A 125,238-nucleotide genomic window follows, 5' to 3' on the forward strand; every position below is an offset into this window, starting at 1 on the left:
GTTGGGTCGATTTGAGGAGCTATTAAATTTCATTGTTTCTCGTATATAAAAAATTACGCAAAAGTACGGAAAACTATTTTCAATTTCGATCCCTGCAGGTGGTCTCGACTATAATTCGATTATTAATCAAGATTGCTCGCCACACAGATGATCCAGTAGCTAAAAAAAATGAGAGTCCGTACCGGCAGACTATACATCAATAAAGAGTATTGACAGTAATTTTAATTTATAAACAAAACAATTCTTTCGTGATGGTATCAATGTGTTGCGCTACATTATAAATGCATGTTGTTGGAATTCACGTGATACTTCTACCCACATATCGACGCTATTTCCTCTGGAAGTTATTACTTCATTTAAGGTGAATGATTTATCTCTATAGTTTCATGTAAATTTAAAATATTTATTTCGAAACGTGGAGGTGACAAGAATGTAGTTGTCGTTTTCGAGGTCAATTCTGGATTTCCTAACATTCTTTGGACACCGAGTGCAGTTAAACGTCAGTTCGAAATCTTACATTATCTTCCAGGAAGCATGTTTTCGTACACTGACATATCGTAAAATTATCTTTTTATTTATTATTATTAGTAATTTTGCAATGTGTCTGCTCACACCAATCCCACATGACCGCAAAACCAAGCCATTGTAAGTTGATAAGAAACGCAATTAAATGCAGCACTGTCTGTATATTTAATTCAGATTACTCGAACATTGTCAGTATCTTACATAATTAATTTGCACACAAGCACACATAAATCTCAACCAAACAAAAGCAACGTGTCTTCTTCGTGGTTGGTCGAATATCCAATGAAAACTTCGATTTTCGCCTATTCCTGTCTCGTCGCATTCGCACAAACATAAATCCGTAAAGACGGCTCTGATTGAACTGATCTGATTCTAATTTTCCAGTATTGACAGATATCCTTACTTGTCCAGACTAGTCGGATTTACACAAAAACATTGCAAATTTACTCCACTTATAAGCGCGCTTTGAACGTCTTTCAAATTTCACTGAAAAACGTCCACTTTATGTCTATAAAAGGATAATAATTTACCGATAGCGGCGAATAAATTTCCGCACAATGAGCAACCGTGCGATAAAATAAACGCCTCTAAAGAAAACTTCTTGTAACTGTGAACTGAAACAAAATGTAAGAATAAATCTTATTACACGCACAACATTCCTTGCAGTCGAAGAACTCGTAATAATTACGGGCTGGACTCGGGCTAGTGGCGGGTCAGAGGTGGCGGATTCGTGCCAAAAAGGATTGTCGTCGAAAGGAGCAAAAAGGCGCTTTATTTACTTTTTAACTTTGCCTCAATCCCATGAAAATTTACCTGCAGGAATTTGAATTTAGCAACAAGAAAAATGGAAGAATCTCAAAAAAATCTTTTGGAAATCAGCTTGAGGACGCGAAATTAATAACGCCAGATTTGTGCCATGTTTGCGACAGATTTGTTCAGATAAAAATCTGGCGAAGTGGTTTGGCCCTGGTTTCGTATCCAGTCATCCCAACTTACGCGTCCTAGTTGAGAAAATACCAGAAAGCTAATTGGTCGTCTGAGAGACTTTTAGCACTTAGTGCAGATTCCACCCATTTGTCTCGTCTAATGGCAACAATGTGACTCTCATTACCAGGTGCTCAGTTCGAGTGTAAGTTGCATTCGTACGTCACTAATTAACTGTGAGTAATTAAATTCAGACCGTGCATAAAATTTGCTCTATTTACACCGCATGGCGCGGCGCTAACAACATCCGATGAGTAATTGATTCCAGATCGTTAACTCGCTTCATCAATGCAAAAAACATTCTTCGGTTGGTCGTTTTTTACAATTAACGCTTGGAATTCATATATTGTTCTTAATAATTATGAACTATTGTCCATTATTGCCCAATAAACCTATAGGTATAGCTTGAAATATGATTCTGTATTCATCACTGTCGGTAAAGCAATAACCGGGCTTGTTTATTCTCTACACTGAAAGTAATGACACTTTGACTTGTCCACTGTTGTTGTCCAATTACGCCGATAATTGTGTAATTTAAACAAAATTAATGTTTTAAAGCCTCTGACCATATTAGTTTTACTCTTGCCCATGATGGTCTATAAATGTCTAATATATTATTAAAATTGCCCAATGCTGTAAATAATGTGGTCTCCATCTAATATCGCTAGTTAAGTCATGTCTAAATTTAAATTTATCACCTTATAAATTTCTTATTATTGTTAATGGTCTGTTCACATATTATTATCGAACGGATTTACATGCACAATGAGTTGTCTAAACGAGCACTGAGAATTTTAAAAACATAATTACTTTTATTACGGTGCACACTGGATAATTGCAAGACAAATAAAGTAATTAATTTTTAATGCTCGTCTACTGTAATGAGACAACTCAATTTCGTGCCAAGAATTAATTTTCAAGTGAGAAACCGTGTACTAACACATTTCAGATTGATTTTCCAAAGTGGCCATTATAACGGTGCCAACGAAAAATTAAGCAATTCTTCGACAAGATTTATAGCAATCAATCCACGACGGATGAAATATGGTTATTGCTTAATAAATAACGACAAAAAATTTGATTTGAATTTCGTATCATATCAGATAAAGCGTTCCATTTTCAGTTCAACAATACAAAAATAATTTAGCCAAAATTGGATACCATTCGCAGATAACATAAAAAAGTGATTCGTGCTATAAAAATGACACTTACAAATTATTCGATTCGATTATCCCGCGATAAAATGAAGCAAGTACGAGTGGAAAAATATTTTATAATAATTATGGATATCAGCGATTGAGTCAGCTCTTAACGGTTGTAATACTATGAAATACGAGTAGGAAGTGCGTTCAAAATCTGAGAAAACGATTTAATTAGTAGGAATCGTGACATAATTCAAGCTTAACTAACCATGGTGAATACTTGAACGGACATGGGAAGTAATCCTCCCACTTTCAACGTGATGGCTTTCAGTACCTACACTTTGTCAGCAACTACCATGAATATTAAGGAACTTTAGCTAACAAACTGTCACAGGAAATATTAACTAGCTGAGATGACATTTTGTCACAGTTGAAAAATTGACTTTATATCTTTTGAGCTAACTTTCTTTTGCTCTAGTTTCGTACTAACTTCCATCGAAATTATTTTTGCAATTCAATTCCCAGCACACCCAAATTAGAAAAAATTCAATTCACATGTGCACAATAGCCCTGAGTTTTCATCCTTTGGCATTGTATTGCATCTTGCTGATCCCTTTCTTAATTTGATCACAAATACCAGGGGGTATATTGCCAGTTGGATGCTGATGCTGAGTTAATCCCATTGTTAATAATCGGTTATTGTCCAGTTACACAATACACCAACACACAACATAATAAATAGTCGCTTCAGTGAAATTGTCGCAACGACCTCAAGATGACAATGTTACAGTTATTATCTTTAGATATATTGTTTTATGTTCAAGTCCACATGTATAATAATAAAAGAACCTAGCCGCCTACATGTGTATTCTTGTACCAATTAAATGTACTAGATTATATACGATCATATTACCACTGAATTACGATGTTGCCTCAGGTATCCAGTAATACACCGATCTGCTTTATAGTAGAATGCTACTAAATATAAAGCAGCTTTAATAACAGTCGAACACGACCAGCTTTCTTGTAATTACAACATATAGACGTTGGGCTGACTTTATGGGGTCTGTTGAAAACCGATTTAAAAAAAGACATTGTTTTCGAAGGTGTCGATAAATTATCTTACAGTTTAATTGTTTGTTATTCGATGTTTAATTGACCTGTTTGGGCAACATGGGCGTTAGTACAAAAATGGTTCAGCTACCTACTCTAGACCTGTGGCTGAAATAAATCACGAATTATTACGGTCCTTCGATTTGAGTTATACGAAACTTTATAATTTTGACTTAATAGTTTCTCTCATTAGTCTGATTTTTGTGTGGTTCTAATTGTTCAGTCACAGTTTTTTCGGTAGTCGTGACGTGGCCGGTCAATGGTACCGGTTAAGAAGAGTCGGAATCTCATTTTTCAGCCGCCGCCGGTTTGCTGAGCTGTATAATTATCACACGTACATTCCGTGCTAATAAGTCCTTGTTGATGGATGGCTGTAGACCGAGCCTTATCATCCAGTTCCGACCAAAATGAAGAGACGCTAACTGCCGGACGGCCTCTCGATCAAATATTTGATTTACTTTTAATCAAAAATTCTTCGGCGCTTTGAAGTGGGCGGCCGAATTCTAGATCAGGACGCGACATTAAACGCCCTTAAAAGAACAATGCCGCTATTACCATATTAATAATCCCCGCATTGTCTATGGTTTGTCCTGAGAACAATACTCGAGACATATTATGGTCATTAAAAGAGGAAATTGCAGATTAGACTTGATATTAAATTGATTCCTTACATTAATTACGAGGTATTATCCGATTAGTGGTAATGGAAGACTTTCAGGAGGTTGCGGTTCTGCTTACTTTTTATCACAACACACACAATGCAATATTTCTGCCTATTTGAATATGTAAATGTTCGGCCGAAGGGCATTATAACTAAATCAGAACCATAATAGAATATTCCTCCACAATGCAACAACGTGTGAATAACCTACGATTGAAAAACCAAAACTGTTTTCGAATCGCTCACTGTAATGTATCTTAATCTACTTAAAAGATTATTGGGATTACCAATTGGGACTACCTGAAAGAAATTGTGTATCTCATTTCTTCTCCCGTTATCTCTGCTCGTATCTCTCGCTACTTTTCCGCTTCTTTTGTGTTCCATACAAAAAAATTATAGATCGATAGATGCGTCAGCGGGTGTCAAAAAGTCTAATCCGCAGCAGATTTTTACAGATTATATAGCGAGTTACTAATTTTTTTTTAGATTAACGTCAACTTTATAAGCTTCTTATTTAATTAATGTACAGATAGCATCGAACAACTTCGAGATCTCTAATTAATTTTTCCATTAAACTAAGTCCTTCCGCTACCGAGGAGCTAAACGCACTTAAAACCTACATATTTTGCAGTATGTTGCTTCGATACACTTTTAATTACATTGAAATTCAAGTTCTTAATCTGCTTAGCAAGTTTGTACACATTTTAATAATGTGGCACAATTTAAAGCGTTCAAGCTTTGACCTCAAATCAGAGAAAAATATTTCATCTCGTTGGAATCAAATATATTTAGAATTTTTGTCTTTTAGATTGTTTGACCTAAAATCTCAGAACTAAAAGAGAAAAATTGTTTCGTTTCAGCTTCAGGATATTTTCGCACGTTTTGTTCCAACTGGAATTCCAACAATGAACAAACAATCTCCTGAAGGGTGTTGAAATCAAATAAAGCTGGAAACAAAGAATCGTTTATTTTGCCTTCTTGAGCCAGATGTAATTATATTTTCTTCACATTTGTTAGGACAACTTATAAGGAATTGCAGTTTACTGTTTTCAATGGAAAATAGAAGCAAACGTAATTTATTTTTTAATTGTTTAATAAGATGGTTCAGGGAAAACACGTGTCTGGAATTGCTATAAACTCAACGGAGCTCAATAAGTGCAGAAATTCCTGCCACCGCTGAAGATTCCTCATTATTTTATTGATGCTCCTGTAAGTTTTTCCGGTTAATTTCAAGTAAAGTGCAGTTATTAGGATCAAATAGTTTGTAAAAATCGTTATCAAGTCAGAAGGAACTATGAATATAAATAAGGTTGAACAATTGAAAATCCGCCCGAGCGGAAATGCGGTGCTGCCAACCGATGCACGCGAACCAACTAGTGCGGAAAATTATACTAAATATCCCCGTCACACGTCGAACCGGTCTTGGAGTTTATTTGGCTATCTCGATGGTCGGAATTTATTTCAATTTCTAATGAAATCGCCAGTTTACCGGTGTTATATGCCGATTAATTAATTCCATGTGGACGGATCGATGATAAATTGCCAGATATACAAAGCTGCAGTCACGATTTACAGCGTTGACTTCTAATGCAATTACAGGAAATAACTCACTTGTCCGCGAAGGTAAAAAAAGAATCCTCCGTTCTCTATTAAATCTTTCCTTGATTTGAGGACCCGCCCGATCATAAAACATCCTCGAGCGCACTCCAAGAATCTTCTTTACGAGAGTGACGCTGCGCAAAAATTAGTTTGCGCACCATCAGCGTGTATAATTGCAGTTTAAATTCGCGCGTACCGAAATTTGCATCATCATAATTCATTTTCAACTATAGGCAAATTACATGGGCATGTGTGTACCCTCACATCCATCACGTATACAAACCGCTTATTGGACCGGGGACGTAATTAAAGAAAAAGCCAATTTTCACCACACATAAATCGGGGACCTGGGTACACTTTAAATGCTCGCTTATTATTATCGGCCACCTGGACAAGTTGTTGATGGGTAAATTGCCCATCAATATATGGGACGTGAGATTTCTCGAACCCCGCTTTATTCCTCTGGATCATATTGAAATTTCTTACACGCAAATTCACCAAAAGAGTATGTAAATTATCAATTTCGGCTAACCCAACTGACGAGTGTTTTTGGGGTAATTATTATAATAACCAATATTTATGATGAATAACAGAAACGTGTGAAAATTATTTAATTAGCGACCAACAAATAAGGCGCTGGATAATTACCAAAAAATTAAACGACCTGGTTTCGGACCATCTCGCAAATTTTTGCTATAAATCACTCGTTCAGTACTTTCTACCACCAAAACGCAACACTGAAGACATTTGTTGGCACCTATCGCTCTCTTGTCATCTAACTAATAACTTCATTTGCACTCAGCAATTTATCATAGACGGAATCTGGGAAATCGAGATGGTCAAATCAGATTATAGAAGAATTTTCTGATGAATCTGGTAAAGAAACGACGAAAAATTTCGATAGTAATGAATAAATTAACCACGTAGTAATCTCATTGGGTACTTATTAAATTTCAGTGAACTCATGAGTCTCATTAGAACAAAGCGGCGTAGAAAAAATGATATGAGATTAAGTTATTAAGAATATAGAAGTGTCGGCTGAAATATTTTAACAAGAACCATGGGAGACCCTGAGGCGGGAAGAAATTATTTATTATTATAAGTTGAATGCATTGTATGGTGGACTAAACCAACATTATAAGTCTTGAAAAGATGACAATCAACAAGTTTAATTACTTTTCAGGTCAGTTTAATCGTTCTCGATCGACTTTTGTTGTATAATAATTCAGATATCATTAAGGCAAAATATGACCTGCAAAATTTCAGATCCCTTCTCACCATCTCGTGATCCTCCTCACGAAGTCGCTTAATGAGGTCCTGTTCTACAGTTGCCCAAATAATTCACGATGATTTCAGTTCGGTTAATCTAACATTGTGGGAGTGATCATTGATACGATCTCTGCCGTGAGTCACAACTTTCTCAATCAAATCCATTCTGATTTGACATGTGTTGTCAGAATATCGTTCAGCCAAACATCAATTCCACTCTAATTTATTTTACAGGGCGATTTAATTGTATGCCTTTTTGTGTTATTGCTGATTGGAGATAAGGGAAATAATACGAGCAGTTAACAAATTGGAGCGCTTGACGAAATTTGATATGATCGACACGCTGCCTCCTGAAGGTTTTCTTTCCATAGAAAAATTACCGTGGCTATTAAAGTCAAGTACTGTCCTGGCCACTGCATGGGGTCTCATGCGTCCATGAACACTGCACTACGGTGGCCCAGACTTGTGCTGTCTATATGGAATTACACAATAATGCCCGGCATGAACGTCCCCAGCATAAAACTGAGTCTTGCTGCCACTTCTTGTGATATATGGATTAATAAAAATTCAGCGCTTTACGCTTGTGTGGTCTATTAAAAAATAATAAATTGACAAGACTCGTTCTGTAATAAACTATCATTAGCAATTTGATAATTTTCTCTAGTTTCTAGTAGCGGTCTCCAAAACTCCTTCAATTTACCGCATCATTAGAAACAGGTTTCGCTCATAATTTACGGTTTTTTCTTAATTTTATATGAGCTGTGATTTAAAACAGATAAATAATGATACGTTGTTAGTAAAAAAGTCCGGTTTACTCCACAAAAATTCTGTTTGCACCCGCCGCATGTGTCCACGTACTCGTTAGATAAACATTAATTTATATAATAATAAATAATATTAACTGGTTTCCTGATTTATTAGACAAACGTATACATACTAAGTAGGCAGAGTGTAAAGTTATAAATATTCATTTATTAGCTGTCGGTTTATTTATTGATCGAAAAATCGGAAAAGACGTAGAAAAAACTGCCTGAATTAAAATAAGTAGTAGCAATTTAGTACTTTTTATTCACGATGATGAAACATCAACCGTTGAAAATTACACAGTTGGTCCGAAGCTAAACATCTCATCGATTTTCTTTATGATCAATGAATTAACCACAACGACGAGACGTAGGTAGTGATATACAGTAATGTCTTCTGCTACTCCGCAATGCTTCCAAAATTTGCCACAGATGAACACAATAAAAATTCTTGACCTTATGCAAATTAATGTTGGTTGCATTTAATTAAAGACGATTCTAATTGCAGCAATTCGAGAAATTTGACCACAATCTTACCCGGAGAATTTCAGAAATATTTAGTCAGTGATTATTCACGACCTGTTTCACGATTGCTTCCAATTAATTTTTATCATGGTGGCAAACTTCGGACGTGTGGGAGGACATAAAACACAGGTGAAAATGTTAAAAAATCTCAGAGATAATAAAGAGTAGTGAAATGGAATACGGGCCAATCAAAATAGGGTAAGGATATAAAGACGAACAATTTCATCATAGTATCAATTTGTTGTGTTTATTTTACGAGCTGGAGCTACAAGGCAGAATCCTGCCATTTTTATTGCTGTCTTCGTAGAGACGATCTTAAAAGTGTTCAGCGTTTAAAAAACACGGATTGTTCTAAGTAATTGGATATTTTGGAAATTTACATACAAACTGGGCTATTGATGGCTTTGAAGGAAAGACGTGCTGCTTTGTTCTACTTTCTTGCACACAGAGAGCTTTGCTGAGATTTACTCTCAATTCTTGAAAAATTTTGGAATCTGTAGAGCCTGTGATTCTGGTTGTTTCAACGGTAAATTAATTCATAGTTTCAATAGTTAAATTGCAGTATCGAAACAATGATCCAACATAAATGTTAACGAGATTTCCATTAAACAAGCATCCGGCAATAAATATAACAATGTTTCACCTCATTTTAAAGGGTGGCCTAAAGCTAAGATTTGATCTTTGTTTGATTATTTTCTTATCCAAACCGATATCCTTATAGTTATTTTTTTTGCAGACAAACCGATTACAAAGTATTACAGTTGACCCCCATCGCCATCATTTAATTAGTTCCGCGGCAATATTTCAAAAGGGCATGACATCTATAAACGACCTTTTGATCATAAAACTTTCGTTTGATTTGAGACCGCATCCAAGTAAAATGACCAAGCAGGATAAAAAAATTTAATATTCGAGATGCAGTTTTCTTCGTTTCGTTACTACTGTCCGATCTACACAACGGAACATAAATATGGCAGTCTCCTAATTTACCTCGCGTTCCTTTGAATCAAAGAAACCGAATAAAAATGCAGAATGACTGCACGCAGCGTTGTTCGTTTGTGACGGCCGATGAAAGAACTACTAACTTTCAATCAGTCGCACGATTCTGTCTTTTTACTGTACGATCGGATTTAAATTATGGCTTACGTTATATAACTTATGATTACGGATAAGAATTTGGCTTGAAAAGTGATAATTACCACTTTCTAGCTCTTTGCGGGAGAAGATTAATAAATATTTGTTGGGTGTCGGCCCACAATAATTGCTTGTCTTGTGATAACATCGGATGCGCGATATCATTACGAAAAATTTTATTAATGGGTAAAACGATGGATAACGTTGTAATTTATGAACGATTTCTAAAATTATACATAACATATAAATAATTTAAACGCCCGTAACATTTTGTGGGCGGGAAGGAACTACACACACCTTCACTGACATATTATGCACACCCACTAATCTATTCTCATTTGGGAAGACCTACGAAATGCATTTAACTATATTTAGGTTTTATACGTGGTTTTATTTATCTTTATTTATTATGGGCCAAGACGTCAAGATTTTACGCTTGTAAGAGCCTAAAGCCGAAGCTAACGTGCATGGAATCAAATTGTCGTTTTCCAAGATTTAAGATTTAATCGATGGAAATTAATATCTCTAACTCATTTCTCATTTAAGCAGAAAACGTGAGGAGATAATGACAGAAAATTGCAAGTTTGCATTGGTATGAAACCTCATAAACACAAATAGTGCAGTCGTTAAGAGACGTCTTTCATTAAAGTCTCCACAGATTCGAATTTTCTTGGGTCAAAAGTACGGGAACGGAGATTTAATTTTAACACGGAATCGAGAGCATGATTTTGAGCTTTTCAGACGAGATCCCAATCAGGCGATTAAAGCAAAAAATTAATACTTTGTGGCTACGTAAACTGTCGCCAGTAGCAATTTTTTCGAAATGAAAATTAATTATTGTTACTGTGCGTTACCCAGAAGGCAATCCGTCTTGGTTACTAGAGCTCGATAACCAGTAGCGCAACGCAATCTGGCCCCATCAATGCATCATTAGTGACTTGTGTCTTTGCTTATTTCATATCGGCTGCTTATCGAAGTCTTTTATCGGCGATGGCCGTATATTTATACGCTCCCTTACAAAGATTGTGTTCTGTATAATATTAAAACATGACAAACAAAAACTGGGAACATGGCCCCAACGTTGGAACGCGTCAAATGCTATTAATGCATTACCACTTCACTATGTGGAATTCCTCCTCGAATTAATTACAATTAATAATTAAGGGAATAACTGCGCAATCTGATGCGACAAAAAGTAAAAATGATTTACAGTTGGAAATGGCCAATTAGGCTCGGAAAAGTCGACGAAGTCCAGCAGGCAAAAACTCAACGAGTGAATGAGTGAAACATTAACGAGTTGACATTTAAATTGCGTTTTAATTTGTGCAATTTATAGTTGGCAAAAATATAATCAATTTGAGGAGCTGCCGTCTATTTAGACTGGATGAAATTAAAATTGTTGGATGATTGGACGACATCCGTTCCCATCCTACTATTAACGAGTCAAATATTGGACACGTTGTCAAGTTGAGAAAGCTTCTTAGGATTTATCGCTTCACCGCGCTTTTTTTGCCATTTTCTTTTCTTATTGTTGCAGTAAACAACGCAGCCATTATAAAGATTCAGTTTTATTATACAAGCAGCGAGAAAACGGTAGCTCCAACTTGCATAAAATAAACAACTAATGCAATACAAATATTTTTGCGCCTGGATTTCTATAACCAGGCGTGGTTTAACAATGCACCACTGTCATCAGAGGACTGTCAGTCTATCTTCGCCTCTTTCCAATTGCTAGAAGAAAACCGAGAGGATGCGTCTCCCGTGGAGGAAAATTCATATCACACACAGCGGAATTATTGGTTTGAATCGTGGTCTACAAGCGAGCAGGTCGATGTGGTAATATCAAAATATAAGTACCATCAAACCATCGTAAATAGAGAATTTATTACAACCCGTTGGTACACAAATTCAAAATACCAGGAAAAGTGGGATGATTTCAAGGGGGGAAAACTACAAGACGCCCACTTCAACAGTAAGATGGATCGTTATTATTCATTAAAATTTTTCCCGCTGTCTGCAGCTTTGGATTCGTAATTTAATGCTAGATTACGACAAAAACCGAAACCGGAATTTATTGTTGTTAACCATCCAATTTAGCGCGTCAGATTAGAACTGCCCGGAGCCCACATGCAAATTATGCATGACTCTAATTAGAGACCTTTTGGAAAGTTTCTTCGAGTTTTGGTCGTAAATTCGAAAGAAAAACCGGAGCGAATCCGCAAAGACGATCAAGCGTCGAAAATTGTGATTAATCACCGAAAATAACACGTACACGCTTACACGTTGTCAAATACATTATCAACACGTAATTTATTTTTATATCATCAAAAAAACTTTGAAAGAAGTGGAAAAAGTTACCCGCCCCTAGCTGTATTCCCATGGTTTATTTTCTCTTGTAAATAAATAGCGCAACCGTATAATTAATTTTGAAATTTAAAATCGCAGCTTCTTCTCCTCATTAAAACGAGAACGGCCAGGGAGTTATAATTGTCGAAGACGGTGTAATTTCGATGTAATTTTATTGTCAGAATTGATAATTTAATAATCTGCTTTGATCTGTCAATTGAATGGGGAGCATCAATGCATCAGCAGTTTTACATCTTCATGCAGTTATTATTCCGTTGAATTGATCGGCGTGGATTCGATTCGTGCTATGCTAAAAGCGCTATTTACGAGCAAACATCGCGTAACTGAGACGTGTCGCCGATTATAATAGTCCGGGAATGCCGGAGCACACCCACCCACTTGGGGTGATAATGGCGTGACAACTTGCTCTGCGTCGCGTATGGCGCTAAACGAACCATTACAGACCACTACCACACACATGAAGGCATTATAAAGGCATAAACAAGATGACAATGTAAAATAGGCGTTTATAGGCTAGACAAACTGTCGTAAAAGATTAGAAATGCAAATAGTTTTCTTGGTATTAGAAATGCAAAATCCAAAAAAAAAAAACCCAAAAATTACGAAAAAAGACGGTAACCGAAAAATGCAGAAAATCAAAAGAATTTAAATAATCTGGAACATTTAACGGATGAAAAGAACCCAAAATATGCGAGAAATACGAAAAGTGGCAAAAATCAATTTTAAAAAAGCAATTTTCTCGCATTTTTCCTCTGCACTCATCAATATTCGGTTATTCAAATACTGTTTGTCGGTTTACCATTTTAACGACCTTTTGAGTGCCGAAGGGCCAGCGAGAAATCAATAGTTGTTATTTCCACGTGTTGGTTTTAAAAGATTAATGTAGACATTGTGTCTTTATGTGGAGTTTGCAAATTTGTTTTATGGCAAAAACGCCCGTTGTCTTAACGGCCCAAGGCACTTATTCAATCATCGTGTGTAATTTATCCAAGTTAATGTTGCCTTGTTTTTACTAATGTTTAAGAGTCACGATAAATCATCGAAAAATCGTTAAACAAACATCAGTAAAACAGATAATGTGCTTCACTAATCCCAAGAAGCAAATTAACATATTTATAGTCTGAAAATTGTACTGGTCTATGCGAGTTGAGTGTAGGCTTTGACAAAGCAAAGATGTTTCCTCTTTCTCCCGATTCAATTTCGTATAATGAGCCATCAAATCGTATTTTTATGCGATATTAAATTCCTCATTATCATCACTTGAAGATTGAAATAACATTTCCGACGCCATTCGAAATCGGAATGCGCTCGATCTGGTTTTATACAAATTTCGTGTAAATTTGGGAAAATTTATCGTAGCGGTTAGTTATTTTAAGAGCGCAAAGTTTGTATTTGTCTTGTTGGATATCAAGGATTCCTTGCTTGGATCGGAATGCGTATCGTCGCAGAATCTTCCTAAAAAAATGTGTTTCCAGTAATCGAAACATTTGTAGTCACACTTGATGTGTGAAAAGACAAAAAACGACACCTCCTGACAATAAAATGAATACTGCTTGAACTCGAAGCGGGTTCTTATAGGGTACGCGGGAGTTTTTATTAATTGTGGTTGGTACGAATTTACAATGCCACGACAAGAAAATTAAATGTGGCTCGTTGCGACTTTGAATACATTTCAATAGTGGAATTTATGGGCCACTGTGGGCCATTCAATGTAAAACAAGACGAAATGCTAAATTCTAGTTTGGTCATTCGCCGAAGTTTCGGCTTGTCCTTTCGACAAGCTATTGATTTATTGCCTAGACAAGTTTTTGCTTTAAGGCAGTTTCCAACCCCTGCCGAAGAAGGCCACATATTAATTTTAGAAATTTTACTTCGGTTATACAATAGTCTTAAATCATATGAGATGAGAAGGATCTAGACTGAGAGAGCTTTCAAGAACGGAACTGATTATCCGCAATAAATATGGAGATGAAATCGGTGAGATCAGTGGGAAACCAAAGATAAGCCAAGTGAGAAATTAGAATTGTGATTTATTGGTGCTCATTTATATTAAATAAAGAAGTTCAAATCACAATTAAGGGGTTAAAGATGCGAAATGCTTGGTTGCTTAATGCCCGCTCAGATTCCATTTAAATTAGTTTCGTTAGACCCGACTGGAACTAATTAACTTATCCGAAATAGTAATTTATGTACGTTGGAGAAAAATCCGGGACTCGAAGCCCGGAGCGCAACCTATTTGCTTGTAATAATAATAAACAAGCAGACGTTTAAACAATGTACAAGCAACGAGGCACTACACAAACCTATATTTTCAAGTCTATTTAAGTATTGTATGTTTATTCGAAAAGATAACTTCAGGTTACAGTGCGTGTTAACTGAAGAAGCAAATTAACTTTCGGTATTGTCCTGTCGGCGGTGACTAATGTTCTCAGCTTCAAAGAACAGAGAACAGGTGTCGGTGATGATTCTTGCCTCTGGTCCTGCCATCTACCTCGGACATTTTAAATCTTCTCTCTGCGAAGCTTTGACATTTAACACCCTAGCACTACATCGAGATGCAATATTTTAGTTCCTTTCAAGCGGCTCGTGAAAGAAGACCTTTCCACACTTTCTGGGGATAATCAATATAGTGAGATACCGTAATACGACGTTTTCTTTGGGTGGCCCGATCTTTATTAATTACATACGCCATAATTACCTGTTTGATTACGTCAAATTTGAGCACCTCAATTAATTATTCGAAAAACTTAAACGGTTGGGATGGACGTGTGCATTATTTAAGCATTCATTACGCGACGACGAAAGGCCATCCAGAGGCGTGCACGACCATTTTTCTGACTAATCCGACGATACGGTCAAAAGGTCAACAAATAAACGCCGTGCATTATTAATTATCTGTTTGGATAAAAGTACAATTTATGTATATTATAATCTAATAAATTTTATTCATATTTTACGCCGCTTTAATACGCGATAAAAAATTACTCGGAGCGGAATACCAAATGAAACAAATTTTATATAAGTTTTGGTGACACCAAATTGACGTTATTTATTTTGTACACAGCGTTTTAGTTTTTAAGGCTGGAATGACTAATTGGACCATTAATTTTAAGTTTTCATTTCTATTATTAAGACCGAAAATATTCTGAAAATATGTATAAATAAAGAGTATCTAAAGAAAACAAAGTAAAATTGTCTAAAGCTTTCAGAATCTACACAATTAAAAAATTCTAGATCAGTTTAAACAAGTGGATATAAATTAAAAATGTTAAAATCTGAATTGTAAATTGTATTTAGAATCTGCACTATTTGAAAATGTGGAAATATAAAAAATGTAAGAATTCTAGAAGCAGGATTTAAAATTAAAGGGATTTATACATTCCAAAGGACCCAAAATTTAAGAAATGTGAAGAAAAAGAAAAACTGAAACCAAATTAATTCAAGAGATCGACAAATTGAGAACCAAATGAATACGAAATATTTGAAAAATTTGAGAAATTCCAATCATCGAAGAACCTAAAACTTCAAAGAGCCTCAAAGTCAACTAACTTCTCTATAGAATGTCAAGATTTTACTGCATACGAGTATTTGTGCATACTTGGCAGAAGAAAGAATGAGATATAGAAACAGTTTGGTTGAATATTCTCCGCTCTTTAGCTATAACAAAGCAGCTACAGTAAAAATGATTTGGCACTTTCACTGAAGTTGCAAAACGTTCTTCACAATGATTGGCAGAATATTCTGAATCCACCATATTTTAAGACTGTTGTGGGCTGTCTTAAGTCATTATTTCCGCTTTGGAGCTCGCGTTATTTCGAAAAATTGTATTGGGAAACGTGCAGTCGTGGAAAGCTTATTTTGTGCTCTCCCCCGCCACTGGAAGTACGTAGATTTTAGTGGGTCAAGCAAGTTCAATTTTCAAACCACGCACAAATTACGTCAAACGGAATGAACTAAACGCATTTATCCCGAAACTGATCAATTTGTGTTTTAGTAAAGGCGCCTTTTTCTATGTGGGGAGTCTAATAAACGTCAGTGGTTTACGTTTATGGATCTGTATAATATTACAAATTTCTTTCATTACAGGAACGAACCCGAGTCATTAATAATTCTATTAATAATATTCGCTGTTTACGACAGTTTTATTGTAATGCGATGCCTCGTATATTACTGTTTTAATTACGATCGAAAAAAATTCAAAAACTAATGATAAATCTCATATGTTTATTTTCGAATTAAGTAATACAGTTAATGAGACGTCCCAGCTCGAAGTAACTTTAATTTCAATCAGTTAATTTGGAATAATTAAAATTAAAGAGACAACCAACTGGGTGGAAACTTTAAGTGAAATCAAAATTAATTAAGACGCTGCGATATAGCTGATAATAATCAGTTTAAACTAAGTACGGCACACGACAGTTGGAGGAATTCTCCGGAGTATTAATAGCCCCGGAATAATTTCCAAATAAATTCCACTGCTGTCAAAACATCGCTCTTGACAAATTTTTCTCTTTCAAACTAATACCGGTCATTATTAATTTGGTCGATTTATTTCGACATCCGCAACAACACGAAAAACGTGAATAGTCAAAGGAAGACTCCATAAGGTTCCATTTTGGACATGTGATATTATGTTACCATAATCACCTCACACTTCGTATGTGGTCCTTGTCTATGTCCACCCGAACCAAACCCATAATTTTTCGAGTCGGTTTCACCAACAATTAAAAATTCCCACAACATTATCAATCATTCCAAGTAATTAGTTAGACATAAATCAATCAAACTTATTGAGCTGAAACAATCCCCAGTAGCCCGAAAGAACAAACACAAACTTGTAAGACAACAAAAGTAAAAGAAAAAAACTATCGATCAAAAAAATTACGTTTCACGAATTTGGGTGGTCTGACTTCAATTCAGATCAAACAAACCGCTGCCAGTTATCGAACAGATCTATGGATATCAAAACAAATCAGTACTTGCTTAACTGAAATACACTCAAAAGAGAATAGAAGTTTTTGACCCGAAACTAAACCATGTAGACGTAATGTCTTCATCGCTTTATTGTAATTGTCCGTGATGAATGCTAATCAATTCGGTTTAAATGTCGATGTAATTAATAATACAGTGGTGATGTCAATCAATAGGTTCAAGATTTACTAGAATTGGAGAAGATGTTATTTAGATATATCGATATTATCAATAATCTCAGTAACGTTGTAATCCAGTAACTACATTTGTATTTTAGATAGTATCGTGTCGTGGAATGTGTAATACACTGATTATTTTATTGTAATAATCAAAGTGAAAATCAATAACAGTACTAATGATGACGCTGAGAAATTAATAAAATCAAAGGTTTCCACTTCTTAATTGTCATTTTTGAATAGATCAAAGATAAGTTGCAACAATACCTTCTTCGCCTTCTAATAAATCATTTTAACGAGGTCATTTCTTTAAACACAGTTCTCACGCTTGCAAATATTTTATTAATTCGATACCCTAATGGCAATTATTGCACAAATTAATAATTATTCATAACAGAGCTGACCATCTATTACTGTTGGGTCAGAACCTTGACTCCTAAGAAAACGCCTGTGCAATCTGAACATTTGAAATGTCAGTAAATGGGCGAGACCCAGAGGGTCGCTCTCATTTATTTATGATGTTTAAATTGCTAGTTGAATCACAGAGCGATATCTTAAAACTGCAAATTTGCATTTTTTATTAACATTCGCTGACAAGAAAAAACTATTTTTAATTAAATCGTGACATAATTTCAAGCGGCTATTTATGGTGAATTACTTATTGTGCCTGATATCACGGCTTTTAATAAATTTTTATGTCTCGTTTGTTTGTTTAATTTTCCTCGGCGACGTCTCCATAAAATAAAAGTATCATGTTGAACAAATTGTGTCTCGGCCCTTTGGACGGTCCAGTTCGGGGCAAGATTACCATATTTTGGCGGCCGTTGGTCGAACCGTAGACGCGAACAGCGACGCGCATTTCCTTATCGTCTCAATCTGAAGTCAAATCGTGAGACGTCGATGGTCTCTTTAACGAAGAGGAATCTTTTAATCGAGATCCGCAAAAATAATAAGCCTTTGGTACAGTTTACGGCAACCGGCTCTCACAACACAAAACCGATACTATCTCAGAACAATAGGGCATTTTGTTCTGTCTGATTCTTCTGGTTCTTCGCTCATGACCGCAGGAGTTTCTACTTCTGCTGGCGCTCTGTTTATGTCGAGTCTGGATCATAATTTCGGAGAGATTTGTTGGGGAAAGTTGCCGAGAAGATAACATTTGTGGTTCAAGAACATTTGTAACGAAAACATTGTTTGTCCGAATTTTATTCGAGAAATTGTCGGTGTTTGGTCCTTGAGCAGCGAGTCGTGGAAATCGCGGCGAGATTAAATTAAAGTCATATTTATATTGAATAGTGCTTACCGTTAGGTATCCATAAACTATTCAATGACTTCACTTAATTAGAGAGCAACTATTTTACAATTTGCAAAAATGCGCAACATCTGCAAGATCAAAGGTTAGCTCCGTGAACTTATAAACATTTTTAGTGCTGTCCTTTTTTATCAATAGATAAATGACACGCCTTCCGGGTTCTCTGCACGTGCAATTATTAGAAAACTTCACTTTGTGCCGTTCCGTGAATACTTTTCCAGCTTCGTGTCGGGGGCGATTAATTGCGTTATTCCTTCCATACGAAAATTATTACGAAACCCCATCAAACATCTCGACGTTCGAAATTGCGCTAGAGAAACTTGCCATAGTGTGGCGATCCGCAAAAGATAAGAAAATTGCAACATGGAATAGTTCTCTGTCGGTCATTTAGTCTCAGAGGTGTACAACACAGATTGACCTAGCAGTGTTTAACCTATGAACCGAAACGTGAGATTCATTCTTTTTCAGTAGTCATGTACGAATTTTTGACTGCCACTTCCGCCAGGGCTAGGCTAAGAACTAGAAACATGACACTCTTATGAAACTCATTAACTCTGACTGTACAATAAAATTCGCATAAAATCCATTCTGCACATATGTGCGAACTCCGTGAAAGACATAGGAAGTAAAATCGCGCACTAAATTCGCTCATGCAAACAAGGGCTAATAATTCAAAAAAGTTCCGATGAGAACAGTGAGTGGAAATACCGCCCATATTTGTTTTATTTATTTAACACATAGTAAATAGGCTCTCCCTATATAAGCTCTTCATTAACACCTTGTTCTAAATTTTGAAGTGTTATTAGAATATGTTTACATTTTCACAAGTTGTATTATAGCCATTTAAAAGTGACCGTTCCCACGCATCAGAAATTTTGAGGCCAAATCAGTGGATTTCGCGTTGGAGAGTCGGCGCCAAAATTTTTCTTGTTTTCTTGAATAAATTTAAATGCATTATGCATGGACGTAAAATCTCGTGCGAGATAATTAGATCATTGTGTTCCAGGTCATAGCAAGTCGGAAGTGATCTCGTACGACATTCTCAGATCTGGTGTTCGTGATTCGGTATGCAAACAAACAAATCACGTTTATGATGATTTCATTTTACATGTTCATGTCGTCCGAGCTGTAACAATAACTTGTAGCAGCCAAGTTTACTATTATGATTCGGTCTTAACCTTAACCCACCCGAGAATTTATGTTAATACGGTTTCAGATAAGAATATCGCAGGAGTTACACTTGGAACACGTCTCATATAAAAGGACACTCGGCTCGAATCGATTCGTTCATAACAATAAGCCAGAGACAGCTTTGCATTAATGCTTGACTATATTTTCTAGATTCTTGATTCCGTTTCGAATTCAGAAATCGAGGAAATATGACTTGGTCTTTTTGACTATGAGTTTTGCCCCTCCAAAAAAAAGCGTCTGCTAAACAAACTGCAGCTGAAAAATTGCAGAATTTTTTTGAAAAAGAACACTCTTTAATGTATTGTCTTAACACTTCTCAGGTGCTAATCAAATTAGGAGTTGTTAGTTACTTGCATGCGCAGTCAATGATTGGTCATTATTTATAGACTTTAGTGAAAAATTAGGTGTTAAACTGGCGAATATTTATTATTAGAATCGCCCAAAAATTTTTTCAAAGGCTTGTAAGACACGAGAAAAACAGTGAAAATCCCATCTTTTTATTAGTCCTAGTTTCGACAATATAGAGCCCGAATTATAACACTTAGGTTTTTTTAGTTTGAATAGAATCGAGTTTAGTTTTAGTTGTATTGTGTATAAACTTATCTACATTTAATAAGCTATACTGCAAATATTTAATTAAAGTACCGTTTTATTCTTAAAATGCATTACTTCGCAGGGCCGGCTTTAGTTCGTGTCGCCTCAGGATGCTGCGTCAAGATTCTGCTAAATTCTGATTACTTAGATTGTGTACAAGATAAGAAAAGATAATAAACGTAAATCATTTTGTTAATAACGCGGTATAAAAATTTAAATTGTGCTTTGTATTAAGCGGTAGGGGATACTCTAAGTATACATATATCTGAAGTAAATATAAATGTTTGGCTCATTGTTTCAATAAAATGTAAAAGAAAGGAATAATGTGCGGTAACCTCCATAAAATATTATCATGCCACGTCTATTACGATGTAAGAGTAGTGATTATCTGTTAAGTTGCCAATGCAAACAATTTTGATGAACAGATATCCTTAAGTTTTTCTAGCTATCTTATTCTTTCCGTTGGATTTTGCTTAATTTACTGGAATACCTCGTCATGAACTATAGAACACAGCTACTCTAATGATACTCTTCATCATGATTACGTGATAACTTGGATGATTTATCCTTAAAGATATAAAGTTTAAAGTAATTTCTATGTAACAAGTGACTTAAAGAATAGTTTGCGTTTTCCCATGTCCAGTGAGATAATGATTAATACATATCAACCTCCTCCGTCGCATGTAGGTTAACAACATGCCACAATTATTACAAACTCTTGGAAATTATTAATTGAGAGACCACTTCGAAGTCCTCAATCAATTTACATCATGGTCACCTCGTAACTTCATCAATAACTACGACCAGAGCACTGTCAGGATGAAATTTTTCTCGAAAGGTCCTTTCTCACGTGTCGGCACAATATTTCTGATCGCTTAGTCGTCGGTGTGGGACATGTCTAGTGGCGCGATTCTGACAGTTCGTGTCTTGTATCGGCCTCGTGCATCGCAGCCACTAATTGCTCTCAGATAACACTGATAAGAATGCTCATGATGAACGGCAATAACTCATCCTAGCCGCGCCAGCGTGTTCCGTGTCTACTTTAATTGGTACCTGCTCTTATATTTCACTCTCTCTGAGTATTTTAGAGACTATCAAACTTCAGCACTAATTTATTACGAGAGCATCCTTTCCGGCGACATGAATTTTAGCAATCAGTTATTGTCAGGATCGTGCATGGCGTTACCACGATTAATAAACTGAAATTAAAACATCACGCAGAGATCGTTAATCAAGACTTTTTCTGATACTTGGGACTCGTTTTAAATTTGTCGTAACGGTCCTGTCGAACCGAGAAATATTAAATAAATAAATATTGTCCTCGATACAAATCAAAAAAGATAAGCAAGCGAGATAACATCTCGTGTTCGCATTCAACTGCCTCTAGAAGAAGCAGAAAGCTCATAGAATCGTCAAGTATCCCTATACCTTGTACGTCAGGTAAAGTCATGATTAATGATATATTTATTATATGACATGTTTATACATACGAGCTTTTTTGCTGTTTTATAAATAATTTATGTACAAATCGACGGGATGGAATTTTGCAATGTAAGAGAGATATTGTCCATGCAAGTTTTTATTTTCGTTGCGTTATTTGTCTCGACAGAAATGTGTGTTCAAATGATAATTTTATGGAAAGCAGGACAAGTTTTCTGCAGGTGTACCTACGTTCCGTTTTAAATTGGGGGCGCCCTTTACATAAACGCGGCCCAATTAGCGAACTGAGCGACAGCGGACTGCATACTAACGTCACATTCGTCAAACAATTAATTAGCTCACATTTTTCTAGTTATGCAGATTAGCCAAAAATTCTGGCAGTCTGACATTCGTAAACTCCCAAAAATATTGTGACGGCTTTACAGCTTAAATTAAATCCTCGGGCAGTTTACCAAGTTTATTAATTTTAAAACTCAAAATTAAAATTGCGGAAATTTCGAAGGAGTTCACCAGCATTGCTCGATTCAGGTCAATAAGGAACTAAAATTGAGAATTCAAAAAATTTCAAAATGTAATTAATTTGTTGCGTCGTGGATGGAAATTTTTGAAGAGCTAAGTGTACAATGAACGTTAGAAAGTTGACTGGCGATAACAAGATACCCCATAAAATAAAATTACTTAAGCTTAACAGCCTTCTCTTTCAATCAGTGGATGGATAATTGATCCATTTCGTCTTTTTCGCCCTTTCGTTTTTCGCTCGAACAGCAAATTCTTGCAAAAGTTATAGCGGTAATAAAGTCATGAGTTCGTGTTAAGTTTTATTACCATCCGATCGCCCATCGCTCTGGATATCAGAAAGTCGTAACTTGAAATATTTAACATCGTCTAAATACCATTAAACGCAACAATATATTTAAAAAGCACATAAACGCCGCAATAACGATTTGAAATTTGCATTTGGAGAAGTGAACGGACACATAAATACCCCCTTGGATATTTTTACTCGATAAAGTTATTAATAATCGCCTCCATCATCCTAATAGCTGCTACGACCCCCAACGCCCTAACCATCAATAAATAAGCGTACAAAACACTGAGCACGAAAAAATACGACACTGTTATGCTGGTTCGACTTAGCATTTTTAGCGAATAACACCGTCGTTTTGTTAGCTTGTTGACAGGGTGTCTGGCACTAAAATAAAATATAATTACTTTAGAACCGCGGTGCGATTTTTGGACCAGCGAATTTTCGGGTATCCTGTGGTGCAAAAGGCGTTTTCTTTCTTTCATATTAATAATGCATTAAATTCGGGACACTTTGCAAGCTAGTTAAAAACACAGCTAATATCTTGGAGTCAAAAAAAACGTGCGAAACATATGTCGTTAAATTTTTAGCAACTGTAAAACTCTCTGGTATGAATGCTGCAGGAATCAATAATGTCTTATTAAATCTTTTCAGTTTCTAATTTTGATTAATTGTAGTTTTAAGTTAACAAAACGGCTATTGTGTCACTTTGCTGACTTTATAATTCGGTGGACTTTTTACGTGATATGGTACTGTTTGGCCACCTGTTGAGGCGAACGGACTCCTAGCACAAATTTCATGACACAGCATCGCTCTAGTACTCTCATGTAATATTTTCAGAAGTACCATTGTCGGGTTTTTTCAACTTCAACATAGTGCTCCTATTCAGACTCAAGAATGGAACACCACATAAAGCCATGTAATCAATACAAACGGACAGGAACAGTACCCAGTAAATACTGTGGTACTTACTCGGTTACAAATCACGTGTAATCTGCAATAACTGTTCAATGTACAACCGTAATTATTATCATCTTCTACAATAACCGTATGAGTTAGTGTCGAGAACACTTTTCACTCCTATTTATCGCCAATCAATGAAACTTTTAATTTGCGCAACTGTGTAGAAAGTACCACTTCAACATGTTAAAAACTTGTTGATTTCAATCTGGTAATAGCACCGAACTTGCTTTCGAAGATTTCGGATGTATCTTGTCCCTTGTGCTAGAGCAAAATTTTTCATCTAAATAAATCGGTCACGTTCGATGCCGGTGAAATCGACGGGGTGTAACATCGCTACTACATACCAAAACTGGTTGACTTATTATTAATCGGGTGATTTCTCACTCTACGAAAGAAAATGTTGTTGACGTTAATCGCGTCTTACTGCTCTGCTGACAGAACTCTTCTTGCCCTTCTTGCAGAGTAGCAAAAGTGACGGTAACAAGATGTTAGCGTCTACTAAATATCAAACTTTTATATAATGACGATGATTAACTATGATCGTGAGCTTTCTTTTTTTACTAATAAAGATCTAAACGGTAATGCTTATTTGGACAATGAGAGAGTGCCCATCTGAAATTTGAATACCTTGTTTGCGGTTGTGTAAAACTAGTAATGATTTCAATGAATAATCAGACAATAATGAAGAGATAATTAATCTTGCATATGAAATATTAAGTTGTATATAGTTCATTAAACTTGTATTAAGGTCATCATTGGCTGTATTATACAGAAAAAAATATTAAAGCAAAATTAATGTGGTTGACTTGTATCAATACACCGAAACTAGTTTCAAAGGAAGGCGAATAAACGATCGTTTTTTCTGTAAAATATTATGCAAATACTGGCTCGTAGAAGTTCGTTGATAGTAGGTTGATATGTTTGAAGTATTTTGACGTCCCGATTTTGAGAGGAGATAAAAAATTAAGCAAACTACTGGTAATCGTTTATATAAATGAACGCCAATAACAATTTTTTGTTGTTTTTCGTAACATAAATATCTGGCGAGGATTTGACCACGTTCCCACGTCACTGGAGTGCTAAGTGCTTGCTAAGTAGCAAAGGAATATTTGCAGAAATGCTTGGGGATGCCAATTTGTCAATGGGCAAATTTTTATAGAAAACAAAATATTTGTTTTTATAAATACCCTAAAATTTTCTGATCTTTAATTTTTTATGAAAGCTGATATAATAAAAGATACAAATGAATTAATCTGAAAAAATCTGAATAAAAACAATGAAGACTTAAAAACGCAAAGTATTCGCAAGTGACCATAAATTTATTGTTTAATAGTATTATCAGACGTGCAATTGATACATAAACGGAATGGTTTTTCCGCAGTCATCGACAGGGAGATTAAACCGGTTAATACGTTTAGAAACACAATTTGAAAATACATTAGCAATCCCATCCATAACGGAGATGATTAGTTATCCAGTTCGCGGATGATGATGCACGCATATAATGATCGGATAATTTAACATCTCTTAGAGCAAGAGGTGTAACTATAAGTCAGGTGTTTATTAGAAGGTGTTGGTAATGGTATAACTCTAAGAGCATGTCGGCGTGCGCTCTCTGCGGGTGTCTACCACGGTCAAACTCGCGGGCGCGTGTACACCTATGACCCCGGTATGACCCCCGCAAGACGCCGCCCCTGGATCGTATCGACGTTACGTAACGATCGTCCGGAAACGGTAATAAAAACGAGAAAACGACGCCTCTTCTCATTATTATGTAAACATTTTGCAACAGTTATTAAGCGATTAAATAAATATTTACAAAGAGAGATCGTGCAAAAGTACTTTACTATAAATGACATCAATAAATTTATTACAGAGTCGACAAAGAAATAATCCTGGGCTGTGCGCAAAAATAGAAACCATGGGATATGTTCACGTCGATGTAAATGTAAAGGTCTCTCTGTGGATTAATACTTTAACGTCAAAGTAATATATGGGCAGTTCTATTTTGCAAATTGTCCCAGCAAATTCAGGTCAAATCGAGAGTGGATAAGAGGATTTATGGCGCTTGAATTCATTTGTATTATTCACTTTCGTTTCTTTGCTTCGATAATGAGCTAATTGAGAGCGGTAAAGGGCTCACAATTAAATCGTGACGATTTGCTGCATTGTTTGCTGCTCTATTGAGGCCACTAAATCAAGAAATCCTCACACAATGATGCTAATCTCTCTGCATTACATTTAAATAAAATCCATTACGCCAATCCAATTCGCTCAGAGCTTTTAATAGAATCCAAACAATAAACCTCGGAGAACACGGAAACCATTCATTGAAATCTCCTACGATATTTATTTTATTCATTAAAATCTATATTTTGACTAATGGCTGAATAAGAATTACTATTTTTACGTTACGTAAATATGTCAGTAGGCAGCTGATTGCCTGGGGACACCTAATTAAGTCCATAACAAACAGATTCCCTTCATATAATTTTTATACACGGACAGTCCTGTTTACATCATTAGATTAATACATTTACATTTCATCGGTTTCGAATAAAGTACTTACCCTGAAGAAGGCGATTCACTTTAATCCAAATAAATATAAATGCATTTACTTAATAATAATAAATTGCCGACTGCAATTTGCATTTATAAATAAACATTCCGATGGACATAAATGATTTAAAGACATTTCAGATGCACTTGCAGTAATTGACCGAGAATTTCAAACGAGATCCCAATGTCGATTTTTGCAGCCTTGACTCGTCGCCAATCTAAAGACAGAAAAGGTAAAGAGCAAAGAGATAGTAAATACCACTCATAAAAATTTGTTTTACGACGTTTCCAGAAAAATAAATAAATACATTTCGAATGAGACGCTTTTCTGGCACCAGCGAAAATAAGGAAAAGCGTTACAAGGTTTTCTTTCCTTGAGTAAGCGATGAGTTGTGACCTTGCTTGCAATTTGCCCAATTGTTGAAAGAATCTGACGTTTTCCCGGCATGATCAATCACCGAGCAATTTGCGCTATTGAATCATGAATCAAAATCTAAATCTTAAAAGCCCTGCTAAGTGGTTCGTTAATACCGCTCATCAGTTCATTCATTTCTTGATCCAAGATGGAAAAGCGTAATAGTAGCCTCTGCCACACCCATTCTGCTAAACTGGCCACCCGAAAAAATCGTGATTAATAGGAAACTTAATTTATAGGTACATCTATATCGTGATGCAGGTAAAAACGATAAATATAAATTTCGTTACGTCGGAAGCGCTGGAAATGGTCGATCATGTAAAAACTGATCTGGAACGAAATCAATTGTCCAAAGTATAACATTTATACCACCTTAAGGAAGCATAAATCTCTGTTAAACCAGCAGCAGTAAAGTTAATTGGCCGAAGAACAATCTATACAAGATTAGACCGACCAGATCGTGACTACCATCTTTTACTGATATCGCCGCCAGATTAATAATACCATAAGGAACTCTTTAATTAGAACCGCATCCCTGCTTGGGCCCTTTTTACCACTTACGTGTAATAAATTGTACTAGCAGCATCTTAATCAAAAACTGTCTCGACTCGGCCGAAAAAAGTCGCAGACCACACTCTCCAGATTTTGATCTTATCAAGTGTCTGAAAATCACTTTTATTTTCTCTTGAAATGTTTACAGTAGCTCGAGATATGCACAGACTTAATCGCCGATTTCTATTCATGATCAACAAACTTTCCCTGCGACACAACTTAAAGTATTTAATTAAAACATTTAACTGTGATAGGGGAAGCATGTATAAATTCAACTTAATGCATTGCGACCATTTAGATACCAACAAGAATTCACTTTGTTCAACATAAACGCTTCGATAAATCCAGATTTATCACTAGCATGTAATTCCAGATCTTGAAATAGTAATAAAAACGGATTGGATATTTCGGCACATCTTCAGAAGCCGCCGACGATAACGCACGTGAGAAAGTTGAGGAACGTTGTTAATTACGTCTTTTAAAAATTTAATGAGCGATAGAACTGTGAGACGACAGAAAGCTTTGTTGTGGGTAATGTTGCATGTTGGTTTTGCCAGGAGGCCACATTTATTATATAAATCTTTTTTGTGGAGATATCTGGCTTCTGGCACGGGTTCATTTAATAATTGACACACATAATGGATTGTGATCGTTAGGACGAGCAGTGGCGGCGTAGTTTTTCATATTTTACGTCCGAGGTTTAGCTACGATTAAAAAGTAAAAGATCTCCGGTGTGAAATTATAATAAAAGTTATAGATCGAACCTCTTTCAATTTTCCGGGTAATTGCTGATTTTAGAGCTCTGTTTTCCAAGAACTCTCGCAGCCTTTGGCGCATTATTCAGCTAGTTACATATTTTGAAAAGCATCGGTACTAATACACGTGCATTCTATATCATTAGGTCCACAAATTGCATCCAGAGAAGCCGTATCCACAATTGTTTGACATTTTTATCCCCGTAGTTTGTTGAAGGAATCTTTTTAGATATATGCATAATAAACCACAGTCGCTACCAACAATGGTCCGCTCTTTCTAATGAGGAGGCATGTACACAAAGAGGATGTCAAGCAGTACCGCTTTTGTGACGATAGAGAAATATTCTGAGGCGCCAGCGCCACTTTCTCGTGAATTTAACTTAAGAAAAATTACAACGAAGTACCTGTAGGCGGTATGGTTCAACCAATCAAACGTTAAATCCCGTCAACTTGGTACCAATCACGTAGTCTTCGCCCACTACTCGGACATCATCGAGTCTACGTTAATTAATATGAGAGGATTATGGTTATGTAGATACAAGAAGTTGTATCTAATCATCAGATAATCCTTTGAGCGAAGAATTGTGCATAAGATCCCCGGATCTGGATCTGTGAATTAAATTAAGGCACAGCGACACCTGCTGCGTGGTCATTAAAATACAGAAGAAAGAAATTTTGAAGTCGTGTAGTCGCGTATTAGCATAAGAAAACAAGACGAGATTTTCGCTAGACAATGGCCTTTTCTCCATCTCGTTCCGACTTCATTAATATCATTATCCATATTGCCATATAATTATAATATTATAAATAATAAATTGTAGATATTAACTTGTAATGCTTTGGCCTTCCAAGGACGAGCCCCAACTTATGTATTTATTTATGCCTATCTCCACTCTACATATTTATAGGCGTTATAGTTTGACATCGTTACAATGAGCACGTTATAATTGATTTTTTTGTCATTGTGTTACGCAATTTCTTGCCTATTCACCACGATAATTTGAATAACTTCTTGTGAAATTTCATCAAGGCTCTTTCGAAAATTTGCGATCGGATTAGATTTTGAGATGAGACCACGAAGATAATTAGAACCGATCGATTGACCGACAGAGGAACCCGCTCGTCACCGTTACACCACTTTTGATCTCATCTAGCTAAATCTCCACATTAACCATAATAATTTTATTATCCACCACTAATCCCGCAGAGCTCAGAAAAGGAGCGAACAGGTTTAAGCCATAAAAATCATGTTATCGCCAATCTGAGTTAGCTAAATATAGTTAATTATTTGCATTTTAAAAGCTGCAGGAAGAAAAACCGCCGTGGTAACTTGTACTGCACCTACGTAACAACTGATAAACTCGTAAAATGAATTATCCTAACTCGGTTTTAATATAAATGTTTACGCGAAATTCAACAAGTCTTTAGTTATAGTTATCTCAATGGCAACAATAGTAAAATTTGTCACTTTTAATTTAACATTTCTATTCGTGTTTTTAGTTGAACGTCCAGGTAATGACACTGGAGCAAATCAAAATCAATAGAGCATGAAGATTGCAATAGCAAACAAATCTGCATAATTATGGACGTTTGGGAATTTTTTGTGTTTTCACAGTAAATGGTAAAGTGTTCTCATCTGTTATTTGTAGGAGTGCTGATTTATTGTTCTTTTTACCGCAGGTATTTTAACTTTAATGATACGGAAACTAATGCTAAGTAGTATCGGTAGAAACGCCTAGCTGGTGTTGGAAGATAGATCGTTTTGGTAGAAAAACCGTGAATAATGATAGGTTGTTAGGTGGGACGGAAGAAATAATGGGACTGTTCCACAAAATAGATTAAACTGTTTGTTTCTGTTACAATTAGCTTATCTGTAATAAAAAGGCGGAGAAAATGAGTGTTGCATGCAATTAATTAAGCAACTGAATTCATGAACATGAAATCGCAAGTGAATTAATTAGTGGATAAAGTGTGTCATCTGGTGAGGCAAAATATGAAACTTGATAAACTTACCTACCTGTTCTGGTAACGTGAAAAGTCGATTTGCCGGAACGGTGTCGGTGGAAATTGGAATTGTCGCAATTTGTGTGGCAATAAATCGCAAACCAATAAATAAAACGACAATTATGCAGAAATATAATATATTTATCTGCTAAGATTTCGATATATTACATAAAGCGACTTCTACTTATAAATAAATATGAGCATGACTGGCTTTAAATAAATGTCATGCTGCAATATTGCAACTGCAGTCGTATATATCAATATAAAAATAAGTCATATATACAGTCCTCAAAGGCACGAATTTACAAGAAATGCCACCACAAATAAATTAACACAACGGAATTTTTTACATGGACGGAATCGGGTTCCTCGATTGCGGCTAGCTGAACCCCGCTAAAAACGGGTCAAAATGACTTAAATGGTCGTCTAAATCCGGCGACAACGGCGCGAAATCAACTGGAGTTAGCGAATCCTCCGGGAAATCCACCGAAAAGTCAGCCGGCGTTAACGAATGATCAGAAAAATCACTCTGTAAAGGTAAAGATTCACCGTCAGATTCCAATAGGAAGCAGTCCAATTCGCTACAATCCGACAGCAAATCCTGCGGGGTTTCATTACTCAACACTGCACTCAACGCGGAAATGTACTTCATAGCAAGCCTTAACGTGGTGATTTTCGTCAATTTCTCGTTGGTTTGATGCGTGATGGACATCTGGGGGACAGCCTTCCTCAACGCCTCAAAAGCTTGGTTGATCTCCCTCATCCTCGACCGCTCTCTCGCATTCGCATTCTTACGCCGGTACTTGCTGAGAGGTGCTGGTTTTGGTTTGGACTTCCCTTGCCGCGTTTTGGCGCTGTCATCTGCGCCGCGACGCCGCACTGATCGGGGGCGTAAGGAATACTTGTCACCACGGGAGGATTTGTCGGAGCCGCTGTTGTTGTTGGAGTCGGTGTAGGAGTCGTCGAGGGGCAGACCCAGACGCTCTGACAGTTCGTCGTCGTACTCGAGCATCTTTTACTTGCGGAACTTTCCGATGTTTTGAGAGCAACAAGCTCTCCGCTCTTGGATGCTGGCTAGTGGACCGCGGAGCCGACACTGAGAGTTCGAGGCCTGTGCAGGTAAGCTTCTACGAGTTATCTCCCACTAAAAGCGCTGGGTCTACTCCCGCACAGGAACAGACTAGCGCGAGCGCCCACGAAGGGTCGGGTACAAGACGAAAGTCGCGGCTACTAAATTGATGGGTAAACAAATAACTTTCAAAGTTGATAGTCAAAGTCAACATTAAGTAATTTGCGACAAACATAAGCAAAATTGCTGTCTGTTATCTTAGAAAATCTCGTACAAATTTTGTCATGAAAAAAATATTTGTTTTATTGTTAGGTACCTACTGAAAAACAAACAATAAGTCTATGTATATAAAAATGATTGACAATTCAATGCCAGCTGATTGATACTCAAAATCACCTGTAAGTACATTTATTTTTGGTTTATGCATTTAACTAAAGTTCTTGTGTGCATCAAGAACCTTGACATGGTACATATTATTATCTCATTTTCTCCAGAAATGAAGGAATCCGGAGCATCTTCAAAATTTATTTAAAATTCTTGTTAGCATTTTACGCAATTCCAGAAATATTTGACTGTACAATTATTTACATTACCTATACTCATTATTGAACTGACGTAAGTTACGCAGATAAAAATTTGAGGAAACACTTCATTCACATCCTTTCAAGTTTATTTAAGCATAAACATAAGGAGTAAACATATTTAACGCTGTTTTTTATTACAATATTTACTCAACAGACGCACATAATTCAAGTTATAGATATTAAATTGGGAGGATTAGATCACAAATAATGAAAAAAATTGTTTTGGTTGTATAATTTGTCAATAACAGGAAAACAGTTATGAAACGGTCTCTTTCAAGACTTGGGAATAAATTAATTAATAGCCAAGTAATAAATTGGTGATCAGAACAACAATAATTCTTTTCTGATTTTTCTACTTTCTTGTTATTTCCACTGTCTAATTGCAGAACTGTACACATAACTGGTAAAGCATGTAGGCGCCATCTAGAAGCTGCTGGTAAAAGCAGAGCTAAGACTTGCGTAGCAAACTTTCTTGATTCACCGATAATTTTAACCAATTTATAAGTGTTTAGGTCGTTAGAATAAAAACTAAATTCTCTAAGATCCTATTTTAAAGAAATTTTGACAAGCCTGCCTATTAGGTAAAGAGGTTTTCGAAGTTGGATTTTGTAAAACATACCTAAGTGCGAAAAAAACCATGGTGAAAACTACATTTTTCTATCTATCGTAGTTTCGGAGACATGGACCACCGATAATTTCAGAATAAAACACCACCGAAATGGATTTACATTAATAGAATTTTTGGATTCCAGAAACTTAAAGAAAAAAAGTAAATAGTTAAAGAAAATATATTATCAAAAATTATTGAATAACTGAGACAAGAGCTGTCCTAAATGTCCTTGTAACAACGCAATGCAAATTACGTTGCCAGCCTTTTGGCTCGGACGAAGATGCAGGCAATGTGTCAGTTTCTTCAGCAAATCTATTCCACGGATGAAAAACACGATTTGTAAAAAAGTGGAGTTTTCAAGCTTGCATTCTGTGAAGCAAAAATATTTTTGAATGTTTCGGTTAAAAGTCTTCTCAAAGTTAAAGAAAAAAGTAGAGAAAAAAAACGTGTTGAGTATCAGATATTAAAACATTCAAAATGCAGATTCAGTCATTTGTTTATGTAGTTTTTTTCCAGGATTTTGCATGAAATAAATGTTAAACGACTGAGTCCATAGTTTTATGTAAGTGATTTATCGCCTTTTCGAAAAATTGCAGTAATAGAAGATTGACGCCAAGCCTCAGCAATACAAGAATTGAATTACAACACTGAAAAGACCAAGGAATATATTAATTTTTAAATCAGAAATCTCGTTGGAGAGAATTTTCTTAAACAAAATATGTAGTATTAAGCCTATGTGTTGATCATCACCGAACACTGAAAAAATAGCCTTGTCACACGACCTCAGCCCAAAAAGCTGGATCTTTTTCACCTACATTCCGGAATCCTGCGTCGGAATGAGGCGCATAAACGAAAAATGCCAAGAAACTAAATTGGTAAAAGACTACTAAACATGAACAAATCATAGAAATGTAGAAATAAAAACATTTACCATAACAGACTCAAGGTAGAATTAAGAAAGAAGGTCGGAGAAAAATATTCACCGAAAATGAATCAAAACAAAAAGATTACTATAACCTATAACTCCAAACAAAAATGGCGCCATTGAAAGAGTAATCAATCAAGCTAATAAAGTATCAAAATAAAAAATCCAAGATCATTCTTAAGCCTACCTCTAAAAATGCACTAGAAATTTATATTCTTCCAGATTCAAGTTTTTGCGAATTAAATGTTTGCGACCCAAAGTTTGGTGTAATAAAGTAGTTAAAAGCAAGTAAAAAAATCAGACCTTTTTGGTTCCATCGTTGCCGTCTACTTGATTGTCACGAACAAACTGTAAAGAAAAAATCAATTTGAAATTTCGTTCTACATTACTTTAAAAAGGACTTACCCTTTAATCCGGCCCAACACTGCTGTCTCGTCAGATTCCAGTACTCCTCCAAAACCACATTCTTCAAGGAACCACTTACAACACAACACATTAAATTGATTACGATTTTACTACAATTATTTTTATAACACTTAAAACACTTTTACATTTAGCTCCACTTTTTTGCATAAAATAGACACTCGCACTTAAAAACTACTTAATACTTTTCGGCACAGTTACAATGAGTTTAGAGTCGCGACACAACACCGAAATAAAAGTTAGGTTGAATTAGCTAAGAGGAATTAATTTCTACAGAAAAATAAGAAAATTATTTCAATTTTAGAAAATTCTACTTATCTTTTATTAACAATTTTTGTATCTACTTACCAAAATTAATCACTCACACCATTACACGTTTACACACACTTCAACACAATCACTTCGCGAATTTCAAGTGAACTTTTTGTTTCAATTTCAAACACACGTAAAAATTGTTAAAAATCGAAAAACCTACACTTATTCAAGTAAATAATAAAGATCCGACCTTATTGGTTCCCGCGCTGCCATCTGCTTCTTTTTAGGGACAAACTGCAAAAAAAAAGAAATTAATTTTTTTTTCAAATTTTTAAGTTAAAACACCTTTTAATCCGGCCTACGACTGCTGTTTCGTCAGATTCCAGTACTCCTCCATAACCACCTTCTTCAAGGAACCACTTACAACACAACACATTAAATTGATTACGATTTTACTAAAATTATTTTTATAACACTTAAAACACTTTTCCATTTAGCTCCACTTTTTTGCATAAAATAGACACTCGCACTAAAAAACTACTTAATACTTTTCGGCACAGTTACAACGAGTTTAAAGTCGCGACACATTACCGAAATAAACGTTAGGTTGAATTAGCTAAGAGGAATTAATTTCTACAGAAAAATAAGAAAATTATACCGGCTTTTGAAAAATGTACTTATCTCTATTAACAATTTTTGTATTTACTTACCTAAATTAATCACTCACATCATTACACCTTTACAGACACTTCTAAACACAAACACTCCACAAATTTAATTGATTTTTTTAGTGTAAAATAAAAAAATGTGATAAAAATTTCAATACCAATCAAAAACTAGTAAAAATCCTGAAGATAACTGAAGATCTGACTACTGAAAGAATAATTAATCAAGCTAACAATTAGGTAGTATAAAAAAATTAAAAATACAAGAAAATTCTAAAACTTACCAAAAACATTTGTTTTTAACACTTAACATTGTGGACACTCACACTCCACTAAAGTTTTTGCCACAAAAGAATTAGCAAGTTACAATTTTGGCGCAACTAAAGTAAGGAAAAGTAAAAATCTGACCTTTTTAGTTCCATTTTGACAAGCCTACCTATTAGGTAAAGAGGTTTTCGAAGTTGAAATATGTAAAACAAAAGTGCGAAAAAAACCATGGAGAAACCACATTTTTCTATCTGTCGTAGTTTCGGAGATATAGACCACCGAGAATTTCAGAATAAAACACCACTGAAATGGATTAACATTGCAAATTAAAAAAATAGAATTTTTGGGTTCCAATAACTTATAGAAAATAAGTTGGAGAAAGTATGTTATCAAAAATTATTGAATAGATATAATTGAGACATGAGCTGCCCTAAATGACCATGTAACAACGCAATGCAAATTACGTTGCTAGCCTTCTGGCTCGGACGAAGATGCAGACAATAATGTGTCAGTTTCTTCAGCAAATCTATTCCACGAATAAAAAACACGATTTGTGAAAAGGTGAAGTTTTCAAGTTTCCATACTGTGAAGCATAAACATTTTTGAATGTTTCGGTTGAAAGTCTTCTCAAAGTTCTGATTAGAGGATACGCGAAAAAAAACCGTATTGAGTATCAGGTATTAAAACATTAAAAAATGCAAATTCAGTCATTTGTTTATGTACAGTTTTTTCCAGGATTTTGCAAGAAATAAATGTTAAACGACTGGGTCCATAGTTTTATGTAAGTGATTTATAGCCTTTTCAAAAAATTGCAGTAATAGAAAATTGACGCCAAGCCTCAGCAATACAAGAATTGTTTGGGAAACTTCGAATTACATCACTGAAAAGACCAGGGAATTAATCATTTTTAAATCAGAAATCTCGTTGAAGAGAATTTTCTTAAACAAAATATGTAGTATTAAGCCTATGTGTCGATCATCACCAAACACTGAAAAAATAGCCTTGTCACACGACCTCAGCCCAAAAAGCTGGATTTTTTTCACCTACATTTCGGAATCCTGCGTCGGAATGAGGCGCATAAGCGAAAAATGCCAAGAAACTAAATTTTTAAAAGACTACTAAACATGAACCAATAATCATAGAAATGTAGAAATAAAAACATTTATAATAATAACAGACTCAAGGTAGAATTAAGAAAGAAAGTCGGAGAAAAATATTCACCAAAAATGAATCAAAACAAGAAGATCACTATAACCTAGAACTCCAAAAAAAGAGGCCATTGAAACAGAAATTAATCAAGCTAATAAATATCAAAATAAAAAATCCAATATCATTCTTAAGCCTACCCCTAAAAATGCAATAGAAGTTTATATTCTTCCAGATTCAAGTTTTTGCGAATTAAATGTTTGCGACCTAAAGTTTAGTGTTATAAAGTAGTTAAAAGCAAATAAAAAAATCAGACCTTTTTGGTTCCATCGTTGCCGTCTACTTGATTGTCACGAACAAACTGTAAAGAAAAAATCAATTTGAAATTTCGTTCTACATTACTTCAAAAAGAACTTACCCTTTAATCCGGCCCAACACTGCTGTCTCGTCAGATTCCAGTACTCCCCCATAACCACATTCTTCAAGGAACCACTTACAACACAACACATTAAATTGATTACGATTTTACTACAATTATTTTTATAACACATAAAACACTTTTACATTTAGCTCCACTTTTTTGGATAAAATAGACACTCGCACTTAAAAACTACTTAATACTTTTCGGCACAGTTACAATGAGTTTAGAGTCGCGACACAACACCGAAATAAAAGTTAGGTTGAATTAGCTAAGAGGAATTAATTTCTACAGAAAAATAAGAAAATTATTTCAATTTTAGAAAATTCTACTTATCTTTTATTAACAATTTTTGTATCTACTTACCAAAATTAATCACTCACACCATTACACGTTTACACACACTTCAACACAATCACTTCGCGAATTTCAAGTGATCTTTTTGTTTCAATTTCAAACACACATAAAAATTGTTAAAAATCGAAAAACTTACACTTATTCAAGTAAATAAAAAAGATCCGACCTTATTGGTTCCCGCGCTGCCATCTGCTTCTTTTTAGGGACAAACTGCAAAAAAAAGAAATTAATTTTTTTTCTGATTTTTTAAGTTAAAACATACCTTTTAATCCGGCCCAACACTGCTGTCTCGTCAGATTCCAGTACTCCTCCATAACCACCTTCTTCAAGGAACCACTTACAACACAACACATTAAATTGATTACGATTTTACTAAAATTATTTTTATAACACTTAAAAAACTTTTCCATTTAGCCCCACTTTTTTACATAAAATAACCACTCGCACCAAAAAACTACTTAATACTTTTCAGCACAATTTCAACGAGTTGAAAGTCGCGACACATCACCGAAATAAAAGTTAGGTTGAATTAGCTAAGAGAAATTAATTTCTACAGAAAAATAAGAAAATTATACCGGTTTTTGAAAAATGTACTTATCTCTATTAACAATTTTTGTATTTACTTACCTAAATTAATTACTCACATCATTACACCTTTACAGACACTTCTAAACACAAACACTCCACAAATTTAATTGATTTTTTTAAGTGTAAAATAAAAACATGTGATAAAAATTTCAATACCAATCAAAAACTAGTAAAAATCCTGAAGATAACTGAAGATCTCACTACTGAAAGAGTAATTAATCAACCTAACAATTAGGTAGTATAAAAAAATTAAAAATACAAGAAAATTCTAAAACTTACCAAAAACATTTGTTTTTATCACTTAACATTGTGGACACTCACACTCCACTAAAGTTTTTGCCACAAAGGGATTAGCAAGCTACAATTTTGGCGCAACTAAAGTAAGGAAAAGTAAAATTCTGACCTTTTTAGTTCCATTTTGACAAGCCTACCTATTAGGTAAAGAGGTTTTCGAAGTTGAAATATGTAAAACAAAAGTGCGAAAAAAAACATGGGGAAACCACATTTTTCTATCTGTCGTAGTTTCGGAGATATAGACCACCGAGAATTTCAGAATAAAACACCACTGAAATGGATTAACATTGCAAATTAAAAAAATAGAATTTTTGGGTTCCAAAAACTTATAGAAAATAAGTTGGAGAAAGTATGTTATCAAAAATTATTGAATAGATATAATTGAGACATGAGCTGCCCTAAATGACCATGTAACAACGCAATGCAAATTACGTTGCTAGCCTTCTGGCTCGGACGAAGATGCAGACAATAATGTGTCAGTTTCTTCAGCAAATCTATTCCACGAATGAAAAACACGATTTGTGAAAAGGTGAAGTTTTCAAGCTTCCATACTGTGAAGCATAAACATTTTTGAATGTTTCGGTTGAAAGTCTTCTCAAAGTTCTGATTAGAGGATACGCGAAAAAAAACCGTATTGAGTATCAGGTATTAAAACATTAAAAAATGCAAATTCAGTCATTTGTTTATGTACAGTTTTTTCCAGGATTTTGCAAGAAATAAATGTTAAACGACTGGGTTCATAGTTTTATGTAAGTGATTTATAGCCTTTTCAAAAAATTGCAGTAATAGAAGATTGACGCCAAGCCTCAGCAATACAAGAATTGTTTGGGAAACTTCGAATTACATCACTGAAAAGACCAGGGAATAAATCATTTTTAAATCAGAAATCTCGTTGAAGAGAATTTTCTTAAACAAAATATGTAGTATTAAGCCTAGGTGTCGATCATCACCAAACACTGAAAAAATAGCCTTGTCACACGACCTCAGCCAGAGCCAACTATAGCTTACGAGCCTACCCCTAGCGGTTGGAGACTCGATGTGACGTCAGCAGAGTGGCCGAACGGTTAGCATTGCGGCTTATGGAGATATGGGATCGAGATCTCTTTTTTCTTTATTTTAACAAACTTATATGTTGCTAATGTTTTGACTGCAATGGCAATATTTGAAAGGTTTTTTGCAGCTGATGATTAAATATTCTTCTCAAAATATTTCTGAATTACTTTTTTTGTAACTTTTAGTGAGGTGGACACGAGGTGCTTTATTTTTGTAAGAACTTTATAAATCGATAAATAAATAATAAAAATTCACATTTTATGGTAGTCTAACAATTCTTTCTTTAAGGAAGAGTAAGCGGGGACACCAGACACCCGTATTTTATAGCTACTGTTACTTTTTACCCTTTCATTTATTGAATGCAGAATCGATTGTATTTTTGTTAAAAAGGCATTGACCATCGACTCAAAAGCTTTTTTATAACTTTTAAAGAATTGTATTTCCTAATCCTTATACATAAAATGCAAAAAATTGACAAAATTTGTCTCTGTTTCTGGAAACGTAATCAGCATTAATAAATTAGCCATTTAATGTTATGTCAAATATTTTATTAAATAATTATAGCAAAATTAAAACGTAAATAATTTACTTATGAAACTAGTAAAAACTAAAGACAAATTAATTAACCAAAATTCATTACGTGGCAATAATAATTTCATTTAAATATTTTAATTTTATCTGTTATAAAGATATCTACCAACGTGGTAATGTAAAATAGGTATTATAAGTACATACTACATAAATGTACATATACAGGGTGTCCCAGAACTCATGCCTAGCCGAAAACCGGGGATATCGGGAAAAGGTGTGAATGTGTAAATTGCCGAAAAAAAAGTTCCAGCTCCAACAAAAACTGAGAAAAGACATGACATAGTTGACCAATCACAAGGCCGCGTGGAGATGGTCTGGAGGATACACTGGCGTGTTGTTAAGAAACCAGTTAAAATTTTCTCCTTTGAATTTTGATTAACAATCTGGTCCACTATAAATTTCACTGACGTTAGATCATTCGACAGGCTTTAATAAATCTAACTCATATTGAACTTAGTGTGCAGAAACGGCTCAGCGCACTTTAGAAGTTGACTAGAGGGTTGAAGACTACTGGTTGACGAGCGTTGAATGACAAGAGACACACCTGGAGGACAACTGACACTGAAAATCCAAGTGGAGTGTGAAACGGCGTTTCTTTTGGTTTTCCTTGCTTGCTGGTTTCCTAGTTGATGTTTGGTGGTAACAAATATCCTAAAACGGTTCCGGAGTACTCGGCGGCAGAATGCCTCGAAATGCGTCTTATTTTTGAAGAGTGCTATCGAAATTAGTATTAGCAGCAAGAACGTACCGAGGACACTTTCCAGGTCGTGATTATTATCCGGACAACAAAACGATTCTTAAGTGTTGTTTCTCGGGCTGGACACACTGATCGGTTATTAACAGATCGGCGCGAAGTTGGTGGAGCACCAAGACAGGCCAGAACTGATGAAAATAAAGAAGCCGTTTTGGAAGTGGTTGATGAACACTCCACGCAAAGTATCTGAACTGTGGCGCGACAGTTAGAAATCGGAAAATCTTCTGTACAAAAAATTCTCGCGACAGATCACCGGCACCCGTACCATGTCAAAGTTTGATTAGAAGAGCTCATCTGTGTGTCCAAAATAATGGTGGTTTGTTCAAGCATTTGATTTAACTATTACATCATGTGCCTTGTCCTGTTTCTTGTTGTAATAAAAGGGTTCTTTTTAGAACCGTCATTGTGTGGTTTTTATCTGTCAAATTGACATTAGATGTCAGTTATAAAAATGTAGTGGACCAAATCAATTTTCCTTTTTAGGATTTAATTATGAAACCCAGCAACGTTAATATTATTTGTGCTTGAGCGTCTGGGATTGGTCAGTTTCGTTAAGCAATTTCTCAATTTTAATGCACATCATGACAAAACAAATTGCATTTTTGGCGTCCTGATTGCTGTCGGCATCCGCCCTTTTTCGGCTAGGCGTGAGTTCTGGGACACCCTGTATGCTTATAGGTAAGTTAGAAAGATCGGTTAAAATATGATTTGGGGATTTGGTTTTATAAATCTAGTTCTTTTATTAAGATATAATATGGATTTCTATTGTTCATATGTTCGAATAAACGTTTGTTTTCTTAAAATTTGCTGTTGTCATTATAAATCACAATATAATTTATAAAATTTCACACAAGTTTTACAAGTGGAAAGTTTTTACAGGTCTTTTTATGAAGTACGGAAGGTGTCTTTCCCTTTAAACCAATGCATTTTTCGAAGCGCGGTACGGCCACTGCTGTGACGTCACAATTCTTAGGCGCTGGCTCGTAAGCTATAGTTGGCTCTGCCTCAGCCCAAAAAGCTGGATCTTTTTCACCTACATTCCGGAATCCTGCGTCGGAATGAGGCGTATAAACCAAAACTGCCAAGAAACTAAATTGGTAAAAGACTACTAAACATGAACCAATCATAGAAATGTAGAAATAAAAACATTTACAATAACAGACTCAAAGTAGAATTAAGAAAGAAAGTCGGAGAAAAATACACCAAAAATGAATCAAAACAAGAAGATCACTATAACCTATAACTAAAAAAAAAGAGGCCATTGAAAGACTAATTAATCAAGCTAATAAATATCAAAATAAAAAATCCAATATCATTCTTAAACCTACCCCTAAAAATGCACTAGAAGTTTATATTCTTCCAGATTCAAGTTTTTGCGAATTAAATGTTTGCGACCTAAAGTTTAGTGTTATAAAGTAGTTAAAAGCAAGTAAAAAAATCAGACCTTTTTGGTTCCATCGTTGCCGTCTACTTGATTGTCACGAACAAACTGTAAAGAAAAAATCAATTTGAAATTTCGTTCTACATTACTTCAAAAAGGACTTACCCTTTAATCCGGCCCAACACTGCTGTCTCGTCAGATTCCAGTACTCCCCCATAACCACATTCTTCAAGGAACCACTTACAACACAACACATTAAATTGATTACGATTTTACTAAAATTATTTTTATAACACTTAAAACACTTTTCCATTTAGCTCCACTTTTTTGCATAAAATAAACACTCGCACCAAAAACTACTTAATACTTTTCGGCACAATTTCAACGAGTTGAAAGTCGCGACACATCACCGAAATAAAAGTTAGGTTGAATTAGCTAAGAGAAATTAATTTCTACAGAAAAATAAGAAAATTATACCAGTTTTTGAAAAATGTACTTATCTCTATTAACAATTTTTGTATCTACTTACCAAATTTAATCACTCACACCATTACATCTTTACACACACTTCTACTTCTACACTTCTACACTTCTACACAATCACTTCGCGAATTTTAAGTGAACTTTTTGTTTGAATTTCAAACACACGTAAAATTGTTAAAAATCGAAAAACCTATACTTATTCAAGTAAATAAAAAAGATCCGACCTTATTGGTTCCCGCGCTGCCATCTGCTTCTTTTTAGGGACAAACTGCAAAAAAAAAGAAATTAATTTTTTTTTTAAATTTTCAAGTTAAAACATACCTTTTAATCCGGCCTACGACTGCTGTCTGGTCAGATTCCAGTATTCCTTCATAACCATTTTCAAGGAACCACCAACACAACACATTAAATTGATTACGACTTTACTAAAAATATTTTTATAACACTTAAAACACTTTTCCATTTAGCTCCACTTTGTTGCATAAAATAAACACTCGCACCAAAAAACTACTTAATATTTTTCGGCACAATTTCATCGAGTTTAAAGCCGCGACACAACACCGAAATAAAAGTTAGGTTGAATTAGCTAAAAGAAATTAATTTCAACAGAAAAATAAGAAAAGTATTTCAGTTTTTGAAAATTGTACTTATCTCTATTAACAATTTTTGTATGTACTTACCAAAATTAATCACTCACACCATTACACCTTTACACACACCTCAACACAATCACTTCGCGAATTTTAAGTGAACTTTTTGTTTGAATGTCAAACACACGTAACAATTGTTAAAAATCGAAAAACTTACACCTATTCAAGTAAATATAAATGATTGGACCTTTTTGATTCCAACGCTGCCATCTGCTTGTTTTTACGGACAAACTGCAAAAAAAAGAAATTAATTTTTTTTTCTGATTTTTTAAGTTAAAACATACCTTTTAATCCGGCCCAACACTGCTGTCTCGTCAGATTCCAGTACTCCTCCATAACCACCTTCTTCAAGGAACCACTTTCAACACAACACATTAAATTGATTACGACTTTACCAAAATTATTTATAACACTTAAAAGACTTTTCCATTTAGCTCCACTTTTTTGCATAAAATAAACACTCGCACCAAAAAACTACTTAAATTTCAACGAGTTGAAAGTCGCGACACATCACCGAAATAAAAGTTAGGTAGAATTGGCTGGAAAAGAATTCGATTTCCATGAAAATTTACAAAAAGTTTTTCGATATTTTTAAAAATTGTATTGCTATTAATTTTTGTACTTACTTTCAAAAACTTAACCACCACTAAACACTTCCTGCTGAACACAAACACTCCGCAAATTTAATTGATTTTTTTTAGTGTAAAATAAAAAAATATGATGAAAAATTTCAATACCAATCAAAAACTACAGTAGAGCCTTGGTAATCCGGACTCCTGCTAGTTCGGTGATCGCTGTAATCCGGCCGGGCAATGAGCTTTGCGGGGGGACGGGCGGGCTGCCATGAGCCAATGCGTCGTCAGTCTTTTGTTTATGTAAAGTCTAATGTTTTATGTAATTTAACTTAATGTTTTTCTACATGAACAGGTACATTTTTGTCTTTATGCTTTCATTTAAAAATTGATTAAAAAAACTAAAGTTAAACATGTGTTTTAGTACCGTAAAATATGGCATACTATAATCCGGACGCCTCGATCATCCGGAAAGGGTCTTGTTTTTGCCTCTCCGGATTAACGATGCCCTACTGTAGTAAAAATCCTGAAGATAACTGAAGATCTCTCTACTGAAAGAGTAATTAATCAAGCTAACAATTAGGTAGTCTAAAAAAATTAAAAATACAAAAAATTCTAAAACTTACCAAAAACATTTGTTTTTATCACTTAACACTGTGGACACTCACACTCCACTAAAGTTTTTGCCACAAAAGAATTAGCAAGTTACAATTTTGGCGCAATTGAAGTAAGGAAAAGTACAAATCTGACCTTTTTAGTTCCATTTTGACAAGCCTACCTATTAAGTAAAAAGGTTTTCGAAGTTGAAATATGTAAAACAAAAGTGCGAAAAAAACCATGGGGAAAACCACATTTTTCTATCTGTCGTAGTTTCGGAGATATAGACTACCGAGAATTTCAGAATAAAACACCACTAAAATGGATTTACATTGCAAATTAAAAAAATAGAATTTTTGGGTTCCAAAAACTTATAGAAAATAAGTTGGAGAAAGTATGTTATCAAAAATTATTGAATAGATATAATTGAGACATGACATGAGCTGCCCTAAATGTCCATGTAACAACGCAATGCAAATTACGTTGCCAGCCTTTTGGCTCGGACGAAGATGTAGGCAATGTGCCAGTTTCTTTTCAAAGTTTTGATTAGAGGATACGCGAAAAAAAAACGTGTTGAGTATCAGGTATTAAAACATTAAAAAACGTAAATTCAGTCATTTGTTTATGAACAGTTTTTTCCAAGATTTTGCAAGAAATAAATGTTAAACGACTGGATCCATAGTTTTATGTAAGTGATTTATAGCCTTTTTAAAAAATTGCATTAATAGAAGATTGACGCCAAGCCTCAGCAATACAAGAATTGTTTGGGAAACTTCGAATTACATCACTGAAAAGACCAGGGAATAAATCATTTTTAAATCAGAAATCTGGTTGGAGAGAATTTTCTTAAAGAAAATATGTAGTATTAAGCCTATGTATTGATCATCACCAAACACTGAAAAAATAGCCTTGTCACACGACCTCAGCCCAAAAAGCTGGATCTTTTTCACCTACATTCCGGAATCCTGCGTCGGAATGAGGCGCATAATCGAAAAATGCCAAGAAATTAAATTGGTAAAAGACTACTAAACATGAACCAATCATAGAAATGTAGAAACAAAAACATTTACAATAACAGACTCAAAGTAGAATTAAGAAAGAAAGTCGGAGAAAAATATTCACCAAAAATGAATCAAAACAAGAAGATCACTATAACCTATAACTCCAAAAAAAGAGGCCATTGAAAGAGTAACTAATCAAGCTAATAAAGTATCAAAATAAAAAATCCAAGATCATTCTTAAGCCTACCCCTAAAAATGCACTAGAAGTTTATATTCTTCCAGATTCAAGTTTTTGCGAATTAAATGTTTGCGACCTAAAGTTTAGTGTCATAAAGTGGTTAAAAGCAAGTAAAAAAATCAGACCTTTTTGGTTCCATCGTTGGCGTCTACTTGAGTGTCACGAACAAACTGTAAAAAAAAAATCAATTTAAAATTTCGTCCTACACTACATTAAAAAGGACTTACCCTTTAATCCGGCCCAACACTGCTGTCTCGTCAGATTCCAGTACTCCTCCATAACCACCTGCTTCAAGGAACCACTTACAACACAACACATTAAATTGATTACGATTTTACTAAAATTATTTTTATAACACTTAAAACACTTTTCCATTTAGCTCCACTTTTTTGCATAAAATAGACACTCGCACTAAAAAACTACTTAATAATTTTCGGCACAATTTCAACGAGTTGAAAGTCGCGACACATCACCGAAATAAAAGTTAGGTTGTATTAGCTAAGAGAAATTAATTTCTACAGAAAAATAAGAAAATTATACCAGTTTTTGAAAATTGTACTTATCTCTATTAACAATTTTTGTATCTACTTACCAAAATTAATCACTCACACCATTACACCTTTACACACACTTCTAAACACAATCACTTCACGAATTTTAGGTGAACTTTTTGTTTGAATTTCAAACACACGTAAAATTGATAAAAATCGAAAAACCTACACCTATTCAAGTAAATAAAAAAGATCCGACCTTTTTGGTTCCAACGCTGCCATCTGCTTCTTTTTACTGACAAACTGCAAAAAAAAAAAAAAATTATATTTTTTTCAGATTTTTTTATTTAAAAACATACCTTTTAATCCGGCCCACGACTGCTGTTTCGTCAGATTCCAGTACTCCTCCTATAACCACCTGCTTCAAGGAACCACTTACAACACAACACATTAAATTGATTACGATTTTACTAAAATTATTTTTATAACACTTAAAACACTTTTCCATTTAGCTCCACTTTTTTGCATAAAATAAACACTCGCACCAAAAACTACTTAATACTTTTCGGCACAATTTCAACGAGTTGAAAGTCGCGACACATCACCGAAATAAAAGTTAGGTTGAATTTGCTAAGAGAAATTAATTTCAACAGAAAAATAAGAAAAGTATTCCAGTTTTTGAAAATTGTACTTATCTCTATTAACAATTTTTGTATTTACTTCCCTAAATTAATCACTCACACCATTACACCTTTACACACACTTCTAAACACAATCACTTCACGAATTTTAGGTGGACTTTTTGTTTGAATTTCAAACACACGTAAAATTGATAAAAATCGAAAAACCTACACCTATTCAAGTAAATAAAAAAGATCCGACCTTTTTGGTTCCAACGCTGCCATCTGCTTTTTTTTACGGACAAACTGCAAAAAAAAAAGAAATTATATTTTTTTCAGATTTTTTTATTTAAAAACATACCTTTTAATCCGGCCCACGACTGCTGTTTCGTCAGATTCCAGTACTCCTCCTATAACCACCTGCTTCAAGGAACCACTTACAACACAACACATCAAATTGATTACGATTTTACTAAAATTATTTTTATAACACTTAAAACACTTTTCCATTTAGCTCCACGTTTTTGCATAAAATATTCACTCGCACTAAAAAACTACTTAATACTTTTCGGCACAATTTCAACGAGTTTAAAGTCGCGACACAACACCGAAATAAAAGTTAGGTTGAATTAGCTAAGAGAAATTAATTTCTACAGAAAAATAAGAAAATTATACCAGTTTTTGAAAATTGTACTTATCTCTATTAACAATTTTTGTATCTACTTACCAAATTTAATCACTCACACCATTACATCTTTACACACACTTCTAAACACAATCACTTCGCGAATTTTAAGTGAACTTTTTGTTTGAATTTCAAACACACGTAAAATTGTTAAAAATCGAAAAACCTATACTTATTCAAGTAAATAAAAAAGATCCGACCTTATTGGTTCCCGCGCTGCCATCTGCTTCTTTTTAGGGACAAACTGCAAAAAAAAAGAAATTAATTTTTTTTTTAAATTTTCAAGTTAAAACATACCTTTTAATCCGGCCTACGACTGCTGTCTGGTCAGATTCCAGTATCCTTCATAACCATTTTCAAGGAACCACCAACACAACACATTAAATTGATTACCACTTTACTAAAAATATTTTTATAACACTTAAAACACTTTTCCATTTAGCTCCACTTTGTTGCATAAAATAAACACTCGCACCAAAAAACTACTTAATATTTTTCGGCACAATTTCATCGAGTTTAAAGCCGCGACACAACACCGAAATAAAAATTAGGTTGAATTAGCTAAAAGAAATTAATTTCAACAGAAAAATAAGAAAAGTATTCCAGTTTTTGAAAATTGTACTTATCTCTATTAACAATTTTTGTATGTACTTACCAAAATTAATCACTCACACCATTACACCTTTACACACACCTCAACACAATCACTTCGCGAATTTTAAGTGAACTTTTTGTTTGAATGTCAAACACACGTAACAATTGTTAAAAATCGAAAAACTTACACCTATTCAAGTAAATATAAATGATTGGACCTTTTTGATTCCAACGCTGCCATCTGCTTGTTTTTACGGACAAACTGCAAAAAAAAGAAATTAATTTTTTTTCTGATTTTTTAAGTTAAAACATACCTTTTAATCCGGCCCAACACTGCTGTCTCGTCAGATTCCAGTACTCCTCCATAACCACCTTCTTCAAGGAACCACTTACAACACAACACATTAAATTGATTACGACTTTACCAAAATTATTTATAACACTTAAAAGACTTTTCCATTTAGCTCCACTTTTTTGCATAAAATAAACACTCGCACCAAAAAACTACTTAATACTATTCGGCACAATTTCAACGAGTTGAAAGTCGCGACACATCACCGAAATAAAAGTTAGGTAGAATTGGCTGGAAAAGAATTCGATTTCCATGAAAATTTACAAAAAGTTTTTCGATATTTTTAAAAATTGTATAGCTATTAATTTTTGTACTTACTTTCAAAAACTTAACCACCACTAAACACTTCCTGCTGAACACAAACACTCCGCAAATTTAATTGATTTTTTTTAGTGTAAAATAAAAAAATGTGATGAAAAATTTCAATACCAATCAAAAACTAGTAAAAATCCTGAAGATAACTGAAGATCTCACTACTGAAAGAGTAATTAATTAAGCTAACAATTAGGTAGTCAAAAAAAATTAAAAATACAAAAAATTCTAAAACTTACCAAAAACATTTGTTTTTATCACTTAACACTGTGGACACTCACACTCCACTAAAGTTTTTGCCACAAAAGAATTAGCAAGTTACAATTTTGGCGCAATTGAAGTAAGGAAAAGTACAAATCTGACCTTTTTAGTTCCATTTTGACAAGCCTACCTATTAAGTAAAGAGGTTTTCGAAGTTGAAATATGTAAAACAAAAGTGCGAAAAAAACCATGGGGAAAACCACATTTTTCTATCTGTCGTAGTTTCGGAGATATAGACTACCGAGAATTTCAGAATAAAACACCACTGAAATGGATTTACATTGCAAATTAAAAAAATAGAATTTTTGGGTTCCAAAAACTTATAGAAAATAAGTTGGAGAAAGTATGTTATCAAAAATTATTGAATAGATATAATTGAGACATGACATGAGCTGCCCTAAATGTCCATGTAACAACGCAATGCAAATTACGTTGCCAGCCTTTTGGCTCGGACGAAGATGTAGGCAATGTGCCAGTTTCTTTTCAAAGTTTTGATTAGAGGATACGCGAAAAAAAAACGTGTTGAGTATCAGGTATTAAAACATTAAAAAACGCAAATTCAGTCATTTGTTTATGAACAGTTTTTTCCAAGATTTTGCAAGAAATAAATGTTAAACGACTGGATCCATAGTTTTATGTAAGTGATTTATAGCCTTTTTAAAAAATTGCATTAATAGAAGATTGACGCCAAGCCTCAACAATACAAGAATTGTTTGGGAAACTTCGAATTACATCACTGAAAAGACCAGGGAATAAATCATTTTTAAATCAGAAATCTGGTTGGAGAGAATTTTCTTAAAGAAAATATGTAGTATTAAGCCTATGTATTGATCATCACCAAACACTGAAAAAATAGCCTTGTCACACGACCTCAGCCCAAAAAGCTGGATCTTTTTCACCTACATTCCGGAATCCTGCGTCGGAATGAGGCGCATAATCGAAAAATGCCAAGAAATTAAATTGGTAAAAGACTACTAAACATGAACCAATCATAGAAATGTAGAAATAAAAACATTTACAATAACAGACTCAAAGTAGAATTAAGAAAGAAAGTCGGAGAAAAATACACCAAAAATGAATCAAAACAAGAAGATCACTATAACCTATAACTCCAAAAAAGAGGCCATTGAAAGAGTAATTAATCAAGCTAATAAATATCAAAATAAAAAATTCAATATCATTCTTAAGCCTACCCCTAAAAATGCAATACAAGTTTATATTCTTCTAGATACAAGTTTTTGCGAATTAAATGTTTGCGACCTAAAGTTTAGTGTTATAAAGTAGTTAAAAGCAAGTAAAAAATTCAGACCTTTTTGGTTCCACCGTTGCCGTCCACTTGATTGTCACGAACAAACTGTAAAGAAAAAATCAATTTAAAATTTCGTCCTACACTACTTCAAAAAGGACTTACCCTATAATCCGGTCCAACACTGCTGTCTCGTCAGATTCCAGTACTCCTCCATAACCACCTTCTTCAAGGAACCACTTACAACACAACACATTAAATTGATTACGATTTTACTAAAATTATTTTTATAACACTTAAAACACTTTTCCATTTAGCTCCACGTTTTTGCATAAAATAGACACTCGCACTAAAAAAATACTTAATACTTTTCGGCACAATTTCAACGAGTTGAAAGTCGCGACACATCACCGAAATAAAAGTTAGGTAGAATTTGCTGGAAGAGAACTCGATTTCCATGACAATTTGAAAAAAGTTTTTCGATATTTTTAAAAATTGTATTGCTATTAATTTTTGTACTTACTTTCAAAAACTTAACTACCACTAAACACACCCTACTGAACACAAACACTCCGCAAATTTAATTGATTTTTTTTAGTGTAAAATAAAAAAATGTGATAAAAATTTCAATACCAATCAAAAACTAGTAAAAATCCTGAAGATAACTGAAGATCTCACTACTGAAAGAGTAATTAATCAAGCTAACAATTAGGTAGAATAAAAAAATTAAAAATGCAAGAAAATTCTAAAACTTACCAAAAACATTTGTTTTTATCATTTAACACTGTGGACACTCACACTCCACTAAAGTTTTTGCCACAAAAGGATTAGCAAGTTACAATTTTGGCGCAACTGAAGTAAAAGTAAAAATCTGACCTTTTTACTTCCATTTTGACAAGCCTACCTATTAGGTAAAGAGGTTTTCGAAGTTGAAATATGTAAAACAAAAGTGCGAAAAAACCATGGGGAAATTCACATTTTTCTATCTGTCGTAGTTTCGGAGATATAGACCACCCAGAATTTCAGAATAAAACACCACTGAAATGGATTAACATTGCAAATTAAAAAAATAGAATTTTTGGGTTCCAAAAACTTATAGAAAATAAGTTGGAGAAAATATATTATCAAAAATTATTGAATTATTGAAAAACTGAGACATGAGCTACCCTAAATGTCCATGTAACAACGCAATGCAAATTACGTTGCCAGCCGTTTGGCTCGGACGAAGATGCAGGCCATGTGTCAGTTTCTTTTCAAAGTTTTGATTAGAGGATACGCGAAAAAAAAAACGTGTTGAGTATCAGGTATTAAAACATTAAAAAACGCAAATTCAGTCATTTGTTTATGAACAGTTTTTTCCAAGATTTTGCAAGAAATAAATGTTAAACGACTGGATCCATAGTTTTATGCAAGTGATTTATAGCCTTTTTAAAAAATTGCATTAATAGAAGATTGACGCCAAGCCTCAGCAATACAAGAATTGTTTGGGAAACTTCGAATTACAACACTGAAAAGACCAGGGAATAAATCATTTTTAAATCAGAAATCTGGTTGAAGAGAATTTTCTTAAAGAAAATATGTAGTATTAAGCCTATGTATTGATCATCACCAAACACTGAAAAAATAGCCTTGTCACACGACCTCAGCCCAAAAAGCTGGATCTTTTTCACCTACATTCCGGAATCCTGCGTCGGAATGAGGCGCATAAACGAAAAATGCCAAGAAATTAAATTGGTAAAAGACTACTAAACATGAACCAATCATAGAAATGTAGAAACAAAAACATTTACAATAACAGACTCAAAGTAGAATTAAGAAAGAAAGTCGGAGAAAAATATTCACCAAAAATGAATCAAAACAAGAAGATCACTATAACCTATAACTCCAAAAAAAGAGGCCATTGAAAGAGTAACTAATCAAGCTAATAAAGTATCAAAATAAAAAATCCAAGATCATTCTTAAGCCTACCCCTAAAAATGCACTAGAAGTTTATATTCTTCCAGATTCAAGTTTTTGCGAATTAAATGTTTGCGACCTAAAGTTTAGTGTCATAAAGTGGTTAAAAGCAAGTAAAAAAATCAGACCTTTTTGGTTCCATCGTTGGCGTCTACTTGAGTGTCACGAACAAACTGTAAAAAAAAAATCAATTTAAAATTTCGTCCTACACTACTTCAAAAAGGACTTACCCTTTAATCCGGCCCAACACTGCTGTCTCGTCAGATTCCAGTACTCCTCCATAACCACCTGCTTCAAGGAACCACTTACAACACAACACATTAAATTGATTACGATTTTACTAAAATTATTTTTATAACACTTAAAACACTTTTCCATTTAGCTCCACTTTTTTGCATAAAATAGACACTCGCACTAAAAAACTACTTAATAATTTTCGGCACAATTTCAACGAGTTGAAAGTCGCGACACATCACCGAAATAAAAGTTAGGTTGTATTAGCTAAGAGAAATTAATTTCTACAGAAAAATAAGAAAATTATACCAGTTTTTGAAAATTGTACTTATCTCTATTAACAATTTTTGTATCTACTTACCAAAATTAATCACTCACACCATTACACCTTTACACACACTTCTAAACACAATCACTTTACGAATTTTAGGTGAACTTTTTGTTTGAATTTCAAACACACGTAAAATTGATAAAAATCGAAAAACCTACACCTATTCAAGTAAATAAAAAAGATCCGACCTTTTTGGTTCCAACGCTGCCATCTGCTTCTTTTTACTGACAAACTGCAAAAAAAAAAAGAAATTATATTTTTTTCAGATTTTTTTATTTAAAAACATACCTTTTAATCCGGCTCACGACTGCTGTCTCGTCAGATTCCAGTACTCCTCCATAACCACCTGCTTCAAGGAACCACTTACAACACAACACATTAAATTGATTACGATTTTACTAAAATTATTTTTATAACACTTAAAACACTTTTCCATTTAGCTCCACTTTTTTGCATAAAATAAACACTCGCACCAAAAACTACTTAATACTTTTCGGCACAATTTCAACGAGTTGAAAGTCGCGACACATCACCGAAATAAAAGTTAGGTTGAATTAGCTAAGAGAAATTAATTTCAACAGAAAAATAAGAAAAGTATTCCAGTTTTTGAAAATTGTACTTATCTCTATTAACAATTTTTGTATTTACTTCCCTAAATTAATCACTCACACAATTACACGTTTACACACACTTCAACACAATCACTTCGCGAATTTTAAGTGAATTTTTTGTTTGAATGTCAAACACACGTAACAATTGTTAAACATCGAAAAACTTACACCTATTCAAGTAAATAAAAAAGATCCGACCTTTTTGGTTCCAACGCTGCCATCTGCTTTTTTTTACGGACAAACTGCAAAAAAAAAGAAATTATATTTTTTTCAGATTTTTTTTATTTAAAAACATACCTTTTAATCCGGCTCACGACTGCTGTCTCGTCAGATTCCAGTACTCCTCCATAACCACCTTCTTCAAGGAACCACTTACAACACAACACATTAAATTGATTACGATTTTACTAAAATTATTTTTATAACACTTAAAACACTTTTCCATTTAGCTCCACTTTTTTGCATAAAATAAACACTCGCACCAAAAACTACTTAATACTTTTCGGCACAATTTCAACGAGTTGAAAGTCGCGACACATCACCGAAATAAAAGTTAGGTTGAATTAGCTAAGAGAAATTAATTTCAACAGAAAAATAAGAAAAGTATTCCAGTTTTTGAAAATTGTACTTATCTCTATTAACAATTTTTGTATCTACTTACCAAAATTAATCACTCACACCATTACACCTTTACACACACTTCTAAACACAATCACTTTACGAATTTTAGGTGAACTTTTTGTTTGAATTTCAAACACACGTAAAATTGATAAAAATCGAAAAACCTACACCTATTCAAGTAAATAAAAAAGATCCGACCTTTTTGGTTCCAACGCTGCCATCTGCTTCTTTTTACTGACAAACTGCAAAAAAAAAAGAAATTATATTTTTTTCAGATTTTTTTATTTAAAAACATACCTTTTAATCCGGCCCACGACTGCTGTTTCGTCAGATTCCAGTACTCCTCCATAACCACCTGCTTCAAGGAACCACTTACAACACAACACATTAAATTGATTACGATTTTACTAAAATTATTTTTATAACACTTAAAACACTTTTCCATTTAGCTCCACTTTTTTGCATAAAATAAACACTCGCACCAAAAACTACTTAATACTTTTCGGCACAATTTCAACGAGTTGAAAGTCGCGACACATCACCGAAATAAAAGTTAGGTTGAATTAGCTAAGAGAAATTAATTTCAACAGAAAAATAAGAAAAGTATTCCAGTTTTTGAAAATTGTACTTATCTCTATTAACAATTTTTGTATTTACTTCCCTAAATTAATCACTCACACAATTACACCTTTACACACACTTCTAAACACAATCACTTCACGAATTTTAGGTGAACTTTTTGTTTGAATTTCAAACACACGTAAAATTGATAAAAATCGAAAAACCTACACCTATTCAAGTAAATAAAAAAGATCCGACCTTTTTGGTTCCAACGCTGCCATCTGCTTCTTTTTACTGACAAACTGCAAAAAAAAAAGAAATTATATTTTTTTCAGATTTTTTTATTTAAAAACATACCTTTTAATCCGGCCCACGACTGCTGTTTCGTCCGCTTCCAGTACTCCTCCATAACCACCTGCTTCAAGGAACCACTTACAACACAACACATTAAATTGATTACGATTTTACTAAAATTATTTTTATAACACTTAAAACACTTTTCCATTTAGCTCCACTTTTTTGCATAAAATAAACACTCGCACCAAAAACTACTTAATACTTTTCGGCACAATTTCAACGAGTTGAAAGTCGCGACACATCACCGAAATAAAAGTTAGGTTGTATTAGCTAAGAGAAATTAATTTCTACAGAAAAATAAGAAAATTATACCAGTTTTTGAAAATTGTACTTATCTCTATTAACAATTTTTGTATCTACTTACCAAAATTAATCACTCACACCATTACACCTTTACACACACTTCTAAACACAATCACTTCACGAATTTTAGGTGAACTTTTTGTTTGAATTTCAAACACACGTAAAATTGATAAAAATCGAAAAACCTACACCTATTCAAGTAAATAAAAAAGATCCGACCTTTTTGGTTCTAACGCTGCCATCTGCTTCTTTTTACTGACAAACTGCAAAAAAAAAAGAAATTATATTTTTTTCAGATTTTTTTATTTAAAAATATACCTTTTAATCCGGCCCACGACTGCTGTTTCGTCAGATTCCAGTACTCCTCCATAACCACCTGCTTCAAGGAACCACTTACAACACAACACATTAAATTGATTACGATTTTACTAAAATTATTTTTATAACACTTAAAACACTTTTCCATTTAGCTCCACTTTTTTGCATAAAATAAACACTCGCACCAAAAACTACTTAATACTTTTCGGCACAATTTCAACGAGTTGAAAGTCGCGACACATCACCGAAATAAAAGTTAGGTTGAATTAGCTAAGAGAAATTAATTTCAACAGAAAAATAAGAAAAGTATTCCAGTTTTTGAAAATTGTACTTATCTCTATTAACAATTTTTGTATCTACTTACCAAAATTAATCACTCACACCATTACACCTTTACACACACTTCTAAACACAATCACTTCACGAATTTTAGGTGAACTTTTTGTTTGAATTTCAAACGCACGTAAAAATTGTTAAAAATCGAAAAACCTACACCTATTCAAGTAAATAAAAAAGATCCGACCTTTTTGGTTCCAACGCTGCCATCTGCTTCTTTTTACTGACAAACTGCAAAAAAAAAAAGAAATTATATTTTTTTCAGATTTTTTTATTTAAAAACATACCTTTTAATCCGGCTCACGACTGCTGTCTCGTCAGATTCCAGTACTCCTCCATAACCACCTGCTTCAAGGAACCACTTACAACACAACACATTAAATTGATTACGATTTTACTAAAATTATTTTTATAACACTTAAAACACTTTTCCATTTAGCTCCACTTTTTTGCATAAAATAAACACTCGCACCAAAAACTACTTAATACTTTTCGGCACAATTTCAACGAGTTGAAAGTCGCGACACATCACCGAAATAAAAGTTAGGTTGAATTAGCTAAGAGAAATTAATTTCAACAGAAAAATAAGAAAAGTATTCCAGTTTTTGAAAATTGTAGGGGAGAGGGGGGCATAGTGGGGTACCGGGGCATAGCGGGGCAATAGTGCTGCTGCTCAAATCAAACGCCGTGAAAAAAGTCGAATAGCATATTTTGATTGGTTGCCAGTTGACAGTTGACCATGTGTGTTTTATAAAACAAAGTGTGAAAACCTATATGTTTTATAAAACAAAATGTGAAATTTAGTGTTTTCGTTAAAAAATTCGCGAAGTTAAGGAGCAAGTTTTTTTAAAATTTAGTCATACAAATGTAGTGGCTAAATATGATGAACCTACTCATTTATGTGCAATAAGCATTGATGACTAAGTAATTTTAAAATGTTACTTTTTCTAAGTAAGTACACAGTTATTCAAAAATTTGATTGTTCCATAGGGTACCCCACTTTACCCCTATATACGGGGCAAAGCGGGGCAAATCCCATTTTTCAAAATAATGCTCACATGTCGTAAGTTCTTTATTGAAATCAAAAAAAGTTCAACCAAAATCATTCGCAATACATTAGTCTATAATATATAGTAAAATTTTTTTATTAATTCCTATTATTTTAGGATGCGTGACTAATTGATTGTTAAGTTCCCCACTATGCCCCCCTCTCCCCTACTTATCTCTATTAACAATTTTTGTATTTACTTCCCTAAATTAATCACTCACACAATTACACGTTTACACACACTTCAACACAATCACTTCGCGAATTTTAAGTGAATTTTTTGTTTGAATGTCAAACACACGTAACAATTGTTAAACATCGAAAAACTTACACCTATTCAAGTAAATATAAAAGATCCGACCATTTTGGTTCCAACGCGGCCATCTGCTTCATTTTACGGACAAACTGCAAAAAAAAAAGAAATTATATTGTTTTCAGATTTTTTAAGTAGTTAAAACAAGCCTTTTAATCCGGCCCACGACTGCTGTCTCGTCAGATTCCAGTACTCCTCCTCCATAACCACCTTCTTCAAGGAACCACTTACAACACATTAAATTATTACGATTTTACTAAAATTATTTTTATAACACTTAAAACACTTTTCTATTTAGCTTCATTTTTTTGCATAAAATATTCACTCGCACTAAAAAACTACTTAATACTTTTCGGCACAATTTCAACGAGTTTAAAGTCGCGACACATCACCGAAATAAAAGTTAGGTTGAATTAGCTAAGAGAAATTAATTTCTACAGAAAAATAAGAAAATTATACCGGTTTTTGAAAAATGTACTTATCTCTGTTAACAATTTTTGTATTTACCTACCTAAATTAATCACTCACATCATTACACCTTTACACACACTTCTAAACACAATCACTTCGCGAATTTTAAGTGAACTTTTTGTTTGAATTTCAAACGCACGTAAAAATTGTTAAAAATCGAAAAACCTACACCTACCTATTCAAGTAAATAAAAAAGATCCGACCTTTTTGGTTCCAACGCTGCCATCTGCTTTTTTTTACGGACAAACTGCAAAAAAAAAAGAAATTATATTTTTTTCAGATTTTTTTTATTTAAAAACATACCTTTTAATCCGGCTCACGACTGCTGTCTCGTCAGATTCCAGTACTCCTCCATAACCACCTTCTTCAAGGAACCACTTACAACACAACACATTAAATTGATTACGATTTTACTACAATTATTTAAATAACACTTAAAACACTTTTCCATTTAGCTCCACTTTTTTGCATAAAATAAACACTCGCACCAAAAAACTACTTAATACTATTCGGCACAATTTCAACGAGTTGAAAGTCGCGACACATCACCGAAATAAAAGTTAGGTAGAATTGGCTGGAAGAGAACTCGATTTCCATAAAAATTAAAAACAAGTTTTCGATATTTTCAAAAATTGTATTGCTATTAATTTTTGTACTTACTTAGGAAAACTTAATCACCACTAAACACATCCTGTTGAACACAAACACTCCGCAAATTTAATTGAATTTTTTTTTGTGTAAAATACAGGGTGTCCTAGAACTCGCGCCCCAGAGAGAAAGGGCTTATGGAGGCAACAATTCTGAACCAAAATTTTGAAACCATAATTTTTTAACTCAAAAAATAACCGAGATAAGACAAAAAAACTGTAGCCAATCCCGAAGCCGAACAGAATTTGAAAATTGGTAACTATGGACACATACTATCATCCATTGGTCAGTTAAGCATTAGACTCTAGTTGCCTAGGAAATTGGGATGGCCATTTACTCCTCTTTTCGAATAAGCTTTTGGGATTGGTTGTTAACTTTTTATCAGTTCTCGAATACTATTAAACTTAGTCAATTTTTGTTTTGAAATTTACCATCTATATTGCTGTCGGCACTCTCCCTTGCTCTCTGGGGCTCGAGTTCTGGGACAGCCTGTATAAAACCTGATAAAAAATTTCAACAATACCAACCAAAATCTAGTAAAAATCCAGATAACTGAAGATCTCACTACTGAAAGAGTAATTAATCAAGCTAACAATTAGGTATAAAAAATAAATATACAAGAAAATTTAAAACTTACCAAAAACATTTTTTTAACACTTAACACTGTGGACACACATTCCACTAAAGTTTTTGCCACTAACGGATTAGGAAGTTACGCAATTTTGGCGCAATTGAAGTAAGGAAAAGTAAAAATCTGACCTTTTTAGTTCCAGCGCTGTCATCTGCTTCATAATTACGAACAAACTGTAAAGAAGACAGCAAAATGTAAATGTTATTTTAAAAAACATCGCTTAGAACATACCCTTTAATCCGGTCCTGAACAGCTCTCTCGTCAGATTCCAGAACTCCCCCATAATCACATTCTTCCAAGCACCACACACATCACATTCTTAATTAAGACTTTTTCACAAATGAAACTTTTACTTTTAATTTCACCACTTTAATTACCTACTCTATCCGCACTAAAAATGCTTTAAGACTTTGCGGCACTTTTTCAACGGATTTAAAAGCGCGACACTTTTTACCCGACTGTAAGTTAGGTTGATTTGCCTGTAAAAAAATTGTAGAAGTAGAATAATACTTGAGGACCTACGCCACAATTGTTGAACGTAAGCATAACTTACCAAAACTCATTCAAACACAACAAAACACACTCCGCTACATTGTTTTGGAATATTCGATTCCATTTTAAAACTTGCTAATCGTATTTTGCGCAAAAAATGAAAGATCTGACCTTTTTGGAAAACTTCACTGCTGCCATCTGCTTCAAATCCAGCAACTTCCGGACGACGCGTCTCTTCATTTCCGGAACTCTAGGAACCACTCAAGTTGTCACAACAGTTTGTTTATCAAAATCACTTAATACACTTTCCACATTCTTCTTCAAGACCAGATGAACTGAAAAAAAAAGAAAAATAAAAAAAAGTCTGTCTGATGAAAGCATTTTTTTTTATAATTTTAATTTTTAACGCCATTCTGTAAATTAGTTTATCTTTTATAGGCGGTCCATCTGATAAAACCCTACCACCAATGGACATGTTTTAAAGATTACCATAAACAGAAAATTCAAGGGTAAAGTCCAGAGAAGTTTAAACCTAGTGACCTAGTTTTTTGTTGGAGTAGTCAAACTGGCAATGTCTAGACGTGAGAGTGGGAGTGGGAGTTGTGCTCGCAACTAGGTGTTGAACCGGTTCTACAATACCGCAGACAGTTCTTCTTTAGACAAGCACAAACATATTTTTCACAATTTCCCTCATTTGAAATGACAAGAACACTGAAATCCACCGCGATTGTTGCTTTACCAACATTGAAGACTTCAGTCCTTTATTTTATTTCACTTTTAATTTTAAGATGCCTCAGAAGACATTTTCGCGAGTTTGTGATAAACAACTTTAATAACTTCTGAAGAAAAATTGTTGTCGAAGTTGAGGTAAATCCGGCATTGATATCGCCATTTTCATCAAAACACCGAGCCCGTCTCTCAATTATAAACGCCGGAAAACAAAATCTAGTAGGTACTCACCCTCCGCCATATTTGCCTTCTTTTCAGTTTTGCAAAAAACTAACTTTTGGTGATTTTTTCGGAGTTCAAACGCGATGGGGGGTGGGATAACTCGTTTACGTAACCTTTTGCACTAATTTTCACTAGTTTCGATAAAAATTAATTATTTTAACACTCAAAAATTCCAAGAAAAAATTAGCGTCCTTTCACCACCAAATTTTCACTAGATCTAACTAGTTCCAAGAGCGCCACGACGCGTTCTGATTGGTGCCCGAGCGGCGGCGAAGGTGGTTAACCAATAAGAAACAAGCCAAAATTCCCAGAATGCACAAGATGTGACGTCACGGCTTGTAAGAAAATTGGGCGTCGAAACAAAAAGAAAATTTCGAAGCACAGGATTTAATAGTGGCAAAGCCAAGTTTTTCTTGATTTTCTTAAGATTTTCAAGACGCGAATTGACATTAATTTTACTAGAAAAATTATCGAATTTTCCCAATTTGAGACCGAATCTACATTTCCGGCATTAAAATTTTCTTATAAATGATTCCTAAACGCGGGTAGCGCGACTAAACTTTTTTCAACACCAAAAGAAAAATCAAGTAACTATGTACTCACCGCTTGTGGCTATCCGCCATATTTGGTCATTTTCACTTTCACATAAAACTAACATTTTCGGCTCTTTTTTCAGGGCTCAAACACTTTCAGGGGTGGTACAACCCCCACACAGACTCTTTCACACTAGTTTTCACAATTTGCGATAATTATTTATTATTTTCATAATTAAAAATTGCAAGAAAAAATGGAGCGACCTTTCACCACCAAATTTTGAATAACGAATGGGCCCTCGACTAGTTCCGGACGCGATCAGGAAGCGTCAAGGCCGGAAATGAAGACGCGGTCTGATTGGCCGTTAGTGACATCATTTTTCCAAGAAATGGGATTATAGTCGTCTTGACCGTGACGTCACAAGCCAATCAAAAAATTCAGATTTATTATTACAGGAATCTGCCGTCAGGGTAAAATGTCAAAGATCATAAATTCAAGCGGGGCGATTTTTTTTGAAGGTTAAGTTTTGAAATTTCATAAAATGGAAAAGACGGTGTGAGCATGTTTTTATTAATGATGTCTAGATTATAAACAACGATCACATTTTAGATCGAAAAAAAGAGTAAAAAGTAGATTGAAAAATTGAGCGAGCGCCTCTAAAGGAAGATTTTTTTTTAGAATAACAGAAAGAGGCCAGGGAGGCTAAGAACACCAACGAGATCGACAATGATTGAAGAGCTGAAGAGAAGCTGCAGCACTGAGGCTATCAGAAGAGGAATTAACTTTTTCTCAGAATACTGAAATTACTTTTAATATTTCCAGTTAAGAAAGAGAGCAGTTCTCGTATTATCTTATCAGGTACGTAATAATTATGAATCCGTTTTCGCTTATAACAGTTCGTAGGTCTAAAACAACAACCTTCTGTAGACAGAAAATAACAACACTAGTGTCCCGGCCCAAAATCGCTATTAATTATGAAGCTATAAAAATAATTTTTTTTGTACATGAAGATGAAACAGAGCCCTACAAACTGATGTAATCAGTTTTACTCTTGTGTTAACCATATGTAAAATAAACGCAAAAAACTACGGTTTTCAAAAATCAAAATGAAGAAAATAGTGGGCACCCAACCTGTCTTGTTCGATTTTTCACCAAAAGGATGAAAATGATATTAAAATGTGAATTAAAAAATGTGGTACCGAGATATTAAATGATTCTAACAAATCGTTTTAGCTCCCTTATAAGATTTATGATCTGGCGTCCAAGCCGCAAACTGGCCCCTAAGTACCTAGGAGATTACCATGGACCTGATAACAAACAGTCGGTCTGTCCGATGGAAAATCCAGCCCATTGTGGGTAAAAATATTACCCATCATAAATGGCTTAGTAGGGACAAGTTTGCGGTAAAGAATCAATTGTCGTAAACCTGTCTAAATTTTAAGAATTATTTAATATCTCGGTACCAGATATTTTAATTCAAATTTTAATATAATTTTCATCCTTTTGACGAAAAATGGGACAAGACAGGTTGACTTTTCCACTCTTTTCTCCATTTTGATTTTTGAAAAACGTAGTTTTTTGCGTTTATTTTACATATGGTTAACACAAGATTAAAACTGATCACATCAGTTTGTAGCGCTCCTCTTCCTCTTCCTCTTCCTCTTCATGTAGAAAAAAAATATATTTTTATAGCTTCATAATTAATAGCGATTTTGGGCCGGGACACTAGTGTTGGCGGACCTTGTATATATTCTTAAAAACTAATCAAGTTAAAATTACCAAAAGCTACGTAGGTATCAGATTTAACTTTTAGCTAATCTCTATAACTCCTCCCTCTTCGCCTGCACTACCCTTCATGTTGTCGCCTGCAACCGATTTATAACCTTTTGCGCGCCTGTCTCTGTTTCATCCCCACCAACTTCGGGCTAAAGGGTGGTTACATACGAAGGGGTGTTACTCTACTCAACTGGTTGCGTTATTATAATATATTTTTCCCAAAAACTTGTTATGAAATATAAGACTAACTAATCAGTATTTGTTGGTGGTTACAGATGAGATTTGTTGGTCTTCATCATGAAAGTCTGAGGAGCTGTGACGAACGGAGCCTGACAAAGCTGCACCCCACTAACTTTGACTGGATTAGTGCCATTGGACAATGCATAGTTCTCCAACAGAAGTGGACAATAATTTGTGGGGTGTTGTATCTTTGGAAAGTCATAATCTTTCAGCTGGCTAGTCAGATTCAATAATCTATACACTTCTGCATCAGAAAACCTAATACAACCAGATGGTACAAACTCTAGGATAAAACTGGAGGACTGGTCTTCGTGTTCTTCATGAATTGGAAGACTCCAGCGAGGGAAAATCCACACGGACAGTCGGGCTAAAAGAACCTGAAAGTCGTTAGAAGACTTACAGCTCAAAGGTTTCGAGTTCAGGTATGTTACAAAATGTACCTACTAACGTGTGCTATAAACACAGGACTTGTCTCTTCATATGGGTGAAGCTAAGACCACCATTAAGATTATTCGCATCAAAAGAACTTATAGAATTCTACAAAGGTAACTTGCTGGACTCTGATGATGCTTCATATAAAAAGAACTGTTCAATGGTGGACCGGAAAAATAAACTATTACCACAATCTTCGAAGCCTTCAAGTCTGCAGAGAATCACAGAAAAAAGAGCCGAAGAAATTATATGTACAAGCAGCAAGAGGGAAAGTCCGATCTGTTTTCATACTCAGGGAAATGGCTTAGGTAGTCGTCCTAGATATCGAGGAGGTATTCGATAGGCACCGTTTGACTCTATGGGATCAGGTTTAATTGCAAGTGGACATGGTGAGGATGAAATATTCATAAAACAGGATCCAACCGATCAACACAAGCTTTGTTATCTCTACTTCTTTCGTATTTTGTGGTGGAGGAACACAGCACAATAGCTTAACTGGTATTGTCGGTATCCCTTCTTCACAATCAATTATAGTAGTATAGGAATTATAATACGAAGTCAGAGCACAAGAATCAGTACTCCAAGGAGGCTGTAACTATCTGACACATTTTGTCTCACAAGGGGGTTCGGATAGCAACTGTTATCCAGTGTTTCTGTACTTGCGCAGCAAGCAACTCTCCATCAGCTAACCAGTAGGATGGTTTCTTTGAGGCACGGTTCTCTAACAAACACATGAATACAGTGGGTTTTAAGATTGTTGACATGTTGAGAATGTGTGTGAAAAACAGAGTAACTTTAATCTTTTAAAAACGTTATTCATAAAGACAACAATTTTGTTGTATACAAGCTGCTATTTATATTCTGGAATGGATTATCAAGAAAAAGAATTAATAAGAGTGTTTTAAAAATCTCTATTTTTTATTAATACAAAAATGGTACTCCTATTATTACATTTCGTTAAACATCTAATTAAACGAAACAAAAAACATCTTCAGCTAGAATAAGATTTGTCAAAAACAAGAAAAACACCGCTTTGATATTGTTCATAGAAAACACATCGTTCATTCTTCGTTTTCGATAAATTATTCCAGGAACACATATTCATCCTATTTCGAGGTACATACATTGAACGTGCAAACGATTTGCAACCTGTAATTCCAATTTGGTTGCCAATTTCAAATGACATTAACAACCTGAAGCTTTCCAATATTTGTATGAAAGTGGAGTGTCGATTAAATGAGCTAATGTGAACCAATTTCTTAAAAACTAAATGGGAATGTTTTGACCTTTCTTGTAAGCACGTCTGAACTTCACTGATAAAACCATTTTTAAAAATATGACGCAATGTCATTGACTTGATCTTGTAATGAGAGTGATATTTACGACATCCGAAAATTTGAAAAGAAAATAAAAAAAGTACACAAAAAATTCGACACCTAAATCGCAATTCAAATGTCACACAAGAAAACAACTCAATTAAGTAATTCTTGTTGTTAGGTCAGTCTAAGTGCGAGCGATATAATTGTTAGGATGCTGGGTCAATTGATGACATGATGACCTGATAAGTTTTCTATAAAATCCAGTTATTTATTTGTAACGTGACTCAGCATTTCTACAGGTTACGCACTGTTTATCAATTTTCTAGGAAATTAGTTTATTGTTTACAATAATGACTCGAAAAAGAAGGTAAACTTAAAAAAGTTTTATTTGGAAACTTAACGATAAGTTGGAAAAGTAAAAAACCATCGATAATAACGATGACTTTTCGTCCCCTCTAATTTAGCAACGTACGCAAACAACCTGCGCCTAATCAAGTTGCACAATTAAAAACACTGAAGTCCGAATGATAACCACGACCATAACAGCAACAATAATTTAAAACAAATTCTCTAAGAATTGTGAAAAATTTAATTACATAGCTACAGCATGATGCAACCAAAAAAATTTCTCCCCACTTCTTTCAACATATAAAAACCCTCCAATTTCAGCAACTTGACATTGTCGTGTTCTTCTTCTTGAAAAAGACTAGTCAAAAATGGCAGACAGCGTTTTCCACACTCGTTCTTTGGGCACCGCTGTCGAAGGCATAAAAGATCAGTATGCTGACGGGAAAGCCGCGAAAGTTTGGGAAGTCTTCATCGGCGACAAGAACTCAAGAACGCAAAACTACAAGAATTTTCTAATCCGTCTGTTGAGGCAACGAGGATGCAAGAGAATCCTAGACGTAGCTTGCGGAACTGGGTAAGTCACATCACATCCAAAGTTAATTACTCTAATAAAATTTTCTACAGAATTGACTCTATAATGCTATTGGAAGAAGGTTTCGAAGTCGTTTCAGTAGATGCTTCAGATAAAATGCTGAAATATGCTTTGAAGGCAAGATGGAACCGCCGCAACGAGCCCGCATTCAATAATTGGGGTACATGTTAACATTGCAACGTTAATAGAATTATTTATATTTTTCTTGCAGTTATCGAAGAAGCTAACTGGCTAACCCTTTATGACGACATTGAGCAACTTGTTGCTAACGGTTTCGACGCTGTAATCTGCTTGGGGAATTCCTTTGCTCATTTACTGGATTCTTTCGGTGACCAGCGAGAGCAAAGGTGAGTTTCCAACAAAAAATGCAAAAGGTGCTTATCACTGTTACTTAGGCAAGCCATTAAAAATTTTGAGAAATGTGTGAAACCTGGAGGTCTCCTCTTGATCGATCACAGGAACTACGACCACATTATCAACGAAGGCAGCACCCCAGCGAAATGCATTTACTATAATGTGAGTTCTTAGACTGTTTTTGGTAGAAAAATTAACTTTTTTTGGCAGAGCAAGCACATGACGGATATTAAGACCTCGGTACTCTACGTCGCTGGCAAACCAGCTTTAGTAACTTTGGATTATCTAATCGATACCTCTTCCATATATGGAAAAAGTGACGAAATTAATATGGATTGCGTCAGGTAAAAATAATCAAATATCGAAAATTGAAACTAAGGGTCGATTTTTAGCGAATTCCGATTATCGTATTATCCGCATAGGCTTGAAGTTTTTAAGAACATGTTAACCGATGTCTTCGGTGAGAGATCCAAGCATCAAATTTATGGGGATTTCAAGGAATTGGTCGATGTGGAGAATCCTGCTTTCTACATCCACGTCGTGGAAAAATCTATGCGAATGTTTTGATGATATCACAATTTTAATTTATTGATGCCAAATTTATTGGCAATTTTAATGCAATATTTAATTTATCTAAATATCATAATTTATATTTGAATTTTTACATTTTTTTGTGGACAAATATGTCGTTTTATCATAAAATAGAAGAGGCGATTAACTTTTGGTTGCACTTGTACAGATTTTCTGAAATTTCTACCGAAATGGACTACTCCTTTTTGAATGATCCTGCTCCCCCTGTTTCATCGACGATTTCTTTTATTGTTTTTATCTTAATTAAAATTAATCGTTTTCTTATTATGACGCTTCTGATCTAATTTAGATCATTGTTCTTTGCCCATTAGTTTATTCACGTCTGCTTTAGGTTATCAAAAATAATTCTTTTTCATTAAGTTTTTTTTCAGATTCATTTTATAAATTGTTAGAATAGTAGCGCTACCTACTTTAAATTCAACTACAGAAACCTGCAAGTTGCTAGTTTTCTGTTCTCGACAACTGATAAAAGCAGTGAACTTGCGAAGTGACTAGAACTTAAATTTTCAGTATTACTGGTTGCATACACACACTTTATTATTATCTAAAATTACATATTCAAACAATTATATAAAAACCTAAAGGAAGTTAGAAAAAAAACTTACAACAAAAGAACAAAATTTTGAATCTAAATTAATTTAACTTACAAAGTGTTCTAATTCTATAAAAATAAATAATAATGACCTCATATTCTAAAAAGTATTATTCCCGATTTATTATGCATAACCAATTTAGTGTTATCCGGAAGTCCAGTGTTTTGCAATGAAAGTTTTTACATATTTAATAGTACAAGATTTTCACGTGCCAAATTAACAATTAACTAACTGAACACAAAACTGTCGTAAAGATTTTCCTGAAAATTTTCCACCAAAGCATGCACAATTAAAGCAAACATTTGTGTTAAATTAAGCAAATTTAGATAGCAACAAATACTTCAGTTTCTATCTATACTGGAAGATAATCGCATCAAGTGAATAAGTACTTAAATACGTTATCAAAAGAATAAACGCTTCAGGTTCAGAGTTCAGGAACCTGTGCTCTACAGTTACGATGAGCGCAATGAAAATCTTCTTATTTTGTGCGTTTTTTTTAATTGAAAGACTTAATAATGTCGCTTCAGTTGGTAAGAAAGGAACTAAGTTGTTTCACTGTGATTTCAATTTTATTTTAGATTTCTCCTCAACCCTGGGTCACATCAAACCGAGTTCTAGTCCTGATACCCAAGCTGATGCTATCAAAAATCTAATTCAAAGAATACTTCCGGAGAGAGCTTCATCTTTCTCTGTTACCATAATTCCCAACGATGACGACTCCAAAGATAGTTTTCATGTAAATTTAAACCAAAAATCGCTTCACAGCCAAATTTAACAACTTGTTTCAGATTGAGAATTCCTCAGGAATCATTGAGATAACAGCAAGCACAGGTGTGGCGGCCGCTGCTGGATTCCACTATTATCTCAAGTACTTTTGCAATTCTCACGTTTCATGGGAAGCTTCTCAGTTGAACTTACCGGAAAACTTACCAGAAATTAACATCACCATCGAGCTAAACGACAGATTTCGGTATTACGAAAATGTCTGCACCAGCAGTTATAGTTTTGTTTGGTGGGATTGGGGCCAATGGGAAAAACACATCGACTGGATGGCCCTCAATGGGTTTAATTTAGTTCTTGCGTTTAACGGGCAAGAAGCGATCTGGGATCGAGTTTACCGGAAGTTTAATTTGACTGATGAAGATATCAATGAACATTTCACAGGCCCCGCGTTTTTATCATGGTACCTATAAAGATATTCTCGAATTATAAATTTATTACCAGAAAAAATCTTTAAGGCTGAGAATGGGTAATATAAGAGGTTGGGGAGGTCCTCTGTCTCCAGCTTGGCACACAAGATCTATAATTCTTCAGAAGCAAATTCTGAAACGAATGAGGGAGTTTGGGATGATACCAGTCCTGCCCGCGTTCGCTGGTCATCTACCAAGAGCTTTTAAGACACTGTACCCCGACGCCAACATGGACGAAATTGGATCTTGGAACGGTTTCAATAAGACTTACTGCTGTCCTTACTTCTTGGATCCGACTGAAGACCTCTTCAACCAAATCGGGAAGGCTTTTCTTTCAGAAGTACCTCTCAGACCTTGACACAGTACTTTAGTTGAATATTAGTTAATTGCAGAATTCGGAACGGATCATGTCTACAACTGTGATAGTTTCAACGAAAACACTCCTTCAACTGGAGATTTAACGTATTTGGCCAATGTTGGACAATCAATTTACAGAGTTTTAACAGAAACAGATCCAGATGCAATTTGGTACGTTTAACATAGCACGAATGTTTTGTTACAATGGAACTCCAGGTTGATGCAGAACTGGTTGTTTGTTCATGATATGTTTTTCTGGACAAAAAACAGAGCTAAGGCCATTCTAACTTCAGTACCTAAAGTAAGTCTTTTTTAGGCTGCTGCAGGGGTGGATGTTTCATTTTGATAACTATTGGAGTAACACAGAGAGAGTGCGGTCGTTTTTGACTAGCATACAGCTGGTAGGTTTAAAAGAGTTGTCCGCTTTCTGTACTGTTGTGTTGCTTCAAGCTATTTCTCCCATATTAACATTCTTTTTAAGGGAAAAATGATTGTACTTGATCTACAATCCGAACAGTGGCCCCAATACGACCGACTAAACGAATACTTTGGACAACCTTTTATCTGGTGCATGCTACACGATTTTGGTGGTACTCTAGGCATGTTTGGGTCATCAAACATAATCAATGAAGTGAGTACAACCTTGTTACCACTCTTTAGCTTTAAATCAGTCACCAATAGCTGCAAGGAGCGTGGAAAATAGTACCATGATTGGAACAGGTTTGACGCCAGAAGGGATTAATCAGAACTACGTAATTTATGACTTGATGACTGAGTCCGCTTGGAGGGAAACGTCTGTTAATCTAACGGAATGGTTCGAAAATTATTCCACCCGCAGGTACGGATCAGCTGACGATAACGCTAAAGAAGCGTGGAGGATCCTCCAGGTAAAAACACATTGAAAATGAAGCGATTTAACACGATTTTATTAGAGAAGCGTTTATGATTATCAAGGATTGGAGAAAATGCGTGGAAAGTACGCGGTTACGAAGACTCCAGGCTTGAAGATTTCTATCTGGGTAACATCACCTCTTAACTTCTTCTCTTTTAAAATTATAGTTATAGACGTGGTACTCTACGAACGACCTCATAGACGCCTGGACCAGTCTTCTAGAAGCTGCAGACAACTTAGGCGACAATTCTGGATTTCTCCATGACGCGGTGGACGTAACTCGTCAAGCTCTCCAAGTGAACGCTGATATCTACTACAAAAAAATGGTCGATGCGTTTTCGGACAAAGACGTTTCAAACTTCAAGTAAGATCAAGATTTGATTTCTCGTGTGTTACTCATTTTTTTAGAACTTACTCGAGAATCTTTCTGGAAGCCTTCGTCGACCTCGAATCGATTCTCTCAACAAATAAAGCTTTCTTGTTGGGTCCGTGGTTGGAGTCGGCTAAACGCGCCGCCAACAACTCCGACGAAGAGCAACAATTTGAATACAACGCCAGAAACCAAATCACATTATGGGGACCCCGAGGTGAAATCATGGATTACGCAAACAAACAATGGGCCGGTAATTTCATCGCAGTTGCATAATCATTGATTAGTCTTGACCCTTTAGGCGTTGTCTCAAACTTCTTCGCTCCAAGATGGCAGTTATTTATAGATTACATGAATCAAACATTAGAGACCGGAGAGGCTTTCAATCAAAGTTTTATCAGCGGCAAGATGTTTAAAGAAGTTGAAGAACCCTTTACTTTTGATCGAACAAAATTCCCTGTCGAACCCACCGGTAAGGATTTTTACTGCCCTTAATTACAATTGTTTGACTGGAAATTAGGTCAGAGGTATAAGTTAATCAGCAAATTACACTCGTATTACCTGCCAGGCCCATCAAGGGAGTGTCGTTGAAATTAATTTATGAATATTACGCACTAACATAAATTTCATGTTTCAGGGAACACTATAGACGTCGCTCGCAACATTCATAAAAAGTGGGTCTCGGGAAATTACAGGAAATTTAAGTTCGTTGCTAAAGGCAGAAGATATAAACTCCTGTAATCGTGGTGTCAATAAAACAATAAATAAATAAAGAGCGGACAAAAAAGTTCCTTTAGACACTCCAATGTGTTCCTACACGCAATGCAATCATTACAACAGTTGCTAGAAAAAAATGGAAGCACGTGAATGATCTTAATTCAAATAAATTCCGGTAACAGAGCACACACTGTCTCCAGTGTTAGCAACATGTGTTGAACGATCCCGTTGCGTAACATTTTTATGTGCAGTTTGATAAAAATGTGAGTTAATGAGGGAAATAAGTGGACTGCGTGTTTGTCAATTAGCTGTCCGAGTGTTTTAGTGGTATATAAATTAAAACAGACTAGTACTATAAGAATGAAGATACGTTTAGTAGTATTCAAAATAGAAACGACAAGGAGACTAAAAATAGGCAGAAAAACTTGCAATCGACCACCCATCAATTTTGCAAAACGCGTGATATGAAGCATTTAAAAATGGACTGATGATATATAACGAATTGCGGTAATTTGTCTTCTGATTTGGACGAGAATTAAAATTTATGGTAGCAGAAACAAGTATCATTTGTTACATAAATGTATACAACCTAATCCATTATTGCCGGATTATTGCTGTTGGTAAAAGCTTTGTTATGATTGGCATTGTTTTACACAGGTGATATGCAGTTCTAGATCCTGCCCACCCTTTTGTTTTATTTTAAGATTTAAGTAAAACGATTCAAAAGAGGGATATGCTGCAGGAAAATAATTTGCAATAATAAGACTTGAGCTTCATTATTACCGCACTTATTTCTCATTACAACAGGAACTCTCAGTGTCGACATGAAAACCAATCTATTTATGGGAATGGTTATTATTGTATACTTACACGAGTTTTTCCACTATGAACATGTTATCTCGCTAGTTAATGATGCAGAAAGCGGAAGAAACGTTAATATGTCAGTAAACTCTTCGTTAGATGTGGGGAAGCTGTTGAAGAAACTGATTGTGGTATTATGTAATTAAAATGCTTCTAATTATTATAAATTCTTCTTTTTTCCACTTTTGTAAATAAAGACACAGACCCGGAAGAACAGTAACAAAGTAAAAGAGAATAAATAGCAGAGAACACAAAGAAATAAAGAATACCACCACTGGAGCGTTTGAAATGAAGACATTTTGTTGAGTAATTCAAATACCGCTCTCCGATTTTTGATTTTTTTTGTTGACCCAACACCCAGAAACTGCCGCCTCAATTTTCCATGAGGTCAATTACATCCACGTAATTACACTGTGGGAGTAAGAATCTTCTGACTAGGCCACGAAATATTTCCCTCGCGTGTCGGCTTACCCTTATCATTCTCTTCCTTATTCTGTTAATAAACAAATAGTTTCTTTTCGCTCATCATTAATGCATGCTCTGTCCCTTGAAAACAGACCACTACGTCTCTTTATATTTAGTATAGTTGGACAAGTTAAATGGATTCTGCGTAAAGTTATTCTAATCAACTTTTGTGTCATCATCGTGTCTACTGTATGAAAAATAGGGCGATGTGTGGGTTGCTTTATTAAAGTTGCCTGTTGCGTGACCAGCAAGTTATTCGAGTTGTGTTCTAATTTTCCACAAAAACTCACATTTCCCTAATTAAATTACAATTCTCGTCAAAACGTGGATTATAAGGAGGCATTGATTTTTATTTGATCGAGGGTGGATTGGAAATATTGAAGGGGGACTTGTTTTTCGTACAAATAATTAATGATGGGGGTGCTGGGGAAAATGTAGTGCATTCTCAACTGGAATTTCAATTAAATGTGGCGATCATAATGAAATTTTTAGTATGGGATTAATACCATTTTAATTGCAAACTGTAAAAGTTGTGGCTGTTTAATTACTAGTAACTCATACGCGGCTAAGTACGTGTCTTTGTAATATAATACACTTCCCGTTATTTGTGCTTTATGAGTCATTTGTTATTTTATTTTAAATGGTATTTATAACGAAAGGTGACGTACCACAGATTTAATAAACGCATTAAAATAAATATGAAATGTGCCCAACTGGAAAAACACAAAGTAGGTTTCTATCAGAAATTCGTTATCAGTTTTAACGTAAGTGCAGAAAATAACTTCTCAATGTCATACGATTCTTGATAATTTCAGTAAATAGTATTTTGTATTTCCAAGCTGATTTCATCTTTAGATAAACAGTAAACAGATTCCTTAATTAAAATAGAAAAGTTTTTGAAACTGTCGAAAAAGCACTTTTCTTTTTAATTTCCGTCCAACTTAAGTAGAATCCGGTGAGCTTAATTTCCGCTTCAGCTACTTTTAACTGTGTATTTTTAAAACACGTCTATTTTCGAACGATTCAAAAAAGTGGACCTCCTTAGATGTGTCATAGGTCAAAATATTTCATTATTTCATAATGTCACTCGTCCTATTTTGGTAAAGCTTGTTTCCGCGCGACCTTGCAACTTCTTCTTACTATTCCTTTCATGTCAAAACGGCTGCCCCACGTCACAGCACGTCCAAACATTTTGAATTCTTTCACTTTTGTAAATACAATAGCTAAGGCAGATGCTTATTTTTCAGTGAAGATGGATGATACCAACAACCGAATCCATTAACGAACTGTTAATCTGCCTCTTATATCATTCTTCTGGTCAACCCGTTCCACTTAATGAATTAAAGATTTAAAATCAAGTTAATCCATACTGTCGCTGAAAGAACAAGTTTTCTCCATATAAAGCTCACGTCCCGCACTCACTTTTTCTCGAGATTCCTCTAGAAACAATAACAAAGAAACAAAAGCAGAGGATTCTTCATCAAGATCTTCATGCAAATGGAAACAACAGCAACAATGCATGGAAAGAGTCTGAAGTAGTGAAGGTAAGGCGCAAGTTACCTGGCCAGATTTTACACTGACGGACTGTTGACCGGCCAACCATGCGTTCTTTTGATTCAGTTTTAGTTTGTTTGCACCACGAGTGACTCAAAACCAAAAAAACTCTCCGAAAATGTTCTAAATATTTCTGATGTCATTCTGTATGAGTGGGCAGCTTTATTACGACTTTTGCAGATGTGAGCTTGTGGGGCTGTTTTTTCTACTCTGCATACTTTTGTCTTACATGAGAGTGTGGAGAGGGTATAAAACTTCCCTTTTCAACCCCTATTATTAGAGCCAGGTGACAGCGCACACAAACATGTGGTCTAAACGACGCGGCTGACAGAATTCTCATACAACTTCGCATTTACACACTAGTTGCTGGCGCAACTTGGCCGAGAAAAGTCCGTTCGTACAGAGCCGTACTCGAAATTTAAACGGTTCACGTGTAGTGTTTATTTTTTTGTTTAAAACGACGAACGTTTGGTTTGTGTTCAAGCTTTTGGATTATTTTTTTGGATGTACGGTATATTCCAGGTAAGCTCCAACCCATGAGGGCACTTTAATCCGGTTACTACATACCTACATGAAAATCGATAGTAATAATTGTCCTCGTCAAAAGAACATAATATTTTAAGTGGCATTTTCATATTAAAGAATGCCATTTATGGTGTATTAGATTGCCTGAGCTCTTGAGAAGTATGAGATGACTCAGAGATTACGCCCCTTTATTATAAATAAATTGTAGATTATTTAATACCATGAGCAAGACGCTAAATGTGAAAGTTACCACACAGTTTATCGAATTTCCTTGGATGAGCAATCCCATCTCTGACCATGAATGAGTAAATTTTTCAAAGAAGTTGAGTAAACGAACTTCTGGTTTTACATTCTGACACAATTTGGTATTAAATAATGTTTTAAATAATTTTCCCATTACAATGTTATTCTTATTTCACCTTAACAATCACTGAATTGTTTTAAATAACATTGAATTTGGAATTGGAAAGGTATACGATTTCGCAAGGAATATAAATCCGATAAACAATCATTTTTGAATGGACGAGTTTGTATTTTTGCTACGACTATGTTGTTTGAAAACAAACATAAAATGCATTATCATGTTGTAATGGTTGTTTTCCTACTTCTAATTGGAAATAAAACTAAATTAAAACTAGTATCTGAAATTACCAGTGATAATGAAACTAGTTTATTTTGTATAAACAATATTTACAAGGAATTCTACAAATGAAATTGATGCAAATTAGAAAATGCCCTCGGGACATTCGCTGAATACTGGCTAACAATTCAAATTTGCGTTTTATCCTATAATATAAGAAAACTTTTTAACGGTGAAAATTTGTTAAATTTTCGATATTCGCCGATTTACGAAAATAAGGTTGCAGGAAATTTTTGAACTTTTGAAGAAAACAATTTTACAAAACTATTCTCTATGATAAGATAAAAGTAGGACCTTATGTAGAATTTAAGAGAGTTTAAAAGCTAAATATGTATTCCAAACAATAAAAAAACTTTAATTTCAAAAAGCATTCAGAAATAAATCAGAATTTAGGACAACAAAAAAATAAAAAACATCTGACACGTTAAAAAATGTGACAGTACTTATCTTAAATTTAAACAAATGGATAAACTAAGTCAAACAAATTCGAAAATTTACATAAGAAACAGCTCAAAAGTAACTATCCCATCTAACAATTCATAATTAAGCCACAAAACAGTTCCCACATGTAAATATATTTTTTTACAATTTTATTACCTGTAAGGACTGGAACTATTTATTAAAAGTAAAATATTTAATTTTTGTCCATCCTAGCTCCCAGACACTACCATCGGAACTTATCAGGCAACTATGCAAACAATTCTGACAAAAAGACCATTAGCATACTCTAAACATGTAAATAACATTATTAGCTTAACAATAGTGACCGCGTTATTTTGGGCTCACAATACATTCTTGCTGACTTCAATAAATCCGAATGTGAAAAATAAACTAATTTTCTAGATTACTCACGCGCGAGGAATTTTCGAATTTATGTTTTTAAAGTCTAAACTTGAAATCTCTGTACTACCTAAAGTGTTGAAACTCCAAATCATGAAGCTTTTTAAGAGCGCGCAAATTTGACAGCACATTAGTTCGTGCTAGCAACAACTTAAAATATGTAAATTGGACAGTTCGTCGAAAGCGGTTACGAAAAAAGTTGACCACAAATGTTTCAGTTTTTTGCTTCGGCTTATTAGACACAGGTGAGACTTAACGACCACTTGTACAGCCTTGAACCTTGATGATATCCAACTTTCTTTCTTCTTGGGATGAGATAATTTTTTCCGCTACTTAATTGGTTTCTGTTTCTTACCAAGAACCGTCACACCTAATGCTTACCGGTGAAGTAGATAGAGCATTTTTTACATGACCTAAATGTAAACAGAAGCTGTAAAAATGCAATGGCAGGATGTCACGTTATGAGGCCAGATTTTAATGACCGAAAAGTTCAGTAAGAGCGCATTTATTTAGGTTTATACAAAGTCTTAAAAATAGCAATTGACTAATGTAAGATGACATTTGACCCCAGTGTTGCTGTCAACGAATATTTATAGAACTTTGTTATATGTAATGGTCACGACTTTGAAATTCTTGCACCTATGATAAAACAACCTGAATCAGGTCAGATTTACTTATTGATGAGCTTATATCGGGTGACTGCCTCACATCAGAAGCTATAGCCAAGCAATTAATTTGAGGTATTTCCTGAAACCCGGTTATTTTTATTTACATCCATCGTCACGGTTATTTTAAACCGCCACTTTTAATGTCACAGTTTTAAATAAAGGATGAACACAGTATCAATCACGACAGGTTTTTTTACAAATATGATGAGTATTACAGGGTCAATAGTCTCCGAAACTGATGATATAATTCAATTACACGACCTGTCTTTATAGTCAAACACAATGTTCGTTGACCTAAATGATAAATTACGTGTGACATTCGCAAAGTTCATTTATTAGAATTAATTTAGGGGGTTCACTTTTGTTATTTTTTCCCCACGTCTTGTTTAGTCAGCAGGTATAATACAGTTTATCTATTCATGTCGAGAAAGAGGTCACTATCGATACGCTATAGTGAGCATAACTCGTTGCGTTTTAACAATTTGAGGAACTAAGCTAGTTTTACAAACTCCATAATTACTCTTCCTCGACCGGTGACAGTTTTTTTTTAATCAGGTTAGACTCTTTAATAAGACGTGACAGTGAGATTTAAATTAACACTGGACCGTGTAATTTAAAGGTTTGATTAAGCCCAACCTCATTGTTTAGAAGACAAAGTGTTCTTGTTCGTTTGAAGGCCGACAGTTTAATCTCCATTTAATGTAAACTAGAAACGTATTGGATTGACTGTAATAAAATTAGGTATCAAAAACCATCACCATCTCGTTGGTAACAAAAGGTAATTACTAGACTGAGGAAATTGTGGGAGTTTGTATGTGGAGTATAAAATCGGCGAGGTCAATTGCATAAATCGTCAAGGTTTTAACGTGGATGAAAAACTCGCGCTATGATCTTCTTAATTAAATTGATTTAAAGGAAATGACGTTTGGTGCCCTCTGATTAATTAAGAGCCGTTCGAATCAATTAAGTCGGCAATAAGAACTGTGTTTAGGTTTAATAGCCAATTATCGCTAATTCCCGTTAATTCAATGAGACTTGCATAAGTTTCATCCCAGACGACGTCGGACGGTTCAATACATAAATATAGTAAGCAGACAATGGAGACGATTTAAGACTTCATTTTTCCACGCAGGTGGGACTATAAACCAAGATGTGGATAAGCTTTTACCCTGAAAGTTTTTAGAATTCATGACTTCTTCCACTCCTGTATAAAACGTAATGGGCGCATTAAACAGGTTCCATTCAACGACCATGGCCACGTACGAAGGTACAGTTGGTTTTTAATGGTTCTCGAAAAAAGATCCACTTGTTGATTCATGAGGATGCCTAACTGATATAAAACCGCGAACTTTACCAGATTGTCCATAAATTAGTCACGTCACTTGAAACTGTAGCATCCGTCAAAGAAGTGGAAATTCGATACTAAAAATAAAGCCGGAAACTGAAGGTCCTGCCAGATTAGACTTCAGAAGGGACAAAATCAATAAATCTTCCTATTGTTTGTCATGGAACACTCGGTCCCTTAATTGCTTTTATTTGTATGTAAGAAGAGGGTTTCACCCTTTTTTATGAGGAATCAATTCTAATTTTCCCCAAAGACGACAAATTTCATCCGTCACTTTGACAGTTTCTCTTTCCACCACGTGGATTGATATGTTGTAGATGTCCACCTGAACTGGAGGTCAGGCTTGGTATGGGCGTTGATGTGTGCAATCTCCGTTACACTCGACAGACAACCCTTTCATGATAACTCATGCATACAAATGACTCTGCATCATTCTCACATTTATAAATGAGTCAACTGATGTTTACACAAACGGCTTCGTGGTTAGGGAAGTTCTCGAGTATTTTCAGAAGCTGTATTCTTTTTTTCAAGTGCGCGGCGTCTAAGAAGTAGGTGCTTGATGATTACAAGCTATTAAGCGTGTTTAAAGTCATGAACAGCTTTTTATATTTGTGCACTGGAGGAGACCGGCACTTGGAGGAAAAAGCGCTCGTTTTGAAATGATTATGTTATTAAATGCGATTCCAGAGCGTTTCCAAAGCTTGATCTAGAAAATTTGTACGAAGAAGAATCTAGCTAAAATTTTGCGTCAACTGAAAATTGAAAATTTCCAAAATAGACGTAATTTCAAACAAAACAATGACCGGAAATGATATTCTCAATTTTGTTCAAATTTTCAACCGTGAAACTGTCTTGCAGTGCAGTACTGTTAGTTCTATAAATACATTCAGGAAGTCATAACAAATAATTTAGTGTTTCAACATGCTGATAATGTGGCAAATAAAACAAAATTTAGAAAAATTGTGGATACATAAACACACATAATGTGGATAAACACTGGTAAAAGTACTCAATAGGCGCCTCGTATATTTTTTTTAATTTTAATGGTTCTGTTACACATAGTCCCAATTTATTTCGATTTTGCCGATACGAATAATTTGCTGTGACGCAAATTGATCGATTCTGAGCGGTCGTGTATTAATTACAATTTAATTTGTTTGCGGTCACCACCATTTAGGTGTTCAAAACGTAAAATATTCTACCATCACTTTATTTCTTTATTATTCTGCCCAATATAATGTGCAAATTATACAAAAGTGACAAGACCTTCGAGATAACTAAATCGTCCTCTGGAATAAAACGATTTGTGGTCATGTTAAATTAATTAATTATTACTTCACGTCTATCTTTATTAGACTAATAAGTTGATCGAAAATTGGTATCTACACTTAACAAGAACGGTGTTTCAACACTAAAATTTCGGTATTTCGGTACCTCTTCCAAGCAATGTAAAAATAAAACGGTGCACTTCTAACCATCACACATCATTAAAAGCTTAATAGTATCAGAAATGTTACGATCATTGCGCTTTGTGAAAACTAAATTGCACATTGTACAATCGGCTGTAAATTCTCATTTTATTTCACGTCTATCTAAATCTAAATCTCGAAGCAAATACCTTCAGGGACCGCTCATACGCGCCACGAATTTTCAGTAAACACGCGAAGATCTTTATTATTTGTACAATTATGTAGTATTGACAGTAATTAAGCAGCTGCATCAATAAATTATTGAGTTATCGTAAATTCAGAAATATAAACAGCGTCGTAACGTTTTGTGTTTACGAAACCCGTAAACAGGTCAGGCGTTACAGTTTGATTCTGTTCTCAAATTAGATAGCAGGATATTCTTGTTCGAAAATAAAACTTTATACATGCCACCTGTTACTGGGAGTATTGAGGCTCCTGGTGTATCATCCGATAACCTCGACCTATCGTTGCACTTTATTTCATGAGCTCTATTAATTTAAGTATGCGCACAAATTGCCTTTTCACACTTATTTCCTTGTGGTTACAATCCAGTCTTGGCGGTTGTATCTACTGTTGTAATTAATTATTTCCGTTTTATCGTAGCCTTGAGTTATGTGATGTAATAGCGAAATAATGCCGGTCAGGACAAGAGTAGATCATTTCTGAATAGCCGGAGTTGAATCGTCTGTAGGTTTTGTCATGGCTATTTTTCGTAAAGTTGTGTTGCAACTATCTTCATTTTGACTGCATGTCTATTTACAAGCCATGACATCATACCTGTATCGATTTGTTTTCTCCTTGCCTTTCTCCTCGGACACTTTTCCAGAAAATGAGAATTCCTCCTATGTAACGTCATTCTTTATGCAATAGAACAAGAATGAATTAAGTAGACTAGGACACAAGGACATCAACTTGTAAAGTTACGTCATCGCGTTTAACACCAAAGTGGCAAAATTTTATTGAACTCGCCGATTTTAGTTGACGAGGTTAGCGTTTACTTAACTGCTATTTTCAAAGTTTGACACATAAAGTCAACATTCTTCTTCCAGATGACTCTTTCGACGAAAACCGACCGATGAACCGAAAAAAGAAGAAACGAAGCTAGTTCAAAATTCGTAGAGTAGAAAACCAGCCACGATGAGATGCGAAATCAACAAGAACTTAATAACACTAAAATGTGTCCTGTTTCTGTTTTTTGGGGGTAAGTTTCCTTTTTCCCGATTCATCGGGGTAGTAATACCAGTGAATTACAGGTTTGGGGAGTCTCTTCCCGTTCTTACCCAACCACATGAACGCCGTTGGATTGTCCAGAGACGAATTCACTATCATTTCGATAATCTCACCTTTAGTGGCTTTAATCGGACCTGTGGTGGCGGCGCCGTTGGCTGATAGATTAGCGGGGGGTTTTGGGGGGACTCCCCGTAGTAAAACTGGACGATACCTGAGAGTGATGATCTCGGTATGTCTAGCTTTAGCGACAATTCTTTATTGGCTCCTCTTGACTGTGCCCCGAATTGTAAGTAGCAACCACAGAGTGACCCCTTTTTATCGACGAATTTCCAGCAACGAAGCCCCCCCAATGTCACCTTTATGTGTAACGAAGAGGGTGGTTACATACTTCAAAATCGATGCGGACACGAAAGGACGTGTTACAACTGGAACGGTGAAGTAAGTAGAATTGAAGTCCTCCGCTTTTTTTATCCACGTTTTAGACAGGTCCTGTGTATTTGAAAGACTGCGTCTTCACCTGTAATGCCACAACGTCTTATTTCGGAGAACCTGAGGCTTCACCATCATCCAAAGCTCAAGAGAGTAATGAATCTACTACTGAAGACTACAACTACGACGATGTTAGCGAAGGTTCTGTTGGTAACGAAGCGGAGCTTGATGTAAGTTGTACGATTTTACATCGTTCTGAATTAACTAACAGTTGTTGCAGGTTGTCACGACGCTACCGGCGTCAGCCCCCGTTAGTTACACTAAAAGCAACCTAGGGATTGTCTTAAGCCCCCACATGTGTTACAAAGCTAAAGATACGACGATCTGTGAGGTTTATACAAAATATTCAAGAAACGTTGCATTCAACATTGGACTGAAACCATCCATAACGCGTGCAATAGATAACGAAACAGACAATGACGTTTGCGCGTATCCAGTCGGTGAATACCTTCAATCTCGCTTTTTCACACCACATTACATTATTACTTCTAGCTGATTACTTCCGCTGCAGAATGCCGCAGGAAATTGTTAAAGAACTGAGGGAAAAAGAAGATCCTGATTGCGAACCCATCGTTTTATGCGCGATTTATGACCCGTACGCCGTAAAAAACACGGACAGTTTATTGAAGAAGTCTGAGTGTGGCTATAACAATATTAGCTTTTGGTTGTATTTAATAATAAGATCAATAGCCGACATTTTTCCTGCAGCTGCCGTGGCGTTGTTGAGTACAGCTGTAGTAATTGCTACAAGAGAAACGTCAACAGGAAGAGGCGATGTGGGCAAACAACTTGCAGCAGGTGCACTAGGTTTTGCTATCTTTGCGCCGATCATTGGAGGGTGCGCTGATGGAAACCTGCGGGACGCTATGATCTGCTTCACTGTCTTGATGGTTCTTGCAATTTTGATCTTGTTGTTTGATAAGTAAGTGTAAGCCACTACAACGACGATGATTCTATAGTTTTGTCTGCAGTAATATGCCGTTGAGCCCTCCTGAGTGGTGGTGGCATACAAGATGCGGACTGCTAGCTTTACCAATGTCTTCAGTGCGTAAATACAGCAACGAAATCATAGCTGTGAGCCTCATTCTTTTTATTCTCGGAATCTTATGGAACGCAATAGATGCGTATCTGCCATGGTAATTGAATACACGGTTTTTTTCTTTGTTTAATTGTTGACTCTAGGAATGCGGCCACGATGACTGGCAGCTCCAATTTAATAATTGGTTTAACCTTAACCATGGCGGCCATTCCTGCAGCGGTTCTCTTCTCATTTGCAGAGAAAGTTGTTGATTACTGCAATCATTCGAATATTCTCCTTTTGTGTTTTGTCAGCTACATACTACATTATGTAGCTCTGGCTAACACAACGGAGGCCTCCGTGCTATTAATTTTTGAAATCTTGGAGATCTTTACGCTACATTTAATGTGGATTACTGCCGTTCTCTACTTGAGACATTTAGTTCCAAGGAAGTTCACAGCTTGTGGTCAAGCACTGCCAGTTATTGCTCACTTCTGTTTAGGTAGGATTAACAATTTTTAGGGAAGATTTTAAAGGTTTTTTCAGGTCGTTGCTTCGGGGCTTTGATTGGAAGGTGTGCCTACACTTTATATCCAGATAAAGTTAAATATCCCGATAATCATGGACCAGTGTATGCAGGATTTGCCATCGCTGCTGCTATCATAGCGGCTATATATTTCGCGATATATCATTTATATTTGAAACCTTATTATCCTGAGCGTCTCCAAGTTCCGCCGTATCCTGCACCATCAGTTGTTCAAAGTAAAGAAACTAAAATAACCAAAAAATGTTGTACTGATTATGTATTTTTAGGTATGAACGGAAATGGATCGTACACACCTCTGAGAGTCTATCACAACGGACGTGCTAAAAAGGGACACTTTAGGTATTAGCTATTTATTATTCGACTCGTATTTTATAATCTTTGTAAACATAAAGCTTTACGTAAATTTGTAAAACTACTTACACTATGAGGAAATATCAAAAATGTGTAAAATAGAAAGGGATAATCCCATCGATGTTTGCTCCATTTTGTACATTGCAGCTTAATGATAATATGAATGTTTTATAATTAAATTATATTACACGGCTTTGATTTGTGTTGTTGTTTATATTTGAGTTTTATAACTTGTTTTTATTTACAAGGCGGTTTTTCTATATGCATCCAAATTTGTATAAATGGATATTTTTTTAAGAAACCAATAAAATCCACGATTCAATGCGTTTTAATTGACATTATATAAACAGTTATGGAATTACTACATCATACTTCTACCTGTAATTTTTTCATTGTGGGACCCCATTTTTTATAAAGTTCACGAGCAATTTCTATAGTATCTCCTGAAATAGTAAAAAGTGCATTTTGTAATTAATTCTTACTCTAAAAAAACTCACCGATTGGCTCCGTAGGAAACGTAGAATTATCGTAACTAAACGGCAGCTCAACCTCTTTAAAGATTCTTTCATTTATATAGCTCTGATTAAAAGACTCTCCACTTAATAAAGTCATGTTTACATACTCAATGAATAACTGCCACCTGGGAGCATAAAAATCTGAAACAACACCTGCCCACTGCTTCGCTGCGTAGTCCCGAAGAGCTCCTTCAGGACCCCACAAGGTGATTTGATTTCTTGCATTAAATTCAAATTGTATTTTTTCCTCTTCATCGGCAGCTGCATCTTTTGCTGATTGGATCCACCGCCCTAATAAAAAGGCTTCATTTGTAGATAAAATTAGGTCCAAATCGACAAACAGGTTTGAAAGAATTGTACCATAATAACTAAAAAACAGGTAATTAAATTAAGTAATTTTTTCTTTCAACGTCAACTTTTTTACTCAAAAGAGTGGAAATCGCCTCCGTTATATGATGACAAAATTCCCTCATAAAACGTGTCTGCATAAACTTGGAAAACTTGTCTGGTTACGTCAACTAAATCATGTAAATACGCAGAGCTGTTTGCTAAATTATCAGAAGCTTCTAGTAGAAGTGACCAGGCGTCTAACAGATCTTGGGTGTTGTCCAAGTTCTAAGAAAACTCAAGATATGTTCGTATTACAAAGAAATTTTGCATACCTCTATAGAGAGTTGGAAGCTCGGAAAATGAACAATCATGTATTGCGGGTACGGCACCGTTTTAAAATCATAAATCGTCCTCTAAAAATCAATGTCATTTAAATAATTACTCGTGGTCCAGTTACTTGAAGGATGCGCCAAGCCACTTGTGCTTTGTCGTCTGATAAACCGTATCTTCTAGTAACATAATTATCAGTCCATTCAGTTAAATTACTTGGAGTGGTTCTCCAAGCAGCCTCTGTCATGAGCTCATAAATAAAATAATTCTGATTGATTCCTTCCGGTGACAAGCCTGTTCCAATCATCGTGCTATTTTCCAAACTTCTTGCAGTGTGTGGAACTTCATTTATTATAGAAGAAGATCCAAACATTCCTAGGGTTCCACCAAAGTTATGCAACATACACCAAATGTAGGGTTGTCCAAAGTACTGGTCCAACTTTTCGTATTGTGGAGATTGCTCTGATGCTAGATCCAGAATGATCATTTTACCCTAAAAGCATGTTTGGTATACTTTGAAGAGATTGACGTTCGAAATTTACCGTTGGAACTGAAGTTAGTAGAGCTTTTGCTCTTTCGTAAGTCCAGAAGTTTTCGGAATTGAGAAAGAGCCAACCTTGCATGACCCTGTCAAAGAAATAAGTTAGTGTTCGTTTAATAAGAATGGAAAACTACCAGATCGCATCGGGATCAGCTTCAGTCATCGCTTGATAAATCGATTTTCCGGAATTGGCCAAGAAGTCTAAATCGCCAGAGGAAGGTTGGTTTTCATTAAAACTATCACAGTTGTAGATGTGGTCTGTGCCAAACTCAGCAATGAGCTAAGAAGATGTATTATTAAACAATCAATGAGTGTTTCAAACTGAACCTCTTCTATAAATGCCGATCCAACTTCCGTGAACAATGCCTCATTAGGATCCAAGAAATTAAGACAGCAATATTTCTCATCACCAAATCCGTTCCAAGGTTGCACTTCTACCATGTTAACGTCGGGGTACAATCTTTTAAAAGCCGTGGGTAAGTGTCCAGCAAAAGCGGGTAAAACTGTGACCATCCCCAAACTCCTCATTCTCTCTACAATCTGTTTTTGTAACACTATAGATCTAGAATGCCACGCGCTGGATAAAGGCCCAGCCCATCCCCGTAAGTTTCCCATTCGTAACCAAGACAAGAACGCTGGTCCCGAAAAATGCTCCGACAACTCATCCTGAGTGAGATTAAATTTTTTATAAACGCGCTCCCAAATTGCTTCTTGTCCATTAAAAGCTAAAACTAAATTGAAGCCGTTTAGAGCTATCCAATCAATGTGCTTCTCCCACTGTGTCCAGTCCCACCAAACAAAACTGTAGCTAGTCGTGCACACATTTTGGTAATAACGAAATTTGTCGTTGAATGGTACTGTAAGATTGACGTCTGGTAAGGTTTCTGGTAGGTTCAACTGAGAAGCTTCCCAAGAGATGTGACAGTTACAGAAATATTTAAGGTAGTGGTTAAAGCCGGCTGCTGCTGCCACTCCAGAAGTTGCGGTGATTTGGATGGTACCGTCTGGTTGTTTTTCAAGCTACAATACAGTAACAGTGTTGATTCAGAAGATAGGTGACATGAAACTTACTCGGAATTCATCAATGTCGTTTAGAGAACTGTCTACAGTTACAGAAAAAGAGGAGACAATCTCTGGAAGGATTCTGGATATTAGGTCTTGAACAGCACTCGCTTGGGTTTCCGGGGTACTCTTAGGTTTAATGTGAGACAGAGTGGCTGGAAATGCTATATAGATAATGAAGGTATCTGACGTTCTGGAGTTGTTTTTACCATTTTTGCCGAGTGTTAAAGACGAAGTTAGCAGAATTAACGAAATAATTAATTGGTTCATCTTTCAAGAACGAATATCACTTCATTACTCAAGTTGTAGCAAAGGAAAATTCGGATTATATTGTTTGTACGATAAGGAAAAGAATTGTTTAATGCCGATAGGTGTTGCTAGGTACAAACTTGGATACTCGTCAGGATCTAAAAAACAGTGTACATTCTGTGCTCATTGTTTTGTGAATTGGCTATTGAATAACACTGCGATTAAACTTTTCGGTGTTTACAATAAACAACACTTCATAGAGATTGCTTTTTTGGCGCATACCAATTGAAAATGAGGTTTAACGATAACATTAATTTTCTTGATAAAAAACGAGTAAAACCTTCTTTATTTATTTACATAAGGAAATAAATAAACACAGATTTCAATCAATTTACAATAGTTTCTTGTATCAATTGATCGATAGTGGTCTAAAGTCTATTAATGAACAAAGTTTGATAACGATACGTCAAGTAGATTATTTTATAACGGAGCGGCAGAAAATGATAATGAAGTTCTTTTTTCTATTATTGGATTATGCAGTTTTTTGTAACAATCGAATTGTTCGAGAATGTGAAGGCATTTTTAATACGAGAAATAGTTTGTTGCATAAGAGAGATTTTTTTTTTAATGCACATATCGCAGTTATCACATTGTAACCACTGAAATTATAAAAATAAAAAGGATTAAAAATTAATGATAGACTAAATAAAATCTTTTATTTAAAAATAAATACAATTCTGTTAGGTAACAGTTGTATAGACAAACTAATCCATTTATTTCCCATTTTCCATTATTCATCCAAAGGTTCAATCCTGGCACCTGTAATATTTTAACAGTTCTAGCTACTATAATCCAAAACACAAGACTTACCCTTCCAAAATAATTTATCCTGATGATCAAATGCAGTCTTTTCCGGAATCTTAAAACTTGTTCCATTCATGGTTCATCAAAGGGTCTGTAAAACAATCAACAAAATCAATTAGGAGAGCCTAAAAATAAGAACAGATTTTTTTACCTTCTCTTTTGTTGCCGCAGTGTTTATCGTGTTTTTCAATGTAATAATTTCTTTTTCCAAGTCTGAAATTTTCCTGTTTGCTTTATACAATTTCTTTCTGTTGTGTAGCAATTTTTGTCTTAATTGGACATTTTGCATTTTTACTTTTTTTAAACACAGCCTAAAAATGAACGTTATAACAGTGCTACCACTAAAATTAAAAACTTTTACCTATAATTAGGAATTGTCTTTCCATTTTGAGGTCTACATTTTTCAATTCTCTGTTCATGAGAATTAAATGTTTCCTCTAAAGTTTGTTCCAAAATTGGCGATAAATAAACGCCATCGTGCTCTGATCCAATTTTTCTATAAATCATAGTAGAAAAAAAACATTTCAAACAACACGTTACCTACTCTATTTGCCCTTCTTCCTGTGGGAACCCCCAGAAAAAAGAAAGCGAGCTTTTTGAAGACACAGCATTTTCTGAGAACGTTTTTGAACTTTTCACAATACTTGGTATTGCATCAAGTTTAAGCATTCTTCTCCCTCCTTTTATCACAAAATCATCAGCAACAAAATGGTCTGAACAAATGAGTTTGTTTTTGGTCCAAATCCACGTTTCGAGGTCCCGGTGCACAAAAAATAACCATTTTTTTAATAATTTCCCACGAGGAAATCTATTGAAATTATATGCATTAGGTAATCAATTAAGCAATTAATTACCTACGTGTGGAAAGAAATCCCTTCTGGTTTAAACCTTCGGGCATAGGAACACCCTGGCACTGAACAAGACATGTTTAAAATATTTGAGGTTGACAAATCAGTGACAGTTGACACTGACAGGCAGTGCTGACAATATTTTTATTGGAACCAACGGACTTTAAATTTTAAAATGATTGGTGATAGAAATGTTTATTTACTTATTATGAGTCAAATTGGAGCAAATTTATGTCATCTAACAACATGGAAGACTCAGTGAAGCGAAGAATCTAATTTGTTAATTTAAATTTTTGAATTTTATGTTTTACAGAAACCTGTAATCTGTGGTGTTGATGGCTACATGCTTATTTTTTATCTCTCTCATGCTTTTGGATTTAACTTTAAACCAACAGAGACAGAAATATTAACTACGTGTATTAAACTACACTGAACCTAAAAATAACCAACTGTCAGTTCCCGCTTTAACCTAACATTCTAGAAACATCAACAATCGAAATCATTGATCTCAAATTTGTTTTTTCATCACCAAAGCACAATATGAATAGTTCAAAAAAGTTGTTCGATCAACAATACGGATTCTGTAAGTACTTTTAAGTGATGATAGTCTAAAATTGATTAAATTTTTGTAGCGAGGTGGAAATATTACGATGATATTATTAAAAGACTTCGCTGCACGAAAGAAGAAGAATACACGCATCTTCTCCCCACAGAAGATGTAATTTCTGATACTCCAATCTTTGCTTGTAAGTTTGCTCAACAGAAAAACTGCGAAACATTCCTGGCTTTGGCTAATGAGGATGGTAAATTAGCAATACATGATACCGCGAAAAAACAGGAGACTTACGGTATACGCGCACATAACAATGCTATTTTTGACTTAGCTTGGATGTTTGAGGATATGAAAATAGTTACAGCGTCGGGTGATCACACGGCGAAACTTTTTGATGTTTCTAACTGTGATGTGAGAGAAATTAAAGCGTTTTATGGGCATACGCGGTCAGTTAAAACCGTAGCGTTTCGTAAAGACGATCCCAGTGTTTTTGCTACTGGTGGTAGAGATGGGAATATAATTGTATGGGACACTCGGACTCAAGGAGGGAGTTTCATCGGGAAAGTAGACAGGACAATATTTAATTCACATAACACCAACAACACCCCTAGCAAAACTCGAAAAAAATACACTTGTTTAAGTCCATCTAGAGCTTCCAGCGCCAAATCTGTCACGGGTTTGGTCTTCCAGGATGACAACACTTTGATTTCTTGTGGGGCTGGCGATGGGATTATCAAAATCTGGGATCTTCGTAAGAATTACCTGTTTTATAAACACGAGCCTATACCAAAAAATAAGATCCCATATGGGGGCAGCACGGCCAAGAACGGTTTTAGCAGTTTAATCATCGATAAAGATACCTCGAAGCTTTACGCTAACTGCTTAGATAACACAGTATATTGTTACAATGTCGGAACGTATAATCCTGAACCAGTAATGAAATACACGGGGCACCAAAATAGTACCTTCTACATTAAATCGTCTCTAAGTAGAGATGGATTGTATTTAATCAGCGGCAGCAGCGATGAAAATGCTTATATTTGGAACACGAAGTTTTCTCGACCTGTGGTCAGGCTGACCGGGCACGTGGCTGAGGTTACATGTGTCGCTTGGTGTGAAAAAGACGATATAACTCTCGTCACGTGTTCCGATGATATGTCGCACAGAATCTGGAGGATTGGGCCGGAGGAGCTACCCGACAACTGGGAGATCATCGGCAAAGGCAAAGCTGAGATTCTCCCTCTCAACGTGCAATCCAACCTCAAGCGAGCGAACGAAGACTTCACAACACTTCCTAAGAAACTTATTGTACCTTGCAAGAAATGTGATAGCCCCTCCGCGAACGAGTTCTGCCAGAATTGCTGCAGCACTAAACGAAAACATGAAGAGGACCTCGGAAATGAAGCAAAGCGACCGCGTCGACTCTTCCACAACTTGCTCCATGACAATGAAGAAGATAACAGTAAAACTGTGCCAACTTTGAACTTACCGAATTTTGTAATAGATGGGATAGCACCCCATTTGAATTGCTCGCCCCCGAAAAGAAAAGACCAAGATTGGTTGACGAAAATCCGAATTGAGAAGAAACTTAAACGGGAATTCCTCGATGGATCACCCACGTCAAGCGCCGCGAAAGTCCAGAAGTTGGATAGTACACCTAAAAGAAGTTCCTCGGCGCAGAGTCCCATTTTGAGGTTTTTTAAAATTAAGGCTGAAGGACATTCGTGTCCGAGTAAGTCACCGGGGGCGTCACTGTTAACTTCAAGCCCCAAGTCAAGTCAGTAATATTATATTGTAGAATATATCTCATCTCATTTTTTAAGACTTGTAATCTTAGTGTACTTTGTAGATTTTTGTTTTTGTTCTTTATATTGTAATGTCTTATTGATTGTTTTGACTTCTAAATAAAAAGTATTATTTTTTACTTTTTTGTTTTGTTGCGTCAGTCACTGGGTGTATTCTTATTTTTTCATCCTTATTGAATTATTTATCTACTGAGCTGTCACAGAAGTTGGTATATTGCTGGTTGCATAATTCGCAACTCGCTGGCCCTTTTGTTACATTTTTTTCTCTTAATAAATGTCCTTATTACTCATTTTTTTTAACTTATTCAGTCTGGTCTCAATATATCGAGATTTTGTTCACGAATAGAAATTAAGCCTTTGCACTTTGCGGAAACACGTCCGACTAGCCAGTATGAAATCCTAATTACAAAAAAAGGTAACAAATCTGATGTTAATGATGTGTCTCACCAGGCTAATAGATATAAATGCTGGATTGTTGCCTGATGGCGTTTCACATGACACTGCATGGGGAGATTTTAAGCCTCTCATTACGCGGATGAAAACCACCTGGTCTCGTGTCGAACAGAATCTGTAAATTAGGCTCAACATTGACAACTCGACACCTTCCATACTTCTAGAGGATTACAGAATACACTCACGTTCTTCCCTTTGTATCAAATATTTACGTTTTCAATTTAGTGAGCAAAAATTTGAAGTAACCCCACCGAGAAGCAGTGGCATCTCAAAAGTAGGATAATTTATGACAGTACCATAAAGTTGGGTGCGTCCATAACAATGTGGCTAATAAAAATAGGGCAGATGTCATTCAAAACTTTTTTTTGAGGTTTACCTAGTTCTGTTTTATTTATTGCCTGGTTTGGGTCGGAAGTGATTTGAATTATTGTCGAAGTGAAGCGGTTTACGATAACAAGTTCTCAGGCAGTGTTCGGTTCGCAGAACAAAAGGACATCGTTAGTAAAGTTGGTGCAACTGGACGAAAAGGGACGTAATTGGATATGGGAGACATGAGAGACGTGGACATTACAAAATAATGAGAATATTGTAAACAATTTCTGGATAAAAGTACCAAGAAAGATACAATTTGTTGTACGCAAGAGACGATTTCACAAATAAACAAAAACCGTGTACGTGTCCAAGTGAGACCCATATAAAACCAACTAACAGTACGAAGCGACGAATTTATTTACGTAAAAAGAGTAATGAAATAGCTCACCCTCCATTTGATATTTATTTTTATTGTAGTTTGCGATATCGGTATGTTTGGTGATGTCTGGGTTAGACGAGCGTGTTTTTCCACTTATTGAATCAATTATTGTCCGCTAAGGGTTGGCAACAACGTTAGCAAGTTGTACACTGAAAACCCTGAAAACAAAGAAAAACTCAACCGTGTGTTTAACGAAAACTGCTGACGGCTGTTTCTTTGTAATAAAATCAAAAAAAGATTTACACCAACCAACCTGTTCGTTAATTATTTTTTTCTTTATGACCAAAATAATTAAATTAATTATCACGAAAAATGACGGCCTTCCGTAACAAAAAAAGAACGCACGTTGTGAAAACAGTTGACACGCGGCACAAACAACACACTGTCGGGTTACATAAAAACTGTACACGTTTCGGTTCTTGTTACTTCATTGTTAGAGAGATCTAAATCTAAATAAATAGCAAATAATTACCGATGACCCCAGATTGGGGGAACTCCCGTGGAGATAAGCCGGGCAAAACGTGAATCGAGTTGCCGGCAAAACCAGCGGCGGCGAGGCACCATGGCGACATGCGACAAAATATTCTGATCCCATAAACATCAATGATTTTTGATCAAGCAAACACAGACTTTAACTCTGAGAAAGAGAAAATTTGGAAGTTTCTTGGAAAAAATAATATATTTGACTCGGCTTGGCACTATGAAGGAAGTCCAGGAGTAAATCTCCCCAAATTTTGTTGTCACAGTGTTGACAATACCAGAAATACAGATTTTAATTTAAAAAAGTAAAAATTGAATTTCATAATTTAATGTAGTTATTCCAATTTTGTTATTTTTGCAGAATACTTACTCAAATTTTGTTGCAAAAATTTGGAATCGATCTATAATTTCTATAATTTCTGAAAAACTTGTTTCTTCAGTTCTAAAAATTTGTGTTTTGACACATTGGCAAATCCAAAAGAATAATACTCAAAATTCTCGTTGTTGACGTAATCAGAGTTACAGATTTTAAAGAAAATGATTCAAAATTTTTAGATCAGTTTAGAGGTGAAGAAATGAAGCAAAATCTTCAAAATTTAGTGTTTTGGTTGATACTTTTGTCATTAAAGCAGGAATATCACTAAATTGCATTGTACTTACGTAGGATCGTTGAATAAACTATAAATAAAAATTTTCATTGTTGTTTAATTTTTGTGTTATCTAATTTAATATTTTCCAACGCAGATGGTTTGAGCGGATAATCGGCTTTCCTTTGCTTAGGACACCTTTAGAACGTGCGAAAACAGTTCGAAAATTAACCTTTTAACTGGGCAAACTTTCATTATAGGAAATAAGAGGATTTTCGAGCGATTTCTTTGAAAATTGACATGTACCTACTACATGACAAGGCCGTTTGCATTGTCAGTAAAAATCGACTTTTCGGCTTATATTGTGCCGCCGACTCTGCAATTTCGTGTCATTGTGTTAGGTGGCCAGGCTAGGATTTAGGTTGCATGCGTTGAAAAGGTAATAATTAACAAAAGCGACACCGAACAACGCCACGTGTTTTCTTGTAATCTCCGTGGCCAATGCGAAATGTCACTAAGTAGAAATAAATGGAGGTGTTTGTTGTCCGGACTTTGTGTTTCGCCGACGACACAGAAATTTAACGAGACGTCTTAATCTGATGTAGGAAAATCACGAATTTTCGACGGAGTTAATTTTACTAACGGATTCCTAATTCCGAAACTAACAACTGTTACACGTTCACGGAAAATAATGCCATTTTACGACCGACTATTTTCTGTTAGGAAATCAATAAAAATAACATAAACTCATAATTATACTGCGTAAACCAACAATGTTTTATTACACATAAAATTCTACTGTAAATCAGCTTGACTTATGTCCGTTTCGGGGAAAAGCCATTAACAATTCATAACCATTCCAAAACACTTAATTCACCTGCTAAATTATGGACAATGGCGGATGATTCCCACATTATTCTTTTCCATAAGTCTTCGTTACGACGAATGTTATGATGGTAAATTGAGGACATTTATAGCACGAAGCCTGACAATACGCTCATTGTTATGTAATCCAGAAATTTTTTTTTCGGAAGTATCCAGACGTTAACCGTATTGTGTGCCATTTAAGAAGTAATTGAAGTATAGTGCAGTATATCTATTAGAGAAATTAGTATATAATAGACCCGCATCCGAGATGTACAAACACGCACAATCTTCATCAAATTGTAGAGTGAAGTAGGAACTTCCTCTAAAACGCGACACCCTCGCTGTTAAGTCATTAACTCTTCAAATGGAATATTTTCAAAACACCCCTATTTATTTTAATTAATCTTTTGTTTCAAACTATAAATTCAGCTGTTATGATGGTGGTAGTGTGTTCACATCCATAAAGTTTTAAAATAGATTTGTCACGGAAAGTCGGTGTGTTCATCTATCACGACAGCAACTGTATGACGAATTATTTCACCCCGAAACCAGCCAAATGTCACGAAAATTGAAAAAAATATTTGTGATGATTGAGAGGTTTTCGGGACAAATATTTCGAAACAGACCGAGCCAAACAACAAACAGCATATTGAAATGTCTGACTTGTCTTCGAAAATAAAGAGCGGCCTAGTTCTGGCCGTTCTCCGCCCCTAAAGCGGTCCTTTCAAAGACATTTGCTTTATTTAAAAACAATATTCTTGTCTCGTGACAGATCTATTAGAACCCAGAACTTTTCGCCACTCAAAATTCTAAACTACCCCCCACAGAATTAATCATATTGGTTTAAATTACCAAGATGAGGGTCATTTGATTCATTCATAATCGTGATATTTCCATCACAATTTCATGTTTAATTCACAGACCCGCATGAACCAGACTCTTCTCACGATATTTTGACTTGTGTTAGGACCATTCATAGGTTTTCATTCTCGACCAATTTAAGAATTTCGGACGATAATTGTGGAGATTGTTTGCGCCACAGCTGCTCCACCACGCAGGAAATGCCCTGTTGAACAAAAACCAATAATCTTTTTTGGCACGAGTTCTTGTTGAAAGCGTGTTACATCTTTGTTGTTACGTGTTTCCAGAGCTTTCAGGTACCCGAAGCGCATTGTTGCGAAATCCTTTTATTTTTCCCGAAGTCCTGTCTTGATTTGTGTTCAACACTTTCATGGGGGAGTACAAAAACATGCAAGCTGGAACGTTATAACCTTTGTATAATTTATCGTCGTACTAAAATTTGGTCTTCCTCTGAACTTTCTAAGAACCTGAGAGAAACCACAAACTGTCTAATTAAATCAAAACTAACGGATGAGCTGAAAGCTCCAGTAAGGTACCTGTATCTCATCAATTTAGTTAATCCTGACTTCCTGTTGAAGTGTTTTCAGTAAACATAAAGTGACGGTGTCTCTGTCCTCGTATAAATCCACATAACTTATGTTGATACAAGCCCGGCATTGAGTGTCTTCCAACCAAAATATTTACTTGAAACAAATAAGTTGATGAGTTCCACCACCGCACCAATTAGGCTTTTTTTGAGTCAACTCTTACTTTTCAGCTAATTGGTTCACCGAAATTCCGAAGGCGAAACCGTCCAGGTTGTAAAGTTAATTGTTGACTTTCTAAACAAATAGTGTCTGTGTAAATTTACGATTTGTTTTTATTGCCTGTACAGAATAGCGTTGTCTTGTTGAAGACGGTTAGGAGCTAAATAGAGGTTGGCCACCATTTATGACAGTTTTCTCTCCGAGAGCAATAACTTTTATTGCATCGCTGGATTTTCAATAAAATCAAACGTCTTGTGCTGGATTTTATTATAATTTATGGTGGTGGTATTTCAGTGACCGCATGCGGTCAAGGAATTGTGAAATCTTTCGAGAATTGTCACGCTTTGTCAGATCTGACCCATTTTTCGTGTACTAGAAACAGCCCAATTTAGCCGAGCCACCCTTACATGCGTTTCCCATAATCCAACCGATTTTACCACAACAAGTTCTTAAATGAAGTGTAAACGAGTGCTTTTTTATGAAATCACCCTTATTTCCAATCGATTAAATACAAAGTTTGGGAACCACCGCGCGGTTACGATTTTATTTAGACGCATTTGCAGTCTGTTGGTGTTAAACAATCAGAAATACGATTTTTGTTGATTACAACAATACGCCTAGAGGTTGGCTGGTTTTATTCCTAATTATGATCTGTGAGGATTCTGAACAATAAAAGTTTTTTAATATGGGTGGTTATGGGCAGAACGTGTCTTACAAATAAAGAAGCTTTAATAAAATGATAATAAAATCACACAGGAGTCGGATGTCAATTAGATGTTGAACCGGAGAAGCCAAACAGCTGTCCAAGTACACTCAACAACCCCACTGAAGTCACCAAATAAGGGCTGTTAGGTGATTTCAGACGTCCCTGTGGAGCCAATAACTATAAATATTATTCACAAATTGATACGCGATATAGATCGAATTTCGTTATTTATTACGACTTGGTTTAAAATTTTCTTCTCGGATTGCCATGAAATTATTAGGTGTAAGTTCCGGTTGCGTTCTCTAAATATGAGAAGACAAAATTTATAAGTTACTACGTGTAACGTTACTTATACTTACAATTTTGGATTTTTTGTTCTTTTCATGATAGAAAATAAATCTTAAGTTAATGTAAATATGGTTTTTAGGTCATTTTCTCGTTCAACAATTGTAATTTTTGGAACGAATCGATTATTTTGTACTTCGGCGTAATAAACTGATCAAATGAAGTTCCTGCACTTCTTTAAATTTAATTGCTCAAATAGGTGGTACCAAAAAAATAATCTTTTCAAGTAATTCTAACGATAAGACATCGAGATACTCAAATTTTGATAAAAATTTATAGGTCAAATAAAAAAATTGAAAATTTATTTTTCCTGCTCTATAACTCTATAACGATCTAATTTGATATGGTTAATAAACGTGTCTAAATTAGTAACAGTCACAAATTTCATTACCCCAGTAATAAAACTGCCAGGAATACCGATTTTTTGGGTATTAGGTATTCAATATGCAAATTCGTTTCGTCTTGTTCCAAAATTTCGAATTTGGTTTTTCCAAAAAAGGTTTCGATTCAAAATTTTTGAGATTTTTACGTTCAGGATTTCTGATATATGTACCTCTTATCTCGTTTTCAGGAAGCTGATTTTCAGGCCTCTTCAGTTTTCAGAATTATGAAATTGTTAAGCAACAAAGTGCCATGAATTTCAGATTTCCAGGCTTCGGGGACTCAGATTTTCTGACTTTTTTAGTTCGTAGTTTCAAGGTTTAATTTCCAAATTTTTTGTAGGGTTGGGTTTGCTTCAGAATGCTTTAATTTTTTACATTTTTGGCAGTTCTTGAATTTTTATTTTTGTATCCTTTAGATTTGTCATCTTTTTCAAATTTTCTAGATTTTTCTAATTTTTTGGGTGATCCTCCAGACTGTCTAGTTTCTGTGGATTTTGTGACCTTTTTAAATTTCGATTATGTTGCCTTCATTTTTCTGAACATTAAAGGACTACTTTACCAAATGTTTAAATTATAGATTCCTATAACTAATAAGCATGTGGTAGCCCAAATTCCATGTTTATAAACACTGCTCTCTGCATGGCACTTTTATATTCAAGATTACTCCACGATCCGTAAATCTCAGTTCCTGTAGTAGGTATGGCTAATATTCTGGTTTATCTGATTGTGATCTTAACGTGATTAAAAGTAAATTAAAAAAAATCAAAAATCAAATTTGGATAATGGTTTTAGATTTCTGCCATCTCGCCGCTGCGCACTGTGATTTATTTATTTATTTAGAGTTCTTATCTGCGAAAAAATGTTGGGAAATTTAACAAAGCAAATTTAGCGTTTAGAAAGCTCTTCTGTGTAGAGAGATTCTTATCATGTCTGTTACGACATCTGTGACACAATCCAGGAAAATAATATAATCTATACCGCTTAAGTTCTTTTGTGCGCAGCTCCCTCCAGCAATACTTCAATAAATTCATTTATTGGCGTTTTGAGTCCAGTTGCGGTGTTGAAAATCAATTTTATATTGTTACCACCACCGACCTAATAGAAGAATAATATTCGCAAGTTCAAGAAGAACCAGGTGGTAACCGTCAAATAATGGTTAGCTCGAATGTGAGAAGCCCGCATTCATCCACCACCATCCACTGTTACCAAATGTTACCAGTGAAATTTACAAAACAAACAAAACAACCCTCTTGTGTCAGCAAACAAGTTAATACATCAGAAAGCCCCCACTAATACTGGGTTTGTCCTTACAAATCAAGGCGGGGCTTAGAGCTTTCAGACTGCAGGATTGGTTAGACGCGATTGGTTGATATCTATAGAACTTATTTAAGCTTTCTATGCTACAAAACTGGTTTTAGTTGATGTTTTTGCTCCAGTCGCTAGCCGATTGTGGTTGAGGCAAGTCGTTTCGACAAGTGTTTACTGTTGTGTTGTTATGTAAATATGGTGAAAAGGGAAGAAACTATTTTGGTTATTCCAACAATGGCGCGAACTCCGTTGAAATCTTCGTTCTCTATTAGTTCGATTTTACCGGAAACCGCTCTTGAGGCCCCCAAGACACCTGAAGAGAACACTCCTTCGATGCAAGCTTCGGAAACTGAATTGAGCGATTCTGATTGTGATTTGGACGTCACCGGAACTCCACCACCGCTTGATTGCTCGAAAACCTCTCAAGAAAGTAAAGACAATGAAGAGAAGAAGTGTAAAGAAAAACCTCCTTATAGCTACAACGCCCTGATTATGATGGCTATCAGGAACAGTCCCGAAAAGCGTTTAACCCTAAACGGCATCTACGAATACATCATGAGGAACTTCCCGTACTACCGAGAAAACAAACAAGGTTGGCAAAACTCCATCAGACACAACTTGAGTTTGAACAAATGCTTCGTCAAAGTCCCCCGTCACTACGACGATCCAGGAAAAGGCAACTACTGGATGCTGGACCCATCAGCTGAAGATGTTTTCATCGGTGGCACAACTGGGAAACTTCGCCGCCGCTCTACCGCCGCATCCAGATCGAGGTTAGCAGCTTTCAAACGCACGATAGCTTTGGGGGCGTTTTACCCTCCTCTTCAACCATTCCCTGCTCCATACGGACCCTTCTATCCCGGAACTTCGGCGATGTTAGCAGCGTCTGTTTACCAAAGATATAACCCTTATTTACAAGCAGCTTCCATGCTTCCTAAACCAACTCCTTTGATGCCACAACAGTCTTTTAACATGGAGCGGTTACTAGCGCCGTCTTCTGAGGTTACTTCGACACCGTTCTTCAGACAACCCTTGGAGTTGTACAATAATTTCCGATTACCACCCCAACATCCACAAGTTTTGCAACATCCAGTTACTCTGTCTCCGTCGAGTACGTCGAGTTCACCGGAGCCAAGAAGGAGTCCGGATAGTTTATTTAAACCAGTGACAGTGATTTCGAGACAAAGTTGATACTGATTTAGGGGTTAAATAGAGAAGCTTTAATCATGGACAGATGTTGGTTTGTGTTCAAACTGTTTATTTGATCTCATTTAGACACGTCCACTTTTTTAATATTTTTCGCTGTGTAAATATTGTAAATGTTTGTAAATATTAGAAGACCTATGTGATGTACCTTATGTCTAGTTATTGTTTAGTGTAATAATATATAAATATGAAATATTTAAATATATATTTGTCAAATCTTATATTCGACTTTCATTTAAAAGCACCGGTCAGCGTCCGACGGACAGGTAAGTATAAGCTCATAAATCTAAAGTCCCTAACAGTTCCATTTCGGTATTTTTAATTAAAACTTAGTCGTTTATATCTTATGTGAGCACCTTAATTATCACATCGCCAGTCCGCACCATTAGAATATTTATCATTTTTATAAATGTGAAATTCGCAGACATAAACCGGTTACTTTTTAATTTTAGCATAATTTATTTTCGTTGGAGCTGCTAATTTAAAAATGTTTTTACAAATCGAATATTAAACCTCATGTTGTTTCAACAAATCTTTTATGAGAAAGTTATAATTATAAATTAAAGGAACGACTAAATTAAAAATTTAATAATGCGTGTTTGAGAAGAATATTTTAGTCATGCGGTTTCACTTTTTTAGTTTAACATTTTGTTGATTTGTGCTATAAATCTTTTGAAGACAGTTGAAAATTTTTCTTAAATTATTTAGTAAGTTTGTGACACTGATAATTACAGTTAGTTGGACAAAGATGAGGTTGTAATTGCAAGACATTTAAATACCAATGAAAAACATTTGATTAATGTTCGGAGTTTGAATGTAAAAAGATGGGATTCTAATTATGCCTAATTCATCTTTCATTGGCTGAAATTTAAGGTTGTAAGTTGCGTAATGGAACCGTTGTTAAAAATTCTAGAGGTTTTTTTAAATATTTATAAAATAATAAAGTGGTTAAATTTCAATCTTGATTTTGAAAAGGAGTTAACTAATAACTGCAGCACTAAAATCACCAAAATTACAGATTTAAATGTAGAATGTAATTTGCAATTTGGTACACAACTCGCAAATAGTAAATTCCCCAAATTTGATACCAAAATTACGAATTTTAGTGAAGTGGTGGAAATTTTTTAAAATTAAAATTTTTGTCTTTGACTACAATTTTGCAATTTGGTATATTTAATACAATACTAAAAAATAGTACCCCCACAAATTAAATAATTGTAGCACTAAAATTACAAAAATTACTAATTTTAATTATTAAGAATGTCTGAATTTTGCTACACCTTGAAAATTAAATTTTGTAAAATTTGACTTTTTCGTTGTACAATGTTGCAATTCGCTGCAGATAATACACAACTCACAAATAATAACCTTCCCAAAATTCCATTGCTTTAGCACCAAAATCACCAAAATTACGAATTTTAGTGATGTCAGATATTTTTGCTTAGAATTAAAAATTAAAATTTTAAACGTTTGTGTCTTTTGGTTTACACTTTTTCAATTTAGAAGCCAAAAGTACATAATAATATTCTCAAATTTTATATGTAGCTGTAGTATTGGTAAGTGAACGATGTCTGAAATTTTTGCTTCGTCTTAAAAATTAAATATTCAAAAATTTGTGTCTTTTGCTCTACAATTTTGTAATTTGATTGAGTTAACTTACATCTTACAGATAGTAGCTTTTTCCAATTTTATAGTAGGTACATATTCATAGCGGCAGCACTAAATTGATTTGCTCTTTGGGGTACCTACAATATTTTAGGCTCTTTGATTTTTTCATTCTTTTATTTAGATTTGGATTTGAAGTTTCTTAACATTTTTAAAATTTGATCTGATCTATGTAGTTTTGAGTCTTTTTTGATTCTTACATTTTTCAATTTGTTTTTAGACTTGTAGGTAGGTATTTCTTTCTTGTATTTGATTCTGAATTTTCTATACTTTATAAATATTTAACTTTTAAGTCCTTCTCAAATTATGAAACCTTTTCAAGATTTTTAGACAGTCTGTTTTTTTTATTTTGATTTTTGTACATGTATAGGTATCTACTTTTGAAGTGCTTATATTTTTTAGATTTCTTTAATTATTAGATACACAACATTAAAATGCTTCCTGGAACGTCTTTTTTTCTTCTCTCTGCAGTCCCAACATTGTTCTTGTTTACGAGGTGACACTAGATAAAGAGCTATAAAATCTTTATAGATCATTAAACTGTTTTTTATACTGGTAATTCTTCACACTGACCCAGTAATATTAGACATTTCCTCTTCAAAAGCAAAAAAGTGAGGTAACTTTTTCCAGTGGGTAAATTCTCGAAACTGTATATATTTATTTTGAAGTGGGTCTAACCCACTGCATATGTTTCTCTTTACAACCTTATCTGGTCTAGTTGATCGTAAAATTACAAAATAAGCAACATAATACTTTGTATTTGTCCATTGTTAGCTTGTTTGCCCCTGTCCGATTATCTTGAACCTCGAATTAGGATATTCAGTTACCATTTTTACGAAACGTACGTGAACGAAATCCGCTTCAAATTACATTACAAAACCGGGATTTATTAGCACCTTTTGTGGGTTTTGCAAACCACAAATAAATATTTACTTTAGTGGCAACCGGAAGAATGTGTCCATCCAGGAAAGGATTAAGTCTGAAAGGTCTTTGATTTTCATTTTCTGTCCTTATATTTAGTTTTCGGCATGTGGAAGTAGAGTTCGGCAAGATCAAAAGCTTAGATTATTTAACAGTGAACACATGGCTGCTGTGTCAAAACATTGAGTTTCAGACTTGGTGGTTGTTCGTGATGTTTGTATCGTTATATTACCACCCTGAAGTTGGGGCGGCATTCCTGAAACTAAATTGACACCGATATGGTATGCAGAAATATGTCATTTCCAGTGGGTGGCCCACTTGAAAATTCGTGATAACCGTGTAGAGGGGCCTTAAATTAAACGAAGGAAAAAAAACGATGTTCTTTTCACAGCGCGAAACTAGTTCTGAAAGCCCCAATCAGGTAAAAAAGCTTGTGAATGTATCTTTTTGCGAGGGTAGCTGGTAATTTGATATTTTTAACTTAATTGTATGAATGTAAGGGGCTGATTGTTGATCTAGAAAGCTACTTTGTTACCCATAAACAATAACGTATTCATTGGAGCATTGATGGATGTGGCGTGGCTTGTAGTAAATTGCACGGATTTGCTCGGCATTAATAATACAAAAAAATAACGAATAACTTTATACAAGTGTGATGGTTAACAAAATTGGAAACCGCTGGCCGCTGGTATCAATCAGCGGGATATTGTGAGTACCAGCAGGCAAAGACGTGTTAACACTGTATTAATTTACACCAAACACGATATAGTCCCATATCTAACTCAAGCATTCCTCAGCTGGGCACCAGAACCGATTTCAACACCTACACGACAATCATTGCCGACCTTTTATACGATTCCTACTTTTTTCTTTTCGATTATAAGTCCAGGTGGATCGCGAATATATCACCATTCTGTGCATTTCGATTAAAGATGTAACAATCAAACTGATACCGATACATAATTTACATTTGTAATCATCATAAACGTCTCAGCGGGATGCTTGAATTTATTTCTACAATGTAAATAACGATGTAATTTAGCAATCCACTTAAACGGTTAGCTTTGCTCGAATTTTCAACCTACGGGTGCCACTTGGTTACGTTTAAATTGCGAATAATCTGCAATTTCTAGAAAAATAAACCGGTATGTACTGGAAAAATGAAAGAAGCCTAGACAAGCGGGAATAAACGGAAGATATGTCTTTGCATATTTAAGCGAGTTTAAACATAATTTAGACACTCGTTCGTTTCATTAAACGAATAAGATGTTTAGAAAGAGTTAATCCTACTAGAAACTAAAGAAAGTTCAGATCAAAATGTTGACGATTTATCAAAGGAATATGGGAATCAATAATCCAAAAAAGTAAAAACATCTTTTGGTTCATTATTTTCGAATCACGAAGATGCGAGATAAACCAACCGACATTTTTTAAAACAATTTCTTTTTCTGAATTTTTTCCAGGGTTGAACTGAGAACAACTCAGTTAGACGGAGACATTCATGTCCAGTTTGTATTTACACAGCTTTGCCATTCGAAACAAGAGTCGACTTTTCCTCATTGAAATCCTCCAAAATCCGATGTCAAAAGTCAACTTTGTCTCGTGCTCTTACCAGCTGCTCTTCTTAGCGCACAAAAACAAGACCGGATTGAAAAAGATGAACCGCAACGGTCAATTGTTTAATTCGGGTTAAATTGAACGGCATTTGGTAGTTTTTAATGGAACAGGCACGAGTTATAATAAATATTATGACCCCACTTCCTTTCTAGCCACTCGCTTAATTGGGTAAGTAAAGAAACAACCATAAAAAATAAAACAAAGCGTTTACGTCATTAAATAACACGAACATAGGATTTGAACTCTTGGACAGAGGTCAAATTGTCTTGACTTCCAATTTTTGATCTATCAGTTTGATCTCAACGGAAGCAAGGATTAGGTGGTCTTCAGGAGAAAAATGATTCGGTTTATTGATGAGTCGTGTTCCGAGTAGATTGTTTGGGTCATTTCGACAGATTGATGCAATGATTCATATCCGTTGTGTGGAGTAATTAATGAAGTTCATAAGTTGTAAGATATTTATGAATGAACGTTGTAATACAGACTGCTTCGGCAGCTGGAGCGACCACAACGCACTCGATTATCTCGTTAAAGAGTTAAAGAGTTCAAAATGTTTACTCGCCCATTCATCAGCTAGACGAACGAAATTTTTAAAAATTCATAAAACTGCTTTCATTATCTTTCAAGAGGCAGGTAGAAGTTGGTCAGTGCGGAATGACACTTTGATTTATCACCGTCTTTCTCTGGAAGATCGATTAGTGACTTTTTCAGTGTTTCTTGTAGGAAAAATGCGGCCAGTGGTCGGTACACGTGTTTGTTTGTCATAAAGGAGATGGACAAACGAGGCAGGATGTAGGGAATGATAATGTGAAGTCAACAGCGCAATTCAGGACCAATTGAGAAGATACTTGAGATCCCGGACACGTCTGTGGATGATTGCCCCATTTATAACTAAATTTACATCCAGAACTCGACCAGTTGTAGCTGCAAACAACTAAATCAAATTTATACACACATTTGTTATCGTGGATTGGGTGTCAAACTTTACCTTTTTTAACCATCAAGTGAACAATCTCACATGCCTTTGATTGGCCGCTTTCTAAAGACGTTTTAGAGAGCCGCTTGATTGATTCAAGCTTTGAATAGGTTGCGTTTGTTTATCTGATCTCTACGCTATTAAAGTAATGTTATTACATTGCGGCTTGTGTTTTGTGTTGCTGGTCTTAAAAACCTTTCCCCTTGACGTTTGAACGATCGCTCCAAAAAGGCTTTTTGTTCGCATTAATCGCACCAGTTGACTAAATGCACCTTAACAAATTTCATATTGTGGCGTGGATTTAGACAAATAACAAAGTGGTTGATAAAGGAGTATCTTTTCGGATCTTGTCTTTAACGGTTTCGCCTCGGGAGCAAAATTCCCAATTCCTCCTACGAAACTGCATAAAAGCAACAATTAATTCTCTCGATTAAGTCGTGATTTATAAGGGTACATTTCTCACCACCATGACAAGCTGCGAAACCGCTGGGGTGCCGCAACGTATGTAACCTTATGTTCACAGGGTGTACGCATGTAAAACATCCCCCAAATAAGATATCTCTATGTGTTTGGTTTTGTTTGGGGTAGCGGCCGTTGTTGCCTCAAATAAAATATTTCATAAATCATATTTAGGATCCATTGTGGCGAGGTGCCTTAACCGTAAAACGGATAAATCGGTTCACGCGTATACCAGAAGGCACGTCCATGCAGGGACAATTTCTCCTTTCGCTAACTTAATCGACAAAGCATGAGAAGTTTTTATCCAACATGCATGCAACTCGTCGAGTGCGCTTATTAAATGTTTATTTAAACTAAGGCACGTGTCCTTTGTTCCTTCTTTTCAACAGTAGATCAGATTTGCGGACATCACGGACGTGACATGACAAAGGATAAGCGGGAGGATGCACCCTATAAATGCAACGGAGCATTTCAAGAGTCCTTGTATCAATGTTACGTATTATGCACTTACTCAGGAATGCAAATTGCGATGATTAAAGTTGAGGCGAGCGGAAAAAGAGTACCTTTAACCCATGTAAAATCTGTTTGTCTGTATTTTTCCGCGCTTTACAAGTGCCCTATTTGCGTCGTTGTCAAAATGGTATCGTGCGACATCCGACGCGCTGATTGGCCTCATTTCTCTACTCAGGCGTCCGTAGCGTCGCCGACGTCACGAAACTCCAGCGTCTCATCGTGCGGTTTGTCAACTGTGCAAAACCGTCTGCTGACTCTGTTCTGTATCAATAATTACACCGATCCCGTCTCAACTGGCATCCGTGCGAATTTAATAGTGTCATGGGGCAACACAAATGAGAAACAAAAATTACGACACGTGACGGGATAATAGAGCGGCGTCTGAGGATAAAAGGACACATGTCGTCGAGAGTTTTTTTTTGCATCCATGCTTGATTACACACGCAAATGAAAATATTAAAATTCCGGAAAACGGACAAGATTAGAAATCTTTTTTGGAGTTAAACGGCTTACTTAACCGACCCTCTTCGCCACATGATCCCAAACAGCTTTGGTCAGCTTGTCTAAACTTGGGCTTTTGATTCAAATATGTTTACAATCATGGGAGGGCATAAAAAGATTACAAGACGACCGCATGGTGGAGCAATAAAAGCTTGCTTAAAGTGCGGATAAACCGGAGAGGATAAGGAGCTTACAGGACCTCCACGGCGACAAGAAATGGTACATCCGTCTTAACGGAGTTTCTAATTACGTTGAGCGCTGTTGACAACAACGTGGTCAGGTCTTATTAGCCTTTTTTTAACGTACCGACAAACTGGGACCACACAAATTTCGTAATCGGGTGTTTTGGGTACAATCAAAAGTACGAGCTGTGGGCAACGGCAGTTTTATGGCATTTGGCAATCGTTTAAATGGGGCTGTAAAGTTAATTCTTTTACAATCTCGTTCTTAATTTATTACTACTAGATTGTAGACTGTAAATTTGTTCTATCGGAAACTTTTCAGTTGTTTGGAGCTAGTCATTGTCCTTTTCACTTTTGCGATGTTTGTCCAAAATTCCACCTATTTAGCCGTTTCGCCTCCTTCGCGTCGGCTACTTCCCCGTTCAAAGTCAATGCAGCTTTGTCATTTATTGGTGACGGAATATAAAGACATCAAAGTCGTGGATAGCTACTGTGTTTCCTTCGTGGACTTTGTAGTTGCCGCTGGTATAAAGAGTGCTCCGCCCAGCACCGTTTCTACTTTGGCGCTTTTACCGCTTGATTAATGGTGTTCTTTTCAAACTTTGCCATGGCCTGTGTGCTTTTCGACCATAATATTTGCGTCCGGAATTTCGACCTCCTCGAATTTGTCGAAAAGTAAGCGTAAGCGAAATTAATTTCCAAAAATGATAATGAAGGACCGTTCTGGTCGGCTCGCTGGGTTAATTATAGGTTAGAATCCGAGTTGCAACAACTCGTGCTATAGTGTTGTAATGACGGGGTACATCTCGAGCTTCCTGAAGATATCTTTGAGATGGATGACGAGGCAAACGCTAAACAATACTCGCTACAACAAATTGGAAGGCTAGCGGAAACAATTCACTATGATTAACACCAATTTCAACACTGAACTTGCAACTTCGAATCAAGGCTGTGAACGTTTTATCTAACAAACAAACCCGATGGTCCCGCTGGGACCATCGCTCATTAGCTTGGTGGGGGACTTTGGTACTGAAGACCATTGAAAGTCGTCCCTTTTTTTGAAATCAGAAGTCCGTTCCTAATCGACACAAAAGCTCAGCACTGATGTATTTATTACCAGCAATAATTACTATCAGTAGCCATGGATTTTTGACGCAGCTAATCGTAAAAACACTCAAACTTTCTGTCCTTTTGTTAGAAACACGACCGAGCGTTTCCGATAATGCCGTTTATTCACGTACCTGCTATTTTGTGATCCTCTCGACTTTTGTGTCTTTGTTTTGTAAATCATCAAGCTTCTTGTTTAAGCACAGGAAGGTGGCTAGTATTCCTGGAGCCTTTGTTTCAGCTGCGTTCTCGACTTCTCGAGGACTATTCAGAACCGGAAATATTGAATAAGGACGCGAAGTCGCAGACCAAAGTGATTTTGATTAAATATATTGAAAAAATTTCCATACAATGCTGGGGATTTATTGACTGAAAACGACAACACGACAATGGACAATGAACATAAACTGACAACAAGAAGAGTAATTTACGTTCGGTGCGGACCTTATTCAAAAACTTCCACTTAGTTCGATTCACTGACTGGAAGCATGAGAAAACCGAAAACTTAAAAGTATGGAAAAATTACTACGAAATTGCTTGTGTAATAAGTTGCACATAAAAGAGTCGTGAGAACGCCCAAATCACTTAATATGATGTTTATCACGGTGTAGTCCTGCTAGTCCTGCTGAGCTTTCGGCAATAGAAAAACACTGAGCTTACGAATATGATTGAGATTGTAAAGCTGCTTGTAAATGCTTGTTGTGATTTACCCTGTGTGATATCCAGCATAATGACGAGCGCACAATGGCAAAGTCTGGTGACTCTTTGGGAGCGCAGCGGGTGCTCGCAGGCGATACTCGAACGACCCCTGCATTATCAAGTTGCATTTTTTAGTAAATTTAGAATGAGAAAAAGCTTGAAAGGATGCGTAAAATTCCATTACTTTGATGAGTCACATTTAGTGTCGCATCAAAGAAGGCACGTCAACATTTATTTAATGCCTAATTGACCCGCAGGCCAACAGGCCCAAGGCACTACACCTACATATCATTAATGGCAACAATAAACGCTCTTACCGCCAGCACTTCTCAATGAAAAAAAGAATCGATCAAAGCAATCAGGAAATCGTGGGAATTATCGATCGATTAAACTCGTCAAGGGTGTCTATTAATTTTTTGTGGATGAAACGGAATAAACAAGTTCAATTGATCCAAACGAGTTAAAGTCCAGTTAAAAGCTCTAATTGAGTGTAGGTAGTCCGAGTTATGGGAATGTGTCTATCTGTCAGAGGTCAATATTTGTATACAATGTGACCCACACGTCGTTTCCGTGGGATTCGTCGTGCCCTAACTCACTAACTCGCTTTATTATTTCTTAAATAGTTAATTGGACGTGTAATTTTAGAAACGTAACTCATCCACTGACTTTTTAGAGCAAATCGTAATTCGGATGGCTTGGAATTGGAGGCGAGTGTGGGCGATACAGAAAACAGAATGTTTCTAAAAGAATTTTTGCATATTGATAGTAAAAAACCGATGAGAGAAACGTGTCTAGAATTACGTAAATAAATATAAATGTTAAAACTACTTTTTTGTACCTGTGTCTCTTGCCCGAAGAAACACTGGAAAATGTCAATTTCGCAGTCCATCATTGGAAACAAATTTATCATTGCTACTGAACACTTCATTGTCGTTCTTTTTTGAAAACGTGCAACGATAATCGATTTCTTTTCCCAAAAGGCACTTTCTTTTCTTCGGTGATTTACAACGCCTAATCAGATTCTACCCTGAAATAATTGACGGTGTACCAAATTTCATAGTGTTGCAAGACCAGAATGGTGTACGAATTCCTCGAAAATGGAAGTGGTTGTAAATTATTCAAACTAAATTGCTTTACGGTATAACATGAAACCAACAGAGACATTGAGAAGCTACTGGTCTCCAACCGTGGTAATAACAAAACGACCATAAACTCCTCCCGGTGGAAAGGCGATTTAGCACAAAATTATTTGGAAGTTGGTACTGTAAAATTTGAAATAATGTTTTTACCGTCTTATTGTTTGGGAGATACACAAGCGCATTATGGGTGATAATAGAGAGGATTCTTGAGGATGGCCATAAATCAGACGTTTAAACTCTTCCTCCTGGAACAAGGGAAGGATACCGAGTGTTTGTTTTTAATGAGACTTAAGTTTATTGTGCGATTTTTGGTATTTATTTTCGTGGAGGAGACGCGGCCACATTTCCCTGTGAATCCCGATCATGAATCACGAATATTTAAATTGTATACATGAACGTTATCATGTTTGTTTACGTTTCATTCATGTACAACATCGGCGTCTTTGATCTTATAATACTCATCCTTTTTGTTGGCACTTTGAGCTTAAAAGATTTCTTAATAACTGCCGGCATTTCATACACCGCCTTTTACAAATCATTACCCATCACCTGAGTTAATTGCACGGCTTACCACCGATGCACAAATGATTAAATCCCTGCTCGAATGGACATAATAAGAACTCTTCGTCCGCATCTGTGTTATTGTACGTTTCTTTCAAAATGCTTATTTATGTTTTCGGCATTTTTGTCGGAATGTTTTGAGGTTTGTTGGTGTTGATGGGTAAAAAATTTCTCAAATCGAACCTTTCTAAGCGAAACCAACTTAGTCGGAATTATCAAAACAATAAAAAAGATAACTATATTAACGTGTCGGCCGTAAATTCGAACCTTTATTAACCCGAAGAGACGTTAACGTCGGTAATTTGTTGGTTGTTTAATATACATGCCGCGTTAAATATTTAAATTCACGGTGTATTAATTTATTAAAAATATTTATATGCCCAAATGGGACCTGTTCGGGGCCGTGCAGGTAAACTAATTAGTAGTTTGTATGTATAAATATAAGCGGCGACGGTATTTAGGACCGTAATTCACGGAATAATGTTGACTACACGTCTTAATTACTTTTTACACGAGTTCAATCAAAACAGCTGCCGCCATCAAACAGCTGAGCGCCAATTACACACTAATATGAATTTTGAGGGCGCTGAGAAAGTCAACACGAGATTCTCCCTAGTTGAACTTAAATTCGGTGTAACAGTTTTTCCATTAATTGGCTTAGTTTAGATTGTATGATTTTATTTTGGTGTAGAGTGGAGCGGAAACGTGTTACATTTGCTTATCTATTTACGTTTTCAAAGGAATTAAAATATTTATTGATAGTAGGAAACATCTTTGATGGTTTCTTGTTCTACTAAGTGTTTATAGTGTGCCAAAATAATCCCGCTTTACGCTTCAAACGGACTCTTGTTTATTTACCGAAGATAAAAGACTTAATCGGCGCTTTTAAGTAATCAAACATGCCATCCTTCATTTTTATATCGAAAAATGTCCGAGACTAAAACAGTCTGATTAAGTTTGGTCGTCGACCGTAATAAACGATTATTGACGGACGGATACATGGACAGACGGACGGTTATGATATACCTGATGCAAAGTCCATGGTACCGTAATTGACAGCTATCTTAGCGGCAGATTTTATCTACAAACCTGCGGTCAGCGATGCTACCCGTAATTCGTATAAATATTTTAGGTGTTTGGTGCTATTAATTAATTCGACTGGGAAGAACTTCAAACAGATGCACTTTTCCATAACCATGCTACTAATCCCCGTGATGTTTCCAATCACAAACATGGCGATAATGAGTAAAAAATTGCGCGTCAACAATAGGTCCTAATCATCCACCAGCCAAATAAATCATTTCTAATCCAAATGTGACCGCTCAATGAAATCACAAAAGCGGTCTCAAACACAATAATAGAGATATTGTAACCATGGGTTACAAATCACTCATCATATTATCCTTACAATCCCTTTCCATAAAGACCACATTGAAATGGTTTATGTGGTATTGCCCGAGATTAACACGTATGTTTAATAAATAGCAGGATTTGGCAGCTGTGCTCGAGCACTGGTGCTATTGCCAGGGTAGTTAACCCTCGTACAATCACCCATTCCGTTCACACTCATCAATATTGCACAGTTCACTCCTTCAATTCGCCAGAGCAACTACAGTTACTATTGTTGTGACACAATACCCAAACAATTTGTAATAATATCGATGCGCTTTTGTCGCCGGAACTGTACAGATTTTCGACGCTAAAGTAAGAAACGTAATAATCGACTAATTTCTTGATGATGCTCTGAGTTATTCGGATCGGTTCTTCAATAGGGATTATGGAATATTTGGGGCTTAGATTTTAAGAAACCCCTGTAGAACGCAGGTGTGTCGACGTGACGGTTGACTGTCCTCGTCATAACAACTTGAAATCCGTCAACCGGACTAATATTTATAATCCGACACCTCATTAAAGCTGACTCCGAAAGAGCTTGTATTCCGGCGACCCACGCTTCAAACATCAATGTGGCGACAATTTTAGAAGACCAACTCGTTTTAATAGATACGAAAGCTCCAGAATTATTAAAGAAGTAAAAATCATTTACGAAATTTATTTATTCGGTGCTCTTTTCCTACCTCTAAAGATTTTGCTCAAAAATTATCCTAAACAGAAGCTAGTTAGTTCCCATTACGTCATCCCTCCTAAAATCGTAGCAATGGAATATGCGAGCCTCACCAACTAAAAATCATTCCCAAAAAAAGTGTTAGAGAAACTTCACTTCTTACCCCAACGTACTCGTTTCTGTTAACTTTCAACATCCCTCCACCACTGATACTAACAGGTTCCTGTGATTTCATAAGCATGAAAAGGATATGCTTTCGGACCTTTAAGTCATTGCTAACTTCCCAGTTGATGTTGTAAATGTCTTCAGTGAGGATTTCCGCCTACAGTCGAAATCGTCATCAAAACTAATTTTTTCACCACTTACTTCAATCTCTATGTTGCTAGTGATAACGTAATACAGACCTACTTGGAATAACATTCCACCCAAATACAGACCACTCTTAAAAGAGTCACTCAGACTTGGTGACCTAGAAATCGATAAAATTGAGATTTTACATTTTACAACTTACTTGAACAACAAAATGTAACTGTGCATAGAAGCGCAAGCTACGGTAACAAGATACAGCATGAGAAAATACGAAGAGAAAATCGTATTGATTTTTCCATGGAATTTCAGTAGAAATTCATGGTGTTGGGTGCAACGAACAATTTTCTTCAGTCCTTTCCTGTCGTGACCCACCCCTAATCTGACCGTCCTCAACATTTTCCGCAGCAAAATAAATTGTATTCTTAGATCTGATGCAATCAAAAGGTAGAAGCAGTCTGCGGTTAACAAAGCATACATAATTTCCAACATGATCAACACTTGCATTGCGTAGATTGCCATGGTGAGGAGTCTACTTTCTGGTGTCCAACACAAGAGTGGTACCAATTTCGTCCTATCAAAAACAGTAGTCATACAAAACATGAGAATTGTTACCACTCCTCCGGAAACGACGATTTTGATAATCCAAGAACAGATTACCATGATTCGTTTTAATTTGGTTCCCATTTCTTCGCTGATGAGGTCGTATCTCCAGAAGTTTTCTTCGCGGTCTTTAATCACCTCTTTGATGACTTTTCTGTGGGCAAACAGAACGTACTTTCGTTGTAAAAGCTGAAAATTTTACTGTAAAAGAGTTTTAGTGGTACCGAACCTACGTGTGCGCACGTTGTTAACGATTCGAAGAGTTCTGCAATCAACAATACATCTCGTTCTTCATCCCAGAACTTGCGAACGACGAGGTAAACCAACCCCAAAGTCATGGGAAAAAATATGCATATTGAGATGAATTTTCTGTGAAGTTTACTGGTAGAGCTTAAACCGCTACCTTCTAAAAAGCCGATCGCGAAATTGAGGTAGTTCTTCTGCGATGACATTGCGATGTAACGCTCTGAGCACGGAAAATTGGTTTTAAAGCTCATAAATGTCATCATTATTTGATAGAGTAATTTCCGAAGAAACTCGGGGAATTATTTAACACGTGGAAGGGCGCACAGCTTAACCATCAAAATCTAGGAATATTAATGGGATTCGAAAACTTTGCTGAAACTATGATTATTTGGAAAGTAATTTTAAGCAATTAAAATCGATCTTGTATTATGTTATGTAAATTGCCGTTTTTTGTCGAATTAAAACTAGCTCGGATTGGAATAATTTAGGAGCGAACCTTCCACGAACCAGCGCGTTACGAATAATAAACAAAATGGAGAAACACTGGAAAGACAAATAAATAAAATTTCTCCGAATATTTGGTGAAGGAATGAATGAATGAAAAGTGCTAAATAATTTCCGGTCTCTACAATTTTATTCAGTGGCGCTACTTGATTATTATTAACAATTTACCAACGATGATAATTTAGAAGGAAACGCTACATAATTACGAATAATTGACTACTTCGAAGTTATTTTACATTGTTGCGGTTACAAATAATAAGTTTGTTTTAAATTGCGCTCGATTTGGTCTAATGACTGTAACTGAACATGGTGGTAAAAAACATGTTTCTTAGTTATTTACGTTAGCTATAAAACGAACAGAATATTACCTACACAAGACAATAAAGGCAATTTAATAGGTGAGAAAAGTCAATAAAACATACTTTCATTACCTTGTACAATAAATATCAACTAATTGGTTAACAAGTTTCTAACTTCATTTCAAACCGCCTAAAATCGTAGCAATGGTAAATCCAAGACGAACGATCTAAAAATCATGATCTACATTCACACTAACCATATCTCGAGCTTACCGAAATGTATTCAGGTCGATTGATATGTAACATTCCGCCTCCCTTCATATTCAGCGTTTCTTGGGATTTCATCAACATGAAAAGAAGATGTTTGTTAACTTTTCTGCTTTTACTGGCCTCCCAATTAGCTCCGTAGATTTCACGTGAAAAACTCTCTGCCTGCCAAAAATATACAGATAAATTTCGCATGATATATTATCTACATACTTCCAATTCGATATTGCTGGCAGGTATGAAATATAAAGCGACTTGAAACATAATTGTGAAGAAATAAATTATGCTTTTTAAGACAGCGTAGTACGATACTGTCCTACGAGTAATAAGCGTGATTTAGTGTCTTCAAGAATTTGTTCTAGTTACCCAGACATTACAAGATACCCCTGAATAGCAACTGCGGTTACCGTGATTGTGTATTGCACAAGAAAATATTCAGAGAATACCACATTCAGTTTTTTGTGAATACTAAAACTCTAAAATAGATAAGTTCAGTGGGATCTGCATCTTACCGCAGTAACCGCCTGTGATGTTGAACACACTTTGTCATTTTCCTCAAACATTCTTTATTGTCCTGTACCTCAAACTGAAGCGATTTTATCACTTTTCCCATTAGTTGGAACTGGTTCTGGACGTCCATACCAACCAGAAGGTAGAAACTATCAGTAGCAACCACACAATAAACGGCGTCCAATAACAGAACAACTTCTGTAACAAAAATAATTTCTTTCGCCCAGTTAAAATCGGGAATCCAACACGCTAAAGGAACTGATTTAGATGTGTCAAATAAAGTTGTCGTGGTCATAAGAAACACAGTTCCTACAGAGGCAAAACCGAGAAATTTTGATCCTCGGAGGCAGAGTTTCATGTTGTTGCGAAGCTCCGTTTCGAACAGTGGACCAAATATGTTGTATCGCCACTGGTAGCGGCAATCTTCTAGGATTTCTTCAATCAAGTGACCGTGAAGTAAGAAAACAATAATTCTAACCGAAATCTAGATGACAATTAGTTTGAATAGATCAAAATTTGAACTTACTTGAGCGTGGGTCGATAGAGATTCCACTGCCTCGGCTATCAACAAGATGTCTCCTTTCACGTTTGTGAAGTTGTAAAGAATTAACAAATTTAGAATAAACGTCGAAGGCACAATAAAGGTGACAGAGATTAGTTTTCTTGTAAAACTACTGCTTGGAATTAAACCTGTGCCTCGAAGGAGGTGAACCGAAAAACGAAGATATTCCACGGCACTCATTTTTCACCAAGTCCTTTAATTGTTGACGTGGGTTGTCTTAAGTATGGAAAACTTTTGATGATGACAAGTTTTTCAGGTGGTTGTTAGCATGTTCATATTAAATAAATGCCAAGTTGGAGAGTTGTTGGCAACGCCCTTAAGAAATGAATAATTTACATGTAGAATTTTGCTCTTTTGACACAAATAGGAAGTTTCTCAGTGTCATAAAAATTGTAACGCCAAATTAATTATGTAATAAAATAAAACAATTTAATCTTTAGTATCTACCCAAGATAATATCTACTAATCTTTGATGTACGTTTGTCAAATATTCTTAAATTTGCATTAACACTTCTAACAGTTAATTTAATTATGGTTTTCTTTTTTGGTTGTGATTAAGATTTCCGTTTAGCGCCCCACTCACTAAGCGTTTTGTATGAGCGACATGTTTGTACATACATGTATGACATACAAGTTTTGATCCTACACCGTACGATTTGATATCATACAAGTATTTCTCAAACATGTTCATACATACATAACGTTGAATGTGTGATCGATACATGTTTTTCCATTTCACAGACAAGTTTGCACATACAGAATCTCAACAAGATAAAAAATATAGTCCCTACACGATACAAACATGTGTGACGATCTGGATGTCGAGAGTACTTGTGCCGCTATTGTAATTGTCAAATTATTATATGGAAAAAAGCACAACAAATTTTTTAAATATTATAAAAACTATTTGAAGATGTCAAAAAACATATTTACAGGGCTATGTAAAGAAACAGTTTGACTATAATATTAAAAGAAGAAAAAAATATCAAAATTATCTGAGAATATTTAATGCAAAACGCTTATTAATAACCATAATAAGATCTTTCTTCAAAATCATACAAATTTCACGACTTTTTTTTTAGTTTTTCTTTGCGCATACCGCAAAATATCAAACACGTTTGACATACTCACATTTGTATGCGAATACAGTGTTCACAGACAAAACTTGCTCACACAGTCATTTTACTAAGTTTTGTATGCGCAAACAGTGTGCCATCATACAAAAGTTGATCTGTGTGTGACCAATTCTTGTATGTCATACTTGTTTCCGGAAGTAGAAATGACGAACATGTTTGAACCGTGTGTGGCTCTCTCGAACTTCTATGACATACATGTATGTACAAACACAAAACGCATAGTGAGTGGGGCGCTTTTGGTATATCTCAGTTTTTGCTATGAAAAGCATTAATCTGATCATTAGCTTTGAATAATTTCACACCTTGTCGGACGCTTTGGGTTTTTGCTAAAAATTAAAATTTCTAAAATTTCTCTTTCTAAATTCATGTAGTTTGGCAGTTCGGACGCCTTGAAGTGCCCCGAACAAAATGTATACATTTTTTTGTAAATTTTTAGTTTTTTCTCAAATGAATAATTCTAAAAAATCTCGTCAGAAATGAAATAAAATCAAACACACAGCTTTGGCTTTTAATTAAATACCCACTTAAACTATATTTACGATTGCGGTGACTTGATGTTCAATACATGTTCACTTAGAATTTCCCAATATTGTGGCTATTGTAAACGAAGTCCTAAAAATCTAGACAATTTCACGTTTTTCTATTTTTCTCTAAACTTATATCGTACTCCGAGATACATGGGTCTTGTGACGTGCAACATTCCAGCACCTACAGTAGTTAATGGTTTCTGGGACTTCATCATCATAAATGTTAACAGTTTAGTTCTCTCAACATTACGATTTCTTTCCCATGTTGCCAGATACAAGTCTTGAGCAAACTTTTCAGCCTAAAAATCAGTGCCACTTTTAACTGAAGAAATCACTGAACATACCTCAGTTTCAATATTACTGGCAGGTATGAAATACAGAGCGACTTGTAACATTACTGAGAAAATATAAACCACACTTTTTATCTTCATATCCAAACTCACATTGCTACAAGTTAGAAATTACGGGAAAATAGTAATTAGAATACAGTAGGTACCTGTAAACTGCTAGATATATTTGAATAGCAACTGTAGTGACTGTAATCACATATTGCACAATAAAATATTCTGAAAAAACTTTATTTAACTTGTGGTGTAACCTAAAGAAAAAGTGTTCAGAAATATGACCATTACAATTCTAATTACAACCTCAATATCCATCTGTGGTGTTGCACACATTTTCTTAATTTCTCCACGCACTTTGCATCGTCATCTAACCCAAAACGGATGGATTTTACAGTTTCACCCATCAATCTCAGTTGTACTTGTAGATTTGCACCCATGAGTAGGTAGAAACTATCGGAAGCGATCACATAGTATAGCGTTTCGAATAAAATTACCATTTCACTGAAAAATGTTATTTCTACCGCCCATTTCATATCTGGTATCCAAACTTTGAGTGGTACTGATTTAGATGGGTCCATCAACGCTGTGACACCCATGAGGGAAATGGTACCAAGTCCAGAAAAGACCAAGCATTTTGTCATTTTTACACAAAATTTCATCTTGTTTCGCAATTCTGCTTCTAGTAGCGGTCCGAATAAGTTGTACTGCCATTCGTGTTGGCAATCTTGAATTATTTCTTCAATTAAAGGACCATGGATGAGGAAAATGAATTTTCTGACAGTCAACTTTAAAGAAAATCAAGATGATGGTCATCAGGAATTGTAACTCACCTGTGAGTAGGTGGATAAGGATTCTATCGCTTCTGCTGTTAGAAGAATTTCTCCATGGGTGCGACCGAAATTTATCGCGATCAAAATATTGAGAATTAGAGTTGCTGGTAAGAAGATGCCGAGCGAAAGGAATTTTCGCCAGGGTTGGCTACCGGCGAATAAACCAGTACCATGCAAGAAGCTGAGGGAAAATGGCAGAAAATCGTTGATAGTCATGTTAACACGAAATTTTTATGAAAAATGATTCGGTGTGGGTGAAGCTATAATTACGAGGTCTTGGAAGTTTGGGAAAGAAGCTAAAATTTTTGAATTACAAGTGCTTATTAGGGGGGATGAAATTAAGCAAAGTTTTGGTTGTAAATATTTTATTTAGGTATATGAAAAATTGTTCATGTCGAGGAAAATCGATCTCCCTCCGCCAAAGCTCGCCGCTAACCCACCGCCTAATGTTTGCCATGTAACTCTCAAATTACTTCAGTAAACATCTGCTACAGTAACCACACCCAGTGTATTGCCAATACATTCACACACCGCTCTTGAAAATGAGTCCGTAGGCTGGCCAACAGGTCGTTCAAATCTTCCTTCCATTGGTCAGGAAACAACACAAAACACGAGAGAGGCGTAGCTTAAACTTTATATAAGCCCACCCTGAATAAATGAAGAACACAGTTATAAGGATTATCTTCCATGTCAGTTAACGACACTGCTACAGTAGACGACATTCATATAATGTGAATCCTTGATAAGTTATTATGATTAAATATGTAAATAAATATGGTGTGTCTGGACGATAAAAATCCTTCTTTCAAACTTGTTATGGCTCACAAACCCATCAAATCGTTCACTATTAACTCTATTTTATCGGAAAGTGCAACAAACTGTGACAAGGAAGAACCGGAAGAACATGAAGAGAGTGATTGTGAATCGGATTTAGACGTCACTGGAAACGACACGCCACCTCTGGACTGTTCACAAAAGGCGCTGGAGGATAAAGAACCAGACGCTGGTAAGTTTTTATTTTAGAACACAAACAACATATTGATTCGAAGCTTGAATTTTTAAATGGCTGTTAATAATTTAATTCCTACAGTGAATGATTTCATTCCAAGTGGTGAATGAAAAGCTGAGTGTAAATTGGCGGGATGGTATCGATTATGAACTGCTATAGATTCGCTCTTGATGGTTAAAAATTCATTGGGACTGCGGGTGCCCACACTCAAGGTTTGATGAATTTTTAGCATGATCGGGAAATCCCAATTATTGAAAATTCGATTAAATGAAACGCCTTCAAGAGATAAAAAGGATTTTATTTTCCGTCCGTCGCTCGCGAACTAATCAAATTTCTTCAGAATCATGTTTATATCAATTTTAAAGCACTCTTTCTTTTTGGCACTTTAGAGAAAGTAAAATAGATTTTCTAATCCAAAACAAAAAAAATCAAAATGCAATCGTATCTTCCCGATATAAAAAGAAGAAAATTGAAGACTATTTTTTCCGCGTTAGCTGCGGTTGTCGACAGAGAATTTCCTTCATGATAAATTACGACAGGCTTGTAAAATAACCACCATTCCTTGTCATTGATGCATTGAGCAATTCGCAACACATACCTAGCTCTTGTTCATGTTGGTTTGAAATTAAACTAATAAACACTTCTAAAATCCGTCTTTTTGTTTTCAGAGACGGAAAAAAAGAAAAGTGAGAAACCCCCTTACAGCTACAACGCTCTAATAATGATGGCAATTAGAACCAGCCCCGAAAAACGCTTGACTTTGAACGGAATCTACGAGTATATAATCTCAAACTTCCCCTATTACCGCGACAACAAACAAGGTTGGCAGAATTCAATCCGCCACAATCTCAGTTTAAATAAATGCTTCGTCAAAGTCCCTCGACATTACGACGATCCGGGCAAAGGCAATTACTGGATGTTGGATCCATCAGCTGAAGACGTCTTCATTGGAAGCACGAATGGAAAGCTCCGCCGTCGGTCGACGGTAGCGTCAAGATCCAGATTAGCTGCTTTCAAAAGAACGATCGCGTTGAACGGTTTCTATCCGAATCTACCGTTTGCGTCACCTTTTGGACACTTTTATCCGTCGATGTTAGCAGCGTATAGATATAATCCGTATTTACAACAGTCTTTGATACCGAAGCCACCAACGCTACATCAAAATCCAATTAATCTGGAGCGATTAGAAGTTCCATCGAACTTTTTAAGGCCGGCTTCGATGGTTGAGATGTATAATAATTTAAGACTGGGTGCACCCATTCAGTATCCTTTACAAATACCAATTCCGATGGTACATCAAAGTGGAGACGGATGTGGGAGTAGCTCGTCGGAGAGTGGGACGGCTACCACAGAAGGCCTTCTCAAACCTGTCACTGTGATAACTAGAAATAATTAAGAGCAATCAATGTACAAATTGTAAATAAAGTTATAAATGTCGCATTATCTTTTTTGTGTATCGCGTCAATAATGGATGGTACTTTATAAAGTTTCTCCGGATCAATAATTCAGCGAAATTAGAGCTTTTACTAATTATCCACTCGGCATAAATATTGAAGGATTTGAACCTCCTACTTCTTTTTAGAGATAATCAATTTTGTCCCCAACCAATTTCTCCAATAAAATCTCGTTCTCAATCATTATAATTTCAAATTTTGTTGTATGAAAATATGTCAGTAATTAAAAGGTTTATAACACATTAATGCGATTAATAATTTATTTCGATAAAAAACTTGTCGGTAAGTTCTGTTTACGTTGACGATATTGTTAATCTAATCCGGTTATTATTCAACTTTCTAATTTTATAATGTCACTTTTAATAACATTCACACTTTATCAATGCGTTCCACATTTAGGCAATTTGGGTGCACGCCCGATTAATGAGTGAATACATTAGCATCGAGTCCATTTCAGTTCTGACATTACCGATCACGTTTTAGAATGTGTTCATTCAGCGATACGATATTTGTAATTAGTACCTTGACATTATACTGCTATGCTATACGATCATTTAATGCAAATTAACAACAACAAACACATATATCATAATTAATTTTGTGTTAAATAAATTGATTTAGAAATTATACACACCCAATAAACGAGAACACTTAACATAGAGAACTGTGAAGAAATTCCAGTTTAAGTGAAGATATATTCTTAATGGATGATCAAGGACTGTTAATTTCACTTGGAATTTATTCGCTTCCAACGATCTCCCGGTTTGTATAAGCAAGAAATCAGCAATTCGTTAAAACCAAAAGCGCGGAAATCTCACTATGTATTTTTGAAATTATGTATGCTTGAGAGACAAAAATATGAAGTCAGCACGGTCTAAAACAATAAACGACTTCTAATTTACACTTTAATAGCTCCTTTGTGTAAAAAGCTCTTGAAGATCTCGAAAACTGGTGTATTGAACTCTTGGCAAAAACCGCAGAGAATCCGATCGGTGCATAAACACCTGATTCTGCTCGGAAACCCGCTTAAGATAATCAGAAAATTATTTACCACGATGCGCTATCTGCTGACATTTGTCCGGATTCCGAGCAGAGTTTGATGGATAGTCCCTCCAACTGTCAGCGGCATTTAATGGCTGATAATGACGGCCGGTACATGTAAAAGTATGCAAGCAAAGAGATCGATGAGCCCGCTCTCTTCATTTGAAGTTATCGCTTCTATCTTCAGCACCACATTGCTGAACTGCCTTGATCCCGATGGATTGTTATCTTTTATCTTCGAAACAGTGAGTTCTACAAAACTGGATCACAACAACAACAAAAGAGCCGAGATAAATTGATAATTCGCTCGCAGATGATCAATATTTAACAATAATTAAAAATTGTGTTGGATTTTTATTTATTGGCTGTAGAGGCATTTGACTCGTTGATAGGTGAAAAGGGTCACATTCAGCGAGAGGATTAAAATGAAAATCATTAATAAAAAATTTAACATATAAGAAATGTACATCTGGCGGCTTCTTTGACTGTCACTCAATTGTTAAAAGATCCATATAAATAGTTACCTGGTCGACTGGAAAGATGTGTGTTGTGGCTCTATTTGTCTCGCTCGAACACAGGTATGAAATGATAGGAAATAAAGATGAACTGTGGGGATTTTAAAAACGATTAACATCTTTCGCTCTTCAATCGCTTGATCATTTGACGGGAAGATAAGATGACGCGGAAAAAAACACGTACACTTTGAATTTCCAAGTTGACAAACACGGGAGATTTTGAGAAAAATTTGTACTAATTATGCTTCCAACATGCAAATTTATGTCTAATATTTATTAGAAGTGATAAGCGGTAGCGATATTTCCATAAAACTTGCTTCTGACACACATTTTTGCGGTTTTGAGTAACAGACAAATTTTTAAATTGACGTGCCACCTTGAAATGTCCATATTTGAAGGTGTTTTCTTGAAAGATAGAGATATTGAGTAACCAAATTTCGCAAACTTAACAATCTTTAATATATCTAATTGTGAAGAATGTTAAAAATATCTCAAAATTGAGCAAACAGTTTCGAAGCAAAACTGCATCTTTTGGGTATCAGGAAAACTTTAGTGTTACAAGGTCTAAAGGGTTAAAGAAAGCCAATACGGAGCAATCAAAAAGTTTTAAATATCGAAAAAAGATTTCTCAAGTTTCAGATTTCTCTATTCGATGCAGGAAACTTACTTATAACGACATAACAGTTTAAAAAGTTTCTGTCAATTCTGTTCTCTTTCAAAATAATTTGAAGTTTTTCAGGTTTCATATTCTCCTAAAATTGTTAGTCAAGAGTAGTAAACGCTATAAACTTGGTCGCAATTGATATTTTCTTCCTTCACAGAATGATTTTTTTTTTAATTTTTGGCGTTCTTAGTGAGTGAAGCAGGGAGTAGCAACTCGGCTAAATTTCGTTCTCGTGACATCAAAAATTAAGAAATTAGTACAGGGTGTTGAAAAATAGTTTTGGGGCGGAACCATAGGGCCTTATAATTTCGTAAGTACGTAAAATAAATATTTATAAACACATACTTTTCTATTCTTTACTCTCTATTTTTGTAAATTGGCACTTTTAATTCATTAATCCAAGGAAAAAAATCCAATCGCCCAAATTTTTTTTCTTGAACGGAGAATCTCTAAAGCAGACTCGTTGCAGTCTTGTGGTGTCCACGAAGTGGTACTTATTTAATTTAAGTCATCTAAACATTTGTTAGAAATCTGTTCCTCCCAATCACAATAGATCTAAAATGTGCAAGTAATGATAAAAACATTAATCTCAATTAGGTTATCGGAATTGGTTGAGAGGCTTCTGTCTGATTGTTTGTAGTATCCAATGTCTGGCTTCTCAACACGGCAATTAATTTCAGCGTAAACCATAAACAAACGCGTGGGAGTTGGCGTTTAACTTAATTAGTACTTGAAGGGTGAAAACGAGCATGTATCATCATCAGTGAGAGGCAAGGGGTGAAACATGACACGTTGACAGCAGGCTAGATTCAAAGATAATATATAAAGAGATCAGTGATCGGTTAAAAGCGGCAACTACAAGTTTATTTACGACAAAAAAAGGAAACATCTCCGCTTAATGTAGCCGCGTATTTTTATACGCTAAATCATAATTGGATGGTGTTAGTCAGTAAAATACGAGCAAGACTTCTTCTCTTCAACACCACCGCTTTGGTACGAGACGTGATCCTTGTTGCTTGATCCGATCCTGAAAAAGCGAGATGAAGTTGTTGTGGGCACCAGCCGTGTATACAGACAGCAATGGGTGAGAACCGGAGCCAGGTCGGCCGATAAATTACAATTATCTGCTTATAGTGAATGGGCACTCAAAGAGAGAGACAGCCGCCGAGCTAAACAACGACTTTATTAGTGACACAAAGAGCTTGCCGATAGAGGCGAACCCGACGAATCCGAAATAAGGAATCGCGGGATGCATCAACACCTTCATTGATGTAGGGTGAGAAAGACTTAAGCGCCCTTATCCGATTCCAGAGCCATTTATTAAAACGTAAGGCGATTACACCTAGTCAAATGCAAAATTCGACTACAATAAGATTCGAAAAAATTCTACTAAAGCGGCTACGTTTTGATGGAATGACACCTGTTGACGCTAATACTCGTATTTCTGCTAATGACGAAGTGCATGATAAGCAAAAATTATAAATGATCCGGCTATTAAAAACAGCTTTTAAAAAGAAAGCCAAGTAATTACTGAAGCCGGTACAGTTTTTTAGTAACAGGTTGGTTTAAATCTTTTTCATTTTTTACGAACGATGCTGAAGATGAAGGCGTGAAAAATTTAAATTTTTTTAAATCAATACATGGGAACTCGAGGTGAAAGCAGTAAGTGCGTGGTCGAAGGAGTCATTAATTACATTCAACTAATAATAAATATTACCAACTCAGCTTCACCAGGAGGGGTTGAAATCACCCTCGACATTACGTGGTTTTTTGTTTACTGACATAAGACATGAAAATTTCAATTTTCGGGGTGTCTCCTATTAATCGGTCAAAATTGCCGCCATGGCCCTCAATGAATTTATAATGTGCCTGTAACCCCTTTGTTTAGAGTGGATTATGTAAAAAGTTCCGTGTTTGTGTGCTTTATGCTGTGAGAGCCGGCAGATGCCAAGCGGATAGTTACCGTCGACCACCATATAAATATTTCAGCAGCTGATTACTGGCCTCTGACCGCAACAACTCGGTAACAAGTACTACAACACGATCGTCGTTTAAATTAAATATTCACTGCTAAATAATTAAAAAGATATCATCTGTACAGTTTATTTGCAGTGTAATTAAAGTAATAATATGTGAAACGTAGAATAAGGATCAAAGGATACGGACAGGATCAGTGAGAGAAATTCCAATGGTGCGGTCAGAGGACGATTGTATCGTGTTTGGTGCATATTAATATGGTGTTAACATGTCTCTACATCGCACCCGCCTGCTGGGAACCAACAGACCCCTGCTGCATGCCGACGACCACCAAACTGTTCAAATGGGACCGCTCAACTCTTCTCCATACCCAGGAAAAATCGCATCGCGCTGAGCAATTTTTATTATTACAATGCATTTCCCAAAATGGTCAAAAAGAATTGAAAATAAAATTATTCTCAATAGGAAATTGTAGGTAAAATAGGAAAAGACAACAAACTAAGATTGTTCTTCAAAAAATTTGTAGACTTTAGTGGTGCTGTTAATTTTTTTACCACAAAAATAAATATTTTTTTCTTAAAACTGCTTTCTCTATAAATATTTTATGACAAAAATGAATTATTCTGCCTTATTATCCAGACTACCATTAACGATTAAACCATCAATTCAACGGAGGATTTGTTACGGTCAATTATTATTATCGCAATGGGAATCAAATTACAGATTCTTTGTCAGTAATCAATTACTTCTATTTATAAAAAAAAATAGATGATTGCTATGTATAGAACTCAAAATGTAGTGTATAATAAAAAAAATACGTTTCGTTTTAAAATTATTGTTTCATTGTCTCAAGAATTTACAGGTCGAACTTCTTCTTTTTTCTCTGTTTTTGATGTTGAAATATATCTATCTTTTACCCCAAAAATGCAAAGCTACAAATTTAGTCAAGAAATCGCTTCAAAAAAATACCGTAAAGCAATAAAAAATCCTGAATGAAGAGCCGTTTGAGAACCGCAGGTAATCAAGATTGAAATGTCAATTCCACGCAGCGTTTCATACAAATGTTCGAAATAAAAGCAAAATCATATCATCGAATGCTAAGTTCGATCTGAAAGCGATGAGCACTCAATTACTGTTGCAATTTTTAATAATAAATTTAAAGAAATAGGAAATAGTGGAAAGGGTCTCTCGTTATTGGAATCCCATTCCAAGTTTAATATTTCTTAAGAAAAAGCATAAAAAGAAATGTAAGAGTGCGCTTTCTAAAAAAGTCTTTGCGGCACCGATGGATTTATTGTCGAATGTCGATGTATCGGATGAACTTTATCGACGTGTATATCAAATTCTATTAATTGTAGAGAGTCGGGTTGGCCTTTATCTGATCCGTTTTATTCTGTATCAATGCCTGAGCTATTAGGCTTGTATTGTGCCTATACTTTAGATGTTATTTAAGACGTAAAGAAGTGCCGCCGCCACGGAGAAAGGATAATGTTCAGACCATTACCAAATTTCAGAACGGGGTTATTGTTATTGAAATTCACGCTCAGAGTTAAACAAAAACTCCGAGAAACCAGGTAATTATTATCTTATTAAAGATGGTAACAACTTGACAGGAAGAAAGGAATAAACTCGAGCTAATAACACGATGTAAAGTCATTCACACCGTGACAAAAGTTCCTGTCTTTCATCCTCGCAGAAATTTAAGTGTCCCGTTCTTCAGAAAAAAGCAGCATTCATTTTCAAGCGTTAAGTGTGTCGCTTGCGTTTTCCATGCCAGTACCCACCTATGGTATTCCTTCATCAAAGTGACACTTCAGGTTCAACCATTTGGAATACAAATTTCAATCAAAAGTGAATAGGTGACCGTTTAAATTTTAATCCGATTATGTGTAAGTGCAGGACGTGCGAAACTGGATGCGGAGATTTCAACGATGGAGAGTAAATTTTTCTTGGGGAAATGGTTCTAGTCCATGCCCAAACACAACTCTATGATACAGCTTTGTTGTCGATTTTCCGAGTACAATAGTCGGTTTCGGTGTAAATTACAGGTCTGTGGTAACATGTTGGCAGCTGAAAGCCGTCATCGACCGGAAGGGGATTCATGTTCACGGTTTGCATTATATTAATCGTATTTATATGTCGAGAAGACGTCAAGGCGGCCATCATTGTACCGCACCTCACACCCGCCATTACTTTTCTATTCTCTGCTTCTTTAATTAGAGTAAAAGCCATACAGAATTAGAGTACAAAGCCCACAAGGTGACAGGTGGATGTTTGTTTTTTCGTTCTTTACTTTTACTCTTTGCTTTGCACAAAAGAGAAATTAATAAAATTCAGGTGTCAAGCGATGATGGACTGCTGGACGTGCAACTATTTTTCTTCCTTTCTGTTAGTTGAAAGGTCCAACAAAGGAAATCGATGT

The 125,238-nt window shown here is 35.4% G+C and overlaps 11 protein-coding genes and 1 long non-coding RNA gene across 15 annotated transcripts; 7 read left to right on the forward strand and 5 right to left on the reverse strand.

The window, feature by feature from the left end:
- Positions 1–29,979: 29,979 nt before the first annotated feature.
- LOC148169844 (uncharacterized) lies at positions 29,980–31,017 on the reverse strand. Its single transcript, XM_088043345.1, has one exon. It carries the CDS (start codon positions 30,869–30,871, stop codon positions 30,239–30,241), a length of 633 nt encoding a protein of 210 aa, XP_087899471.1. The 5' UTR covers positions 30,872–31,017; the 3' UTR covers positions 29,980–30,238.
- Positions 31,018–64,484: 33,467 nt separating this feature from the next.
- On the forward strand, positions 64,485–65,858 carry Gnmt (Glycine N-methyltransferase). The gene is made up of 6 exons (XM_088043074.1): positions 64,485–64,746; positions 64,797–64,924; positions 64,976–65,111; positions 65,160–65,280; positions 65,329–65,462; positions 65,511–65,858. Exons 1-6 carry the CDS (start codon positions 64,541–64,543, stop codon positions 65,683–65,685), a joined length of 900 nt encoding a protein of 299 aa, XP_087899200.1. The 5' UTR covers positions 64,485–64,540; the 3' UTR covers positions 65,686–65,858.
- An 804-nt stretch (positions 65,859–66,662) lies between these two features.
- On the forward strand, positions 66,663–69,917 carry LOC148169846 (alpha-N-acetylglucosaminidase-like). 2 transcript variants are annotated; one of them, XM_088042923.1, is made up of 13 exons: positions 66,663–66,832; positions 66,881–67,038; positions 67,091–67,485; positions 67,541–67,832; positions 67,875–68,020; positions 68,066–68,150; positions 68,331–68,480; positions 68,521–68,736; positions 68,782–68,868; positions 68,915–69,105; positions 69,150–69,364; positions 69,413–69,583; positions 69,749–69,917. In XM_088042923.1, exons 1-13 carry the CDS (start codon positions 66,760–66,762, stop codon positions 69,850–69,852), a joined length of 2,283 nt encoding a protein of 760 aa, XP_087899049.1. In that variant the 5' UTR covers positions 66,663–66,759; the 3' UTR covers positions 69,853–69,917. The 2 variants fall into 2 exon arrangements, with proteins under 2 accessions (XP_087899049.1, XP_087899047.1); XM_088042921.1 differs by lacking the exon at positions 68,066–68,150 and adding an exon at positions 68,166–68,250.
- Positions 69,918–72,755: 2,838 nt separating this feature from the next.
- LOC148169847 (uncharacterized) lies at positions 72,756–79,331 on the forward strand. The gene is made up of 5 exons (XR_015770647.1): positions 72,756–72,796; positions 72,889–72,943; positions 72,989–72,994; positions 73,040–73,230; positions 79,245–79,331. It is a non-coding gene; the product is annotated as an uncharacterized LOC148169847 (long non-coding RNA).
- Positions 79,306–82,032, forward strand: SP1173 (major facilitator superfamily domain-containing protein SP1173). The gene is made up of 10 exons (XM_088043252.1): positions 79,306–79,396; positions 79,449–79,711; positions 79,759–79,863; positions 79,908–80,084; positions 80,135–80,354; positions 80,407–80,836; positions 80,886–81,050; positions 81,097–81,434; positions 81,479–81,694; positions 81,746–82,032. The coding sequence occupies exons 1-10, from the start codon at positions 79,333–79,335 to the stop codon at positions 81,823–81,825; spliced, it is 2,058 nt and encodes a 685-aa protein (XP_087899378.1). The 5' UTR covers positions 79,306–79,332; the 3' UTR covers positions 81,826–82,032.
- A 110-nt stretch (positions 82,033–82,142) lies between these two features.
- On the reverse strand, positions 82,143–84,927 carry LOC148169849 (alpha-N-acetylglucosaminidase-like). 2 transcript variants are annotated; one of them, XM_088043249.1, is made up of 10 exons: positions 84,818–84,927; positions 84,618–84,772; positions 83,874–84,566; positions 83,681–83,826; positions 83,548–83,632; positions 83,133–83,498; positions 83,008–83,088; positions 82,770–82,960; positions 82,328–82,713; positions 82,143–82,273 (listed from the first exon to the last, which is right to left on the reverse strand). In XM_088043249.1, the coding sequence occupies exons 1-10, from the start codon at positions 84,876–84,878 to the stop codon at positions 82,197–82,199; spliced, it is 2,241 nt and encodes a 746-aa protein (XP_087899375.1). In that variant the 5' UTR covers positions 84,879–84,927; the 3' UTR covers positions 82,143–82,196. The 2 variants fall into 2 exon arrangements, with proteins under 2 accessions (XP_087899375.1, XP_087899376.1); XM_088043250.1 differs by having other exon boundaries at positions 84,618–84,763; positions 84,818–84,913.
- A 663-nt stretch (positions 84,928–85,590) lies between these two features.
- Positions 85,591–86,689, reverse strand: LOC148169850 (THAP domain-containing protein 5-like). 2 transcript variants are annotated; one of them, XR_015770605.1, is made up of 6 exons: positions 86,580–86,689; positions 86,266–86,529; positions 86,083–86,217; positions 85,873–86,032; positions 85,728–85,812; positions 85,591–85,676 (listed from the first exon to the last, which is right to left on the reverse strand). XR_015770605.1 is itself a non-coding variant. In XM_088043760.1 (5 exons), exons 1-5 carry the CDS (start codon positions 86,645–86,647, stop codon positions 85,804–85,806), a joined length of 636 nt encoding a protein of 211 aa, XP_087899886.1. In that variant the 5' UTR covers positions 86,648–86,689; the 3' UTR covers positions 85,683–85,803. The 2 variants fall into 2 exon arrangements, 1 of the variants encoding a protein (XP_087899886.1); XM_088043760.1 differs by lacking the exon at positions 85,591–85,676 and having other exon boundaries at positions 85,683–85,812.
- Positions 86,690–87,001: 312 nt separating this feature from the next.
- On the forward strand, positions 87,002–89,107 carry l(2)dtl (WD40 domain-containing protein denticleless). Its single transcript, XM_088043215.1, has 2 exons — positions 87,002–87,152; positions 87,202–89,107. The coding sequence occupies exons 1-2, from the start codon at positions 87,110–87,112 to the stop codon at positions 88,905–88,907; spliced, it is 1,749 nt and encodes a 582-aa protein (XP_087899341.1). The 5' UTR covers positions 87,002–87,109; the 3' UTR covers positions 88,908–89,107.
- Positions 89,108–96,511: 7,404 nt separating this feature from the next.
- LOC148169852 (fork head domain transcription factor slp2-like) lies at positions 96,512–97,841 on the forward strand. The gene has a single exon (XM_088043196.1). The coding sequence runs from the start codon at positions 96,610–96,612 to the stop codon at positions 97,603–97,605; it is 996 nt and encodes a 331-aa protein (XP_087899322.1). The 5' UTR covers positions 96,512–96,609; the 3' UTR covers positions 97,606–97,841.
- Positions 97,842–110,026: 12,185 nt separating this feature from the next.
- Positions 110,027–111,437, reverse strand: LOC148169853 (uncharacterized). The gene is made up of 5 exons (XM_088044234.1): positions 111,165–111,437; positions 110,534–111,120; positions 110,389–110,491; positions 110,186–110,344; positions 110,027–110,138 (listed from the first exon to the last, which is right to left on the reverse strand). Exons 1-5 carry the CDS (start codon positions 111,435–111,437, stop codon positions 110,088–110,090), a joined length of 1,173 nt encoding a protein of 390 aa, XP_087900360.1. The 3' UTR covers positions 110,027–110,087.
- A 719-nt stretch (positions 111,438–112,156) lies between these two features.
- LOC148169854 (odorant receptor 22a-like) lies at positions 112,157–113,499 on the reverse strand. The gene is made up of 6 exons (XM_088044236.1): positions 113,284–113,499; positions 112,760–113,241; positions 112,614–112,715; positions 112,461–112,563; positions 112,254–112,412; positions 112,157–112,207 (listed from the first exon to the last, which is right to left on the reverse strand). The coding sequence occupies exons 1-6, from the start codon at positions 113,497–113,499 to the stop codon at positions 112,157–112,159; spliced, it is 1,113 nt and encodes a 370-aa protein (XP_087900362.1).
- Positions 113,500–116,801: 3,302 nt separating this feature from the next.
- Positions 116,802–118,603, forward strand: LOC148169855 (fork head domain transcription factor slp2-like). Its single transcript, XM_088043168.1, has 2 exons — positions 116,802–117,162; positions 117,834–118,603. Exons 1-2 carry the CDS (start codon positions 116,931–116,933, stop codon positions 118,559–118,561), a joined length of 960 nt encoding a protein of 319 aa, XP_087899294.1. The 5' UTR covers positions 116,802–116,930; the 3' UTR covers positions 118,562–118,603.
- Positions 118,604–125,238: the final 6,635 nt, after the last annotated feature.

The sequence above is a fragment of the Gnatocerus cornutus genome, chromosome 8, assembly GCF_029298725.1.
Source record: "Gnatocerus cornutus isolate USDA-ARS CGAHR chromosome 8, icGnaCorn1.1, whole genome shotgun sequence".
Lineage (NCBI taxonomy): Eukaryota > Metazoa > Arthropoda > Insecta > Coleoptera > Tenebrionidae > Gnatocerus > Gnatocerus cornutus.

Bases quoted from the DNA above. Each gene is read 5' to 3' on its own strand.
- LOC148169846 (XM_088042923.1), top strand. From the start codon at position 66,760: ATGAGCGCAATGAAAATCTTCTTATTTTGTGCGTTTTTTTTAATTGAA. The intron at 68,021-68,065 runs GTACGTTTAACA...ATGGAACTCCAG, and splicing joins ACAGATCCAGATGCAATTTG to GTTGATGCAGAACTGGTTGT. The intron at 69,365-69,412 runs GTAATTTCATCG...TTGACCCTTTAG, and splicing joins CGCAAACAAACAATGGGCCG to GCGTTGTCTCAAACTTCTTC.
- SP1173 (XM_088043252.1), top strand. From the start codon at position 79,333: ATGAGATGCGAAATCAACAAGAACTTAATAACACTAAAATGTGTCCTG. The intron at 80,085-80,134 runs GTAAGTTGTACG...CAGTTGTTGCAG, and splicing joins GTAACGAAGCGGAGCTTGAT to GTTGTCACGACGCTACCGGC. The intron at 81,435-81,478 runs GTAGGATTAACA...AGGTTTTTTCAG, and splicing joins TATTGCTCACTTCTGTTTAG to GTCGTTGCTTCGGGGCTTTG.
- LOC148169853 (XM_088044234.1), bottom strand. From the start codon at position 111,437: ATGACATTTATGAGCTTTAAAACCAATTTTCCGTGCTCAGAGCGTTAC. The intron at 111,121-111,164 runs GTAGGTTCGGTA...TAAAATTTTCAG, and splicing joins CGTTAACAACGTGCGCACAC to CTTTTACAACGAAAGTACGT. The intron at 110,139-110,185 runs GTAAGAAGTGAA...AATGATTTTTAG, and splicing joins ACAGAAACGAGTACGTTGGG to TTGGTGAGGCTCGCATATTC.
- LOC148169854 (XM_088044236.1), bottom strand. From the start codon at position 113,499: ATGAGTGCCGTGGAATATCTTCGTTTTTCGGTTCACCTCCTTCGAGGC. The intron at 113,242-113,283 runs GTAAGTTCAAAT...ATTGTCATCTAG, and splicing joins CTCTATCGACCCACGCTCAA to ATTTCGGTTAGAATTATTGT. The intron at 112,208-112,253 runs GTAAGCTCGAGA...CATGATTTTTAG, and splicing joins ATCGACCTGAATACATTTCG to ATCGTTCGTCTTGGATTTAC.
- LOC148169849 (XM_088043249.1), bottom strand. From the start codon at position 84,878: ATGAACCAATTAATTATTTCGTTAATTCTGCTAACTTCGTCTTTAACA. The intron at 83,089-83,132 runs GTAACTGGACCA...ATTGATTTTTAG, and splicing joins TGGCTTGGCGCATCCTTCAA to AGGACGATTTATGATTTTAA. The intron at 82,961-83,007 runs GTATGCAAAATT...GAGTTTTCTTAG, and splicing joins GCTTCCAACTCTCTATAGAG to AACTTGGACAACACCCAAGA.
- Gnmt (XM_088043074.1), top strand. From the start codon at position 64,541: ATGGCAGACAGCGTTTTCCACACTCGTTCTTTGGGCACCGCTGTCGAA. The intron at 64,925-64,975 runs GTACATGTTAAC...TTTTTCTTGCAG, and splicing joins GCCCGCATTCAATAATTGGG to TTATCGAAGAAGCTAACTGG. The intron at 65,463-65,510 runs GTAAAAATAATC...GTCGATTTTTAG, and splicing joins ATTAATATGGATTGCGTCAG to CGAATTCCGATTATCGTATT.
- LOC148169850 (XM_088043760.1), bottom strand. From the start codon at position 86,647: ATGTCTTGTTCAGTGCCAGGGTGTTCCTATGCCCGAAGGTTTAAACCA. The intron at 86,530-86,579 runs GTAGGTAATTAA...TAATTTCAATAG, and splicing joins GAAGGGATTTCTTTCCACAC to ATTTCCTCGTGGGAAATTAT. The intron at 86,218-86,265 runs GTAGGTAACGTG...TATGATTTATAG, and splicing joins CAGGAAGAAGGGCAAATAGA to AAAAATTGGATCAGAGCACG.
- LOC148169844 (XM_088043345.1), bottom strand. From the start codon at position 30,871: ATGCTCGAGTACGACGACGAACTGTCAGAGCGTCTGGGTCTGCCCCTC.
- LOC148169852 (XM_088043196.1), top strand. From the start codon at position 96,610: ATGGTGAAAAGGGAAGAAACTATTTTGGTTATTCCAACAATGGCGCGA.
- LOC148169855 (XM_088043168.1), top strand. From the start codon at position 116,931: ATGGTGTGTCTGGACGATAAAAATCCTTCTTTCAAACTTGTTATGGCT. The intron at 117,163-117,833 runs GTAAGTTTTTAT...TTTTGTTTTCAG, and splicing joins GGATAAAGAACCAGACGCTG to AGACGGAAAAAAAGAAAAGT.